General features: G+C 42.9%; 4 protein-coding genes and 1 long non-coding RNA gene across 5 annotated transcripts in view; 4 read left to right on the top strand and 1 right to left on the bottom strand.

The window, feature by feature from the left end:
- LOC135540997 (E3 ubiquitin-protein ligase RNF182) overlaps positions 1–1,474 on the bottom strand; it is a 14,142-nt gene extending 12,668 nt beyond the window's left edge. The window contains exon 1 of the mRNA XM_064967146.1: positions 1,199–1,474. The gene's annotated coding sequence lies outside the window, so the exon portion shown is untranslated. The remainder of the gene's footprint in view (positions 1–1,198) is intronic.
- An 8,722-nt stretch (positions 1,475–10,196) lies between these two features.
- Positions 10,197–13,742, top strand: snrpb (small nuclear ribonucleoprotein polypeptides B and B1). The gene is made up of 7 exons (XM_064967577.1): positions 10,197–10,334; positions 11,107–11,258; positions 11,484–11,595; positions 11,893–12,045; positions 12,641–12,770; positions 13,018–13,143; positions 13,507–13,742. The coding sequence occupies exons 1-7, from the start codon at positions 10,332–10,334 to the stop codon at positions 13,542–13,544; spliced, it is 714 nt and encodes a 237-aa protein (XP_064823649.1). The 5' UTR covers positions 10,197–10,331; the 3' UTR covers positions 13,545–13,742.
- Positions 13,743–17,427: 3,685 nt separating this feature from the next.
- On the top strand, positions 17,428–35,448 carry ddx27 (DEAD (Asp-Glu-Ala-Asp) box polypeptide 27). Its single transcript, XM_064967578.1, is given in 22 exon segments — positions 17,428–17,622; positions 17,892–18,041; positions 18,277–18,336; positions 18,482–18,556; positions 18,558–18,681; positions 18,760–18,803; positions 19,745–19,831; positions 20,078–20,183; positions 20,535–20,708; positions 21,057–21,207; positions 22,161–22,260; positions 22,533–22,674; positions 26,130–26,283; positions 26,805–26,886; positions 27,607–27,784; positions 29,777–29,883; positions 31,468–31,564; positions 31,960–32,051; positions 32,733–32,853; positions 34,438–34,534; positions 34,639–34,716; positions 35,068–35,448. Coding segments are annotated over 22 exon segments (2,322 nt in total). The 5' UTR covers positions 17,428–17,535; the 3' UTR covers positions 35,084–35,448.
- Positions 35,449–38,091: 2,643 nt separating this feature from the next.
- On the top strand, positions 38,092–39,720 carry LOC135541380 (uncharacterized). Its single transcript, XR_010455965.1, has 3 exons — positions 38,092–38,428; positions 39,407–39,491; positions 39,583–39,720. It is a non-coding gene; the product is annotated as an uncharacterized LOC135541380 (long non-coding RNA).
- A 161-nt stretch (positions 39,721–39,881) lies between these two features.
- znfx1 (zinc finger, NFX1-type containing 1) lies at positions 39,882–55,912 on the top strand. Its single transcript, XM_064967579.1, has 13 exons — positions 39,882–40,877; positions 40,983–41,269; positions 41,623–41,855; positions 45,387–45,518; positions 47,948–48,096; positions 48,297–48,440; positions 48,711–48,828; positions 49,987–50,216; positions 50,456–50,595; positions 51,172–51,472; positions 52,520–52,630; positions 52,738–52,833; positions 53,045–55,912. Exons 1-13 carry the CDS (start codon positions 39,972–39,974, stop codon positions 55,496–55,498), a joined length of 5,301 nt encoding a protein of 1,766 aa, XP_064823651.1. The 5' UTR covers positions 39,882–39,971; the 3' UTR covers positions 55,499–55,912.
- The last annotated feature ends 88,267 nt before the right edge of the window (positions 55,913–144,179 follow it).

Raw genomic sequence — 144,179 nt, forward strand, 5'->3', positions numbered from 1 at the left:
TGCAACTGGGAATAGTGGTGGTCAACCACACGTTTCCACTCGGTCTGACTGACTGAAGTCACAAATTATTTTTAAAAGCTGTACAATTAGGTTTCTTTTCTTGTCTTACAGCAAATGCATGGTTGCTGGGTTGCTTTTAAAGTATAAGACATGCAGTAAAACAACATTGTTTTAGATGAATGTTGTTGCCAGGCATTTTGTGACCTGTACTGAAGGACCTGTATTGATTTTGGAACATTAATCAAATCCCCTTTTAAAATAGTTATATATAGAGTATCTATAATAAAAAATCAATAATTCAGTGAATTCTTCTTCTCCTACTTCATTTCATTTTTTTTTTTCATTTTTGGGGTAAAAATGGCCAAGTCAAATAATGACACTTACATTATTTATTTTTTAGATTATACTAGTTCTTGGGGATTCATTTTTCAACCCTGTCTTAAGTCATTTTTTAAATTATAAATATCTGTTGACGTTTCTCAAAGTCAAGACATTGAGCTGTTTATATTTACCATGTTAACACTATTTTGGCACTAATGAAATGACTACTTTGTGAGTAAAAACACATATGTCCAATTGAAGGCTGATGACTATTTACAACAATAGCTTATTCTAATAAAGTGGGGTTCTCTCCGTCAAACACCCATTCCGTTTTGATCAGCAGCAAGCCTCTGGAACTCCTGTTGCAAATGTTTTATCACAACAGGAGATTTCAAAAACGCCTTTTAAAATGGACTCCATATTTAGTTTAGGCAATTAAACTGCACAATATCATTCTAGCCTAGAACCTATTGTGATAGGCTAGATATTTATTTCAGCAAAAACATGTTTACAGCTGTTGTTGTTTCTATTAGCCTGTTGTGCTGCATTAATGTGTGCATTATAATTCCCACCAAGAACAAATGTCAGCCCTGTTGCTTTGGAGTAGTATTTAGAACCAACTCATTAGAATTCAACATCCCGAAGATGTAATACATTATGCAACCTATTCTCCTGTATACTAGCTTATAGACTAATAATATTGTACGAATATATTTATATAATTTTATGTATTTGCCAAAACTACATAGGTGTGAGCCGTGTGACAATTGTATAATTCATAGCCTCATTGCGATTGAATATAGCCCAGTCGCAACAAGCCCAATTTAGATTCAGACTAATCCAGCAAACACATTTCGCCGCAGTTAGGTGCACTCACCCTTGATCCGCAAGTGTAGGACAACCTGGCACACCGTGTGACAATGTCTTCCCGTCAAGGTCCAAGGTACCCGAGGCTTATCGCCATCACATTTCTCCCTCCCTCGTTATCTAGTGTCGCGCGTTGTCGGTGAGTCACTGTCGATATTGAGGTCCCATCTGCCCGTGTCCGACTGCTACATCCCCCTCAATGCGGTAGCGCGAGCTCCGTAGCATCAGGACCTGCACGGATTTCTCTTCAGTGGTTGCTGTGGCAACAACACCAAGCTCATGCTGCATGCGACTGAGCTGCGCGAGCCTCGGCGGTAAAGCTTTGCTGTGGCCTGTGATGGCTGGAGACAGCAGAACCTGTGGCAAACCTGTGTGGAACCATTACATTTCAATGCCAATCACTGGAAGGTTGTATAAATGGAATTATTCATTTTCAAGAAATTCTACATAACCATTCCATGTTAAACAAATTACAAGTAAACACACAGACAAAATCAAACAAAAGCATGGGGCATGAGCTGAGAAACTGAAAGAATCTCCTACAGACAGGAGTAAAAATACAAATTGTGTCTTTGTCGCAAGCCTTTGCTGCAGCCCGAGCCGTTTCCAAGGAAACTACCACTTTATCCCTCAATGGAAAGGCGAGTCCGGAACAAAACACGCCTTTTTGGTGGCAAATTAGAATTTACACAGCAGGTTAGGAGAATAAATGTAGCATGTTAGGATAATTAGGTTAATAAGGTTAGGAAATTGGTTAGCGTTACCGAAAATCAGAGGTGGGACACGTCACTATTATTCTATTAGGTCTCAAATCACAAGTCCGAAGTCAGTCATAAGTAGAACCGGTCGTTTAGAGTAAAGTCCTGTAGACCTATGCTCTCAATTGTTGCCAAATTTGTTCATATTCTTGAGCAATACTCTCTCCCTACAATTTATTTGCCGTTGGGCTGCACCCGATCCTCTAGCTGTACAGCAAATCCCCAATCTGTTCGCTAGCTCGGTATTTTTCAAACCTTTTGACCCCCAAGCCCCAAAATGGAGTGGTTCAAAGCTTGCAACCACCGCACATGCACTCGCGCACAATGGCTGCGCAAATGTAGCCTGTAATTACAGCCATAAACGGTGATGCATTTTCAAAACGCAAGATACAGAAAAAAAGGGCGTTTTACGCCTGCACCTGTTTTACACCTTTTGAGCTGAAAGTCATTCATGATCGCAGTCAATATCGTCTCGGGATATGTCATATTCCCACTTCTCTGGAATCCAGAGCAAGAAGGATCATATGGCCTACCTGTGTGCAGCGGATGATGCAGAATCGGATGGAAAGCATCAGTGGCAATTTTAGCATGTAAATCTTGGTGGGGCAAACTCACATTATTTTAGATGCATGCTAGCAAAGCCACTACAGAACACTAAACAATACATTAATTGCACTATAACGGTGACAAACGGTGCCAACAAACTGTTAGGGCCTACAGAAAGCTGTCCTAACAGCAGAGCTTTCTTTTCAGCACCATCCTTACCACAGCTCCACCTGGCTATCAGCAGAGCCTTGTCTGGCAGCGAAACAGTTAATTCAGCCTCATTTACTGCCTTAAAAAAACAGCTGATATGGCTAACTTGCTTAAACAACTGTGGTTTCTACGGACAATTGAGCTATACAAAATATGGCATAAGGGAATGATGAGCGGATAAGAGGCAATCTGTAATTTAAATTAAGACAATGAGCGAGTTAAGACTGATGTAGTCAATATAACTATTTGTTCAGCACTTTTGAAATGTACAGCTACAGAATTCAGAACATGGGCCATTCCTACAGTATTCTCCCTGTACACCAAGTCAGAACCATAGGATAAATAAAGGAGGCATTTAATCAGACAAAGCTCTTACGACAATCGATGATGACATTTCTCTAAAACAGGCTATAGGCTACATGTGCAACACCAAGTCAGAACAGTAGGCTAAGTTCTGAGGGGTAAAGGGACCAAATGATTAGGGTGAGGCACATGGGCTACTAACAGCTTACTACACTACATACACTTAGTATTACTTTCTTAACTACAGTATACATATCTCCCTGTCATATTTCATAATTTATGCAGCAGCATACAATACATTGTAGGACTCACCTTGTTGTGCTGTGCTCACTTGAACAGGAAGGTGGCATGGCGGTCCTTGCACTTTGTCATCAAAGTGGCATTCTCTAGATTGATGGTGCTTTCAAGACAACTGGGAACTTGGAAAGAAACAAGGTTGAATCATGACGTCAGTGATCTTCAGGTCGGAGCTCTAGAAAGAGCCCGAGTTCCCGACTTGGAATTCTGAGTTGGATGACTGTTCAAAAGGTATTTTCCCAGTTGTAGCAATTGTTTTTCAGAGTTCCTAGTTGTCTTGAACTCACTGAAATTGGAGAATTCCCAGTTCTGAGTTTCCAGTTGTTTTGAACATGGCAGAAGTTATGCTGGATTGACAGCATGGCCTATGTATTCAACCTTTTCTGGCACATGGTGTTGCATGTGAATGTTTATCCATTCGAGCTTGGTAAAGAGACCCTTAACCCCAGAATTGGACCACACACCCTTGCCACTGAATAGCAGGCTAGTGATTGCTTTGCAACGCTTGCAGTTAGCCACTGATTCCTTCCAAACTACTCATTGTTGAATTTGCGATTTCCAATTTGTTGTGTAAATTTTATGTCCAATGGCCGATGAGCACTGATACGTTTTATCTATAATTTATCTTCATATGACAAGGATTTGCCAGTAGATTGTCAACGTGATTCATGATGATGACTGCTTGTCTAGCTTGCTTGCTAAGATTTTGAAAGTATGATGTTGACATGATCAGTCCAATCAAAGCTACATTAGATATAACGTGATTTGACTTAATTTATTCTTTGGCCAATGCCCTTAGCCTTCTTGGATGGGCACTTCTAATGTAAATCTATGGCAGCACCAAAGGGGCTTGAATTTTAAAGCTCTCCCGTAGATTTTGCTGTGATGTAGTGTCCACATGAGTGACAGAACTGTAAGCCAATCACAGCATAACTAGAGAAAATGACCAACCCCTACGCTCTGTATTTTCCGATGGCTGCCCCACCACAACAGAAAGCACTGAGCTCGGCTGAAACATCTGTATTTTGGAGCTGCCTTACTCAAGAAAGCAAAAAAGAGACCATGTTTGTATGCTGCTTTATTACCATATATATATATATACATTTTGACATTGTTTGCAAAGTGATATGTGACACATATTAATCCTAAAATAACATGCAAATCAGGCAACACATATTTTGTATTATTTGGCCCAACCTGAATGACAGGTCACCACTGGAAAGCATGATCTGTCTGTTACAGTCTGTAGCCTTTTTCTTCCTCAAAAATGTTGTAATTAATTCACCAGAATATGTTACATCTTCATCCCATAAGTATTGAATGTAGTGCGATGTTACAGCTATCTTTAGATATAGCTAGTACCATCATTGAGGTGTATATTTACAAACTATATATAAACGCAGCATGTGAAGTGTTGGTCCCATGTTTCATGAGCTGAAATAAAAGATACCAGAAATGTTCCATAAACACAAAAAGCTTATTTCTCTACAATTATGTCAACACATTTATTTACATGCCCGTTAGTAAACATTTCTCATTTGCCAAGATAATACATCCACCTGACAGGAGTGGCATATCAAGAAGGGAAGTGTGCTCTTCACGGATGAGTCCCGGTTTCAACTGTACCGGGCAGATGGCATATGGTGTCATGTGACATATGGTGTCGTGTGACATATGGTGTCATGTGACATATGGTGTCGTGTGACATATGGTGTCATGTGAGTGAGCGGTTTGCTGAAGTCAAAGTTATGAACAGTGCCCCATGGTGGCGGTGGGGTTATGGTATGGGCAAGCATAAGCGACGGACAGTGAACACAATTTCATTTTATCAATGGCAATTTGAATGCACAGAGATATCATGACGAGATCCTGAGGCCCATTTTCGTGTCATTTATCCACCGCCATCACCTCATGTTTCAGCATGGTAATGCAAGGCCCATGTCGCAATTATCTGTACACAATTCCTGGAAACTGAGCATTTCACAGCAGGCCCGGCAGCAGGATTAACTCAGCAAGGGGGCATTAGAAATGACTAAGGGGGCAGAACTATTTTCGCTTGCTGTTAACACAGGATGGATAATAATCGATAGTACAATTACACACAATGTATTTGCAGCCACACACGGCTGTCTTGCCACAAGAATACAGGCTACTGCACCACTTTACAAACATGGACAATTCATAACCAACTGGAGCAATTGCAAGTTATGACAACGCTACATGCATAATACTCATCAATGCAATGCAAAACAGTTGCTAATTACTGTAATAACCAATGCCAATGCCAATAACCAATGCCAATACAATGCATTCCAAATAGCGGAAAGCAAACAATAATGTACAATGCGCTACCAAGCTGTCTTCCCGCGAGAGTGCAGTACTACGCTGCATATGATATCAGAGAAATTAGTATTCCATGGCATCACTATAGCTACATCGTTACTCAACCATTGGCCAAGGTCTGCCCACCCTTATCAATGTAATGCAAAGCGCCTCTTTGACCATATAAAACAACATTAAAAAACAATCTTAGATTATAAACCAAACATTTCCAATCCAATCACAGAAATCAAGCAGAAAACTTGGCAGCAACTCCAATAAAGAAAATCACTTCTACGTCTATTTCTGACATTTGCCACCATTTCCAAAAGCTAGCAAATAACTAAATAATACAAGCCCAGCCAGGCTGCCTGTTCGTACCCAGATTCAAAAGAGTTGCAGCCGCTTTGATGCTGTGTTGAACCTCCTCAGCAGTCTCTCGTTCCCACTCCCCACGGAATATGCTTCCAAAATCCCTCTCAAATGCCAGTTGAATCAGTTGCGCTTTCCTCCCGTGCAACGTGCTTCGTCTGTGCTCACTGAATACCTTTTCCAATGTTGAAAGAGTTCTCACAAATTGCAGTGGATGCTTCAAATGTTCATCCCAGTTTCAATGCCAGTCATCACAGTAAGCATTGCTGTTAGATGCCCCGGATCTTCTCCAGATCAGGTGATTTCAGTCTGTAGAAACTGGCGTGACAGTAAACTCAGTTTCCACAAAGTCTAATGAGATTAAGTCCAGCAGTGGTTTCACCTTTTTCACATCCATAAAGGTTTCATTTTCTGGGTGCAAGGCACACAGGGCCTCGACAAGTTGACTGTTTTGTTCATTTAATGTTGCTGACTCCCAGTACAGTCATCCAGAGTGCTGAAAAACAGTCTTTTGGACTCCCTCTCATTTATTTCTTCTTGCTGGCCCATTGTTGTTTTCGACCACATATTCTTTCAGATTACTATTCACTACTCTTCGCCGTTTGCTTGGAGCGGAGGTGTCCATGTATTTCTCCCATAACTCATCAAACTCACTGTCACGTCCAGTTTTTCCACGCACTGCGGACGACTCGGATGCCAGTGTACAGATAAGTTAATCAGCCTGAAGTAGCTTGTTGGGGGGTGTCGAGCAGGCTGAGTACTTTGTGATCCATGAAGGCAATGAATCTGAAGCACGGTTTGTAAACAGCGTTCAATAGGCCCACAGCCTCAAGTCACACCTCTGTACCGTAGGTGCGGGTACTCTCGATTTCTCTGAGCAGGTGGATGATGCTGTCCAGAGATGTTATAATGACACTCACTGTGGCCAGTTTCTCTCCTGAATATTGCACAGACACAGTTGGTTTCCTGAGAAACTTGTAAAGGGAAATACACACGTTAAAAAAGTCATTTAATGCAACCTCAGAGGACATAGCGTGCGCTTTGACTACTTTAACTGTGTACCATGAATCCCCTACTTCCTTTTCCTCTGTGACGACATCACTCATGAGCCCAATTATTTTGTTCTGGATGTCATGAGATGTGTATGTGGCATTGCAGGGAATTGTGCTTAAGGCAAGTTCCTTGTCTTTCCTGAGCGTATAATCTAACATAACCAGGAATAGTCCACCACCCCCTTCCCCTCTTGCGTCCATCGCATCCAAAGTTAACCTGAGAGGAAGCTCGTTGATAGCAGGAAATTCCACAATCGATGATAAATACATACAATATCTTGCAAGCTGTGCAGAATTCACAAGTTTTGAAATCTCTGCTTCCCGTGCATTCCTTGCTTGTTTTTCTGTCCAAAGTACCATGTATTTCAAATGTTATTTGCTTGATGCGTGCCTCGATGACCTTTACCTTGGTGATTAGCATCGGCTCAGTGGCCTTGGGGTTCTCCCCCTCCCCGCCACTGTGATCCGATGCTGCAGTTGTGCCCTGGCGTGCTATCATGCTATCTGCTACCTACCTAACTGTTAAACTTAGCTAAATTACATCCAGCTGCGCTGTGAAACTTGTTTTTCTTCCCGTGCATTGAAAGTAAACCTAAATGGTCAAATTTACCCCGCCATTCTACTGTGAAGGCCAATCAAACTGGTAAAATGTGTATGACGTACGTATGATGCATGCAAGGGAGTTGAATGAATGAAGCATACACAGCAAATCAGTTGGGCATGACGGAGGGGGCAGATTGTGGTACAGAATAAGGATACAAAACTGAGGGGGCACAATATTCCAACTAAGGGGGCATTGCACCCTTTTGCCCCCTCGTGCTCACCAGACATGTCACCCATTGAGCATGTTTGGGATTTTCTGGATTGAAGTGAACGACAGCCTTTCCTTTGTGTACCAAATGATGTTGACAGGTCATTGATCAACATTCAAGACACGCAACTTGTTGCGTTTAGATGTTGCGTTTTGTTTAGATGTTTTTGAAACAATAATTTGGTGCAATGGCATAGGCCTATGTTAGTGACTAGATCGAATAAGCAATGGTATAAATATAAAATGCAAATGTTATGTAGCCAAATAAAATATGTATGAAAAAAATACTTTTCCCATTCAGTGGGAACCCACCCACCAAACCTTCTTCTTTTATAAGGTTTAACAGCGGTTGGCATCCAATTTGTTGCATTACAGCCACCTACTAGACTGGAGTACAAATCCCTTATACTTTACTTGAAACATTTAAATGTACTAAATAAATACCCTACCATCTAACACTATACTCACTTGTTTCAAAATGATATCAAATTAAATTAACACCCCCCCTACTCCACAAATTAAATGTATTTACTCCTACCTCATGCCATCATCCTGAAAGGATGGGACATCACGACTTAACACATCATGTAACTCTTCTGCTGCCAATTTGTAAGTCGCTCTGGATAAGAGCGTCTGCTAAATGACTTAAATGTAAAATGTAAATGTAAGTCTCACACACCCAAATACCTCTCTGCAGCTGCCACCACAACCTCCATTTTCTGAGACTTCCGTTCCATCCCAGCAGCATAATGTATAACCATTGCTATAAATGCTAAAAATCCAATCTTACTCGAACTTATTTAATATATTTTTTTGCCTATCCCTCTGTACTGGTATATCTCTACAAAACTCACCACTTCCCATCTTCCTCTACTTTCTTCACTGCCTCAGCATATGACAACTTCTGCTCTAACCCTGGAAACCTCAACCTGCCTCACTCACCTGGGACATTTCTAATCCCCAGCTCCATGGGCACCCCTACAATTAACATATTCCTTTGTCTCATGCCCTTCTGCATTTCTCATACCTTGTACCCTCCCCTCCTTCACACTGCTGCCACATGCCCATTAACTTGACACCTGTAATTTCTTAATGTATTTGGCACATACGCTACTACAGGATAACTTATATATCCCAACTTCACTTTGTCAGGCAAAGACTCAACTTCAAAACTCAAAAGAACAGACAGACAAAGACTCTTCTGTTTCCCCACCATGTCTGCTTGGCATCAAACGACGAGCATCACATACACTGGTCAACGTTTATATTTACTACGACCCCAGTTATCACTCCTTTCATTGGTTCCCTTTTCTTGAGAACTAAACAATTCACTTTTCTTGGCCCCATTCGTTTTACTTCGAGCGCATTCTTCCTCTGCCCAACAGAAACACAAACAATTATCACTAGACCACTTCTCGTTACCCTCACCGATTCCACATGACCCAACAAACACGCAAAACCTTTCTCACTGAGCTAGCTCACCCCGGCCTGTGGAGATTGACAGTTTTCTGGTCTAATCAGAGGGCTGATTGTGCGTCTCCCTAGCCAATCATTTTTTATTTTCCTTTTTGCAAGGATTTTACTGTCCCTGGCTGTGTGGAAAATAATCCGCTGAGACTATATGCCACAAAATGAGTGACAAAACCTGGGCAGGCAATTACAAGTAATCAGTGTCAAATCGCGCACTGAGTGTTGAGGCTCCAAGTCAAGTCAAGTTATTTGACTTTCTATCAAATGAAGTCTCAAGTCATAAAATGTGTCAAAGCCATGTGACTCGCGACTCTTGCGCAAAAAAATAATAATTGTGTTTCACTTTCTATGTTCCCGTAAGAACCCATTCAGAGCATACCTTATATTATTATCATACATGTGTACCAGTATCTGTTTTAAATGTGTATAATTGAGTTATGAAACAAAAATATAAATTAGATGTTATTTTGAATTTTGTGTTATCCGGGATCCTTGGGATGTCCCTACTCTTACCCTCGCCCCTAACCTTAACTAACAGCCTTACCTAACCTGTACACTATCCTTCACCCTTGCTTTAACCATTTTAAATCCACGATAGCAAGGTCCGTTATTTTGAGTGACTGAATGAATGACACACGGTGGTTTTAACCGGGACACATTTTTCACGTAACTTCGATAGCAACTATGAACGGAAGTGATTTTCGTAGCAGGTTAGGAGAGCATTTTTGCCAACCGTAAACCTTTTCCTGAATTTAACTTAATTATCCTAACCTGTTATGGAAATTCTCCTAACATATGCTACTAAGAAGTTACTTCCGGACATAGCTTATATCGAAGTGAAAAGCGCTTCTCGCTTTTAACGGGTTCACACGAGTGCATCGTCACTTCCTGTAACTCGCGGATAAAGACGGACCTGGCAGCACCTAGTTTGGGAGCTTCGCGGGTCAATTTTTTGAGTTTGTTTGGCGTGATCCGACTTACATCGGAGCCATCAGAACTGCAATCATGGTAAGGCTTTATTCTGGACTCAATTGAAGTATGATCTACATGTTTTATGATATATTTTAGTTTTTTTATTCGGTGGAAACTTTCTGTTCTCTGTCCCGGTGATGAACGTCAGTGCAACGTAGGCGTGTAGGCCTTTGTTTCACTCTTAGCTTATAAGACTACAATGGTTAACTAGCTACATTCGCCACTTGAAAGAAATTGCATACGGTATGTTCCTGTTATGTGTTTTTGTATACAGTACAGTTTTGACCAGCACGTCCATGCAAAACTAAACCCTGGCCGTAGTTGACCATGACCAGAACTTGTTTAGGTAACATAGCTAGCTAACGCTAGTTGGTTGGCTGCATGCTCATACCTGGCTTCATTCATGTTAGGCTCCAAGCCCGCCAATGTTATCAACGAAATTTCCACCTGACAAATTGCCTCTTATCGTGGCGAAAGTGCCGCTTGTCTGTCTGCTAGTCCCTTTTTTTGGGCTAGCTAGCGGTACTTGGCTAATATATTCAATCTAGAACCTACCTAGTTTTGTAGTTGCTACAATCAAGGCTCATTTTTTCTTCAGGTCTGAACATGATTTAAATTAAGACTGTATTAAATTCCATGACGGCAATGATTGCTAATCAGTGGTTAACTTGGATCAATTTGTTCTGTCAGTGAGGCTCATTTGAGCTGAATCTGAGGCTTTAACTAATTGAAGCAGGATTACTCTGAGGTTTGTCAATTCTTATAGTATTGCAAATTTCGCATGAATGTTTTATTCCTAATTTTACAGACGGTTGGAAAGAGTAGTAAGATGCTGCAACACATCGACTTCAGGATGCGGTGCATCCTGCAGGACGGTCGTATCTTCATCGGGACTTTCAAAGCCTTTGACAAACACATGAACCTCATCTTGTGTGACTGCGACGAGTTCAGAAAGATCAAGTAAGTAATGTTTTTTGTTAAGAACAATCAGTAATTGCTTTTGGATCTCTATCATTACATCTGCCGCTTTCAAACAGGGCAGGCTTAGAACGGCAGAAGTAACATTTGTGTGTACTATTGGATGAACAGTGACTTAAAATTAGTTTTGTTAAATCTGTATTCCTTTCCAGACTAAAAGACTAAAATATATTTTGATTTAACCCATACACTCCCCTTTCTTGACAGGCCCAAGAATTCTAAACAGCCTGAGCGTGAAGAGAAGAGGGTACTGGGCCTGGTGCTGCTCAGAGGAGAGAATCTGGTCTCCATGACAGTGGAAGGACCCCCTCCCAAAGATGTAAGCCATTCTGCACAACCTGTAGGTTTTCTGTAGTGTAAATGCTCAGTGTCTGTCATAATAAAGGCATTTTATCAGCCATTGGGGATTCCTACTCGATGGGTGGCTTACTTGGATCATTGTGAGGTTTACAAGTTACTTTGTTCTGTGGCAGTGATGATCATTTTAGCTGAATCTGATGCTGAAACCAATTGAAGCAGGATTACTCTGAGCCCAGAGCTGTTTAATCATCTGCGATTTAGCTGTACTCAACACACCTATGAATTTCTATCTGACTTAGTGTTGCCCCCCTTTCAGACTGGCATTGCCCGTGTGCCCCTGGCTGGTGTGGCAGGAGGCCCAGGAGTTGGCAGGGCAGCTGGCAGAGGCGTCCCTGCCGGAGCACCCATGCCTCAGGCACCTGCAGGCCTCGCTGGTCCGGTCAGAGGAGTAGGAGGCCCCTCGCAACAGGTAAGGCCAAGGTCTTGGGTCACAAATGTCCTCTTATCCCATCTGCATCTTGGTGAAAACTAAAGATGGATAATGGCTATATGGTGAATGATTACTGGGGATTAGCTTGCAGCTTTTCAGTTTTTGAAGTTCTAAACAGGTCAAACTTGGGTTATTTTTCAGGGGAGGCATTTCATTTGAGTTGAAGCTCATTTGACGTGGGATTTCCAAAGATTTTTCTGTAATTAAAATTCTTGGAAGCTTACTATGTTTTTGCTTTTGTTCAAACCTATAAAAATGTTGTTTTCGGGATAGAACACTGCTTGGCAAATTGAAAATTCCAAAACCAATATATTTAGCAGTATCGGTTTTGTTTGCTTAAATAAAGTCATAGTAAAGTACTATGAAATTATCAGGTGCTTTAAAACGACAATCTTCTCTCTGCTGCATCTGAGCGGAGATCATAATGTAGAGTTTTGTATAATTGCATGAGTTTGATTACACAAGTTCAGTATAAATCTTGTCTCCAGAGTTTTTGATATCGGAGTTGGGGCCTTGGAACTACGCAATTTGGTTTGTTAAATATGGTTCCTTGACCCCCCCCCCCCCCCCCAAGGTAATGACCCCACAGGGCAGGGGAACGGTCGCTGCAGCAGCAGCTGGTGCCACCCTCGCTGGTGCCCCCACACAGTACCCACCAGGCAGAGGAGGACCCCCTCCCATGGGCCGCGGTGCACCCCCTCCAGGTAAGGACTCAATCGCAACGGCTGCCTAGCTTCATTTGCAGTGGAAAGTAGACTTTTGTTCTGTTGCAGTGATGATTGATCACTAGAGCTGAACTTGATGCTGAAACATTAAATCAGCAGGATTACTCTGAGCCCAGAACATTCACTGAACTTTGCATGATCAACATTTGTATTTAGGGAGTGAGTATTTATGCTTACATTAATTTAATGACTAGGATTAACATAATGTATGCTTTGCCCACTATAGGTATGATGGGCCCTCCCCCAGGCATGAGGCCTCCCATGGGTCCTCCAATGGGAATGCTCCCTGGTCGTGGAGGTCCAATGGGCATGCCCCCTCCCGGCATGAGGCCACCACACCCAGGCATGAGAGGTGAGGGTTACTTTCTGGATTCTGAGTAAAGTTGATGTTTGTCTGCGTTTAGTCAGCTGAATTTGGTTATTTTTTTTCTTATTGGCAAAAGGTCAGTTTGGTTAAAAGACCAATTAGTGGCAAAAGATCAGAATTAAGGTGTGTAAACGCAGCCTTTGAGACATTGGTTCTGTTGCGGTGATGATTTTCATTAGAGCTGAACCTGATGCTGATGAAGCTCATTGAAGCAGGATTACTCTGAGCCCAGAACCATGAACTCAGACTGATTTTTCTCTCTTTGGAGACTTGATGTTAAAATAAATTAATCCTTCATTATTCAAGCCATGGCACTGTTTTAACTAATCCTGAATATTCTCTTTCCAGGCCCACTACCCCCAGGAATGCGTCCTTCCAGACCTTGAGTCTCCCCACTGGACTGTTGTCTTTTAAGTGTAATCCTACAAAATCCTTCTCTTTAGGCTCCTGTATAGTTTGAATTTTGTAACTTTGTTTTGATTTTTTTTAAATAAAGTGTCATGGACTATTTGTTTTAAAATGTTGGCCTCTGACTTGCTATGCAGATTAAAGTGAATATTGATGCCGTGTTTGGCTGAAGCGCATACGCGTTGCGGGTGATTTGTTGAACAGACTAGGGTCTTAATAAATTATCTGAAGAGAGCCTGTCCTCACATTTATCAATCCACCATGCTCTCAATGATTAAGATGGCCAGGTCTCTAATTTCTTTGTGTTGATGGATCAGACTCTAGGGCCAGTTTCCTGAATCTGATCCACCAAGTGGCATGATGGACTGCTGTTCACAGCTAGGGAGGGGTAAAGGCAGTATTGTCATTTTAACTGGCTATTGTCTGACAGATCTTTCACCAATTACTTGGGTGGAAAATGCCCTTGGTCTTAAAGTATGAGCATGTTTTTGAAAATGCAACCATAAACACATTCACCTGTGAACTAGTTTTTCCTGAGAAGTATTGTATTGGTTGAGCACTTTCATGATCACAGTGGTTCCCTACCACCAACTGGAAGGTTCATCTGCCCCGTGTACCCCCATGGTTGCATTTTAACATTAAGCTTATGGTCTAATGTACCCACCTGTGGATAGGCCTTGTACCCCCTGGTTGGGAGTCATTGGATACTTGGTATTACCAAACAATTATATTGGGGGCACTGAAGCCACCATGTCTCAATCTTAACACTAACCATTTAATATTTTGGAATGTAGAGAAATGTATGTCTACATTTATTTTAGATACAATGCATACTTGTTGAGCTAAGCATACAAATACTTTAAACTGCCCTTAGTGTATAGTTATCACGAGTGCTCATGTCCCCAAAAAATACTGATGCATGTAATTTTATCCATAACGGTTTAATTGAATTACTTTTGATTTCTAGAGGACTGACCCTACTGGGGTGTGCCAATATTACTGACCAGTGGCTTCAAAGCCTCAGTGACCAGTAGATGGCATTAACAATCCAAAGGTCTCAAGTATTCAGACCCCTTGACTTTCTCCATTTTATTGCTTTATAAAATGTGTCAATCTGCACACAATACCCCATTATTACAACAGGTTTAGACATTTCTGCAAACATTAAAAATAAATGGAAATATCACATTTACATACTGTATCTGTCAAGTTTGGTCAGCTACTTAAGGGTTTTCAAATAGTTACTATTTTCTGCATTATAATAGTGAAGACAAACTACGGAATAATGTAGGAACCAAAAAGTGTTAAATCGAAATATATTTTATATTGTAGATTCTTCAATGTAGACACCCTTTGCATTGATGACCGCTTCACACATTCTTGGCATTCTCTTAACCATCTTCACCTGGAATGCTTTTCCAACAGCCTTGAAGGAGTTACCCCATATGCTGAGCTCTTGTTAGCTGCTTTTCACTCTGCGGTCAAACTCATCTCAATTGGTTTGAGATCGGGGGCTTGTGGAGGCCAGATCATCTAATGCAGCACTCAATCACTCTCCTTGGTCAAATAGCCCTTACTCAGCCTGGAGGTGTGTTGGGTCATTGTCCTGTTGAAAAACATTCTAAGTCAGACACCAGTAAAGCACCATCACACCTCCCAGGCTTGTACGTGGGAACCACACATGTAGAGATAATTTGTTCAGTTACTGTGCATCTCACAAAGACACAGCAGCTGGAACCAAAAATCTCAAATTCGGACTCATCAGACCAATGGGCAGATGTCCATTGCTCATGTTTCTTTGCCCAAGCGAGTCGCATCTTCTTATTGGTGTCCTTTAGTAGTGGTTTCTTTGCAGCAATTTGACCATGAAGACCTGATTCACAGAGTCTCTGAGCAGTTGATGTTGAGATTTGTCTGTTACTTAAACTCTGAAGCATTTATTTGGGCTGAAATTTCTGAGGCTGGTAATTATAATTAATTTATCCTCTGCAGCAGAGGTAACTCTCAGATGTAACTCTTGGCCTTCCTTTCTTGTGGTGGTCCTCATGAGAGCCAGTTTCATCATTGGCGCTTGATGGTTTTTGCGACTGCACTTAAAGTTTCAAAGTTCTTGACATTTTCCAGATTGACTGACCTTTCTGGACTATCATTTCTCTTTGCTTATTTGAGCTGTTCTTGCCATAATATGGACTTGGTCTTCTGTATACCAACCCTACCTCGTCGCAACAAACGCATTAAGAAGGAAAGAAAGTGAACTTTTAACAAGGCACAACTGTTAATTGAAATGGAAAGCTGTCATCAAGGTAAAGGGTGGCTACTTTGAAAAATAGAAAATATTTTTAACAGTTTAACACTTTTTTGGTTACTACAGGATTCCATATGTGGTATTTTATGGTGTTGATGTCTTCCCTATTATTCTACAATGTAGAAAATAGCAAAAATTATGAAAAAACATTGAATGAGTAGGTATCCAAACATTTACTCAGTACTTTGTTGAAGCAACTTGTTAGCCATTACAACCTTGAGTCTTCTTGGGTATGACACTACAAGCTTGGCACACATGTCTTTGGGTAGTTTCTCCCATTCTTTTCTCCAAATCCTCTCAAGCTCCGCCAGGTTGGATGGGGAGTTTTGCTGCACAGCTATTTTCAGGTCTCTCCAGAGATATTCAATCGGGTTCAAGTCCGGGCTCTGGCTGCGCCACTCAAGGACATTGAGACTTGTCCTGAAGCCACTCGTGCGATGTCTTGACTGTGTATTTTTGGTTGTTGTCTTGTTAATAGGTACATATTTGCCCTAGTCCCAGTCCCTGCCGCTGAAAAACACCCCCACAGCATGCCACTGCCACCACTATGCTTCACCATGAGGATGGTGCCAGGTTTGCTCCAGATGTGACGATTGACTTTCAAGCCAAAGAGTTCAATCTTGGTACCATCAAACCAGAGAATCTTGTTTCTCATGGTCTGAGAGTCCTTTAAGTACCGTTTGGCAAACTCCAAGCAGGCTGTCATGTGCCTTTTACTGAGGTGTGGCTTCTGTCTGGCCACTATCATAAAGGCCTGATTGGGGGAGTGCTGCTGAAATGGTTGTCTTTCTGGAAGGTTCTCCCATCTCCACAGAGGAACTCTGAGTTCTGTCAGAGTGACCATCGGGCTCTTGGTCACCACACTAGCCAAGGCCCTTGTACCCCAATTGCTCAGTTTGGCCGGGCGGCCAGCTCTAGGAAGAGTCTTGGTGGTTACCTGTTACCCTTCCCCAGAACTGTGCCTCGACACAATCCTGTCTCTGAGCTCTACGGACAATTCCTTCGGCTTCATTGGTTGTTTATTTTGCTCTGACATTCACTGTCAACTGTGGGACCTTATAAAGTCAGGTGTGTGCCAAGTCAATTGAGTTTACTACAGATGGACTCCAATCAAGTTGTGGACACATCTCAAGGATGATCAATGGAAACACAGGATGCGCTTGAGCTCAATTTTGAGTTTCATAGCAAAGGGTCTGAATACTTACGTAAATAAGGTATTTCTGTTTTTTATGTTAACACATTTGCAAAAATGTCTAAAAAACAGTTTTCGCTTTGTCATTATGGGGTATTGTGTGTAGATTTATTAGGAAAATAATTAATTTAATCCATTTTAGAATAATGCTGTAATGTAACAACATGTGGGAAAAGTAACGGGGTCTGAATACTTTACGAATGCACGGAATATCATTGGTTTATATATATCTTTGCATAACACCCGCACCTATCATTACCGCAGATGTAGTGTTCGCCCCGATACCGTAGAGGGCGCTAAACATGTCACGCCCGATAAGGTAACCGGATGTAGATGACCGTACACTTCCTATTTTGGTACGTACACGTGTTGGAACAGGCATCGATTCAACTGGTTAACACCAGCTATCTAGCATTGGGTAGCCGAATCACTGTTTTCTTTGGAAATCAAGCTAGTTAACACGAACGGAACCATGCTATCAGATTTGGACCTGGTCGGGACAATTCAGGACCATGACGATGTGCCCGAGGAGCCTGATTCAGAGTCTGACGACGAAGATGTAAGTTTGGAAACAAGCGTGCCAGACAGTCAGTTATACTGATTAAAGTGGCTAGCTAGCTGGGTATCTCACGTTAGTAACCCGAGTGGTAGTTTTGCTATTGCATTTGGGCAATCATTCACGAGCTAGTTAATTTCTTCCAGGACAGAAGTGTCACTGCATAAGAAAAATAAATTAGACCCTGATTAACTTTCTGGTGTGTTTCTCTTGAAAGTTAGTGTGTTACAATACCAGACATTGTGTTTCATCCCTCCACTCTGTGCTAAAAGGAACAGCCAATAGTACTCAACAAGAAGAAGAAAGCGTTGAAGGGCCATGGTGCTGGGGACTTCAGCGCTGACTTTGAGTTTGGAGAGAGGGATGGACTCTACAGCGAGGACTGGGCTATGGCAGATGTGATGGCACAGCTGAAGAAGAGGGTAGGTTGCCAGTCTAAGAGTATGCAATTTGGCAAAGCCTGGTTACCAGTCTTGTGCTTCAGCCAGCTCCTTTGTTATTTTTTTGTAGCAAACAGAACTGTCAAATTAGTTGGCTTAAGCGGAGACAGGCTGACATCCAGGCGACTTGCTGATTCAACTCAAAAAGACTGAACTACTGTTACCGAGTCTGCGCCAAATCATACAACACTGAACTAAATGTGTTCTTGTGCTGCAGAAAGCCCCCACCACCTTGGATGAAAAGATTGAGAAAGTACGCAAGAAGCGCAAAACAGAGGTAAGATATCCTGTAGTTTGAAAAGGTAAATGATCATAGTTGTTGTACTATGGAACCTGCAGACAAGACACATTACATTTCCTATGATGACTGCCTCAGTGTTTGTCTATAAGGGCACGTTCCCTTTCCTTCAATGTCAATATAGGAGAAGGCAAAGACGACAGAAAAACCAGAGATTCCCTCAGAGGAATCTAATGATGATGATGAGGAGGAGGAGGAAAGAAGAAGAAGATGAGAAACCTGATATAGCCGAAGATGGGGCTGAGGTATCCAATGACGAAGACCAGAGTGGTGATGATGGGGAGGAGTTTACATCAGGGGATGAAGAGATTCTCACCAAAGCAGGTGGGTAGAGCTTGGAGCATTGTTTTACTTTCAAGTATTGACACTCAGTAACTTTTAAACTTGGTTTTACTCTCACAGATACGGTGAGGGACAAAGGCAGAAAGAAGACAAAGGCAGAAGAGGTGAGCGTTGAACAGGTGGCTTGTAAGAAATACTTTTGAGTTTCCCACATTTATACTGTAGAGGGATTAACCATGGGACTGTTTCTATTGCTAGGACCCTGATTAACCATGGGACTGTTTCTATTGCTAGGACCCTGATTAACCATGGGACTGTTTCTATTGCTAGGACCCTGATTAACCGTGGGACTGTTTCTATTGCTAGGACCCTGATTAACCGTGGGACTGTTTCTGTTGCTAGGACCCTGATTAACCGTGGGACTGTTTCTATTGCTAGGACCCTGATTAACCGTGGGACTGTTTCTATTGCTAGGACCCTGATTAACCGTGGGACTGTTTCTATTGCTAGGACCCTGATTAACCGTGGGACTGTTTCTATTGCTAGGACCCTGATTAACCGTGGGACTGTTTCTATTGCTAGGACCCTGATTAACCGTGGGACTGTTTCTATTGCTAGGACCCTGATTAACCGTGGGACTGTTTCTATTGCTAGGACCCTGATTAACCGTGGGACTGTTTCTATTGCTAGGACCCTGATTAACCGTGGGACTGTTTCTATTGCTAGGACCCTGATTAACCGTGGGACTGTTTCTATTGCTAGGACCCTGATTAACCGTGGGACTGTTTCTATTGCTAGGACCCTGATTGACCGTGGGACTGTTTCTATTGCTAGGACCCTGATTGACCGTGGGACTGTTTCTATTGCTAGGACCCTGATTAACCGTGGGACTGTTTCTATTGCTAGGACCCTGATTAACCGTGGGACTGTTTCTATTGCTAGGACCCTGATTAACCGTGGGACTGTTTCTATTGCTAGGACCCTGATTAACCGTGGGACTGTTTCTATTGCTAGGACCCTGATTAACCGTGGGACTGTTTCTATTGCTAGGACCCTGCTATTGTTGCTATAATAGCCATATGTTTTACTCATTCTCTACCTACAGCCTCAAGAGGCCTTCTTTGAAGACGCCTCAAACTATGACGACAAACTCATGTTTCCCGACATGAACCTCTCCAGGCCTATTCTTAAGGTGGGTCACGTTCACTTGGAAATCTGTTAGAAAATGAAATTATACCAAGGTTTGCTTTGGGTGTGTTCACCCAAAGCAGAGCAGTAGTCCTGCATGTGTTTGACTCAGACTATAGTTGAATCAAAAAACAAATATAGCACTCTGTAATGAAAGTTTCAGCTAAATGTCAGTTGAATGTGTAATTTATGACTGTGTTGGCCAGAAATTGAGAAGTCAGACAAGTTATTTCACAATGTGTGTCCTCAGGCTATCACTGCTATGGGCTTCAAGCAGCCCACTCCCATCCAGAAGGCCTGTGTACCTGTGGGGCTTCTGGGCAAAGACATCTGTGCCTGCGCTGCTACCGGCACTGGTAAAGGAGACATGACAGGACACACACTCACTCACACACAGATAGGCACACACGCAGTGCAAGTGCCCATAACATCATCAGATCTTTACTGCATTAACCACAGTAGTTACAACGTGTGTGTTATTTTATGTTAATAGATTGCCATGTTTTGGCACAGAGTTGCAGCACTCAAGTTTGCTCCCTGCAAGCGCTCACACACACCATATTTACAATGGTATTGTGAAAAAGTCCATCTGTTAAACCTTCCTCTCCCTCCTGCACACACGCCCTTCTTTCTCCTTCCTTTTCTCTCTCCTCTCCTTCCTCTCTTTCTTCGGCTCTCCTTCCTCCTCTTCCTCCCTCTTCTTCTAGGTAAGACGGCAGCGTTCATGCTCCCTGTGCTGGAGCGTCTCATCTACAAGCCCAAACAGACCGCAGTGACCCGTGTGCTAGTCCTGGTGCCCACGCGTGAGCTGGGCATCCAGGTGCATGCCGTGGCCCGCCAGCTGGCCCAGTTCACAAGCATCACCACCTGCCTGGCCGTGGGTGAGTGAGAGAACCGGACCACTTGATCCAAAATGGCCGAGTTTAGAGCCATATGGCCGACGTCTGTGATCTCGTCTCTGGTAGTATGAAGCTGCTTGGCAACAGTTGTGCAGCTGCCATCCTATTCTGCTCCCAGACAATAGTAGTTGGCTGTTCGGTGGTAATTCATCGTGGATTCGTTTAATATACTTTTCGGTTTACTCCATGGCGTTAATCAACTGGAGATTTTGTCATACATAAGTTGTGAATGCAAATATTTAGTTGCATGGAATATAACCAATGAATGTATTGAATTAAAGACAAAGGGTCAGGAATCATGGTGTCTTTTTCTGTGTGGATGCCTTGTAGGGGGTCTGGACCTCAAATCCCAGGAGGTGGCATTGCGGATGGGCCCTGACGTCCTGATCGCAACGCCAGGTCGACTGATTGACCACCTGCACAACACGCCCTCTTTTGAGCTCAGCCAGATTGAGATCCTCATCCTGGACGAGGCTGACCGGTAAGAAGGTTCTAGGCTGATCCATCCATAGGAATGAATGAGACGCAGTTTTCATTTGTTGGTCTAGTTAATGCATTCGGAAAGTATTCAAACCCCTTGACTTCTTCCACATTTTTTTTACATTACATCCTTATTCTAAAATGGATGAAATTGTTTTTCCCCTCGTCTATCTATACACAATACCCATAATGACAAAGCAAAAGCAGGTTTTTTGAAATAAAATTTAAAAAACTAATTATCATATTTATGTTAGTATTTTGCCTCTTTACTCAGCAACTTTGGCAACGATTACAGCCTTGAGTCTTCTTGGGTATGTCGCTAGAAGCTTCGAACACCTGTATTTGGCGAGTTTCTCCCATTCTTTTCTGCAGATCCTCTCCAGCTCTGTCAGTTTGGATGGGGAGCTCAATTTTGTGTCTCATACCAAAGGGTCTGAATATTTATGTAAATAAGATATTTTTTTTATTTAAATTTGAAAACATTTCTAAATCTGTTTTCACCTTGTCATTATGGTATTGTGTGTAGTTTTAAGCAACATAAAAAAAATCAATTTTAGAATAAGGCTGTTATGTAATAAAATGCGTAACAAGGGGTCTGAATACTTTCCGAATGTACTATGGCCAAACCCCATACGTCTGGACCATCTCACCACAGATACAGTATTGAGAAGGCCTATCATTTACAGGCTGTATACATTTTCAACATAGGATAGTTATCATTTTTTTTTTACACAACAATTCAGGGTCGTATTCATCAGTAGGCACCAAATGGACGAAAACAAACTAAAACGGGAAGTGACCTGGACTTGTCTGATAAAGTCATTTTCGTTTTTGGTTGCAAAACTTTTAAAAATGTTTTCCGTTGTGTGCCCTAATGAATACGGCCCAGATTGCACAGATTTTCCCTTGTATATTGTCATTTCAGTGCATCATAAATGTTTCCTTAAATTACAGGATGCTGGACGAGTACTTTGAGGAGCAGATGAAGGAGATCATCAGGATGTGTGCCTACCAGAGACAGACCATGCTCTTTTCTGCCACAATGAGCGAAGAGGTGAGGACACAACCTGATTCCTTTATTATCCCATTGGTCATCAAACATAGGTCTAGGATAGATGCAGGCTGTGTTCCCAGCTCCGCTCTTACCCACCCGATTCCACTTGTCATCATCTTGATGATTGGCTGATAAATTGAGTCATGTGTTAGTGTTGACACACACTGCTTATTATTCCATTCTCATCACTATGGCTTCGTTTTCCATTCCTTTTCTGTGCCGTTTATTGAAATAGTGTTCACTCACTCACACTCTCTTTTTCTCCTCTCCAGGTGAAAGACTTGGCGTCGGTCTCTCTGAAGCAGCCGGTTCGTATCTTTGTGAACAGTAACACAGACGTGGCGCCCTACCTCAGACAGGAGTTTGTCAGGATCCGACCAGCCAGGGAAGGAGACAGGGAGGCTATTGTGGCCGGTGAGTGGTCTGGACCACTATCACAGTCCATTTGTTCTGTATATTGTAAAGTATAGTACGACATGTGGCGGAACGCTCACTGGGAGGTATAGTACGACATGTAGCGGAACGCTCACTGGGAGGTACAGTACGACATGTAGCGGAACGCTCACTGGGAGGTACAGTACGACATGTAGCGGAACGCTCACTGGGAGGTATAGTACGACATGTAGCGGAACGCTCACTGGGAGGTACAGTACGACATGTAGCGGAACGCTCACTGTGAAGTATAGTACGACATGTAGCGGAACGCTCACTGGGAGGTACAGTACGACATGTAGCGGAACGCTCACTGTGAAGTATAGTACGACATGTAGCGGAACGCTCACTGGGAGGTACAGTACGACATGTAGCGGAACGCTCACTGTGAAGTATAGTACGACATGTAGCGGAACGCTCACTGGGAGGTACAGTACGACATGTAGCGGAACGCTCACTGGGAGGTACAGTACGACATGTAGCGGAACGCTCACTGGGAGGTACAGTACGACATGTAGCGGAACGCTCACTGGGAGGTACAGTACGACATGTAGCGGAACGCTCACTGGGAGGTACAGTACGACATGTAGCGGAACGCTCACTGTGAGGTACAGTACGACATGTAGCGGAACGCTCACTGTGAGGTACAGTACGACATGTAGCGGAACGCTCACTGGGAGGTAGAGTACGACATGTAGCGGAACGCTCACTGTGAAGTATAGTACGACATGTAGCGGAACGCTCACTGTGAAGTATAGTACGACATGTAGCGGAATGCTCACTGGGAGGTAGAGTACGACATGTAGCGGAACGCTCACTGTGAGGTAGAGTACGGCATGTAGCGGAACGCTCACTGTGAAGTACAGTACGACATGTAGCGGAACGCTCACTGTGAGGTACAGTACGACATGTAGCGGAACGCTCACTGTGAAGTATAGTACGACATGTAGCGGAACGCTCACTGTGAAGTATAGTACGACATGTAGCGGAACGCTCACTGTGAAGTATAGTACGACATGTAGCGGAACGCTCACTGGGAGGTAGAGTACGACATGTAGCGGAACGCTCACTGGGAGGTAGAGTACGACATGTAGCGGAACGCTCACTGTGAAGTACAGTACGACATGTAGCGGAACGTCACTGGGAGGTACAGACGACATGTAGCGGAACGCTCACTGTGAGGTACAGTACGACATGTAGCGGAACGCTCACTGTGAGGTATAGTACGACATGTAGCGGAACGCTCACTGTGAGGTATAGTACGACATGTAGCGGAACGCTCACTGTGAAGTACAGTACGACATGTAGCGGAACGCTCACTGTGAGGTATAGGCGACGTAGCGGAACGCTCACATGTAGCGGAACGCTCACTGTGAGGTACAGTACGACATGTAGCGGAACGCTCACTGGGAGGTAGAGTACGACATACGACTGTGAGGTACAGTACACATGTAGCGGAACGCTCACTGGAGGTACAGTACGACATGTAGCGGAACGCTCACTGGGAGGTACAGTACGACATGTAACGGAACGCTCACTGGGAGGTACAGTACGACATGTAGCGGAACGCTCACTGGGAGGTACAGTACGACATGTAGCGGAACGCTCACTGTGAGGTATAGTACGACATGTAGCGGAACGCTCACTGGGAGGTACAGTACGACATGTAGCGGAACGCTCACTGTGAGGTATAGTACGACATGTAGCGGAACGCTCACTGTGAGGTAGAGTACGACATGTAGCGGAACGCTCACTGTGAGGTAGAGTACGACATGTAGCGGAACGCTCACTGTGAGGTACAGTACGACATGTAGCGGAACGCTCACTGTGAGGTAGAGTACGACATGTAGCGGAACGCTCACTGTGAGGTACAGTATGACATGTAGCGGAACGCTCACTGTGAGGTACAGTATGACATGTAGCGGAACGCTCACTGGGAGGTACAGTACGACATGTAGCGGAACGCTCACTGTGAGGTATAGTACGACATGTAGCGGAACGCTCACTGGGAGGTACAGTACGACATGTAGCGGAACGCTCACTGTGAGGTATAGTACGACATGTAGCGGAACGCTCACTGTGAGGTAGAGTACGACATGTAGCGGAACGCTCACTGTGAGGTAGAGTACGACATGTACTGTGAGCGGAATGTAGCGCTCACTGTGAGGTACAGTACGACATGTAGCGGAACGCTCACTGTGAGGTAGAGTACGACATGTAGCGGAACGCTCACTGTGAGGTACAGTATGACATGTAGCGGAACGCTCACTGTGAGGTACAGTACGACATGTAGCGGAACGCTCACTGGGAGGTACAGTACGACATGTCACTGGGAGGTAGAGTACGACATGTAGCGGAACGCTCACTGTGAAGTACAGTACGACATGTAGCGGAACGCTCACTGTGAAGTATAGTACGACATGTAGCGGAACGCTCACTGGGAGGTATAGTACGACATGTAACGGAACGCTCACTGGGAGGTAGAGTACGACATGTAGCGGAACGCTCACTGGGAGGTATAGTACGACATGTAACGGAACGCTCACTGGGAGGTACAGTACGACATGTAGCGGAACGCTCACTGGGAGGTACAGTACGACATGTAGCGGAACGCTCACTGTGAGGTAGAGTACGACATGTAGCGGAACGCTCACTGTGAGGTACAGTACGACATGTAGCGGAACGCTCACTGTGAGGTACAGTACGACATGTAGCGGAACGCTCACTGTGAGGTAGAGTACGACATGTAGCGGAACGCTCACTGTGAGGTACAGTACGACATGTAGCGGAACGCTCACTGTGAGGTACAGTACGACATGTAGCGGAACGCTCACTGTGAAGTACAGTACGACATGTAGCGGAACGCTCACTGGGAGGTACAGTACGACATGTAGCGGAACGCTCACTGTGAAGTACAGTACGACATGTAGGTACAGGAATGTAGCGGAACGCTCACTGTGAGGTACAGTACGACATGTAGCGGAACGCTCACTGTGAAGTACAGTACGACATGTAGCGGAACGCTCACTGTGAGGTATAGTACGACATGTAGCGGAACGCTCACTGTGAGGTATAGTATGACATGTAGCGGAACGCTCACTGGGAGGTATAGTACGACATGTAGCGGAACGCTCACTGTGAAGTATAGTACGACATGTAGCGGAACGCTCACTGTGAAGTACAGTACGACATGTAGCGGAACGCTCACTGTGAGGTACAGTACGACATGTAGCGGAACGCTCACTGTACAAGTATCACTGTACGACATGTAGCGGAACGCTCACTGTGAAGTATAGTACGACATGTAGCGGAACGCTCACTGTGAAGTACAGTACGACATGTAGCGGAACGCTCACTGTGAAGTATAGTGCTTTTCGATTTCTCTTCCAACCTGGTGAATAACTGTGTGTGTGTTGTCTCCTGGGTCTGTGTCTCAGCTCTGCTGACACGGACCTTCCAGGACCACGTGATGCTGTTCACCCAGACCAAGAAGCAAGCCCACCGGATGCACATCCTCCTGGGCCTGATGGGGCTGAAGGTGGGAGAGCTGCATGGGAACCTGTCCCAGACCCAGAGACTGGAGAGCCTCAGGTACCTAGACTCTTAAAAAAAGAAAAGGTTGTCTAACAGAGCCCAGCTGTACGGTGCCGACCCGGTTACACTTCCACACCATAGTTGCTGGAACGGTGCTAAACAGGACAATGTGAAAGGGAACTATCTGAGCCAGCACAGTAGGATTTGGGTCGGCCCTACAGTGTGAATCAGACTTATTTAAAGTAGTAACAGGTATAGTGTATACCCAGCCATCACCATGCCCTGACACATCTTCAGACAAAGTTGAGTATGCAAGTACCCTGTGACCCACAATACAGTAGCTGGATTGATCTGTTCATAAGACCAGAGATGAGCAGTATGAAGATGACAGTATTGAATTGAGATGCATTAAATTTCCAAACCAGGTTTATGTAACATGGATTAAATATTGTATTGTGTTTCCATCATAGTAAATTGTTTCTTGTGTATCCATCATAGTAAATAGTTTCTTGCGTATCCATCATAGTAAATTGTTTCTTGCGTATCCATCATAGTAAATAGTTTGTATCTCATAATAGGCGGTTCAAAGATGAACAGATTGACATCCTTGTGGCCACAGATGTTGCGGCTAGAGGTCTGGATATCGATGGAGTCAAGACGGTAAGGGCTCTCTGTAAAGTGTTTATGTGCTAGGAAATTATGTTTCTAAGAAAAATGCCTTACAAGAACACTTGACATTATTGCTTTCATCACTCATTAGTTTGTTTTTGTCACAGATTAGTTGGAAATATCACGATTTCACAAGTGTGCACTTCTTACGAAGTTCAGAAGAGGAGGGGACATTTAGCCCAAAGACTTGCAGAAACTTTCAGAAAGGAGGGTGGAGCTACCGCCCTGCAGAGAGGGGAGGTGGGGGGTGGAGCTACCGCCCTGCAGAGAGGGGAGGTGGGGGGTGGAGCTGCCCTGCAGAGAGGGGAGGTGGGGGTGGAGCTACCGCCCTGCAGAGAGGGGAGGTGGGGGGTGGAGCTACCGCCCTGCAGAGAGGGGAGGTGGGGGGTGGAGCTACCGCCCTGCAGAGAGGGGAGGTGGGGGGTGGAGCTACCGCCCTGCAGAGAAGGGGGGTGGGGGGTGGGGGTGGAGCTACCGCCCTGCAGAGAGGGGGGGGGTGGAGCTACCACCGTGCTTCCGCCATTTTTTTCTAGAGTCTTTTCTCCTCCCTGAACTCAATCGATTAGCCGGCAAAAGACTAGTAGTTAGTTTATATCAAAACTGGCCTTCACTGTAGAAATGAACCCATTCTCCTCAGCTGGTCACCATGTCGAAGAAGCCATTTTCTTATTATTGAGATGCACCCGCTAACGTCTTCGTTCTCCTCCCCAGGTGATTAACTTCACCATGCCCAACACAGTGAAGCACTACGTTCACAGGGTGGGTCGCACGGCCCGTGCCGGCAAGGTCGGTCGCTCTGTGTCCCTGGTGGGCGAGACTGAGAGGAAGATGCTAAAGGACATCGTCAGGAAGGCCAAGACCCCCGTGAAGGCCCGCGTCCTGCCACAAGGTAAGAGCTCAATACCACGACCCTGTTGAAATACTGCAGAAATACATCCTTTCTTCCTCCTGTTTGGCTCGGTGTTAGCCAGGATATCACCCCCTTACTTTTACCAATCCAACCAATTCATATCACCAATTACTTCAAGGAAGGATTCATTTCTAAAATATTCAAAAGTCGATTTCTATCTCAATTGGTATCATCTGGGTAAATGAAGAAATAAAATGTCATATCTTTGGTGTGCTTACCACTCATTGGACATACTGTGTGTTGTTCATTTCAAGGAAGAGTCTAGTCCACCAAAATTATACATTTGAATGTTAAATTATTTTATTAAATTTCAAGGCCACTAGGTAAATGGTGTTAGGTTCTGAACAAACTGAGTAAAAACTAAAACGGACAACTAGAAATAAGCTCAAACCAAGTTTATTCACCCACTGGGTCGAACAGCTGCAAAGTCAAGGCATGATTACACAAGCACATATATTTATAACCTTCTGATAGGTGTGGTCAACTCCTTACACATCTAGACAACCAATACATCTGTTTCTAGGCATGAATTGAATTGGTTTCTCTCACTGGTGTACTCATAGCCCTGCCTGTTACATTCCACGCCCATGAAGGTTTTAGTATGTGTGAGAGAGTACTGCAGCAGGAGAGGCATTGTGGTGGGCCTCTCAGGCCCCTCTCTGAAAAGGTTTCTTCTCACTTCATCTATTGATTTGACTTCGAGACGCATTCGTCACTCCTCCTTCAGAGGTGATGTTATTTGTCACATGCGCCGAATACAAGAGGTGTAGACCTGACTGTAAAATGCTTACTTAAAAGCTCTTAACCAACAATGCAGCAAGTAAGCAAGTAGCAGCAGTGCAATGGGGGGGGGGGGGGGTCAATGTAAATATTCCGGGTGGCCATTTGATGAATTGTAAGCCTGGGGGTAGATGCTGTTGAGAAGCCTTTTAGACCTAGACTTGGCGCTCCGGTACCGCTTGCCTTGCGGTAGCAGAGCGAACAGTCTATGACTTGGATGACTGGAGTCATTGACAATTTTTTGGGGCCTTCCTCTGACACCGCCTAGTATATAGGTCCTGGATGGCAGGAAGCTTGGTCCCAGTGATGTACTGGGCTGTTCGCACTTCCCTCTGTAGCGCCTTGTGGTCAGATGCTGAGCAGTTGCCTACCCAGGTGGGGATGCAACCAGTCAGGATGCTTCTTGATGGTGCAGCTGTAGAACCTTTTGGGGATCTGAGGACCCATGCCAAATCTTTTCCGCCTCCTGAGGGGGAAAGGTGTTGTTGTTCACGACTGTCTTGGTGTGTTTGGACCATAATAGTTTGTTGTTGATGTGGACACCAATGAACATGAAACTCTCCCGCTCCTCCTGTCGATGAGAATGGGGGCGTGTTTGGCCCACCTTTTCCTGTAGTCCACAATCCTCTATTTTGTCTTGCGCACATTGAGGGAGAGGTTGTTGTCCTGACACCACACTGCCAGTTCTCTGATCTCCTGCCTATAGGCTGTCTCATTGTCGTCGGTGATCAGGCCTACAACTTTCCTCTCCTCCAGAGGTGATTCTGATGTTTCCTCTCCTCCAGAGGTGATTCTGATGTTTCCTCTCCTCCAGAGGTGATTCTGATGTTTTCTCTCCTCCAGAGGTGATTCTGATGTTTTCTCTCCTCCAGAGGTGATTCTGATGTTTTCTCACCTCCAGAGGTGATTCTGATGTTTTCTCTCCTCCAGAGGTGATTCTGATGTTTTCTCTCCTCCAGAGGTGATTCTGATGTTTTCTCACCTCCAGAGGTGATTCTGATGTTTTCTCTCCTCCAGAGGTGATTCTGATGTTTTCTCACCTCCAGAGGTGATTCTGATGTTTTCTCTCCTCCAGAGGTGATTCTGATGTTTCCTCACCTCCAGAGGTGATTCTGATGTTTTCTCTCCTCCAGAGGTGATTCTGATGTTTTCTCTCCTCCAGAGGTGATTCTGATGTTTTCTCTCCTCCAGAGGTGATTCTGAAGTTCAGAGACCTGATTGAGAAGCTGGAGAAGGACGTGTACGCCGTGATGCGTCTGGAGAGAGAGGAGAGGGCCATGTCTCACTCGGAGGCTCAGGTAAAAAGCTGCATATTGTGTGTGTACTAGTGTATTCCTATGCACGTGTGTGTGTGTGCTCGTGTATTCCTATGCTCATGTGTGTGTGTGTGTGTGTGTGCTCGTGTATTCCTATGCTCATGTGTGTATGTGTGGGTGCTAGTGTATTCCTATGCTCATGTGTGTATGTGTGGGTGCTAGTGTATTCCTATGCTCATGTGTGTATGTGTGGGTGCTAGTGTATTCCTATGCTTATGTGTGGGTGCTAGTGTATTCCTATGCTTATGTGTGGGTGCTAGTGTATTCCTATGCTCATGTGTGGGTGCTAGTGTATTCCTATGCTCATGTGTGGGTGCTAGTGTATTCCTATGCTCATGTGTGTATGTTTGGGTGCTAGTGTATTCCTATGCTCATGTGTGTATGTTTGGGTGCTAGTGTATTCCTATGCTCATGTGTGTATGTGTGGGTGCTAGTGTATTCCTATGCTCATGTGTGTATGTGTGGGTGCTAGTGTATTCCTATGCTCATGTGTGTATGTGTGGGTGCTAGTGTATTCCTATGCTCATGTGTGGGTGCTAGTGTATTCCTATGCTCATGTGTGTATGTGTGGGTGCTAGTGTATTCCTATGCTCATGTGTGTATGTGTGGGTGCTAGTGTATTCCTATGCTTATGTGTGGGTGCTAGTGTATTCCTATGCTCATGTGTGTATGTGTGGGTGCTAGTGTATTCCTATGCTCATGTGTGTATGTGTGGGTGCTAGTGTATTCCTATGCTCATGTGTGGGTGCTAGTGTATTCCTATGCTCATGTGTGTATGTGTGGGTGCTAGTGTATTCCTATGCTTATGTGTGGGTGCTAGTGTATTCCTATGCTCATGTGTGGGTGCTAGTGTATTCCTATGCTCATGTGTGTATGTTTGGGTGCTAGTGTATTCCTATGCTCATGTGTGTATGTGTGGGTGCTAGTGTATTCCTATGCTCATGTGTGTATGTGTGGGTGCTAGTGTATTCCTATGCTCATGTGTGGGTGCTAGTGTATTCCTATGCTCATGTGTGGGTGCTAGTGTATTCCTATGCTCATGTGTGTATGTGTGGGTGCTAGTGTATTCCTATGCTCATGTGTGTATGTGTGGGTGCTAGTGTATTCCTATGCTTATGTGTGGGTGCTAGTGTATTCCTATGCTCATGTGTGGGTGCTAGTGTATTCCTATGCTCATGTGTGTATGTTTGGGTGCTAGTGTATTCCTATGCTCATGTGTGTATGTTTGGGTGCTAGTGTATTCCTATGCTCATGTGTGTATGTGTGGGTGCTAGTGTATTCCTATGCTCATGTGTGTATGTGTGGGTGCTAGTGTATTCCTATGCTCATGTGTGTATGTGTGGGTGCTAGTGTATTCCTATGCTCATGTGTGTATGTGTGGGTGCTAGTGTATTCCTATGCTCATGTGTGGGTGCTAGTGTATTCCTATGCTCATGTGTGTATGTGTGGGTGCTAGTGTATTCCTATGCTCATGTGTGTATGTGTGGGTGCTAGTGTATTCCTATGCTCATGTGCGTATGTGTGGGTGCTAGTGTATTCCTATGCTCATGTGCGCGTGTCATTCAGATCAGTGTGGCACAGAAGCGGCTGACACAGAACGCAGACGAGACGGATCCCCAGAGGATGTGGTTCCAAACGCACGACGAGCGCAAAAAAGACCGCAGTGAGTACCACAGACCAACACACATTACAGGCCTGCCAACCTCCGTACTACGTTCCTCACTACTGGCATCTTCCTATCCCAGCATGCCCTTAGATGTGAAACTACATAAAGTGCATTACCATGGACATATCTTCTCACTGCAACCAATGCACATGAACTCAACTACAGCTCAACTAAAACAGGCCCTTGCCTAAGACCCAGCTAGGGTCAGAACTTTGTATGTAAATTAAAATGAGCCTTTTGGGGCCAACTGTCTGTTAGCTGATGTAATTGTTTTCATTGATCTGCTTGTGAGCACATTGTAAAGGTGGGCATATGACCCCTAAAAGCACAGGGACAATTCAGCCCCATCTGCATCATTCATGATTTAACCCTTTCACCCTTGTCTCTGCCAGTGACCAAAGCGCTGGCTGACTTTGACTTGGCCCTGAGAGGAAAAAAGAAGAGAGAGAAGTTCATCAAGGAGGGGAAAAAGAAAGAGTTATCAGTATGTGTGCTCCTTTTCTGGTAGACTACGACTGATTTTGTTTTCCTTGAGCTTCTGTCTTTTCTCTGTGCACTGAAAAACAACGTTAACAGAATTCACCATGTAGGGTGTTTCCACTCAGGAATCTGGATGTGGTCATTTTCATATTTTATAGCATCAAAACCATTACATTTGACAAATCTGCTATGTATGACCTCTTTTCACTAAATATTATATTGAACTAGTTATAAACCCATGAGGCATGCTGTAAGTCCGACTCAGGCTAGCTTCTTCTTCTGCAATCATTCTTTGTAGTTCTCCGGGTCTACATCTGTCCATTATAATCTGAGCTTTATAACTTTGACCATACATTTAAAACTAGTGAGATCTTTTCTTCCCTAGTTTTCACTACTGAAATTAAATGAACTATGGTGACATTTGTGTTGTGAATGACCACATATCCCTATCATGTCTATGTAACTTGAAATACATGGTCATATACATGTTAAATATACAGGATATCTTGTATCAGGATTGAGGTACATTTTGTGGAATAGGAAATTCAGTTAACTTCCTGAATTTCTATGATTTGACCCCAACCCTGTTGCGTACACACATTATTCATCATATTTTGTTGTCAAGTGCTATTCTGGTTAGCTATGTATCTTTCCAGTCACTGTTTTCTCTCTGTGTTCTTCACAGTCTGAGGATAGAGCAGAGTTTGAGGTCCTCAAGTCCCAGATGTACGCTGAGCGAGCAGCCAAGAGGGACCGGAAACCCAAACGAGCCAGAGCCATGCCAGAGGACGAGCCTGTCCAGAAAGGTGGGACTCATATTCTATAAAGAACTGGGCACATATTCACAAAAAGTGCTGATCAGATTAGATCAGAATGAATTGGATCATAATGAATAATGTTACATGAACAGGGGGTGGGGGGCCTGATCCTAGATCAGCACTCCGACTCTGAGACACTTTATGAATGCAGGCCCTGGTCTTTCATTTTCTATGCTCCCAAGTGGCTGGTAAGACTTCCACGGCCACCACTATCATCCTGATGTGGACATGAACCAGAAGAAGCACTTTAGTGTTTCATATCTGATTGCAGTGTGCAGGCTCACCTCTTCCTGTTTTATCCAGCAGTGAACAAAATGCAATTGTTCATATTTTTTGTGTGTGAAGCAGTTTATTTTTTTTTTTTTGCTGCATGCGTTGGAACCCTTGTTTCAGGTTCTGTGTGCTTTCTTAAGATGTATAAAACAGTTTACAAGGTGCCCCTCCTTACAACTGTTAGGTCAATTCACCTCTGTTCTCCAGCCCCATACTACCCTGCTGGCTGCATAAATGCTGGGTCCTACAACATAACGAAATACTGGGTCCTACAACATAACTAAATGCAGGGTCCTACAGCATAACTAAATGCAGGGTCCTACAACATAACTAAATACTGGGTCCTACAACATAACTAAATACTGGGTCCTACAACATAACTAAATACTGGGTCCTACAACATAACTAAATACTGGGTCCTACAACATAACTAAATACTGGGTCCTGCAACATAACTAAATACTGGGTCCTACAACATAACGAAATACTGGGTCCTACAACATAACGAAATACTGGGTCCTACAACATAACAAAATACTGGGTCCTACAACATAACTAAATACTGGGTCCTGCAACATAACGAAATACTGGGTCCTGCAACATAACGAAATACTGGGTCCTGCAAATGCATCCTACAACATAACTAAATACTGGGTCCTGCAACATAACGAAATACTGGGTCCTGCAACATAACTAAATACTGGGTCCTGCAACATAACTAAATACTGGGTCCTGCAACATAACTAAATACTGGGTCCTGCAACATAACTAAATACTGGGTCCTGCAACATAACTAAATACTGGGTCCTGCAACATAAAAATACTGGGTCCTGCAACATAACGAAATACTGGGTCCTGCAACATAACGAAATACTGGGTCCTGCAACATAACGAAATACTGGGTCCTGCAACATAACGAAATACTGGGTCCTGCAACATAACGAAATACTGGGTCCTGCAACATAACGAAATACTGGGTCCTGCAACATAACGAAATACTGGGTCCTGCAACATAACGAAATACTGGGTCCTGCAACATAACTGAAATACTGGGTCCTGCAACATAACGAAATACTGGGTCCTACCACATAACTAAATACTGGGTCCTGCAACATAACGAAATACTGGGTCCTGCAACATAACGAAATACTGGGTCCTGCAACATAACGAAATGCAGGGTCCTACCACATAACTAAATGCAGGGTCCTACCACATAACGAAATACTGGGTCCTACAACATAACGAAATGAAGGGTCCTACCACATAACTCATGGATTGTCTGTATGTCTTTGCGTTTAGGTGCGAAACAGAAAGCTGGTAAACCAGCCAAGAAGTCTGTATTTGACAAAGAACTTACAAACACCAGTAAGAAAGCACTCAAGCAGTACAGAGCTGGGTAAGTGTCTTTCCTAAATGTAGTTAATACCTGTAACTGCATTGAAACGTTGACAACCACACAGGAAATCTGTCTGTATGTAATGTCTTTTATTTCACCCTCAGACCCTCCTTTGAGGATAAGAAGAGGCTTGGAATTCCAACGAACAAGAAAGGAGGCGGTGGCTTCAAGTCCAAGGCCAAGTAAGTGATGTCATATTTAGTGGATTCCTCTTCAAAGTAGTCTGGTGGATATTGCACTAACCATACAATGGCTCATGTTTATCCATGCTTTTCTGTCGTTTTTTTGCAGTGACACTTAATTTTGAAATATTACCAGTGGTATGATAAGTACAACCGTGACCCGTCATTATGACCAATGAATGTTCCCAGCTTTTGGGTTTCCGGGGAGGGGCAGGTGTTTGAGCCACTGTTCAAATGACCATAACAGCTGCTCCAATGCCATCTCCATGTGTACTGTGCCATAGAAATGTAATTCATTAATTATTTTTCTATGCACTTTAATAATGTTTTGATACGCTGGTTCTGTTTCAGGTTTAGGAGAAAGTAAGAGCTGCCTTGATGGGAAAATGACAAGATATTCAATTTGGATGGATGGATTCACCTCCAGTGTGTCTTTTGTTTTAAGTGTCTGTCTTCCTAAATCAGTGCTTTCCCACTTTTCAGTGGGGACATAATGGAAATAGACTGGAAAGGTTTTGGCTGAAATCATTTCATTAGCCTCAGATTGCACTCTGCGTCCTCTCTTAGTTTTTATATGTCAGACCAACACACACGCAAACAAACATACAGGTTGCAGTGTGTAACCATACCGTGGTTTTATGTAACCTGTTGTGGCTTCACTTAAAAATATGTAATGCTGAGAAACACCATATTCTTCTAAAGATAATAAAAGTTGAATATGTATTATTCTGAGCGATGGGTTTTTCATGAGTCTCGAATGGCCATCATCGTCCTTGCAGTAGGGAAATCCATGTAGGGATTATGTTTGTTTTTGTTGAAATAGTGTGTCAATAAAGATACAAAATGGTGATGCATGGCCTGTTTTCACAAGACCACGAGTTAGCCCACTATAAATCCTCATCCCCAGGCTCAATTGCTACAACAGAGAAGTCTGAAGTTTACATACACCTTAGCCAAAAACAATTAAACTCAGTTTTTCACAATTACTGACATTTAATTACAGTAAAAATTCCCTGTCTTAGGTCAGTTGGATCACCACTTTATTTTAAGAATGTGTAATGTCAGAATAATAGAGAAAATGATTTCAGCTTTTATTTCTTTTATCACATTCCCAGTGGGTCAGAAGTTGACATACACTCAATTAGTATTTGGCAGCATTGTCTTTAAATTGTTTAACGTGGGTTAAACGTTTTGGGTAGCCTACCACAAGCTTCCCACAATAAGTTGGGTGAATTTTGGCCCATTCCTCCTGACAGCTGGTGTAACTGAGTCAGGCTTGTAGGCCTCCTTGCTCGCACACGCTTTTTCAGGTCTGCCCACAAATTTTAAATAGAATTGAGGTCAGGGCTTTGTGATGGCCACTCAATACCTTGACTTTGTTGTCCTTAAGCCATTTTGCCACAACTTTGGGTCATTGTCCATTTGGAAGACCCATTTGGGACAAAGCTTTAATGTCTTGAGATGTTGCTTCAATATATCCACACAATTTTCCCTCTCATAATGCCATCTATTTTGTGAAGTGCACCAGTTCCTCCTGCAGCAAAGCACCCCCACAACATGATGCTGCCACCCCCGTGCTTCACGGTTGGGATGGTGACCTTTGGTTTGAAAGCCTCCCCCTTTTTCCTCCAAACATAACAATGGTCATTATGGCCAAACAGTTCTATTTTTGTTTCCTCAGACCAGAGGACATTTCTCCAAAAAGTACGATCTTTGTCCCCATGTGCAGTTGCAAACCATAGTCTGTCTTTTTTACGGAGGTTTTGGAGCAGTGGCTTCTTCCTTGCTGAGCGGCCTTTCAGGTTATGTCGATATAGGACTCGTTTTACTATGGATAAAGATATTTTTGTACCTGTTTCCTCCAGCATCTTCAAGGTCCTTTGCTGTTCTGGGATTTATTTGCACTTTTTGCACCAAAGTACGTTCATCTCTAGGAGACGGAACGCGTTTCCTTCCAGAGCGGTATGACGGCTGCGTGGTCCCATGGTGTTTATACTTGCGTACTATTGTTTGTACAGATGAACGTGGTACCTTCAGGCGTTTGGAAATTGCTCCCAAGGATGAACCAGACGTGTGTAGGTCTACATTTTTTTATCTGATGTCTTGGCTGATTTCTTTTGATTTGCCCATGATGTCAAGCAAAGAGGCACTGAGTTTGAAGGTAGACCTTGAAATACATCCACAGGTACACCTCCAATTCACTCAAATGATGTCAGTTAGCCTATCAGAATCTTCTAAAGCCATGACATTGTCTGGAATTTTCCAAGCTGTTTAAAGGCACAGTCAACTTAGTGTATGTAAACTTCTGACCCACTGGAATTGCGATACACTGAATTAAATGTGAAATAATCTGTAAACAATTTTTAGATGATAAATGACTTGTGTCATGCACAAAGTAGATGTCCTAACTGAATTGCCAAAACTAGTTTGTTAACAAGATACTTGTGGGGTGGTTGAAAAATGAGTTTTAATGACTGCAACCTAAGTGTATGTAAACTTCCGACTGCAACTGTACATAGGCAGTGCAGCGGTATCTTAAGTTCCAAAGTGTTTATGATTAGCCATACTGACAAAAAAGTGCACCTTTGTGTTGCTCAATATACACTACCTGTCAAAAGTTTTAGAACACCTACTCATTCAGTCGCTAGCTACTCCATTGCAGTGGTGGAAAAAGTACCCAATTGTTGTACATGGGAGTAAAGGTATCTTAATAGAAAATGACTCTAGTAAAAGTGAGTCACCCAGTAAAATTCTACTTGAGTATAAGTATTTGGTTTTAAATATACTTAAGTATCAAAAGTAAATGTAATTTGCTAAAATATACTTAAGTAATTTCAATCCTTTTATATAATGCAAACCAGATATTTTTCATGTTTTTTGTGTGTGTCAAAAGCCAGGGGCACACTCCAACACTTAGACATAATTAACAAACAAATTATGTGTTTAGTTTGATCTTGCAGACTGAGGCAGCAGGGAGGTTCTCTTGATAAGTGTGTGAATTTAGCAGGACAGGAAAATTGCCAAGTAAGCACTTCATACTTTTGGGTGTCAGGTAAAAAGTACATTATTTTCTTTAGGAATGGAGTGAAGTAAAAGTTGGCAATAATATAAATTGTACAGATACACAAACTACTTAAGTCAAAATACTTGAAAGTGCTTCTTAAACTTTGCACAACTGCTCAATTGCTACAACAGAGAGAGCGAGCCAGTGCAGCGTTATGTATATATTTTAACTTCCGAAGTGTTTATGATTAGCCATACTGACAAAAAAGAGCACCATATTATTGCTCAATATGTATTTTCGTAAACATTAAAATTATCTCTCTGAAATATTGTACCAACAAGTAGGGCGTGTAGTTTCATTTCTGACTCACTTGCACTTCGTATCACTTTGGAAAGCGTAACGGGCAGCAGATCACTCAAGTATCGTCAACATTTTTACAAACAACAGGGCGTGTAGTTTCATTTCTGACTCACTTGCACTATGTAACATCTTGGAAAGCGAAACTGACAGCGAACAGGCCTGGGCCCAGTTTAAAGAGCACCTCGCGGAATTCCCCAACGCTGATCCGCAGAGACGAGGACAGTAACAGAGCGAATCATTACTGTCAACCAGACAACAAGGACTACAGAAATACGCGTATTTAAAAGTTTTATGTAATCTGCAATTGGACACTAAATCCTATCAAAAATATTCACACGTTCAGCAAAGGTAAGCAATTCTATTTTACTATGTAAAATAAAAATGTATCACATATGAACACCCTATTTCGACAAGTAAATACAATTCTGGATAAGATGTCACGTCAGTCACACTGCTTGGTTTATACACTTGTGGAACAGTTCAAATCGTTTTCCTAGTTTCAAAATGTGTCTTTGTGAGAGGTACTGACATGTTTAAATCATTGACCTATTTAAGCGACTAGCGCTTAGCTCAGACGTCCATATATACCCACACCAATACATGCCACCAGATGTCTCTTCACAGTCCCCAAATCCGGAACAGACAACGGGAAACGCACAGTACTACATAGCGCCATGGCTATTTGGAACTGTCAAGCAGTAGAATCAGATTTTTAAAACGGATAAAACTACACGTTATGGATCAGCGCGGATTGTGAAGAGACAAACACAGGCACACAGGGCATTCGCTAACACACGCACTCTACACACATTTGAATATAGTTATTTTTCTGTGTTGAGTTTGTATTGTAGATATGTTATAGTTTTATTGTATGTAATTGTGATTGGACCCTTAGGAAGAGTAGCTGCAGATCCGGAATAAAATACAAATGATTCATTTACATAATTCCATGACTGTCCTAAAACACTGACATTTTGTTGTGAAATATTCATCCTTGGTTTCGAAGGATCCAAATTGATTTCGATACATTGATTGAATCAGCCATATATATATATATATATATATATATATATATATATATTATTCACTGTATCCAAGTGACATCATTTCAGTAGAAATGAAACCAACACTATTTCCGCATAATAAAACATTTATAAAAAATGTCCACGTAATAATTGTCTGTGTCCAATAGATGTCGCACGGCATCCACCACAATGTACAATAGTCATGCTTGCCTCTGTTTTGGAATAACTTTAAACAAATTGATTAATGCCATTGATATAAACATTCAATATGTGTTTTGCTGGGTTTCATTTCTTGTTCTAGTGGACCAATAGTAATTCAGCCTGAATGGAAAACCCAAACAGGGGCAGGAGAGGTAGAGGAGCCAACCATGTCGATCACAGAATAGGTAAGGAGATTCATTTTGAGTTTTGTATAAGTAAGACATGATTGGCATTTCCTTCATTAAATTGATATAGATTTCCCTGTTTGTCTCTCAGGTGCTGAGGCTGGTCAGAGAGAAGAGGAAGGGATAGCCAACCCAGGGGGAAGGGGAAGGGGGGCCAGGGGAGGGAGGAGAGGTGTTAATGGGGGGAACCCAAGGGAGGATAGGAGAGCGCCAGACGCCAGGGGAGTAAGAGGAAGGGAGGGTGCGAGGGGTTGGGGAGGAAGAGGAGGAGGAGAAAGAGTGGACGGCAGAGGAGGAGGGGAGGGTGCGAGGGGTTGGGGAGGAAGAGGAAGAGGAGGGGAGGGTGTGAGGGGTTGGGGAGGAGGAGGAGAAAGAGGAGGAGGGAGAGGAGGAGGGAGAGGAAGAGGGAGAGGAAGAGATGGAGAGAGAGGAGGAGGGAGAGGAAGAGCTGCAGATGGTGGCGCTCCTCATGTTCGTCCAATGGGGTACAAAACGTTGGAGGAGCTCTCAGGGAAAGAACCTTCAGAAATAGCCATTACTCTTGCCTCCAGTTATGGACTGCAAGCTCTACTGGACGAACGAGAGATGCGAAAGGACCTCGTTCAGCTCCTCTGCCAAGTCCTCTGCAAGGCCTTCTTGTCCAAAACTGACCGTCAAACTATACAGCACTTGGCTGGCTTAATCAAGCATTCTGGATTCCTCCGAACCATCCTGCCCCATTATGTGATGGGAATGGGGTCAGAGTTCGACCTCACTCGCCGGGAACAGTACCCCCAGCACTTGGACAACATCATGACCCTTCTCGCTGAGGTGCTCAGGATATTCCCGGCTAGCTCGACCCAGGCCGTGTCCATGATAGTGGCCCTCTTCAGACCAGTCATCAACAGCCTGCGAGCTGTGGGGGTGGATGTCCTGGGGCAGACGGAGGAGAACCTGGAGAGGATCCAGGTCCTGGTGGAGCACCTCCAGGAGAGAGCCAGGGAGGGCACCCTAAAGTCAGACAACTACTCCTTCATCACCCCCCAGGAGGACGCCCCACCTGGGGAGGCCGACTTCAGGACCCTGTCCATCTACCCCACCCCCGAGGAGTTCCACCAGGAACAGAGGCCCTTCCTCAGGCCCAACCTCATCTTGAAACGCTACGCCAGCGGACTGCTGTACCTGGACACGCACTTCCGGCTCATGCGAGAGGACTTTGTGAGGCCTCTTCGAGAGGGCATCCAGAAGCTGCTTCAGAACCAGCAGGACCTGGGCAATAAAGACGTCCCTTTGAGGAAGAGGCGCTTCGATGACATCACAGTGTACTTTGACACGCGACTGGTGGTTCCAATGTGCACCCGGTCTGGTTTGGCCTATAAGGTCCAGTTTGACTCCAAACCTCTTAAGGTCAGTCAGTTCTATTGAGTATTTGAACAGAAGAAATATAACTTACCAACATTGTGTAGTAGAGTGCATTCAATATATGTTCATGTTATTCTCTGTCCCACACAGTTTGTCCGCTGGCAGAACTCCAAGCGGCTGATATATGGGTCCCTGGTCTGCATGTCCTGTGACAACTTTGAGACTTTCCTGTTTGCCACTGTGTCCGACCGGGACCCCAGGGAGCTAGAGAAGGGCTTTGTCCAGATCATTTTCTCAACGGAGAGCAGGCGAGCCCTAGCCGGAGTGGAGGCCCACCAATCCTTCCTCATGGTGGAGACAACCGCCTACTTTGAGGCCTACCGCTATGTCCTCGAGGGGCTGCAGGAGCTGGAAGTAGAGGATCTGCCCTTCCAGAGGTCGGTGTACTGTCTGTCGTTGTTGAATTCAATCATTAGTCAGCCCTATGTATGTACTGGCTGTCACACCGGTGGTGTTGATGCTATGAGAGAGAGTCGGCTAAATATTTCTTTCCACCATGTTTTTCTGATATTGAGAATCGCAGATTGCGTTCATACAGTTCCATACTTCTGATCTTAAAGTGCTTAACATGGTTTGTGGGTGACTTACCTCTTCCACCAGCTGCTAGATGATATTTAGCAGATATTTTGTGACAGAACATTTACTGCATATCAATTATTGTAATGAAGATTGAGAACTTTCTGACTAACAAAAATTGTATTTTTGATTTATGACAACTTGTAAATTGCAGGTATATAGTGGAATGTAGCTCAGAGGTCCACCCTCCTGCCTACCTGCCAATGGGGGATACATATGACCTGTCTGCTATTGCGGTGCCTGAGTTTAAGAGCAGCCGCTTCCACACCCTGGATCCTGAAGCCTGGCCCCCCATGGAGCAGCTGGGATTGGACGAGTCCCAGATGAGAGCACTTCAGCTCGCCCTCACCAAGGAGCTGGCAATCATCCAGGGACCCCCAGGCACAGGTGGAATACATATAGAACAAATGATACATATTGAATTAGATCATGTTTATGTACACTACCGTTCAAAAGTTTGGGGTCACTTAGAAACGTCCTTGTTTTTGAAAGAAAAGCACAGTTTTTTGTCCATTAAAATAACATCAAATTGATCAGAAATAGAGTGTAGACATTGTTAATGTTGTAAATGACTATTGTAGCTGGAAATTGCAGATTTTTTATGGAATACAGTTGAAGTGAGAAGTTTACATACACTTTGGTTGGAGATTAAAACTTGTTTTTCAACCACTCCACAAATTTCTTGTTAACAAACTATAGTTTTGGCAAGTCGGTTAGGACAACTACTTTGTGCACGACACAAGTCATTTTTGTTTACAGACAGATTATGTCACTGTATCACAATTCAAGTGGGCCAGAAGTTTACATACACTAAGTTGACTGTGCATTCAAACAGCTTGGAAAATTCCAGAAAATTATGTAATGGCTTTTGGAGATTCTGATAGACTAATTGACATCATTTGAGTCAATTGGAGGTGTACCTGTGGATGTATTTCAAGTCCTACCTTCAAAGTCAGTGCCTTTTTGCTTGACATCATGGGAAAATCAAAAGAAATCAGCCAATACCTCAGAAAAACAATTGTAGACCTCCACAAGTCTGGTTCGTCCTTGGGAGCAATTTCCAAACGCCTGAAGGTACCACGTTCATCTGTACAAACAATAGTACGTACGTTTAAACCCCATGGCACCACGCAGCCGTCATACCGCTCAGGAAGGAGACGTGTTCTGTCTCCTAGAGATTAACGTACTTTGGTGCGAAAAGTGCAAATCACTTGGAGGAAAAAGGAGGAGGCTTGCAAGCCGAAGATCACCATCCCAAACCTGAAGCACGGGGGTAGCATCATCATGTTATGAGGATGCTTTGCTGCAGCGGGGACTGGTGCACTTCACAAAATAGATGGCATCATGAGGCAGGACAATTATGTGGATATATTGAAGCAAAATCTCAAGACATCAGTCAGGAAGTTAAAGCTTGGTCGCAAATGGGTCTTCCAAATGGACAATGACCCCAAGCATACTTCCAAAGTTGTGTCAAAATGGCTTTAAGCACAACAAAGTAAAGGTATTGGAATGGCCATCACAAAGCCCTGACCTCAATCCTATTGAAAATTTGTGGGCAGAACTGAAAAATTGTGTGCGAGCAAGGAGGCCTACAAACCTGACCCCACGTTACACCAGCTCTGTCAGGAGGAATGGGCCAAAATTCACCCATCTTATTGTGGGAAGCTTGTGGATTACAAGCTTCCCACAATAATTATCCATATAATTGTCCTTCCTTATGACGCCATCTATTTTGTGAAGTGCACCAGTCCCTCCTGCAGCAAAGCACCCCCACAACATGATGCTGCCATCTTTGTGCTTCATGGTTGGGATGGTGTTTTTCAGCTTGCAAGCCTCCCCCTTTTTCCTCCAAACATAACGATGGTCATTATGGCCAAACAGTTCTATTGTTGTTTCATCAAACCAGAGGACATTTCTCAAACCGCAAACCGTAGTCTGGCTTTTTTTATGGCGGTTTTGGAGCAGTAGCTTCTTCCTTGCTGAGCGGCCTTTCAGGTTATGTCGATATAGGACTTGTTTTATTGTGGATATAGATACTTTTGTTCTGCTTTCTCCAGCATCTTCACTTGGCCCTTTGCTGATGTTCTGGGAGTGATTTGCACTTTTCTCACCAAAGTACGTTCATCTCTTGGAGACAGAACGCGTTTCCTTCCGGAGCGGTATGACGGCTGCGTGGTCCCATGGTGTTTATACTTTCGTACTATTGTTTGTACAGATGAACGTGATACCTTCAGGTGTTTGGAACTTGCTCCCAAGGATGAACCAGACTTGTGGAGGTCTTTTCTGAGGTCTTGGCTGATTTCTTTTGATTTTCCCATGACGTCAAGCAAAGAGGCACTGAGTTTGAAGGTAGGACTTGAAATACATCCACAGGTACACCTCCAATTGACTGAAATTATGTCAATTAGCCTATCAGAATTGTCTAAATCCATGACATCATTTTCTGGAATTTTCCAAGCTGTTTAAAGGCACAGTCAACTTAGTGTATGTAAACTTCTGACCCACTGGAGTTGTGATACAGTGAGTTGTAAGTGAAATAATCTGTCTGTAAACAATTGTTGGAAAAATGACTTGTGTCATGCACAAGGTAGATGTCCTAACCGACTTGCCAAAACTATAGTTTGTTAACGAGAAATTTGTGGAGTGGTTGAAAAACGAGTTTTAATGACTCCATCCTAAGTGTATGTAAACTTCCGACTTCAACTGTACATCGTTGTACAGAGTTCCATTATCAGCATCCACTCCTGTGTTCCAATGGCACGTTGTGTTAGTTAATCCAAGTTTATAATTTTAAGTCTAATTGATCATTAGAAAACCCTTTTGCAATTATGTTAGCACAGCTGAAAACTGTTGTACTGATTAAAGAAGCAATAGAAGTGGCCTTCTTTAGACTAGTTGAGTATCTGGAGCATCAGCATTTGTGAGATCGATTACAGGCTCAAAAGGGCCAGAAACAGCCCTTTCTCCTGAAACTCGTCAGTATATTCTTGTTCTGAGAATTGAAGACTATTCCATGCGAGAAATTTCCAAGAAACTGAAGATCTCGTACAATGCTGTGTACTCCTCCCTTCACTGTGTACGCCTCCCTTCACAGAACAGGGAAAACTGGCTCTAACCAGAATAGAAAGAGGAGTGGGAGGCCCCAGTGCACAGCTGAGCAAGAGGACAAGTACATTAGAGTGTCGAGTTTGAGAAACAGACGCCTCACAAGTCCTTAACTGGCCAGCATCCCGGAGTCGCCTCTTCATTGTTGTCATTGAGACTGGTGTTTTGCGGGTACTATTTAATGAAGCTGCCAGTTAAGGACTTGTTTCTCAAACTAGACACTCTAATGTACTAATCCTCTTGCTCAGTTGTGCACAGGGTCTCCCACTACTCTTTCTATTCTGGTTAGAGCCAGTTTGTGGTGTTCTGTGAAGGGAGTAGTACACAACTTTGTACGAGATCATCCGTTTTATTGCTTCTTTAATCTGAACAACAGTTTTCAGCTGTGCTAACATAATTGCAACAGGGATTTCTAATGATCAATTAGCCTTTTAAAATGATGAACTTGGATTAGCTAACACAATGTGCCATTGGAACACAGGAGTGATGGTTGCTGATAATGAGCCTCTGCACTCCTATGTAGATATTCCATAAAATATCTGCCGTTTCCAGCTGCAATAGTCATTTACAACATTAACAATGTCTACATTGTATTTCTGATCAATTTGATGTTCTTTTAATGGACAAAATGTGCTTTTCTTTCAAAAACAAGGACTTTTCTAAGTCACCGCAAACATTTGAATGGTAGTGTACATGTACAATTTCTAGGCTGAAAGTTTGACATTGATATGCCATGCTGCTTGATGTATTGGTGGACTTGCAGGAGTATAATACTTTTGGACATTCGTTTTCTCTCCTTACTCATAATCTCAGGGAAGACCTACACAGGACTAAAGATCGCCCAAGCTCTTTTGACCAATCAGGAGGTGTGGAAAGGTGTCTTTGGCTCCTCCCCAATGCTGGTGGTTTGTTATACCAACCACGCTCTAGACCAGTTCCTGGAAGGTAGGGCTCCTACTCCCAGACATACTGAACTATGGATGTATGGTATATGAATGCATGATTGTCCCACACTACTTTTGCTTCTTGAATTCAGTTATTTTCAACCTCAAGCCATTCTTGAAAAATGTCATAATTTGTGTTTTACCAGATATAATTCTGAAGGGCACTTTAGTCATCATATGTATCAGCAGCTTTTTCATTTGTTTAACATTATGCACCATAGGCATCCCCATATATTCCCATTTAACAGACGCTTTTGTCCAAAGCGACTTCCAAGTTCATTTAACATTATGGTCCCATAGGCATCCCCACAACGCTTCGTTTAACAAGCGCCATGCTCTACCGACTGAGCCACACAGGACATTATGCACCATAGGCATCCCCAAGTTCATTTAACATTATGCACCATAGGCATCCCCAAGTTCATTTAACATTATGCACCATAGGCATCCCCAAGTTCATTTAACATTATGCACCATAGGCATCCCCAAGTTCATTTAACATTATGCACCATATGCATCCCCAAGTTCATTTAACATTATGCACCATAGGCATCCCCAAGTTCATTTAACATTATGCACCATAGGCATCCCCAAGTTCATTTAACATTATGCACCATAGGCATCCCCATGTTCATTTAACATTATGCACCATAGGCATCCCCAAGTTAATTTGTTTAACATTATGCACCATAGGCATCCCCAAGTTAATTTGTTTAACATTATGCACCATAGGCATCCCCAAGTTCATTTAACATTATGCACCATAGGCATCCCCAAGTTAATTTGTTTAACATTATGCACCATAGGCATCCCCAAGTTAATTTGTTTAACATTATGCACCATAGGCATCCCCAAGTTCATTTAACATTATGCACCATAGGCATCCCCAAGTTCATTTAACATTATGCACCATAGGCATCCCCAAGTTCATTTAACATTATGCACCATAGGCATCCCCAAGTTCATTTGTTTAACATTATGCACCATAGGCATCCCCAAGTTAATTTGTTTAACATTATGCACCATAGGCATCCCCAAGTTAATTTGTTTAACATTATGCACCATAGGCATCCCCAAGTTCATTTAACATTATGCACCATAGGCATCCCCAAGTTCATTTAACATTATGCACCATAGGCATCCCCAAGTTCATTTAACATTATGCACCATAGGCATCCCCAAGTTCATTTAACATTATGCACCATAGGCATCCCCAAGTTCATTTAACATTATGCACCATAGGCATCCCCAAGTTCATTTAACATTATGCACCATAGGCATCCCCAAGTTCATTTAACATTATGCACCATAGGCATCCCCATGTTCATTTAACATTATGCACCATAGGCATCCCCAAGTTAATTTGTTTAACATTGTGCACCATAGGCATCCCCAAGTTAATTTGTTTAACATTATGCACCATAGGCATCCCCAAGTTAATTTGTTTAACATTATGCACCATAGGCATCCCCAAGTTCATTTGTTTAACATTATGCACCATAGGCATCCCCAAGTTAATTTGTTTAACATTGTGCTCCATAGGCATCCCCAAGTTCATTTAACATTATGCACCATAGGCATCCCCATGTTCATTTAACATTATGCACCATAGGCATCCCCAAGTTAATTTGTTTAACATTATGCACCATAGGCATCCCCAAGTTCATTTGTTTAACATTATGCACCATAGGCATCCCCAAGTTCATTTGTTTAACATTATGCACCATAGGCATCCCCAAGTTCATTTGTTTAACATTATGCACCATAGGCATCCCCAAGTTAATTTGTTTAATATTATGCACCATAGGCATCCCCAAGTTAATTTGTTTAACATTATGCACCATAGGCATCCCCAAGTTCATTTAACATTATGCACCATAGGCATCCCCAAGTTCATTTAACATTATGCACCATAGGCATCCCCAAGTTCATTTAACATTATGCACCATAGGCATCCCCAAGTTCATTTAACATTATGCACCATAGGCATCCCCAAGTTCATTTAACATTATGCACCATAGGCATCCCCATGTTCATTTAACATTATGCACCATAGGCATCCCCAAGTTAATTTAACATTATGCACCATAGGCATCCCCAAGTTAATTTGTTTAACATTATGCACCATAGGCATCCCCATGTTCATTTAACATTATACACCATAGGCATCCCCAAGTTCATTTAACATTATGCACCATAGGCATCCCCAAGTTAATTTGTTTAACATTATGCACCATAGGCATCCCCAAGTTAATTTGTTTAACATTATGCACCATAGGCATCCCCATGTTCATTTAACATTATGCACCATAGGCATCCCCAAGTTCATTTGTTTAACATTATGCACCATAGGCATCCCCAAGTTAATTTGTTTAACATTATGCACCATAGGCATCCCCAAGTTAATTTGTTTAACATTATGCACCATAGGCATCCACAAGTTTTTACCAGACGGTATTGTAAGAGTGGGTGGGCGAAGCAACAGTGAGGCCCTGAAGCGCTTCACTCTGGGGGAGCTGAAAAGGTCCCATGACTTCCGCCGCAAACTACCGCAACATCTTCGCCGTGCCAACAGTGAGGTGAGAGTTAGTGTGGGAGACCTGAAAGTTACGCTCAAATTTGAGAAATAGTCTTAAAATGTAAATGAGCACTCCAATTGAAGTCAATGTAGCTCAGTATGTGTCAGGAATGTAACAACCAGGTTGGATATCTTTTGGGCAAATAGTCCTTTAGGGAAACGATACCACATACTGATGCTCAGAATATTGTTTCCTCTCAGATCTATGATGCATTGCGGACCGAAGAGACGAAGATCCAGACTCAGTCTGTGCAGCTGGAGTGTAGTCTGCGAGGCGTTCTAAGGGAACAGTTCCTTCAAAGGTTCATCTCAGAGGAGCACTGGGATAGCCTGTCCCTGCAGCCTGTGAGTCGTTGATACCACTGTCAAATATAAAGTGGTGACTACTGCTATGACTATAACTCATAGTTCCACCACCTCTGCTACTTCTAAAACTATGATGATGTCATATAGGATAACTACAATGAGGACGATAACCCCTACTGCTTATTCAAGGCTTAAGATTCATGTAAACAAAATAGACATTCCCAGAAAAGCTTTATGATCCGATCTGTGTTAATCTGCTATTGGCCAGAGTGGAGACAATACTTACTCTTGATATGTACTTTTCCTCAGGCACTGGATGGTTTTGAGAGCTATGGTGGGAAGAAGCCGTCTATGATAATGGAGTGGCTGGGGTTAGGTTCCACTGCCTTCCAGCAGAGGACACCACATCCTCAAAATGACAATGCAGGTGAGAAGCCACTGCAGTACCACTGAACAAAGTCATAGGGCTGGAACAGTTATTGTATAATCTCGTAACTGACAATTATGGACAATAACCCTGAACTTTAAAACAATTATTGTCATAATCTTTTTACTACATTATTTTCAGTAGAAGGGGGATTCACCTTTATATTTAAGTAGATATGGTTTACCCAATAGCAGTTTTTTATTTTTTTATTTTTTTTACATGAAGTGAAAAAGTTGGTAATCATTATATGAACAGAATGGCACGGTCGGGAGGAGAAGCTTAATTTCCAAAAGTTCCAAGCGACAGGGGTGTCCCCAAAGCTGTGTTGTATTCATTAGGTACAGTATATTGTAACTTGTTTTCAAAGATAGGTTATAATGCATTACAAGCAGTTTGTTTAAAAAAAATGTAATAATAACCGTGCTTGACAATTCATTGTTACCCAAAATTGCATAATCGTCACAGTAGACGAGACACAACATGATCAGACAGACATAACAACTGGAACAGGTGCAAAGCAAATCAAAATCAAATTGTATTTGTCACATGCTCTGAATACAACAGGTCTAGACTTTACCGTGAAATGTTTACTTTATGAGCCCTTACCCAACAATGCAGAGTTTAAAAAGTGCTTCTCCTTGTGGCCTTGTATTTGTCAACATTGCTTGTGAATATATTATGGCTGTAGTTCACATAGCTAGCTAGTAGTCTGCTGTATCTATTGAACTCTTTTATGTTTTCTTTAAAATTCCCTTTGATCCTGAAACTATATTGGGTGAAGCAGAGTTCAGAGTTCATCGAATCAAATGTTATTTGTCACATACACGTGTTCAGCAGATGTTATTGTGGGTTTAGCGAAATGCTTCTAGCTCCGACAGTGCAGTAATATCTAACAAGTCATATCTAACAATTTCACAACAATTCACACAATACACACAAATATAAAGTAAAGGAATAGAATTAAGAATCTATAAATATTTGGGTTAGAAATGTCAGAGCGGCATGGCATTGACTAAGAAACAGTAGAATAGGATAGAATACAGTATATACATATGAGATGAGTAATGCAAAATATGTCAACATTATTAAAGTGACTGTTGAGAGAACTACTAGGAATAGAAACTCCTCACACATTTTACCCTCTCTGTTTTGTGATAGATGGGGAAATGGACGAAGATGATGAGGAGGAGGAGGACCTGATCGAGATAGCGGAGGAGGCAGACCTGATCCAGATGGAACGCTTTGTAGAAGTCTCAGACATGCATCATAGTCACGATGATGATCGAAGAAAGATGGAGGAGACAGTCAGGGATATGGCGGAAATGATGCTGGCCATGAACCTGGAGAACACTCTGATACATGCAGAGCAGAGTGAAGAAGGCTGGGAGGTGAGAACCTACAACGTGCCTTGATCCAAACTTATTGTATAACAATATAGCCAAAATACATTGCATCATACAATATGTGAATCACAAACCAATTTAGCTGCTTATTGATTTAAAATGACAATCTCCTGCTTCATTTTCACTGTATTTAGCTCAGGAGTTTGGTAGAAAGGCAGGTGCTGGGTTAAAGGTAGAGTTAATGTTATTTGAAAAGTCTGAAGTGTCTCTCTCTGTGTGCGCAGATACAGCGGGTGCAGAAGAGGAAAATGAAACATCGTATTAGGAGAGAGCTGGGCAGCAGCTCAGCCATGAGTGAAGATGAGGAAGACACCATTCTGGATGTGTGGACTCTTAGTCTGCCAGACAGATGGAGACTGTACCGGTAATAGTCTCTCTCATCCCCTAGGCAACGCCAGACTGCGAGAGCGTATATTCCCATTGTGCATAATTATGTCAACTAATTACTGAGAAAATGTATCTCAGTAGATGCATGCACTGAACCCCTCACCTCTACAAGTTTCTGTCACCCTGGCAATGTAACTGTGCTTAGTTTGTGCAAAGTGCACAGTCGTCATGACCACACAAACCACACAGTTGTGCGATTGACTGTGCCACCTTAAGTGACGCATGTTTTGATCTGACTGGGGAAAAGACCAGTGCAATGCTCAGTTGTGTGCCAAGCCAAAAAGCCATTTTGGATGATGCAATAAAGAAATTGTCACAGCTCCAGCGTGTTGGATTGACTCAGTAAATCATACAAGGAATAAAGGATTCTGCTCTATACATTATCTACGAATCTCAGGTATTCAGAATTTGATTGTGACAGTGTTATGTCAGGTAAACACAACTTTTCTATAGGAACTTTGTTAGTTTTATGACCTGCGTATGTAGACTCCATTAGTGGCCTTACCGTCAAATGCTACCAATGACCTCATCTGACGCTGCTCTGTGTTCGCAGGTTATGGGTGGGGCGTTATCGGACGGAGCTGCGTATGCGAGCCCAGCAGGCAGAGCAGGACTATCAGGATGCTGCCGAGCGTCTGGCTGAGATTCGTCTCCGTGAGGACTTATGTGTCCTGAAGGAAGCCAAGGTCATCGGCATGACGACCACGGGGGCTGCTAGATGGCGCAAAGCTTTGCAGGAAGTGCGCCCCTGTCTAGTGATCGTGGAAGAGGCAGCAGAGGTACTGGAGGCCCACACCATCACCACTCTGAGCCAGGCCTGCCAGCACCTCATTCTCATTGGAGACCACCAACAGGTACTGGACACTCATTGGCCAGGCATGGTCAACTTCCCTACTGTTATGCCTCTAAATCCAGTGATTGAATTGGACATGAAAATTGCTCCTAATGTTCAATTGACTTGAACATTGCTCCTAATGTTAAATTGACTTGAACATTGCTCCTAATGTAAAATTGACTTGAACATTGCTCCTAATGTAAAATTGACTTGAACATTGCTCCTAATGTAAAATTGACTTGAACATTGCTCCTAATGTAAAATTGACTTGAACATTGCTCCTAATGTAAAATTGCTCCTAATGTAAACGATTGAAAGTCCATGGTCATTTTAATTTCTTATTGAATTGCAATCAACTTCCAACTCTGCTTGGGGCTAAACGGAGTGTTCACCCAGCTATAATGTCTTACGTAACTTGACTTGTTCCTTTTAGCTCTGAGTGAAAAAGCTAAAGCACTCTGGGAATATCACATATTTTACTCAGTTCAATATAATCCACTTTTATTCAAAGCTGGTATTCTTGAGATGTGCACTTTACTTTCGTGTAGGTGGATCACACTTTTGATGAGAAAAAAAGCTTTGGCTTTGAAGTGCTATTAATCAAAAGTTAGTGGTTGAAATCTAACACAGTCAGGCAGAAACAAACTGAGTACCATAACTCATATTATTTGAGAATGTTTTGTATCTTTCCCACACCCCCTCCCACATACATTCTTACCTTGTCCCCTAAATAAAGCAGACACACATTAACAACTGAAAAGAAGCAGGAAAACAAGATAGGATAGCAAAACTGTGAGTTTTTATTTTCAAATACTGTATACTTTTCGTACTCTTTTTATTTTACTTTATTACATTGATTTGTGAGGGCCAATGCACATTTATCAAGATTTCTGTAAATGTGATTTAGTCGAACGGCAAATGTTTATCTTTGGGCAGGTTCTGTAAAAACAGTGTTCAACAACAAGTAATAGAGTTGAGGAGATGTTGTCTAAGTGTTGAAATGAGGTGGTCCATTCCATCCTCTCTTGGGCTTCAGCGGTACTTATGGTGCTCATTGTGTCCCTAGCTCCGGCCCAGTGCAACAGTGTTCGAACTGGCCAAGAACTTCAATCTTGAAGTGTCCATGTTTGAGAGGCTGATCAGGATGGGCTTTCCATACGTCAGACTTAACTACCAGGTACGTGTGGGGAATCTAAAGGGAAAGTGTATATGGATAAACCAATTACCTCTTGTTCTTCATTGTCCATTGACCAATCCTCTAACTCTGGGTCTATCCCCGCACAGCATCGCATGAGGCCAGACATTGCCCGTCTCCTGGTCCCGCACATCTACTCTGAGCTAGAGAACCACCCCTCAGTGATGGACTATGACAACATTAAGGTTTGTCAATGCTTTCAGAGACTTTTTACATGGTAGTTACCCTCCTAGCAGGAGTGCATTTAAAGTGTACTGTATACTGAATATCAATCCATTTCAGCATGTCATAAATTCAATGAACCATTAATGAAGTACAATACACAGTCCATGTGTAGGCCTTAGAAGTTAGTTGCGGTCCAATAACCATTGTATTCACCTCCCTGTTGTCTTGTAGGGTCTTCTCTCCAACATGTTCTTTGTGGAGCATAACTACCCGGAGGAGGAGATCAGGGATGGAAAGAGTCGCCAGAACCTCCACGAGGCCTTATTCGTGGTAGCGTTGTGTCGCTACCTCCTGTTACAGGAATACCAGCCGTCCCAGATCACCATCCTCACCACTTACACTGGCCAACTCCACTGTCTGCGCAAACTCATGCCAGCCAAAGAGTTCAATGGGGTAAAGGTTCATGTTGTTGACAAATACCAAGGAGAGGAGAATGATATTGTCCTGCTGTCGCTGGTTCGAAGTAACAAAGAGGGGAAGGTGGGCTTCTTGAACATCCCCAACCGTGTCTGTGTGGCCCTGTCACGGGCTAAGAAGGGTCTCTACTGCGTTGGAAACATGGCCATGTTGGGAAAGGTCAAGCTTTGGAGCAACATCCTGCACACACTGCGAGAGAAAGACCAAGTGGGCCCTGCCCTGACCCTGTGCTGCCAGAACCACCCTGAGCGACACATTAAAGCATTCTGCGGAGACGACTTCAAACATGCTCCTGAGGGAGGCTGCAACCTGCCCTGCGAGTTCCGCTTGAACTGTGGTCACGTGTGCTCCAGTGCTTGCCACCCGTACGACCAAGAGCACAAGAAGTACACATGTAACAAGAAGTGCCAGAAGGTCCTCTGTGAGCTGGGGCATCGATGCAAACTTCTGTGCTACAAGAAGTGCCCAACAGACTGCCTTACGCGGGTAGAGAAAATCATACCGCGATGCCAGCACAAGCAGATGGTGCCCTGTCACCAGGCTCCAGAGCGGTTTGTGTGCCAGGAGCCCTGTCAGAAGATGCTGGTGTGTGGCCATCTATGTGCCACTGTGTGTGGGGAGTCCTGCACCACCACCTGCATGGCAACAGTCACCTTGGAGCTCAAGTGTGGACACAAGCAAGAAGGTCCCTGTCATTATAGGAGATCTACAGTACAGCCGGACTGCAGGGCACCTTGCAAACAGATTCTGAAGTGTGGCCACCCCTGTCCTGGTTCCTGCCAGAGATGCCACCAGGGCCGCTTCCACTTGGGCTGTTTCCACCGATGTGATAAGCTCCTAGTCTGCTCCCACAAGTGTCGGGAGCCCTGTACACGTGACTGCCCTTCCTGTCCAATTCTCTGTGAGAATCGCTGCATCCACAGTGCCTGTAAGAAGCCCTGCGGCCAGCCCTGTGCCCCCTGCATAGAGCCCTGTGCCTGGCAGTGTCCTCACCAGGGCTGCAGCAAGCTCTGCCATGAGCCTTGTGACCGTCCACCCTGCACCCAGCCCTGCACCAAAACCTTGCAGTGTGGGCACCCCTGCATCGGCCTGTGTGGAGACCCCTGCCCCAACAAGTGCCGTGTTTGCCACCGCGAGGATGTTATGGAGATCTTCTTTGGTACGGAGGACGATGCTGAGGCCTGCTTTATTCAGCTGGACGACTGCGGACACATCTTTGAGTCCACGTCCATGGATATATACATGGGGATGGATGACAACCAGCAGGCTACCGAGGAGCAGCTCGCAGTAAAGTTGAAGGAGTGCCCCAGGTGTCGCACTCCCATCCGCAGGAATCTCCGGTACGGGGCTTACGTCAACCGGAGTCTGGCGGTAATTGAGAAAGTTAAGGAGAAGATTAATGGAGCACAGTCAGATATTGCGGCACAAAAGGCGGTCCTTAAGCAGCAATGGATTGACAAGGAGGACTTGCAAAGATATCTACCAATGGAGTACATACAGATCGAGAAAAAACTAAGGGCCTCCCACCTCACAGCTAAGGAACTGTGGATCACAGAAAACAAGATGTCCTTCCTTGAGAGAGTTGGCAAGTTGCTGAAGATTAGTAGGCAGCACATGTCAAGTCCGGAAGTTTTCCACTTTGATAAGAAAGTCGAAGAGTTCCTGAGGTGGCTGATGGATTGTTACCAGAAGTTCTCGGAGCAGCAGGCTTCTGATCTGCAGAGCGAGCTACAGAGGCTGTCCTTTTTGGCCGAGCTCAACGCCCGCTGCAAGATGGCTAAGGACACAAGTCGTGGGGTCAAGGTTCAGGCTGAGGTCACAGCCATAAGGGAGGTTCTGGAGAGAATGCAGCCATTCACTCTGCAAGACGAGGACTCGGTAAAGCAGGCACTGAAAGACTTGGCTGAAAAGCTACCAAGCTCTGGCCTGGGGATCAGTGATGATGAACGAAAGATGATACTCTCAGCCATGAGTTTGGCTAAAGGCCACTGGTACTCCTGCCCCAACGGTCACGTCTATGCCATCGGAGATTGTGGAGGCGCCATGATGAGCCGTAAATGCCCAGAGTGCAATGCTACGATCGGTGGAGCAAACCATGCTCTGGCAAGTGGCAACAGAGTGGCTTCAGAGATGGATGGGGCACAACACGCTGCGTGGTCTGAGGGTAACAATATACTGAACTTTGGTCTGTTGGACCTTGCTGATTAAAAACTGATTATTTTCTCAGTTTAATTGTGACTTCATGACCGATGTGACAATTATCATAATTTGCACATTTCAGAAAGCGTTGCTATATCAATTGATATATTTAAATGCTGAAATCACTGTAAATGATTCATTGAATGTGATGAAATCAATCTGCTTTGTCAATATAATATTTATTGTTATTATACTTTTTAAAGTGATATCACTCCAGAGTACAATACTGTATTTTCAACCCAATGTACAATTATGAATTACGCAAATGTTAAGGCAGGGTTTTTGGGCCTCAACATTGAGACACCTGTGTGTATTTTTCCAGTCACACCAATAGATGGCAGCAGTGTATTGTTCATTGAACAAAGAGTTGGCTTGATATGTGCAATATGTTTTTTCTAATAAAACATATCTGAGATGATCCCATATATTTGCAAATGGATTTTCTAACACACACACATACACAATTGTGATTCAGCTAACCGAGAAACTCAAAATAAATTAATATGATAAAGGGGCTGAAAAACAACACAAACTCTGGTATGATAAGAAAACACTGTAAATGTAACTAATATACACAAATATATTGTGGGGGGGTAAACTGAAACTCCACCTTGTGTCTTTGACATTGCCCATTTATTTAAATTAGTATAGGCCTACTTTATGTATCGGTTAAATACATTTTCTGAGCATTTTGTGAACTATAGTGTAGTTGTCCCTAAGCTGTAAGTGATTGTCAGGTGGCAGGGCGGAGGTGTTTGACTTGGTGTGGTTAGTCCTATGGCCCTGTCCAGAGACAACCCTTAGTTCCTTCTCCCGAAATCAATAATAAGTCTAGGCGTAAGCAGTATGGCAGTAGCTTTACCCTCGGATAGGTTGGGAGGATTTTGTCCCACATTTCTTATACTTATCTAATCCTCTCAGATCTACACAGGTGCTTGGTTTAGGTACTAAGGGTTGTTTCTGGACAGGGTTCTGTCATCTTATCACAAGCTGCAGGTGTAGGGAACATCAGGACCGTGAGTCGGATAGATGTGAGAGACACACACACACACCGTACACCTAAACATCTGACGTTATAAAGATGACAAACACCCTTTATGCATCATCTAGATAGGTGCCCAAGGCTGCATGGATTTGCAGTATTATAAGCTGCATGGATTTGCAGTATTATAAACTGCATGGCAGGATCAGCAAGTTTCTTGCACTTAGTCAAAACATGACACACGGCTAGCTGGCCAATAATAAAACATCACTGGAATTTCAAACATAACATTCTTGGCCGTGAAGCAGCAAGACCCTAAACAACTTCAAATTCGTGGAAATCGGGGCTGACAACCATTTAGGGCGTTTTGCAGCAGTTTGCATCACTTTATTACATGATGAATGTAGCCTTGTCACAAACCCAGCTCTAATGCAAACCGTGCTCTCTGCAGTAAGAAAAGAAAACTGTAGTGTCAGGATAGACAAAAAAGAGCAAATTTGAAACCATGAATGTCATGCTGTCAGTATTTATGGTGTTTCGGTTTCAGAGACGGACTTGGACTGAAGGAGGCACTGCAGAAAAATGGTAACATCCTAAGGGGCCCGCAGGCTCATCTGTCACGTCAAATTCCCTTAAAAAAATCTGCCTGACTTCCTTAGCTGATTGGACTGTCTTTCAAGGACGATCGAGATTAGAGGAGGATTCAATTGAAGCACATGAGTTAGAGAGGCCAAAATCTGTATTTTTCATGACAATGAATCACTGTCATTGTGCTTAATGGGGAGAAGAGAGCCACTTAAGTGGCACAGATGTAACCGTTACTTCAGTGAGAGGCGGATTCTAGTGCGCGTCTTTGAGCGTTAACTAAATTAAGGCATGGTTACGGTTGGATTGAGGAGACACTGATCATGCAGCGACAGCGGGAGAGGTGGATTAATTCAGTCTTATAGATGTGTGGTTAGGCTACCCATTATATGAAAGTGATTTTGTATAGATTTTTCCATAGACCTAATCTGTTGTCTTTGAATGTCGTGTTCAACACCTTACTATCCTGTATAATATTGTGTAGTGAAGACAGAGTTTGAGGCAGTGCTTGACTTGGACAGGAGCTCACCTGAGCTGAGTACCGGCACCTTAAATGTTCTACTGCTTGAGTTCCTTTCATAGAATATTAGCTCAAAAGTATTGTGGAGCTCCTGCACCTAAATATAAACAGTACCAGCACCCAAAATGAGTACAGAGCCTATTTCAGTCCAAGTCAAGTACTGGTTTGATGCATCAAACCAGTACTGAGAATGAGAATCCACCGCAGGCTAGGAACAGACAGTAGCTAGCTATGTTGCATCCTCATCTCATGTTCTTGGCAGGTGTGATTAACGAAGAAGTTTAAAACCTGTTAAGGCTCGGGACAATACTGCCCCCTTTGGATGAATCGCGTGCCCATAGTAAACTGAAAAAAAATCTGTCCAAAATTGCTAATATATGCATATAATAATTATTATTCAATAGAAAACAGTCTAAAGCTTCTAAAACCGTTTGAATTATGTCTGTAAGTATAAAGTGCCTTGCGAAAGTATTCGGCCCCCTTGAAATTTGCGAACTTTTGCCACATTTCAGGCTTCAAACATAAAGATATAAAACTGTATTTTTTTGTGAAGAATCAACAACAAGTGGGACACAATCATGAAGTGGAACGACATTTATTGGATATTTCAAACTTTTTTAACAAATCAAAAACTGAAAAATTGGGCGTGCAAAATTATTCAGCCCCCTTAAGTTAATACTTTGTAGCGCCACCTTTTTCTGTGATTACAGCTGTAAGTCGCTTGGGGTATGTCTCTATCAGTTTTGCACATCGAGAGACTGAAATGTTTTCCCATTCCTCCTTGCAAAACAGCTCGAGCTCAGTGAGGTTGGATGGAGAGCATTTGTGAACAGCAGTTTTCAGTTCTTTCCACAGATTCTTGATTGGATTCAGGTCTGGACTTTGACTTGGCCATTCTAACACCTGGATATGTATATTTTTGAACCATTCCATTGTAGATTTTGCTTTATGTTTTGGATCATTGTCTTGTTGGAAGACAAATCTCCGTCCCAGTCTCAGGTCTTTTGCAGACTCCATCAGGTTTTCTTCCAGAATGGTCCTGTATTTGGCTCCATCCATCTCCCCATCAATTTTAACCATCTTCCCTGTCCCTGCTGAAGAAAAGCAGACCCAAACCATGATGCTGCCACCACCATGTTTGACAGTGGTAATGGTGTGTTCAGGGTGATGAGCTGTGTTGCTTTTACGCCAAACATAACGTTTTGCATTGTTGCCAAAAAGTTCAATTTTGGTTTCATCTGACCAGAGCACCTTCTTCCACATGTTTGGTGTGTCTCCCAGGTGGCTTGTGGCAAACTTTAAACGACACTTTTTATGGATATCTTTAAGAAATGGCTTTCTTCTTGCCACTCTTCCATAAAGGCCAGATTTGTGCAATATACGACTGATTGTTGTCCTATGGACAGAGTCTCCCACCTCAGCTGTAGATCTCTGCAGTTCATCCAGAGTGATCATGGGCCTCTTGGCTGCATCTCTGATCAGTCTTCTCCTTGTATGAGCTGAAAGTTTAGCGGGACGGCCAGGTCTTGGTAGATTTGCAGTGGCCTGATATTCCTTCCATTTCAATATTATCGCATGCACAGTGCTCCTTGGGATGTTTAAAGCTTGGGAAATCTTTTTATATCCAAATCCGGCTTTAAATTTCTTTACAACAGTATCTCGGACCTGCCTGGTGTGTTCCTTGTTCTTCATGATGCTCTCTGCGCTTTTAACGGACCTCTGAGACTATCACAGTGCAGGTGCATTTATACGGAGACTTGATTACAGACAGGTGGATTGTATTTATCATCATTAGTCATTTAGGCCAACATTGGATCATTCAGAGATCCTCACTGAACTTCTGGAGAGAGTTTGCTGCACTGAAAGTAAAGGGGCTGAATAATTTTGCACGCCCAATTTTTCAGTTTTTGATTTGTTAAAAAAGTTTGAAATATCCAATAAATGTCGTTCCACTTCATGATTGTGTCCCACTTGTTGTTGATTCTTCACAAAAAAATACAGTTTTATATCTTTATGTTTGAAGCCTGAAATGTGGCAAAAGTTCGCAAAGTTCAAGGGAGCCGAATACTTTCGCAAGGCACTGTAGCAGAACTCACAGGGCAGCCAATCTCCCAAACTAGTTTTGGCATCCAGAAAGTTGGGGCAACTTTGACGTCATCGCCCCCACCCTTCCCAACCAGCTATGGATCTGCCAACAGTTTCTATGTCTTCCGCGAGATGTCCTCTATCAGTAGAGCTTTTAATTGTGCAAATCCCGCGAGCTTTGACCCTTTGGCAGCAAAATAGTGAGTGTTGCGAGAAAATACATACGCGTTCGGGCGCGCGTTGGGCACAGAGCTTCCTTTGTTCCAGCTTGCATGAGAAGAAGTCAGATTGTCTGGTTGAATTGAAAATTGTTTTGTACGTTAATAACATCCTAAAGCTTGATTCTGCCCTTAGTTTGACCAGTTTATTCGACATATAATATGTAATTTTGAAGTTTTGATGCGCAACTGTTCGGGACCAGAAGTCATTTTGGATGCATTTCAGCTGAAAGTGGTAGCATATGCTAATACAAAGACACACGACTTGAAACAAAACGATGTATTGGGTAAGTATGACTCCTTCCACTACATTCTGATCGAAGACCATCAAAGGTAAGGGAATATTTATGTTGTAATTTTGTGTTTCTGTTGACTCCAATATAGCGGAGAAATATTGCTTATGTCTGAGCGCCGTCTCAGATTATTGAATAGTGAACGAATTCTGTAACGTTAAAAATAAATGTGACAAAGCGATTGCATTAAGAAGCAGTGTATCTTTCTAACTATATGTAGAACATGTATATTTAGTCAAAGTTTATGATGTGTATTGCTGTTATCTGGTGTTATCTGGCAGAGCTATCTATAATTTCTCCGGACATTTTTTAGCATTTTCTGAACATGGCGTCAATGTAAACGGAGATTTATGGATATAAATAGCATATTATTGGAAAAAACATAAATGTACTGTGTAACATGTAACATTACTGTCATCTGATGAAGATTTTCAAAAGGTTAGTGAATTATTTTTCTTTTAATCCTGCGTTTGTGATTGCATCTTTTGTTCGACAAAATGGCTACATATCGTCTGTGTCTTTGTGGTGGTTTGACATACATATGTGCTATGTTTTCGCCGTAAAACATTTTAGATATCTGACTCGCTGGGTAGATGAACAAGGTGTTTATCTTTCATTTGAGCTATTGGACTTTTTAATGTGCGGAGGTTAAATATTTCTAAGAATATTTTTGCATTCTGTGCGCCACTTTTTGAGTTGAGCGGGGGGGGTGCCCTTGGGGAACGTGTAGCGTGAACACGTTAACAAGATCCGATCTAAATCACTGAATCTGTGCAAACATGTGACATGCATGCAGACTGAGGAGGAGACATGTATGATAGCCTGTAATTCATTTTCAGCAGGCATACGGTCATCCAAATGACTCCCTTATCTATTGTACTTGTGCAGCACGGTTCCCATTTGATGATAGACAGTTTGCTTAAAGTATCATCTAAAATCATCATAAAGTGATGCAAGGTGCTGCAAAGCACCCTAAATAGATGTTTTGAAAGAAAAGCGAGAAAAGCGCCATATAAAATCCATGTATTACAGTGGGCCCTCAGAATAAAGGTTGTTGGAGGTCGTTCGAAACACTGAAAGGTCCGTAACTTTGAAATTCACTTAAAACAGCATCAAACCTTTATAGGAAATGTTAATTGCATATTTACAATGCGTTTTCTAATCCTTTTAACCAGATACTGTAAATATCTGATGTATTTTTAGCACATGGCTTAGTTTTTGCATTGAGTACATGGTTTGATATTGCCTGTTTGTTATTATAACGTTATTCTAATAATAATCATCCCTTAACTGGGCCGTATCAAACATCACACAGGAGTACTGATACGTTCAGGTTTCTCCTGTCCATTCGTTACTTTACAAATCACAAAACTGATCCTAGATCAGCACTCTTACTTTGAGACTTCCATCAAGGTCTTACCTGTGGATCATAACACACTGAAATATTTTCACACACAAGCACTGTTCAGATTGGCTGTGAACTGAAAGGTTGACATTTATAATCAACTAAAGTGATATAAATAGTCTGACAAACCCCATTTGCTGAAATATAAGAATGGGTCGACCATACAGGAGGGCAATTGTAGGTGCATGGACGATTGGTACTGTGTATGCTGTAATCTTTATGAGCCCACATTATGAGTAAATCGTTCATTAAGGCTCCCATGGCTTAATGAACTCCCATTTATCAGCACTACTTCACTTTAAGTGAAAGAGCTTTTGATATTGTAATAAAACCTGGTATAGCTAGCTACTACTGTGTACTGTCCCGATGTATATACTGTAGCTAGCTACTACTGTGTACTGTCCCGATGTATATACTGTAGCTAGCTACTACTGTGTACTGTCCCGATGTATATACTGTAGCTAGCTACTACTGTGTACTGTCCCGATGTATATACTGTAGCTAGCTACTACTGTGTACTGTCCCGATGTATATACTGTAGCTAGCTACTACTGTGTACTGTCCCGATGTATATACTGTAGCTAGCTACTACTGTGTACTGTCCTGGAGATAGGTGCATAGGGATGTTAACATGTGCACTTACGAGATTACATACGTTTGGGAGGGAAGGTGTTTAAATGTATGCGTAATAACTTAAGATACTGAATATATCAATAGTTTTCACCCCAGCATTACGTAAGGTGAAAAGCTGTTTTTGCTGAAAGTAACGTTACGCAGGGCCTCTTGGGTCTTATTCTCCCCTGACAAAGTGGTTAGTGATCAGAGGCCCCAATTCTCCCCATCACTCTGGGTCCATGTTCACCATGCAGCTCATCTCCCAGTGGAGTAAAGAGCTCGAGGTTAGGACTGGGGAAGGAGTGAGCCCACTGACTTAATCAACTATCATTCTCCCCTCTCCATTGGATAACTGCTGAAATAGGCATCACCGCCCTCCTCTTCAATTTCTCTGATATGATTTTACCCTTTCATTTTACTGTCTGTACGGTCCTCTTTGTAATTGACCATTCTCTTCCACTCCAGACTCCAATATCTAATCTTCTTCTCTTGCTTTAGCCCTTACTGATTCAGCTCAGTATCATTTGTTAATAAGCCACATTAGAATTCAATAGACATGTGGCAACATGTTTTTTTGCTGTTCTCTGGGGGAGAAGAGATGTTAGTAAATTACATGACAGCAGCAATTAAAACTTATGACGCTACAAAGTGCAATAACTATGTCTGTCCAGATGTAGGGTGTTATGTCCGTCTAATTGTAACACCCCTTGGTACAGCTCCAAGGGAAAGAATTGGGGGAAAATTCCCATAATTTGTCCTTTCCAACAAAGGGAATATTAGAAAACACAGCCCAAACTGAAATTTCAACGCCAATCTTGGTAGTCGCTCTTCTCAGAATGAAATTATACTTTCTTCTCTGTTGAAAGTTACGTTATTGATTTTTAATTTTTTTATCACCATAGTTAGACCATTCTTAGATCATTCTTAGATCATTCTTAGTGTCACACCCTGACCTTAGATTTCTTTGTTTTCCTTGTTATTTTGGTTAGGTCAGGGTGTGACATGGGTGATGTATGTGTTTATGTCTTGTCTAGGGTTTTTTGTATGTTTATGGGGCTGTTTCTCTCCTAGGTATATTGTATGTCTATGGTTGCCTAGATTGGTTCTCAATCAGAGGCAGCTGTCTATCGTTGTCTCTGATTGGGAACCATATCTAGGCAGTCATATTCTGTGGGTACTTTGTGGGTGATTGTTTCCTGTATCTGTGTTCTCTGCACCAGATAGGACTGTTTCGGTTTTGCCACGTTTGTTATTTTGTATTTTGTGTAGTGTTAACGTTTTTGTCTTTCATTAAAATATGTTGAACACGAACTATGCTGCATTTTGGTTCGATCCCTGCTACACCTCTTCAGACGAAGAGGAGGAAATAAACCGTGACACTTAGATCATTCTCAGATCATTCTTAGACCATTCTTAGATCATTCTTAGACCATTCTTAGACCATTCTTAGACCATTCTTAGACCATTCTTAGATCATTCTTAGATCATTCTTAGACCATTCTTAGATCATTCTTAGATCATTCTTACAATTGACTCTGGTGGCTTAATTTCTCTTACCAAAATAGTGTAGTAGCCTCAGGGTAACAAAGAATATTCCTCGATAATTTATAATCTCAGAGTTTATAAATTATGATAAAAATCATGTTTATCTCAAATCTGCTTGCTGGTTTTGAATTAACAAATGTCATAATGTCGTTTCTACATGCTGTGGGTCTTAACCTGTTAAGATATAGCGTAGTTATCCTACATCTTCTCTGTGGTTCAGTAACTAGGAAACGGCACATAAAGGTTCGGAGACTGGAAGGGGCACAGATATGATCGGTTAAGTGGGCTGGAGCATTGCATGAACATGAAGTCAATGTTTTTTTGCAACCTAATTAAAAGGGTGGTAGTATATTAACAACTGATTACCTTCCCTGTCTCTTGAGATCCATTTCAACACCCCGTGGAACATATGTCACTGCATATCAAAACTTTGATTAAGGCTGAGAGAAACACCGACTCAAACCAAGTTTAGCCCTTGATTCAGTTTCCAGGCTATTTTAAATGTAAATTTATTTTTATTTCAACAAGCCCTCTACGGGATGCGTTCTGCCCAGGTAAGCATGTTTACTTTGGTGTGATTCTAAACTAATTTGAATAAATCTGTGAAACCCAATTTACCGTAATTGAGCCTTAATTTCGGAACACCTGCAACTGGATTAGTGACTGACATTAAGTTGTTTTGCTGCACTGGGCCTCCAAGTGCTCCATAACTTTGGATTATTATTTTTTGAATTACACAACACCATATGTGCTTGACAGAATATGCAATGAGCTTGGCTGATGCTTAAATTGACTGAACTATGGCCAAGAAACAGGAATATAATACGCATCTAATCCATTTTACTCTCCTTCTCCTGGATACCGTGACAAAGGTTGTTTATTACCATTACCATCGCTGTATGATTATCAATACATATTAGAGTCCACCTCATAGACTAGCAGGTCCATCAGGCTGTGACAGCTATGTAAACAAACTACGTCCCCAGCTTTAACCAGAGAAAACATTCGGGAAGAATGAGCCACCTTCGCCCCAGCTGAAATCTGCCAGATAAGTTGAATGGCGGATTGTGTTAGTGGGAAGCCCAGCCCCTTGGCCATCAGCTTTTTGTGTGCCTATGTGGCAGCGTGATTTGTGCAATGCCAAACCCATTGATCCACTCCAAATTTGAACAATTACTGCGGCCTGGCATCCTCTTACACTGCCTTTCATTGAGAATGGCTCTGTCAATAGTGCTGTTTATGACAAGATTAATGTGATCTGCCACTGACAGGATGTCATTAGGTGATTATTTCATTCAGAGATGGATACCAAAAGGAGGAGAGGAGGGTGGTGGGTAAAGGTAGAGAGGGAAAGAGGGAAGAGAGGAAAAGGAGGAGAGGAGGGTGGTGGGTAAAGGTAGAGAGGGGAAGAGGGGAAAAGGAGGAGAGGAGGGTGGTGGGTAAAGGTAGAGAGGGGAAGAGGGGAAAAGGAGGAGAGGAGGGTGGTGGGTAAAGGTAGAGAGGGGAAGAGGGAAGAGGGGAAAAGGAGGAGAGGAGGGTGGTGGGTAAAGGTAGAGAGGGAAAGAGGGAAGAGAGGAAAAGGAGGAGAGGAGGGTGGTGGGTAAAGGTAGAGAGGGGAAGAGGGAAGAGAGGAAAAGGAGGAGAGGAGGGTGGTGGGTAAAGGTAGAGAGGGAAAGAGGGAAGAGAGGAAAAGGAGGAGAGGAGGGTGGTGGGTAAAGGTAGAGAGGGGAAGGAGGAGAGGAGGGTGGTGGGTAAAGGTAGAGAGGGAAAGAGGGAAGAGGGGAAAAGGAGGAGAGGAGGGTGGTGGGTAAAGGTAGAGAGGGGAAGAGGGAAGAGAGGAAAAGGAGGAGAGGAGGGTGGTGGGTAAAGGTAGAGAGGGGAAGAGGGAAGAGAGGAAAAGGAGGAGAGGAGGGTGGTGGGTAAAGGTAGAGAGGGAAAGAGGGAAGAGAGGAAAAGGAGGAGAAGAGGGTGGTGGGTAAAGGTAGAGAGGGAAAGAGGGAAGAGAGGAAAAGGAGGAGAGGAGGGTGGTGGGTAAAGGTAGAGAGGGAAGAGGGAAGAGAGGAAAAGGAGGAGAGGAGGGTGGTGGGTAAAGGTAGAGAGGGGAAGAGGGAAGAGAGGAAAAGGAGGAGAGGAGGGTGGTGGGTAAAGGTAGAGAGGGAAAGAGGGAAGAGAGGAAAAGGAGGAGAGGAGGGTGGTGGGTAAAGGTAGAGAGGGAAAGAGGGAAGAGAGGAAAAGGAGGAGAAGAGGGTGGTGGGTAAAGGTAGAGAGGGGAAGAGGGAAGAGAGGAAAAGGAGGAGAGGAGGGTGGTGGGTAAAGGTAGAGAGGGGAAGAGGGGAAAAGGAGGAGAGGAGGGTGGTGGGTAAAGGTAGAGAGGGAAAGAGGGAAGAGAGGAAAAGGAGGAGAGGAGGGTGGTGGGTAAAGGTAGAGAGGGGAAGAGGGAAGAGAGGAAAAGGAGGAGAGGAGGGTGGTGGGTAAAGGTAGAGAGGGAAAGAGGGAAGAGAGGAAAAGGAGGAGAGGTGGGTGGTGGGTAAAGGTAAAGAGGGAAGAGAGGAAAAGGAGGATAGGAGGGTGGTGGGTAAAGGTAGAGAGGGAAAGAGGGAGGGAGGGAGGTAAAGTAAACCCAATGTTTGCAACCTGATTCAAAGATGCGCTGGTTACTCTTACACCTGTATAGTAACAATGTAACCACTCAAGTAGTAACACAATTGTATTACCATGTTGTTACATTACCACTCTAGTAATTGCATAGTAACGGAGTGTGTTTATTTATTTACTACTGCCTGCTCCAGTTCATTTAGAGGAGATTACCACTGCCTGCTCCAGCTCGTGTAGAGGAGATTACTACTGCCTGCTCCAGCTCGTGTAGAGGAGATTACTACTGCCTGCTCCAGTTCGTGTAGAGGAGATTACCACTGCCTGCTCCAGTTCGTTTAGAGGAGATTACTACTGCCTGCTCCAGCTCATGTAGAGGAGATTACTACTGCCTGCTCCAGCTCGTGTAGAGGAGATTACCACTGCCTGCTCCAGCTCGTGTAGAGGAGATTACTACTGCCTGCTCCAGATCGTATAGAGGAGATTACTACTGCCTGCTCCAGTTCGTGTAGAGGAGATTACTACTGCCTGCTCCAGCTCGTGTAGAAAAGATTACTACTGCCTGCTCCAGCTCGTGTAGAGGAGATTACCACTGCCTGCTCCAGCTCGTGGAGAGGAGATTACTACTGCCTGCTCCAGATCGTGTAGAGGAGATTACCACTGCCTGCTCCAGCTCGTATAGAGGAGATTACTACTGCCTGCTCCAGCTCGTGTAGAGAAGATTACTACTGCCTGCTCCAGCTCATGTAGAGGAGATTACCACTGCCTGCTCCAGCTCGTATAGAGGAGATTACTACTGCCTGCTCCAGCTCGTGTAGAGAAGATTACTACTGCCTGCTCCAGCTCATGTAGAGGAGATTACTACTGCCTGCTCCAGATCGTGTAGAGAAGATTACTACTGCCTGCTCCAGCTCATCTAGAGGAGATTACTACTGCCTGCTCCAGATCGTATAGAGGAGATTACCACTGCCTGCTCCAGCTCGTGTAGAGAAGATTACTACTGCCTGCTCCAGTTCGTGTAGAGGAGATTACCACTGCCTGCTCCAGCTCGTATAGAGGAGATTACCACTGCCTGCTCCAGCTCGTGTAGAGAAGATTACTACTGCCTGCTCCAGCTCATGTAGAGGAGATTACTACTGCCTGCTCCAGATCGTATAGAGGAGATTACCACTGCCTGCTCCAACTCGTGTAGAGGAGATTACTACTGCCTGCTCCAGATCGTGTAGAGGAGATTACTACTGCCTGCTCCAGATCGTATAGAGGAGATTACCACTGCCTGCTCCAGATCGTGTAGAGGAGATTACCACTGCCTGCTCCAGATCGTGTAGAGGAGATTACTACTGCCTGCTCCAGCTCATGTAGAGGAGATTACCACTGCCTGCTCCAGCTCGTGTAGAGAAGATTACCACTGCCTGCTCCAGCTCGTGAGTTTCGTGTCAGTTCCCTCCGGTGTTGGGAAATGGCGAGAGTGGTGTAGTCATTGGATACTGACTGTCAGAGACTATTAGAAGTGATCTTGGACCATGTGGGGAACAAACCTAAACTGGAAGCAAAGTATGTTATAATGATAAAAGGTGTCATGGACTCCATGCTACCCCTATTATTCAGTTTGTTGTTAGAAGTAGGCTACAGTGGCGAAGAATGCAAGACAGGCACTGACTGGGCAAGATGTGATATTAGCATTGTAGTTAGAGTACAAGTCAAATGTTTGGACACACTTACTCATTCAAGGGTTTTTCTTTATTTTTACTATTTTCTAAACTATATTTTCTGCAAACAATGAAATAACACATATATAATCATGTAGTAACCAAAAAAGTGTTAAACAAATCTAAATACATTTATATTTTGCCTTGATGACAGCTTTGCACACTCTTGGCATTCTCTCAACCAGATCATGAGGTAGTCACCTGGAATGCATTTCAATTAACAGGTGTGCCTTGTTAAAAGTTAACTTGTGGCCTCCCGAGTGGCGCAGTGGTGTAAGGCACTGCATCACAGTGCTAGCTGTACCACTAGAGATCCTGGTTCGAGTTCAGTCTCTGTCGCAGCCTCGTCCCATCACGCTCTAGCGATTCCTGTGGCAAGCCAGGCGCGTGCATGCTGACACGGTCGGCAGGTTAATGGTATTTCCTCCGACACATTGGTGCGCCTGGCTACTGGGGTAAGCGGGCATTGTGTCAAGAAGCAGTGCGGCTTGGCTGGATCGTGTTTCGGGGGATGCACAGTTGCAGCGATGGGACAAGGCTCTAACTACCAATTAGATACCACGAAATTGGGGAGAAAAAATTATTTCATAAAATAACAAAAAGTATGTAAAATTAAATGAAAAATTAGGAGACACATTTTTTAAGAAAGGTAATTTGTGGAATTTGTTTCAGTTCTGTTGTGACAAGGTAGTGATGGTATACAGAAGATAACCCTATTCCCTAAAATACCAAGTCCATATTATGGCAAGACAGCTCAAATAAGCAAAGAGAAATGAAAGTCCCTCATTACTGTAAGACATGAAGATCAGTCAATCTGGAACATTTGAAAAATGTTCAAAGTTTCTTCAAGTGCAGTTGCAAAAAACATAAAGTGCTATGATGAAACTGGCTTTCATGAGGACCGCCACATCCTCTGCTGCAGAGGATAAGTTCATCAGAGTTAACTGCAACTCAGATTGCGGCCCAAATAAATGCTTCACAGAGTTCAAGTAACAGACACATCTCAACATCAACTGTTCAGAGGAGAATGTGTGAATCAGTTCTTCGTGGTCGAATTGCTGCAATGAAACCACTACTTAAGGACACCAATAATAAGAAGAGACTTGCTTGGGCCAAGAAACACGAGCAATGAACATTAGACCGGTGGAAATCTGTCCTCTGGTCTGATGAGTCCAAATTTGAGATTTTTGTTTCAACCGCCATGTCTTTGTGAGACGCAGAATAGGTGGACGGATGATCTCCACGTGTGGTTCCCACCATGAAGCAGAGGAGGAGGTGTGATGGTGTGGGGGTGCTTTGCTGGTGACACTGTCAGTGATTTATTTAGAATTCAAAGCACACTTAATCAGCTTGGCAACCACAGCATTCTGCAGCAATACACCATCCCATCTGGTTTGCGCTTTGTGGGACTATCATTTGTTTTTCAATAGGACAATGACCCAACAAACCTCCAGGCTGAGTAAGGACTATTTAACCAAGAAGGAGAGTGATTGAGTGCTGCATCAGATGATATGGCCTCCACAATCACCCGACCTCAACCCAATTGAGATGGTTTGGATGAGTTGGACCACAGAGTGAAGGAAAAGCAGCCAAAAAGTGCTCAGCATATATGGAAACTCCTTCAAGACCGTTGGAAAAGCATTCCAGGTGAAGCTGGTTGAGAGAATGCCAAGAGTGAGCAAAGCTGTCATCAAGGCAAAGGGTTGCTACTTTGAAGAATCTCAAATATATTTGGATTTGTTTACCACTTTTTTTGGTTACTACTTGATTCCATATGTGTTATTTCATAGCTTTGATGTCTTCACTATTATTCTACAATGTAGAAAATAGTAAAATAAAGAAAAACCTTTGAATGAGTAGGTGTGTCCAAACTTTGACTGGTACTGTATGTCGAAGTACATTGAAATACAATGACAAGGCAATATGCAGTGAGACTTCAAAGAGGCTAGAGGGCTGGGAGAAACATATAACTCCATGATTGTGTGATGGCATTTCGCTCAGGGACCTCTACAGGAGACTATATTTTCCCACTGAATTAAACGGAGCAAGAAAAACATTTCTGGACTCTAGTCACTCGGCAACCGTAGAGAATGAATTGCGACAGCTGTACAGTCACAGATAGTGGCATTGTGCCACGACAGCAAAAGAGCCCCTGGGAGTGCAGGATCTGAGGATCCAGGAAGAGGGCACAGCAAGCCCTGTGTCAGACCTTTTACTGCGACAACAATGTCCCTGCACTTTCGTGGGCAGACAAGGGGCCTGTCACAGCCTTGTCAGGTTGATCGCCACGACAACGACGTGCTGCTAGCAACACCGTCTGCTTCCACCCAGGTGACAATTAGCAGCTGCAGACAGGCTGGTCAAACAGCTCTCACCTGCTTACAGGGTAATGAGAGAGAGAGACAGGAAGAGAGAGGGAACATAGCAAACGAGCAAAGACAGAGGTTTGAGTGTGTTGGCAGTGAAGTTTCAGATAGATGCAATAGCAGCTTAGTAGCATTGGATTATGAGTATCAATGGATATACAGGTGTACGGCATTGTGCTGGTCAGGAGTTGTGATTCTGACTCTTGGCATTTGACCTTAGACCCTGCCCATGGCTGTTCTTTAGGCTTGGTCTGAGACTGAGTAATATTCAATTTAATAGAGTATGCATATAATATATAATGCTGTCTTTTAATGTAGGATTATAAGGAGAGACTTTTGGAGGACACAGCATTGAAATGGATTATTAAAACCATTTTGAGAATGAGTAGGATATAAATAAATCAAAAATGACGAAAAAGAGCCAAACCCCGTGGAAAGCATCCAAGTGTCAGTGTGCCGTGAACAGCTTCAAGTTTACAGCTTCAATAAACAACTGAATTCTCCAGTCATTTGCATCATCGCCCTCTCCTTGATAAAGCTTACTTGGAAAAAACACAAGACTCTAGTAATTCATTTTGTCCTTTATTTTGCTTTTGAACTCCTGTTCCTTGCCTTAGGTTATGTATGCATAAATCCACCACTCGTTCAGTGTTCAGTATGATTGAGCCAAAACAAGGGGCAATAGCATTTCAGCATTATGAGTTCAGCGTTGTCATCATTCCGGAGTTACGAAAATTACTTTTTGACTGTCGCATGTTTTCGGCTTCTGCCTGACCCGTGGCTGCTCGAGGTTAATTGCAATGTGCTTAGACAAAGGGACAGGTTTGTGCTGTGTCAGGGATGGAAATGAAAGTGAAGTGCTTTGTGTACCGCATAACCCACTGCAATTCTCTTTTCAACTAATCTCCCACTCAAAGAGACAGGCCTCTTGTAATATGTGCTTGAGCAAAGGACTGCAATTAATTGCCCCCAATTTCTTTGTTTTTTTTATCTATATCTGTAGTTATTTATTTATTCTTTTTTTTATGCGTAGACATGTTGATGCATCTGTACATTATTTAACTCAAAGCAAACTTGTTTGATATGGAGCAGTATTAGTAGATAGATAACAGCTACGTTTCAGCACCAGTGCTACTGCCAAAAGGACATACCAACAGAAATGTAATCGACTGCTCTTATAAGAATTAGACTTTGACCCCAGACGTGTTATAACATACGTGACATGCACAGGAGGTTGCTGGAACCTTAATTGGGTTCAAACGGGCTTGTGGTAATGGCTGGAGCGGAATCTGTGGAATGGTATCAAATACATTCCACGTGTTTGATGCCATTCCACTTGCTCCGTTCCAGACATTATTATGAGCCATCCTGCCCTCATCCTCCACTGGTGACATGCTATGGCAACTTGATTCTTCAACCGACATCAACAATGTCCATTTTGTGACACTGTCACAAGGGTGATGTGATAGACACATGCACACGTTTATACGACTGTTTTCAAGTTATAAAACATTGCGAGGTTAAACCATTCTGTGTTTTTTTACTTTTCATTTTCATGCTGTTTGTGTAATGGTTCTGCCAGTTTCGACTGCATTTTTTTCATTGGCAATCAAAGAAGGCCGACATTGCTGTTCCTGTGGCTCATCCCTTTAAGACAGCATGTCCCTTTAAGAGAGCATGTCCCTTAAGTTTTTGCTTGACTTATTGCACATTTTGCTATTGAAATTGACTTCTTACTCTTCAGCTGAACTTGGAAGGGGCAATAGCGTTTCTGCATTAAGAGTTCAGCGTTGTCATCATCCCGGAGTTGCGGAAATGACTTTTTGACTGTCGCATGTTTTCGGCTTCTGCCTGACCCGTGGCTGCTCGAGGTTAATTGCAATGTGCTTAGGAAAAGGGACAGGTTTGTGCTGTGTCAGTTAGCAGATTTTGGTTAGAACTGTGGTTAAAGAAAGGGATTGATTTATTTATTTGAAACTGAAACTGATTCGTGACAATTTCCTGATTTTGCTCACTTCCCATTCATTTGTCCATTGTGCTTCTGGTGCTCTCATATTGACACAGTATTTCTCTGAACATTAAATGTGTGACTTAGATTGAAATCCAAGCTAATTGTTGCAAAGCGACATTAACAATGACATAATGAAACCGTCTCTTGACAGCTAGAATAAACACAAATAATACTCATGTTTATGTCAGGTGTCATGTAACCATTATATCAGGTGTCATGTAACCATTATGTCAGGTGTCATGTAACCATTATGTCAGGTGTCATGTAACCATTATGTCAGGTGTCATGTAACCATTATGTCAGGTGTCATGTAACCATTATGTCAGGTGTCATGTAACCATTATGTCAGGTGTCATGTAACCATTATGTCAGGTGTCATGTAACCATTATGTCAGGTGTCATGTAACCATTATGTCAGGTGTCATGTAACCATTATGTCAGGTGTCATGTAACCATTATGTCAGGTGTCATGTAACCATTATGTCAGGTGTCATGTAACCATTATGTCAGGTGTCATGTAACCATTATGTCAGGTGTCATGTAACCATTATATCAGGTGTCATGTAACCATTATGTCAGGTGTCATGTAACCATTATGTCAGGTGTCATGTAACCATTATGTCAGGTGTCATGTAACCATTATGTCAGGTGTCATGTAACCATTATGTCAGGTGTCATGTAACCATTATGTCAGGTGTCATGTAACCATTATGTCAGGTGTCATGTAACCATTATGTCAGCCTTATGTACAGTATAAGCTTTCAAATAAATGACCCACTTTTCTTTTGTGAGAAAGATAATGTTCATTTAATAACAGGGCCCATTATTGGCACTTTTCTGAATTACACACACACCCATGATGTGACCGTTTTCTAATTGGCTTGCACCCGTCAGTTCGTTTTTCCTTCACAAACATGTAAGCTCCTTCCGCACTAGCATATTATTTCTGATTGGACATGCCTGCTGTAGTTCAGCCATGTGTGAGGAGAGAAGGAGACAAGACAGGGCTTACAGACTTATTAGTGCTTTGACCAAGAAGTACATTTTTCCATTTTAGCAGACGCTCTTATCCAGAGCGACTTACAGAAACAATTAGGGTTAAGTGCCTTGCTCAAGAGCACAATGACAGATTTTCACCCTAGCTGGCTCGAGGATTCAAACCAGCGACCTTTTGGTTACTAGCCCAATGCTCTTAACCACTAGCCTACCTGTCACCCTATTACTAAGGTCTGGCAGGTGTTGTTCGGTAATTCTTTGATGCCCATGGTGTGCTGGTGTGAAAGTGTACAAAACTGGATTCTAGCGTCAACCTGCCAGATCTTCATAAGATTCCTTGTTGGGTAACCAATGAGCCTTGTTTTTTTCCGGATGCACTAGTCAAAATTATGAAGTTATCTGCCGGAAGCAATAAGGGTAGGTCTTTGTAACAATGTAGTAACTAACTGGCTAACTGTGTAGAGGAATATGGAAACAGTTATTGGAAAACATAGCATTTCATGTTTCAAATAGCTATTTGAATCATTGTACGTGCAAAGGATACTAAAGTACTACGTTATTCACACTCCATTCCACTCCCACTGTATCCCATCTAGTTTCCTGAAAAAAAACCTAAAGACATCTCAACTGACTCAGCAGTAAACTGCCAAACGTGTAAAAAAAAACTGAAATAAAAAGTTAAAGCATGCAACAGATTAAAACCTGCAGCCGGGGAAGTTTTCCATTTCATTTTTCATTTTCATTATCTACCAGCCGGTGAAAGTAAAAATGCCAGAAGGATTAGAGAAATGACATGGGCTCTCACCTTGCCTGCCCCACTGCTCATCCACCTTGCGTAGGCTACCGCTCTCCTCTCCTGTTGGGGCTTGGCTCTGGCCGCTAGCGGCACTCCCCATTCGGCTCACGGTGGCGGTGGGCCTGCACCGGCACCCTCGGCACACTCAGCTGGCTCTCGAGTGGCAGCACAGTGTCTTAAGAATTCATCCTAATCCCTGAGATCTATTACAGATAGCAGGCCTGACACAGGCAACAGAGATTAGAAGGGGCAGATACTGACTGTATTGATTGTCCCTCTCATCCCAGGTCCAAACTGCTTGGCCCTGTAATGGAACGCAGTAATGAATTTCAGCAGCCAGTCAGAGCGAGGAAGAACTGAACTGATCTATACTACAGAGTAGGAGGAGGGCTGCTTGGATGGGATAGCGGGGTCGTACCACTTTAAATGGGTTGAGCCCCCTCTTAAATGTGTATTGGTCAGGCCCCATTTCGTAAAGTAGAGGAGGACCTCTCTAAAATGTTTCAATGTACTGTGGTGAACTTGTATTTTATTTAAAAAGAAATTGACAGTGTTTGGTGCCAAAATGTAGAACCAGGCATTTATTTGACACTCAATTCTGCACTGAATTCTCAGAGGTGGCAAGGTCAAGTGATTTTGTCTCTCACACACACCAGCTTTTCTAAGTGAAGGGACTTTTCAAGTGGCTGAAGTTGATCTGAAATTGTAGTTTGAATTGGAATCAACTCACAATAATAATAATAATAATAATAATTTTATGGTGGAGGACCATTTTAGGTCCCACTTTAAATAATGTGTGGCTTATAAAGGCTTCATTAAGCTTTCATAAACATTACATAAATGTGTTACAAATCATTTATAACCATATGTCATGCTTTATAAAGGGTTCATAAATGTGGCATAACTGTGTGACAAAACCACCAATGTCAAATGTGACATAACCCATTATGCCAAATAAGACATCAAAACTATGAAATGACACATATGGAATCACGTAGTGACCAAAAAAGTGTTAAACAAATCAAAATATACTTGAGATTTGAGATTCATCAAAGTAGCCACCGTTTGCCTTGATGACAGCTTTGCTCACTCTTGGCATTCTCTCAACCAGCTTCACCTGAAATGCTTTTCCAACAGTCTTGAAGGAGTTCCCACATATTCTGAGCACTTGTTGGCTGCTCTTCCTTCACTCTGCGGTCCAACTCATCACAAACCATCTCAATTGGGTTGAGGTCGGGTGATTGTGGAGGCCAGGTCATCTGATGCAGCGCTCAATCACTCTCCTTCTTGGTCAAATAGCCCTTACTCAGCCTGGAGGTGTGTTGGGTCATTGTCCTGTTGAAAAAGAAAATGATAGACCCACAAAGCCCAAACCAGTTGGGATGGTGTATCACTGCAGAGTGCTGTGGTAGCCATGCTGTGTGCCTTGAATGGTAAATAAATCACTGACAGTGTAACCAGCAAAGCACCCCCACACCATCACACCTCCTCCGTGCTCCATGGTGGGAACACATGCAGAGATCATCCGTTCACCTACTTTACGTCTCACAAAGACATGGCGGTTGGAACCAAAAATCTCAAATTTGGACTCATCAGACCAAAGGACAGATTTCCACCGGTCTAATGTCCATTGCTCATGTTTCTTGGCCCAAGCAAGTCTCTTCTTATTGGTGTCCTTTAGAAGTGGTGTCTTTGCCGCAATTTGACAATGAAGGCCTGATTCACACAGTCGCCTCTGAACAGTTGATGTTGAGATGTGTCTGTTTCTTGAACTCTGTGAGGTGCAATGTGAGGTGCAGATAATTGACGATTTCTGAGGCTGGTAACTCTAATGAACGTATTCCCTTCAGCAGGGGTAACTCTGGGTCTTCCTTTCCTGTGGAGGTCTTCATGAGAGACAGTTTCATCATAGTGCTTGATGGTTTTGGTGACTGCGCTTGAAGAAACATTCAAAGTTACTGAAATTCTCCGGATTGACTGACCTTCATGTCTTAAAGTCGTTTCTCTTTGCTTATTTGAGCAGTTCTTGCCATAATATGGACTTGGTCTTTTACCAAATAGGGCTATCTTCTGTATACCACCCCACGATCTTGTCACAACACAACTGATTGGCTCAAAGAAGGAGGAAAAGAAGGAAAGAAATTCCACAAATTAACTTTTAACACCTGTTAATTGAAATGCATTCCAGGTGACTACCTCATGAAGTTGATTGAAAGAATGCCAAGAGTGTGCAAAGCTGTCATCAAGGAAAAGGGTGGCGGGTACTATGACATCGGGTACTATGACATCACTACTATGATCTCAAATATAAAATGTTTTTGATTTGTTTAACACTTTTTTAATTACTACATGATTCCATGTGTTATTTCGTAGTTTTGATGTCTTCACTATTATTCTACAATGTAGAAAATAGTACAAATAAAGAAAAACCCTTGAATGAGTAGATGTGTCCAAATTTTTGACTGGTACTGTACATTCTACAGACCCTACTGAGTATTCCCTACAATATTGCGGCACCCAGAATAGTTCTTGCTCTAAGCCCATATGTATTCCATATGCAGTGATTTGCATTGGGGGCATTCGTTTGACCATGGAACATGTTTTAAAACCAAAATTATACATTATTTTTCATATATCAGGAATGGTTATTGACACTTTCCTACTATTACATGGGGGACTTTTATTTTGAAATTTTTGAAAAATTCCGTGACCTGGAAGTTCTCAGTAGCCCAACAGGAAGTGAGGAAGAAGAGGAAGCCAAAGAGGAGGAGGAGAAATTAGAACAGTGTTTTTTGACGAGAAGCGGATCATGTGATGAGTTCACAAATAAAATGCCCCACTTGTGCTGCCACTAGACAGCAAAAAACAATTAAGTTAACCTTTATTTATTGTAATTTAAATTAGTTTGTCGTAAAGTGTTGAGCTAAATTACATGCTGTAGTAACCTTAATCGTTATTTCAAGTAATTTTGGTGACTTCACAGCAATTGCTAGCTAGACGAAATTTTGCTAGCTAACAGGCTCAGCTAAATGCAAATCCTTCTAGATACAGCCATGTCTCATAGTCACATCATGAAATTTATAAATGCAAGAGGGATGTAATAATACGAATTGCATGGAGTTTCCCATCTTCCCATTTAGAGTTTCTAGCGCAGCACAGAAATACCATTATCCAGATGGTGGGACAAAGACATTTCCCAACAGACCTGCTAACTTTCTTTGTTGTTACCTTTAAGGTTGGAACCAACATGCAGTACCTCCAGCAGGAAGAGAGGCAAGAAGCATTTGTCCACCAACTCAGGGACAAGCTATATTGTTCACAGCCCTGTATAATGTACAATGTAATTGCATTGCTGGACTTAATGTATATGTATTGTTTTAAAAATGTACAAATAAATGGAAATGTATGGTTTAAGTTTGTTTTAGCTGTTAGTGATAATTCCCTAAGTATTAATACAATGGTATTAAGCCTTTATGTGTTACGAATGACCAAAGTTGTCTGACTTTATAGTAAGTATAGCGCCATATGATACAAGGCATTTATTATGTTTGTTTTTGTATTTGTCCTGTGTGGCTCAGTTGGTAGAGGATGTGTTACGGTTTTCTTCTGTCGAAAGAGAGGAGGACCAAAATGCAGCGTGGTTATTTCGATACATCTTTAATAAAAGATAAACACGAACAATATAAAACACTAAACGTAACGTGAAAAAACAAAACAGCCTTATCTGGTGCAAATAAACACAGAGACAGGAACAATCACCCACAAAACACTCAAAGAATATGGCTGCCTAAATATGGTTCCCAATCAGAGACAACGATAAACACCTGCCTCTGATTGAGAACCACTCCAGGCAGCCATAGACTTTTCTAGACTACTATACTAAACAACAATCCCATAACCTACAAAAAAACCCAAGACAAAACACACCACATAAATAACCCATGTCACACCCTGGCCTGACCAAAATAATAAAGAAACTACAAAATACTAAGACCAGGGCGTGACAGGATGGTGCTTACAATGCCAGGGTTGTGGGTTTGATTCCCACGGGGGACAAACACGTGAAAATGTATGAACTCATTACTGTAAGTTATTCCGGATAAGAGCGTTTGCTAAATTACTCAAATGTATTTGTATTTATTATGCCAAGGCAGCAGCTACTCTTCCTGGGATCCAGTAGCATTAAGGCAATTGTATACAATTTAAAATATTACTTGACATTACCTTTCATAAAACTTTTCACAACACATTAAGTGTGTGCCCTCAGGCCACTACTCTACTACCACATATCTACAATACAAAATCCATGTGTGTGTAGAGTGCGTGTCTAATCATGTGTGTCTATGCCTGTTTGTGTGTCTCTTCACAGTCCGCTCTGTTCCATATGGTGTATTTATCTGTTTTTTTGCTTGTATCAGTTGCCTGATGTGGAATAGAGTTCCATGTAGCCATGGCTCTATGTAGTACTGTGCACCTTCCATAGTCTGATTTTAACTTTTGGATTGTGAAGAGACCTTTGGTAGCATGTCTTGTAGGGTATGCATAGGTATCCAAGCTGTGTGCTAGTGGTTTAAACAGACACCTCTGTGAATTCAGCATGTCAACACTTCTTACAAAAACAAATACTTTGGGCCATGAGAGACTGACATGCATATCATTAATGTTAGCTCTCTGTGTACATTTAAGTGCCAGCAGTGCTGCCCTGTACTGAGCCAAATGTAATTTTCCTTAGTCCCTCTTTGTGGCACCTGACCACACGACGGAACAGTAGTCCAGGTGTGAAAAAACTAGGGCCTGTAGGACCTGCCTTGTTGATAGTGTCGTTAAGAAGGCAGAACTGTGCTTTATTGTGGACAGACTTCTCCCCATCTTAGCTACTGTTGTATCAACATGTTTTGATCATGACAGTTCTGAACCCAGGGTTATTCCCAGCAGTTTAGTCACCTCATCTTGCTCAATTTCCATGTTATTTATTACAAATTTAATTGAGGTTTAGGGTTTAGTTTATTGCTTACCACCCATTCTGAAACTAACTGCAACTCTTTGTTAAGTGTTGCAGTGAATTCACTCGCTGTAGTAGCTGACGTGTATAGTGTTGAGCCATCTGTATAAATGGACACACTGGACTTACTCAAAGCCAGTGCCATGTCATTAATAAAGATTGAGAAAAATAAGGGGCCTCGACAGCTGCCCTGGGGAATTCCTGATTCTACTTGTATTATGTTGGAGAGGCTTCCATTAAAGAACACGCTCTGTGTTCTGTTAGACAGGTAACTCTTCTCCACAATATAGCAGGTGGTGTTAACGCCATATCACATAAATTCTTTGGTCAGCAGACTATGATAAATAATGTCAAAAGCCACACTAAAGTCTAACATAATAGCTTCCGCAATTGTTTTATCATACATTTCTCTCAGTCTATCATCAGCCATTTGTGTAAGTGTCGTGCTTGTTGAATGTCCATCCCCAATAAGCATGCTGAAAGTCTGTTGTCAATTTTTTGTACAGTAACATAGCATTGTATCTGATCAAACACCATTTTTTCCAAAAGTTTACTAAGGGTTGGTAACAGGCTGATTGGCCGGCTATTTGAGCCATTAAAGGGAGCTTTACTATTCTTGGGTAGCGGAATTACTTTTGCTTCTCTCCAGGCTTGAGGGCACACACTTTCTAGTGGGCTTAGATTGAAGATATGGCAAATAGGAGTGTCAATATCGCCCGCTATTATCCTCAGTAATGTTCCATCCAAGTTGTCAGACCCCGGTGGCTTGTCATTGTTGATAGACAACAACAAAAAATGTTCACCTCTTCCACACTCCCTTTATGATATTCAAAATTACAATACTTGTCTTTCATAATTTGATTTGTTATACTTGGATGTGCAGTGTCAGCATTTGTTGCTGGCATGTCATGCCCAAATTTCCTAATCTTGCCACTGAAAAAATAATTAAATTAATTGTCAATATTATAGTGGGTTTTGTGATGAATGAGCCATCTGATTCAATGAATGATAGAGCTGAATTGGACTTTTTGCCCAAAATGTCATTTAATGTGCTCCAAAGCTTTTTACTATCATTCTTTATATCATTTATCTTTGTTTCATAGTATAGTTTCTTCTTCTTTTATTTCAGTCCAGTCAAATTATTTCTCAATTTGCAGTATGTTTACCAAATTGGTTGTGGAGCCAGACTTATTTGCCATTACTTTTGCCTCATCCCTCTCAACCATACAATTTTTAATTCCTCATCAATCCACAGGGATTTAACCGTTTTGACAGTCATTTTCTTAATGGGTGCATGCGTATTATAACTGGAATAAGATATTTCATAAATGTATCAAGTGCCGCGTCTAGTTACTCCTTGACTGATAACCTGAACCAGGATGGAGGCACTGGTTACAGTTTGAAGCTTTTTCTTGAGTGGGCAGCTTGATGAAAGCAAGTCAATATTCAAATCACCCACAAAATATATCTCTCTGTTGATATCACATACATTATCAGGCATTTCACACATGTTATCCAGATACTGACTGTTAGCACTTGCTGGTCTATTGGAGCTACTCCTCCCTAAGCTTTACAGGAATGTGATTCTGAAAATAAACAGCGATGCTTCCACCATTGGAGTTTCTGTATTTTCCGTAGATATCATAGCCATGTTTTGCTACCACTGTATCATCAAAGGTATTATCTATGTGAGTTTCAGAGAATGTTAAAATATGAATGACATATGTTACTAGCAAATTATTGATTTCATTAACCTTGTTTCTTAAGCTACTGTATGTTAACGTTGGATATTTTTGCCACTTTTCTGGGATGCTTTATTGTTTTCATTGCTTTTACTGAGAAGTTTATCAGAAGTAGACATGCTCATGTTATTTATGTTAGAGCAGAGTGAGCTGCACACAGTGGACTTCCTACTAGGGCAAAGGGGTCTGACTTAAATTACCAAAGGGCTCTGACTATGAATTAAGTACAGCGTCATGTGATATAGAGTCTTTATGGATGTGTTATATATCGGACGGACAGAGTTTGCCAGGTGATGCGTTGTGCAGACCACACCACCCTCTGGAGAGCCTTGCGGTTGAGGGCGGTGCATTGCCGTAACAGGCTGTGATACATCTCGATTGTGCATCTGTAAAAGTTTGTCAGGGTTTTGGGTGACAGGCCAAATTTCTTCCGCCTCCTAAGGTTGAAGAGGCGCTGTTGCGACTTCTTCACTACGCTGTCTGTGTGGGTGGACCATTTCAGCTTGTCTGTGATGTGTACGCCCAGGATCTTAAAACTTTCCACCTTCTCCACTGCTGTCCCTTTGATGTGGAAATGGTGGTGCTCCCTCTGCTGTTTCCTGAAGTCCACAATCATCTCCTTTGTTTTGTTGATGTTGAGTGAGAGGTTGTTTTCCTGACACCACAATCCGAGTACCCTCACTTGCTCCCTGTAGGCTGTCTTGTCGTTGTTGGTAATCAACCACTGTAGTGTCGTCTGCAAACTTGATGATTGAGTTGGAGGCGTGCATGGCCACGCAGTCGTGGGTGAACAGGGAGTACAGGAGAGGGCTGAGCACACACCCTTGTGGGGCCCCAGTGTTGAGGGTCAGTGAAGTGGAGATGTTGTTTCCTACCTTCACCACCTGGGGGCATCCTGTCAGAAAGCCAGGACCCAGTTGCACAGGGAGGGGTTGAGACCCAGGGCCTCCAGCTTGATGATGAGCTTGGAGGTAACTATTGTGTTGAATGCTGAACTGTAGTCAATGAAGAGCATTCTTACATAGGTATTATTTTTCTCCAGATGTAGTGCTTATGAAGGCATTATGAAGGCTTTATGAAGCCTTTATTAGCTGAACATCATTTAAAGCGGGACCCAATTTTACTTAGCGACATTTGTGCCAAAGGAATTCTTGCATTTGTCTATGCCAGTCTCTAATGATCCTATTCTTAGCAGCATGTGAAGGTACAAAGTGCCATAACTGCAGGCAGATGAGCCATGGCTGAACATAGGAGATTGTGAACTGAAATTACCCACAATGCACAAATTGCCCATAATGACAGCAGTGACATCTCTTAGCAAAGGCCATTTTGACAGAAGCTTGCAGAAATAGGCCACACATAATGACATCAATTATGATAAAGAAAACATCACAAAAATGAGATGCAAGTGATTTAAAATGCTGATCCGTTTGGCACCCAATATACAAATGTCTCAATTTCAGCCGTAATCAGGGAATTAACTTGTAAATCTGTCCTTAACTCTGTGAGACCTACGGTTGCAAAAATGCAACACGTCCTAAATTGCATCATGTACAGGTCCCAAACAAACACTACATAGTGAATCTCCAGATATATCTGTTAGGAGTTTATGTTATGTTTTGGTATGTTTATTGTATGGCATCAGTAGTCTCTGAAACCTGTCTGTTCATCTGAGACCTCACTGGTCCCCTACACAAGCATATGTGGTAAGCCACATATACAAGTACATGACTTTAAGTATTTTTTCCGGCCTTCTCTTAGATGTAGTTATTATATAGAAAATCAAGAAACAAACATTCGGAGCCAGAGCTAGACATAGTTTTGTAAGTGTTGCATGAATGCATCACACTTAAGTTAGAGAGATGTGCCTTGTTAAAAGTTAATTTGTGGAATTTCTTTCCTTCTTAATGCGTTTGAGCCAATCAGTTGTGTTGTGACAAGGTCGTGGGGTGGTATACAGAAGATAACCCTATCTGATAAAAGGCCAAGTCGGTATTATGTAAAGAACAGCTCAAATAAGCAAAGAGAAACGAAAGTCCATCATTACTTTAAGTTCTTTGGCGTTAACGGCCTCAGAAAATTAGGTCAGAACACTGCCATTAACGAGGCCTCATTTTATGGTGACAAAGTACGATAGGATGTTCTCTCTCCAAGTTAAACTCAAAAGGACAACCAAATATTACTAAAAGGGGGTTAGATCTTCTCCGTACATAGAAAACCCACAAAAGATTTTATCCTTTCAAAAGCAAAATTTTAAGCAGAATTATAGCATTTTGTTTGGTCACAGTATTTTCTATCACATGTCAATTCTTTTGATCAATCAATCAGTCAATCAAATGTATTTATAAAGCCCTTTTTACATCAGCAGATGTCACAAAGTGCCTATAACCTCAAACAGCAAGCAATGCAGATGTTGAAGCACGGTGGCTAGGAAAATCTCCCTAGAAAGGCAGGAACCTAGGAAGAAACCGAGAGATTAACCAGGCTCTGAGGGGTGGCTAGACCTCTTCTGGCTGTGCCGGTTGGATATATTGTCCAATTTTATGTGATTTTATTAGAATATCAATATTTTCTTCTAATAAATCTTTCATACCATTTAAGCCCAATGTTGCATTGTTACAAAGTCTCCAGATAATTGCTATACAAACTTTAAATAAAACAAATTATTTTCATAATATTACAAATATTTCCGAAGGGTAATACATTTTTTTCCTAATTTGGGTCTATGCTTGGGTCTTAGCTGTGCAATAAAACTATCATAAGCTATGTCAACAGATTAATTGATTCCTTGCGGAAAAATGCCATCTTTGTCCCTTCCTATGACCAATACCAATACACCAATATTTCATATACCAATGGCATCTCTTAAGGCTTTACTAATGATCATTCATCAGGTTTTCTAAGATAAGATCAAATGAGACGTAAGGGTGTTGCTACTGTAAGTTTGTCAAGATCCTCAAAATACTGTAAATCAGCATTGAGTATAACACTGCCTTGGAAGTAGCATAGTCAAGGTCAAATTCAATCCCAAGCTCATGTATAGTATTTCATCCTATGCTGTATTGCAGAAAACCTTTCAAGGCTTACACAGTGTGTCACTGCCACACACACACTGTGATCCTCAAAAAGTTATACATCTTCACCATCGAGAGCATCTTGACTGGCTGAATCACCTCTTGGTACGGCAACTGCAAGGTGCCCGATCACAAGGCGCTACAGAGGGTGGTGAGTACTGCCCAGTACATCACTGGGGCTGAGCTCCCTGCCATCCAGGACCTCTATACCAGGCTGTGTCTGAGGAAGGCCACAACAATTGTCAAAGACTCCAGCCAACCAAGCCATAGACTGTTCTCTCTGCTACCGCACCGCAAGCGGTACCGATGCACTAAGTCTGGAACCAACAGGACCATACACAGCTTCTACCGCCAAGTCTTAAGACTTCTTAACAAGACTGCTAAATGGCTATCCACTGCTGCTACTGTTTATTATCTATCCTGTTGCCTAGTCACTTTAGCCCTTCCAACATGTACGTATATAGCTACCTTCATTACCTCATACTCCTGCACATCGACTCAGTACTCCCTGTATATATCCTTATACAGTTATTTTTTACTTGTCATTGTATTTATTCCTTGTGTCACTATTTGTATATGATTATTACATTTTTGATGTTATCTTTTACTCTGCATTGTTGAAAAAGGACCGGTCAGTAAGCATTTCACTGTTAGTCTACACCTGTTGCTTACGAAGCATGTGACAAATACAGTTTGATTTGATTTATATAGTATCTAATGGTGCTACGTGCAAAGCTCCCCTGAGTCCCTTGTCTCCTTAGCCCAACACGTGCACCGTCCCCTGGGCTTGGCATTGATGCGATGAATTGCCAACAACACACAATAGCTACAAGGCTTTTGCTAATCAGAGTATTGATCCTGTAATTCTACCCATTTGAAACCCTTTAGCTCAGTGGGCGGCATCAATGAATAAAGTGCAGCCCCATGTCTCAGGGGACGTGATTGAGACCGGCTGTATGTTGTCTCTGATCAGAGACGTGATTGAGACTGGCGGCATGCTGCCTCTGATGAGAGAAATGCCTTCTCAGTATTCAGGGCCTGGACTTCACAGGAGTCCCCCACAACAATGAACAAACAGTGAATTGTTGTGGAGTAACAACAATACTAACTACTGAGCCATTCTCTGTTTTGTCCTGTCACAGCCAATAAACTCTGTAACTGTTTTAATACTTAATAATGTAACTTTAATAATAGCTTCAGAAAGCTCAAAGGGATATTACATGTTAGCTTTTTTTTTTATACATCTACTAATAGGTGCCCTTCTTTGCAAGGCATTGGAAAACCTCCCTGATCTTTGTGGTTGAATTTGTGTTTGAAATAAAGCTAGCTACTTCCTTCATAACGTTAACAGAAGTCCAAAATCTCTCGGTAGCCACCCAATGCTAACTCACTAACCCAGTGGGTTTTTGTGGGTGAGGTATTTATAGAGTATAGAGCACAATTATTATTGTAAACTCAGCAACAACAAAAAAGGCCTCTCACTGTCAACTGTGTTTATTTTCAGCAAACTTAACATGTGTAAATATTTGTATGTACACAACAAGATTCAACAACTGAGAAATAAACTGAACAAGTTCCACAGACGTATGACTAACAGAAATGGAATAATGTGTCCCTGAACAAGGGGGGGGTCAAAATCAAAAGTAACAGTATCTGGTGTGGCCACCAACTGCATTCATTAAGTACTGCAGTGCATTTCCTCCTCATGGACTGCAACAGATTTGCCAATTCTTGCTGTGAGGTGTCACCCCACTCTTCCACCATGGCACCTGCAGGGTCCTGGACATTTCTGGGGGGAATGACCCTAGCCCTCACCCTCCGAGCCAACAGGTCCCAGACATGCTCAATGGAATTGAGATCCGGGCTTTTCGCTGGCCATGGCAGATCACTGAAATTCCTATCTTGAAGGAAATCATGCACAGAATTAGCAGTAATGCTGGTGGCATTGTCATGCTGGAGGGCCATGTCAGGATGAGCCTGCAGGAAATTGTACCTCATGAGGGAGGAGGATGTCTTCCCTGTAACGCACAGCTTTGAGATCGCCTGCAATGAGAACAAGCTCAGTCCGAAGAGGCTCTGAAACACTGCCCCAGACCATGACGGACCCTCCACCACCAATCAATCCCTCTCCAGTGTACAGGCCTCGGTGTAATCCTCATTCCTTCAACGATAAACGTGAGTCCGAACATCACCCCTGGTGAGACAAAACTGTGACTCGTCAGTGAAGAGCACTTTTTGCCAGTCCTGTCTGGTCCAGCGATGGTGGGTTTGTGCCCATAGGCGACGTTGTTGCCGGTGATGTCTGGTGAGGACCTGCCTTACAACAGGCCTACAAGCCCTCAGTCCAGCCACTCTCAGTTTATTGCGGACAGTCTGAGCACTGATGAACAGATTGTACGTTCCTGGTGTAACTCGGGCAGTTGTTGTTACCATCCTGTACCTGTCCCACAGGTGTGATGTTCAGATGTACTGATCCTGTGCAGGTGTTGTTACATGTGGTCTGCCACTGCGAGGAGGATCAGCTGTCCGTCCTGTCTCCCTGTAGTGCTGTCTTAGGTGTCTCACAGTACGAACATAGCAATTTATTGCCCTGGTCACGTCTGCAGTCCTCATGTCTCCTTGCAGCATGCCTAAGGCACGTTCACGCAGATGAACAGGGACCCTGGGCATCTTTCTTTTGGTGATTTTTCAGAGTCAGTAGAAAGGCCTTTTTAGTGTCCCAGGTTTTCATAACTGTGACCTGAATTTCTTACCGTCTGTAAGCTGTTAGTGTCTTAACGACCATTCCACAGGTGCATGTTCATTAATTGTTTATGGTTCATTGAACAAGCATGGGAAACTGTGTTTAAACCCTTTACAATGAAGATCTGTGAAGTTATTTGGGTTTTTACGAATTATATTTGAAAGACAGGGTCCTGAAAAAGGGACGTTTCTTTTTTTGCTGAGTTTATGTATTTGTTTACAATATGTTACAACAAATAAATCAATTTGTTGAATAAATCAGACATTATTCTGGGACTGGCTTTAAAGAATGTAAAAAGTGTTTAAAAAATGGCTTGCTGAAATAGCTCTAGTATTACCTTGCTACTCAGATTCTAGAAGGCTCTCCTAACTTCAGTTTATGTGACAAAACAAGTAATGTATAGTATAGAGAGTGTTGCACTGTCTAGACCACTGTGAAGTATATTTTCTACAACCCAAAACATTTTTATTTCAGCTGTTTGAAGCTGGTGTTCAAAACAGATAGTAAAATCACTCAAAATGCACGGGGGCCATTGTTAGCAAGGTTCTGTCGGCCCCATAGTGACAAATTGTGTTGTTTAAATTGCTACCTTGCGCAACATGGCTACATTAGTGTCAACTATGGGTAGCAACCGCGAGAGTTTGGACTGCTGTTACAAATTCTCTGCTGGTGACTGTTATCAGCACCTCACAACTTTGAGCTGCACACTCCACTCCCCACCCGCCACAACTGGCGCCTGACATTCTAGGGTACCATAAACCTGCCTCTCAAACTCTCTCTGACTTGAGTCCTGATAGGTTGCTAGGGAGGTTACAAGGGGGCTGGACATCTGCCCATCCTCTTGACTCTGCAGGTCACACAATACTTGCAGTCTCCCTCAAGCAGTGGCGGAGAGCAACATCTCTGTCTCTGCCCATCAACAACTGGGTGTCACACCCTGATCTGTTTATCTGTCCTCGTTATTGTCTCCACGCCCTCCAGGTGCCGTTTGTTTTCTCCAGTGTATTTATCCCGGTATTTCCTGTCTCTCTGTGCGGATGTTGAGCAGAACACACTTGCACAACATCTCTCTCATCACACTCTCTTCCAACTTTGCCATTGCCTCCCTGACAGTCTCTGGCTCTTCCCTCTGCTCAGCCGCCAGCTCCATGTGCCCTCCCCCAAAAAACTTGGGGTTGTCCTTGGGCTTTCTGTAGCCGCGAACCGTGTCGTCTTCGCTGTCCGCCATAATCTCCTTCCGTCTGTCGCCAAGGAAGGGTTTCACATCTCCCCATCACTTCTTCCCATGTCCAGAAATCCTTCCCTCTTTGGGCACGCTGCTTGGTCCTGGTTTGATGGGATATTCTGTCACGTTTGCTGGAATAATTATCGGACCAAGCTGCTGCGTGATATGGTTTCCACATATTATTTAATTGAAACACACAAAAGAACAAAGAATGAATGAAACAAACAACGAACGTGACTGTAGAGATGCAACATGCACTAACTCAAAACAATATCCCATAAAACACAGGTGGAAAAAATGCTACTTAAATATGATCCCCAATTAGAGACAACGATAGCCAGCTGCCTCCAATTGGGAATCATACCAAACATCAACATAGAAAAACTAAACTAGAACCCCATATAGAAAATAATAACTAGAAAACCCCTCAGTCACGCCCTGACCTACTCTACTATAGAAAATAAGGGCTCTCTATGGTCAAGACGTGACATACACTCAATTAGTATTTGGTAGCATTGTGATGGCCACTCCAATACCTTGACTTTGCTGTCCTTAAGCCATTTTGCCACAATATTGGAAGTATGCTTGGGGTCATTATCCATTTGGAAGACCCATTTGCGACCAAGCTTTAACTTCCTGACTGAAGTCTTGAGATGTTGCTTCAATATATCCACATCATTTTTCCTGTCACGATGCCATCTATTTTGTGAAGTGCACCAGTCCCTCCTGTAGCAAAGCTCCCCACAACATGATGCTGCCACCTCCGTGCTTCACAGTTGGGATGGTGTTCTTCGGCTCACAAGCCTCCCCCTTTTTCCTCCAAACATAATGAATGTAATTATGGCCAAACAGTTCTATTTTTGTTTCATCAGACCAGAGGACATTTCTCCAAAAAGTATGATCTTTGTCCCCATGTGCAGTTGCAAACCATAGTCTGGCTTTTTTATGACGGTTTTGGGGCGGTGGCTTCTTCCTTGCTGAGCGGCCTTTCAGGTTACGTCGATTATAGGACTCGTTTTACTGTGGATATAGATACTTTTGTACCTGTTTCCTCCAGCATCTTCACAAGGTCCTTTGCTGTTGTTCTGTGATTGATTTGCACTTTTCGCACCAAAGTACGTTCATCTCTAGGACACAGAACGCGTTCATCTCTAGGAAACAGAACGGCTGTGTGGTCCCATGGTGTGGTCCCATGGTGTTTATACTTGCATACTATTGTTTGTACAGATGAACGTGGTACCTTCAGGCATTTTGAAATTTCTCAATTTCTACCAAAATGTTTTCTGAGGTCTTGGCTGATTTCTTTTGATTTTCCTATGATGTCAGGCAAAGAGGCACTGTATTTGAAGGTAGGCCTTGAAATACTTCCACAGGTACACCTCCAATTGACTCAAATTACGTCAATAAGGCTATCAGAAGCTTCTAAAGCCATGACAACATTTTCTGGAATTTTCCAAGCTGTTTCCAGGCAACTTAATGTATGTCAACTTCTGACCCTCTGGAATTGTGATATAGTGAATTATAAGGGAAATAATCTGTCTGTAAACAATTGTTGGAAAATTACTTGTGTCATGCACCAAGTAGATGTCCTAACTGACTTGCTAAAACTATAGTTTGTTAACATGAAATTTGTGGAGGCGTCGAAAAACGAGTTTAATGACTCCAACGTAAGTGTATGTAAACTTCCGACTTCAACTGTATGTAAATGAGATTTCTGTATTTCATTTTCAGTAAATGTGTAAAATTTTCAAAAAACATTATGGGGTATTGTGTGTAAAGGCCTTCATGGAATCCATTATTCCATGAAGACATTGCACCTCCGGGGCGATGGCAAAGGACACTGCGAAGGACACTGTGTACCTTTACATTTACATTTACATTTCATTTAGATGTCCTAGCTAGCTAGCTACTTCCCTCATAATGTTAACAGAAGTCCAAAATCTCTCGTTAGCTACCCATAGTTGATGCTAACGGAGCCACGTAGAGCAACGTTTGGCCGGCAGGGATGTACTTGTCCCATCGCTCACTAGCGACTCCTGTGGTGGGCCGGGCTCAGTACACGCTAACACGGTTGCCAGGTGCACAGTGTTTCCACATTGGTTCGGCTGGCTTCCGTGTTAAGTGGGCAATGTGTCAAGAAGCAGTGCGGCTCGTTTGGGTTGTGTTTCGGATGAAGCACGGCTCTCGACCTTCGACTCTCCAGAGTCCGTACGGGAGTTGCAGCAATAAGATGTGACTGTAACTAATAATTGGGTACCATGAAATTGGGGAGAAAAAGGGGTAAAATGTAAAAATTAAATAAAAATTAAAAGGTAAAAAAGGTAAAAAAATAACAATGGACTCCTTGCATGTTGAGTAGACTGTGCTCATTGGGTAGCCACACAAGAATCAAACTTAAGGATGGGAAGCATAGAAATAGCCCCCATTGAATGGATCTACAATTTATCAGACTTGCTTTCAATGAGAATGACAGATGTAGAACTAACATTTCTCTGTGAATTTGGTTGGATCTTGCACAAAGCTACAGTACGTATTTGCCTTTAAGGGTATTTATCAACAAGGCTGCCAGCCATTTGCTGCTTCTGTATGTTGTCCAGTCACCTTCCTGGTGCCCTCCCTTTGGGCGTTTCCAAAATAGAGAGAGAAAATGGTAGACGGGAGTAGAAATGGCCTCGTCAAGTTGAGTCATATGTGCGTCCATTCAACTGTGAGTATTGTTTGCTACAATGGTAACTTATTTAAGATAGTGTTTGCTGGGAATTTCATGCATGTCTAATAGGTTTATAACACAATTGTGCTATTTTAAATACCTGAATGGGCTACTTTTATGGCGGTGGGGTCCACAAAAAATCTGAACTCATCATGAGGGACTGCAGTGGTTGGCAGGTCTGCCTTAATGATGGACGTGTTGACTCATAACCCGCAGTCCTCGCCATTATATGCGCGAGCGGGTTTAGGGTAATGAATTATTGTGTGAATGAAGGGCGAGTGGGTAGCGGACAGGTTGAATAAAGAGAAAACAATACCTTAAACAATCCATAAATGTGTAATTCTTGTGTAATTTCTAGGCTAAATCAGGGTTTTCTTTCATTTTTTAGGCTATATGGCTATATGGCCTTAACTGTATTCTCGCCAAATAGCCTACACGCCAATCATTAAATGCCTTTGGGAACCGATAGAAAAAGTGAATGTCGATCCACGGAGGCAAAAAGGACAATGTGAGAGTTTAATTCAATAACAGAAAAGCTGCAAATTGGAGAGTTAAAAATATAATGAAGGGAGGGCCATAAAATAAATGTTTGGGAAGGATTTGGTGAAGTCGTAAAAGAGGATGATAGCAGTGCCGGCTAAGCTATGTTGTGTGATGATTGCGTGGTGCTAGTCAAATTCAACAGTCACACGACAGGGACTTCAAATAGGCCTACGACATGTCAAGGGAACTGTATCCTACTATTCAGATGGGTTAAATGGAAACTGAAATCTGGACACTGACTGTAGGTCTATAACCTCTCACATAGCCTTAATATTAACTTCTACAGAATTAAGTATTTCTTGCAGTAAAATGATACACCAAATGTAGGCATAATTTTGAGTGGAGAAATATGATTTCTTTCTTTCAGCATCTTGAGAGAATGTGAATGAGCAGTTAGAGACTGTCTGTAGAGGTGATTTTATCAGCATCATAAAAACTGATAGTATTTCAACCACATAAAATATGCACCCAAGCCCAACTGATAGTATTTCAACCACATAAAATATGCACCCAAGCCCAACTGATAGTATTTCAACCACATAAAATATGCACCCAAGCCCAACTGATAGTATTTCAACCACATAAAATGTGCACCCAAGCCCAACTGATAGTATTTCAACCACATAAAATATGCACCCAAGCCCAACTGAAAGCTTAGAAACACTTTGGGTCATTTTCACAGCTTTCTATTTCCTTACAACCGGTCAAACTGATGTGATTTGGACATTTCACAAAAAATAAATTTTTTGTTATTGCATTTTCTCCCCGGTCCCTACAGAGATGACAGAGAAAATGTCGCCCTAGAACAGGCTTTCCCAAAGTCGGTCCTGGGGCCCCCGATGGGTGCACGTTTTGTTTTTTGCCATAGCACTACACAGCTGATTCAAATAACCAACTCATCATCATGCTTTGATTATTTGAATCAGCTGTGTGTTAAAAAAAATTGAACCTTTATTTAACTAGGCAAGAACAAGTTCTTATTTACAATGACGGACTACCCGGACAACGCTGGGCCAATTGTGCGCTGCCCTATGGGACTCGGCCAGTTGTGATACAGCCTGGAACCAAACCAGGGTGTCTGTAGTGACGCCTGAAGCACTGAGATGAAGTGCCTTAGACTGCTGCACCACTCGAGAGCCCAGAGTGTAGTGGTAGGGCAAAAGCCAAAACGTGCACCTAGCAGGGGCCCCAGGACCGACTTTGGTCCTGGGATTGTAATTATAGACAAGTTGACTAACAAATAGCTTATCAAAATTATATCTAAATCAGGCTAAATAAGTCCTGACCCCGTCAACAAATCATTCCGCTGTCTCTGACTGTAGCCTTCAGCTTATTTGCTATGCTAGTGGGTTAGGGTCGGGTGCGGACCTCAGATTGTCCCTTTATCACATATAATTGGGGGTTGCTGATGGGTTATTAGCAAATGCTGGCGGCTGGGGGTGAACAAACAGCTGACCCGAGCACCACTAGTCTACACGGCCACATCCAGAGCCGGCCCTAGCCTTTGCGAGCAAAAATGTGCCGCTAGCGTTAGTCGGCTGTATCTGTTGGCTGTATTTGAATTGATTTTGGAAATTGATCCACGGGCCTACAAAAGGGGGGCCATTACCCATCCCTGACAAACTTTCTCATTCGACAGTACCAAACCATCCCTCGGAAGTTGGTCTGACTGCCAGTCAAACTCCCCAGAAAGGCAGGAACCTAGGAAGAAACCTAGAGAGGAACCAGGCTCTGAGGGGTGGCCAGTCCTCTTCTGGCTGTGCCGGATTGAGATTATAACAGTACATGGCCAAGATGTTCAAATGTTCATAGATGACATGCAGGGTCAAATAATAATAACAATAATCACAGTGGTTTTAGAGGGTGCAACAGGTCAGCACCTCAGGAGTAAATGTCAGATGGCTTTTCATAGCCGAGCATTCAGAGTTAGAGACAGCAGGTGCTGTAGAGAGAGTTGAAAACAGCAGGTCCGGGACAAGGTAGCACGTCTGGTGAACAGGTCAGGGTTCCATAGCCGCAGGCAGAAGAGTTGAAACTGGAGCAGCAGCACGACACAGGACACTGGATGAGACAGGAGAAATACTCCAAACATAACAAACTGACCCTAGCCCCCCGGCACAAACTATTGCAACATAAATAATGGAGGTTGAGACAGGAGGGGTCGGGAGACACTGAGGCAGGATATAACCCCACCCACTTTGCCAAAGCACAGCCCCCACACCATTAGAGGGATATCTTCAAACCACAACTTACTACCCTGAGACAATGCTGAGTATAGCCCAAGAAGATCTCCCCCACAGCACGAACCTGACGGGGGCTCCAAACCAGGACAGGAAGATCACATTAGTGACTCAACCCACTCAGGTGACGCACCCCTCCTAGGGAAGGGATGGAAGAGCACCAGTGACTCAGCCCTCGTAATATGTTTAGAGGCAGAGAATTCCGGTGGAGAGAGGGGAACCGGCCAGGCAGAGACAGCAAGGGCGGTTCATTGCTCCAGTGACTTTCCGTTCACCTTCACACTCCTGGGCCAGAGTACACTCAATCATAGGACCTGCTGAAGAGATGAGTCTCAATAAAGACTTAAAGGTCGAGACCGAGTCTGTGTCTCTCACATGGATAGGCAGACCATTCCATAAAAATTGAGCTCTATAGGAGAAAGCCCTGCTTCCCGCTGTTTGCTTAGAAATTCCAAGAGGCCTGCATCTTGTGACTGTAGCGTACGTGTAGGTATGCACGGCAGGACCAAATCGGAGAGATAGGTAGCAACAAGCCCATGTAATGCTTTGTAGGTGAACAGTAAAACTTTGAAATCAGCCCCAGCCTTAACAGGAATCCAGTGTAGAGGCTTGCACTGGAGTAATATGATAATTATTTGGGGCTCTAGTCAAGATTCTAGCAGCCGTGTTTAGCACTAACTGAAGTTTCTCATTTTATTTCAATGCTACGAAGATGGAAAAAAGCTGTCCTTGAAATATTTTTGATATGTTTGTCAAAAGAGAGATCAGGGTCCAGAGTAACGCAGAGGTCCTTCACGAAATTGATGGCATTAAAGCATGTGCGGAGACTGCAATAAGGCAGATGGTGCCAGACTGCTAACTGTGGATTTGATTCTGCTCAGTGCTGTGTATCTTGTAATTTACCCTTTTAGATATTTAGAGGGAACACTGAGGCACCACATGCACACCACCTTAATGGCATGTGTTTGTCTACCTTTTAATTACAAAGCTACATTAGTAGAGGTGGAGCAACTACATGTGGGCTGGGTAGTCACTTACTGTAACTGGAGGTAGAGCCACTTCCACATTAAGAATTACAGTGAAGTGGTTGTTTCTGAAAGCTTTTGGTAAATTAAGGTCATGTTGAATGTGTAAGCTTAGAAAATATGTATTGCAATGTAGAGCAAGGGATAAATGAATTATCTGTGGGGAGTTTTGAAGAGTAGAACGAGCTGAAGTGTTTATGAAGTGGTGATGAAGTGGTGATTGTGGGATGATACATTTGTTCAGCAGAGATTGTAATATAGGAGCAGTTCCCGCTGAACTGCTATAGGGCTCTGGCCAAAAACAGTGCACTATGTAGGGAATAGGGTGCCATTTGAGATGCAATTATGATGTGCAGTCAGCATGCTAATAACAAAATCTTTAGCAGACATCAACAGACAGCAGACACATTTTTTTCCCGAAGTAATGGCTGTTGAGCTGTTTTGCAAACCATGGCATTTGCTTGCTTTTCCACTCACAGGAACGCAATGAACTGAGAAGGAATGCTTTTGTTTAGCTTCTAATACTCTTGTTCGTGCACATTTTCACACTCATCACCTCTCAAACAGATAGTACCGCTCAACGCCCCTGCAGTCCGTCCATTCATTTCCTCTCGTCATTAACAACTGAAACGATAGTGATGCATGCCTTTTCATTACAGCTCGCTGTAATATGAAAAGTCCACTCCATGGTTGGCCATGGTCCCAAAGCAATAAGTCTCTGTCTGGGCGGGCAAACAGTTGATGCTTGATAAGGGTAATCCTATCCCCATGCTGGGCCATTCGGTTAGCTGTGTGGGACATTTGGTTGGCTGTGTGGGCTTGGTCCATTCAGAAAGCTGTGTGCTGTCTGCTTTTGTCTCTGGATTTATGGGTCCGGTTAGAACCGCAAATCAGCTCTGAAGGCCAACAGTCTGTGGGCTGAAGTTAACTGATAGCAACTTTCTCTGCAAACTGAGCAGGGTTCATCATCGGAATGAAAGTCTGCATCGCCATGTTGGCAGCCAAACAGAAACCAACGAGACATTTTAGAGGTCTATGGTTTAGCTGGACTATGATTTAAGGTATTAGATACCAATTGCTGAAGGGTTTGGTTAAAAAAAAATTGGTTTGGATAATGTACTCCCTGTTCAGTGACTCCTCATAAAAATAATTTAAGGAAAGTATTTCAGTTTGCAGGTGCTATCCCTAACAAAATAATCTTCAAGATAGTGTTTGAGAAAGGAAACAATAGAGATAGCAAAAAGTGATCGACCATGAAAAAAAGTGAGTGCACAATCTTCACAATTATAACCCATTAAATAATGCCCGGCGTGGTCTATCTTTCACATTAAACCGCCTCTCCTTCCTCAGCAGGTACGAAGGCATGCACATTTCTGCACAAAATCTCTGTGCCCCCTTCGCACCTCTCTGTTTTAGGATCTTCTTCAAAGCAACCTAACACCTCTCTGGAGCCGGGTTTGAAGTGCAAAAGATAAGCCACTCTCTGACTGCACAAGCCTTAACCTGCAGTGGTCACACACACACTCCCCTTCAGCGCTATCCACAATCCCATTAATCGCATTAGCAAGGCATCTCAAAGGGCCACGGCCGAGTCAGATTAATTGGCCTTCACTATGCAAAGCAGGCACATTCTAACAGGAATTCAATACCAAGAAGTGTAATGAGTGATTACTGAAACATTTCACTGCCGCTCAAAGGTTAGTGAGACATTTTATTCCCTGGCTTCTTTAGTTTGTGTAAGGGAGTGAACGTTATTTATAATAAGGGTTACATGGATAAAATCGGACCTCTCTGAAATGAAAATGGATGGCACTCCCTTTAGCAAAATGTATTTTACCTAAACCCTCCCTGACTGCTTGACAAAAATAAGTGACCATCCCCTATACCCAAAATAATAATTTAAACATGCAGTGGATAGCAGAGAACATTCCTACTGTTTACCCTCACTTCTTGGACAGACCTTAGATACACCGTTTAAGAAACAGTCCTTTGTCCTGTCAACATTACATGGCAACACAGGAATGTTGCTAAAGCAGAGGACTGCGGGCTGGAAGGTTGTGTGTTCACAGACTGCTGTGGACAAGAGTAGGGGTGGAAATATAGCCTTCATAGAAAAAGTATTGCATGATTCTGTTATCTTATTAATAAAAAAGAGCCTTTTATAAACATTTCATGCAATTGTACCTCATTTTACATATTAGCAGAATCTTTTTTAATATCACACAAATGAACAACATTACTGGCAAAGAATGGACAGAGAGAGAGGCCTATGTGTTCATCTTATCATCTTTCTCGAATGCCAAATCAGTGTGTGTTGTTTGGAATGAAACTACCTGTTTACAAATGATTTAATCTGAGACCTCATTAGGAATCTGAGCGTGGTATTTTAGCAGGGCTCCCAATTGATGCAGTGGTCTAAGGCACTGTATTTCACCACAAGCTCCATCCCTGGTTCAAATCCAGGCTGTCTCACATCTGGCTATGATTGGGTGTCCCATAGGGCAGTACCCAGTGTTGATGGGCTGTCATTGTAAATAAGAATTTGTTCTGCACTGACTTGCCTAGTTAAATCAAAAGGAATTTCTTTCTGCCCCTTACCGACGCTTTAACTTCTGCCTGCTCTTCTTCTGTGGCTCAACCCAACGTGAGATGGTCACAAGTGTTTCCCTAAAAGATGTCTGGGTTTAAACATCTTCTATTGTACAGAAAGTGAGTAGCTTAATGTGGTTCCTCCTTTAAAAATTGTGTTATACTGCAGCACACCTTGTGGCACGTTATCTAATTGTCAGCCATTTTTTCTGTTAATGCGAGTTAGTGCTAGATTGACAACCAGAGGGCATCTTTTGAGAAGCATTTGATAGTCTTCCATATTGGCATTACCAGATCATTTTAAACATTTTTTGTAATAACATAGTATATGGGATTGATTATTAGAAATTTAGCTTAATAGATTAATATTATGGTGTTTTCATTCAGAGAAAAACAAAACCCTCAGTGTTTCCGTTAAAATGGAATGGAAAGTATGGAACTGTACAACATGACGGTCTACAGCATAAGAGGATTGCAGGATTCTAAATTGTTTGCCTTCATTAGACAACTTTGTTCCAATATTTCTGTAAATCAGTGATATTTACTACCATAGTAATTCGTTAAATCAACATCTGCATTTTTGAATGAGTATTTTTATCATTATTTTATTAATAAAAGCATAAAGATGCTGATGAAGAAATACAGTACTGTACAGTATATACTTTACAGTTGGATAATAAAGAATTTAAAGCATTTTGAAGATATAAGCCACCTGCATTTGTTTATTAGGCTACTGTGCAGTCTGGCAAGAAAACATAGCCTACAATACATACTGTAGTAAACATGGAAAAGTGCCTAACTCCTTACATAATTGAGAGCAGGCCATGTCTGTACTACAGAATGTGGGCACGCTGGAGACCGGGGTTCCATTCCCTGACGGGGAGGAAGGAGTAAGCTTTCTTTGTAAATATGAATTTGTTCTTAATTCCATGTGTTATTTGATAGTGGTGATGTCTTCACTATTATTCTACAATGTAAAGATTAAGAAAAATCCTGGAATGAGTTGTTGTGTCCAAGCTTTTGACTGGTACTTGCTTAATTCATTTGATTAATATTATGGTGTTTCCATTCCAAGAAAAATTAAAAACCCTCTTGGTTTCCGTTAGGATGGAACAGAAAAAATGGCACTGTACAACGTGATTGTCGGCAGTACAGTACTGGGCTATTTAGCTAAAGAATCCCTGTATTGTGCAGACAGGGCATGCGGGAGACTGGGGTTCTATTCTCCGGGGAGGAATGAGTTAGCTGTCCTTGTAATTAAGAATTTCTTCTCAACTGACTTGCCTATTTAAATAAACACTGTACCTCTAAGTCCCGCGATGTAGGCTCACAACTTTTAAAGGAGGAACCACTGTCTAACCCCATATTCAAGAATCACCTTTTTCTCACTCACTAGGATAAATGAAAACGAAGGGAGGCACAGCTCCAAAATATCGTTACTTTTTTAACAAAGCGATAATTATTATTATTTATTCATTCATTTAGAATTATATTAAAGCCCCTTAGGATCTGTGAGAATATCTGAGAATACCTAACGGAAAATTCCCCTTCGATATTAATTTAGAATCCTCCAATCCTCTAAATGTAATTATTGTCATTGAAGAAAATATTTTTAGATATACTGTATATAAAACGATATATTGCCTAAAAAGCAACTAATTCTAAAACACTGAAATATTGTATTTTAATCAATTACAAATTACATGACCCTCCCCTGCACTAGATTTAAAGATACTAAACCCTACCCTTGAATATAATTGAAAAAGCGTGACCCTCCCCCATTTTCCTCCGGGTACCCATTCTGTCAATTTCAATCAATCCCTAAGAACAGGATGCCTGTCCATGTCCAATATCTATCTCTCTTGTGCCAGGCTATTGTGTGTCCACTTGGGGGAGGATAGGAGGAATGAAGGGGGTCTGACAATGGCTGACTGGGTTTTTTTGTTGTCAAAGTTGTCAAAGGACGTGACACTTTGAGACAGTTTTTCATTAATTCTTGTTGGAGTTTCCCAAAGCATATAAACTGAACCATCTACCGGTATTCCCCCTCTAGGGCACCATATATCAGCTCTCCTTTCGCCCAACTGGAGAGGTCGAGAGGGGAGGGTAATTTATTATTGAAATGTCCAAAGGGGGTCATTTTTATGAGCCATATTTTGTCCGTATGCAGTGAATCTGAGCCAAGACATCGAAGTTAATATCCCTGTCAAGTACACACGAGACAAGAGACTGATATCCAAAGAGTGTGGATGGGGGCTCGGTCCTCCGTTTCCAGTTGTCCCCGAACAGTTCCATTGTCTTTCTGACATTAAGGGAGAGGTTGTTGTCCTGGCACCACACTGGCAGGTCTCTGACCTCCTCCCTATAGGATGTTCATCGTCGTCAGTGACCGGACCAACCACCTTGTCACCAGCAAACTTACTGACGGTGTTGGGGGTTGTGCGTGGCCACACAGCTGTGGGTGAACAGGGAGTACTGGAGGAGACTAAACACGCACACCTGAGGGGTCCAGCGTGCTAGATGTGTTGTTGCCTACTCTCACCACCTGGGGGCGGTCCCTCAGGAAGACCAGGTAGGATTACTTCCTGCTAATTGTCTTGTCACGTTGTCATAGCGCAGATCAACTAGATTCAGCCGTGGCCCATTTTGTTCTTGCGGATTTGTCAGGGGGCCAGAACATAATTACAAATAATTTGTAGACTGCCAATTGAAGGCAAGATGTCACGCCCTGGCTATAGAGAGGCTTTTATTTTCTATTTTGGTTAGGCCAGGGTGTGACTAGGGTGGGCATTCTAGTTTCTTTATTTCTATGTTTTCTATTTCTTTGTTTTTGCCCGAGTGTGGTTCTCAATCTATCGTCGTCTCTGATTGGGAATCATACTTAGGTAGCCTTTTTCCCAACTGTGTTTTGTGGGTAGTTGTTTTCTGTATAGTTTATTTGCCTTACAGAACTGTTCATTTTTTCACTTTGTTATTTTGTTCGAGTGTTTTGATAAATTAAAATCATGAACACTTACCAAGCTGCGCATTGGTCCGATCCTCATTCTGACGAGAGACGTTACACAAGAAGCCCAAACAGAATATTTGATAATATTTGACTAAAACATAATTTCAAACCTTGCTTACACAACCACATCAATGTACAGTATATCTCTCTATTAGGTGTGGGAATACTTTGGAATAGATTTCCAAAATTAAAAGCACTTGGAGCTGATTTGCTGTTTTTTCGTCAAACAATTAAATGTATTTTTATCACCTGCAGGCCCTGCTTTAGGTCCTCGTCTCTATGACTTTATTGGAGTGTACAAGGCCAATTTGCAGCAGAATCTTCTAGCATCTTATTTTCCTAGGTGTTTTGAATGACACACTCCTCCTTAACTCCTTAATTAAACTCGGCAGACAGTAGCCATGCAGAGTCAATCTGAAAATTGCCTAAATGCAGCAGACTTTGGAAGGTGTGCACGCACTCCCTCCCATTTTTTCCCCCTGCACAACCTCTTCTACTTTTTCATTGGGGGAGGCTTGAAAAATAAAGAATAATAGAGAATAATAAAATAAGAGAGAATAATAAAAAAACATATCTGTGCTGGCACCATTTTGAACGTCACACCACTGAACAAGTGGAGGTTATTTGTGTGTATGAAATGTGAGTTTCTTTCCAAATGGCACTCTATTCCCTTCATAGTGCACTCATTTTGACCAGGGCTCATAGGGATCTAGTCCAACAGAGTGCACCAGATGCACTTATTGTGGCTAGATGATGATATCATCTGGGTACCGTCGCTGGCGGCAGGTAGCCTAGTGGTTAGAGTGTTCTAGCCCTGAGCAAGTCTGTTAACCCACTGTTCCCTGGGCTCCGAAGCCCCCCACACCTCTCTGATTCAGAGGTTGGGTTGGGTTAAATGCGGAAGACACATTTAACTGACACATTTCAGTTGAATGCAATCAAAACTCTGATAGCGCATTATATTGTAACTGAATTGCTCATTCATGTTTATAATTGTGATAAACAGACAAACCACCACCCAGCTTCAATGACCACATGGTTTTTTCATATTTCATGATGATCTGTTCTGACAGTTAGTGACTCTCCTTACTTAAATGTATTGATGCTATACACATGTTACAGGTCATGTCTTTGTGTCCTAACCAATTTGACTCTTATGCCCGGCATCACATTCAATTAAATCTTTGCTACCGCAGGCCTTCAACTGCTTGTTTGTGTTATAAGAGCTCATGAATGATTTGATGTGAACTTAAGTCAGTTTTATATCAGAATGGATAATTAATGCATTATAAAGATGAAGCGTTTCATGCTGGATGGGTTTTAATACTTATTTTGCTGGCATTCATCTGATATAAACCAAGCTGTTGAATAGAATTGTATGATTTTTTGGCAAAATATCACACCTTGATCTCTGACACACATTCCTTAAGACACAGATAAATGTGTATAAAACGAGAAGAATTTCTCCACAACTCTGCTTGCTATTTATTTTTAAACTATTGTACAGTTATAAAGTTTAGTTTAGGGGTCGCCAGTAACTTTTGAGTTTGAGATAGAGAGAGCTCACTGCTATAGCTGGCCCTCAGAGCTCTGTGATTTTGGCAAACTCTACTTCTTATTCTCAGAGGGTTCACCAAGGAATAACTGTAACATTTTACATTCTGATACGAAGCGAGAGGTTGTGGACCGAAGGGCAAAATCAACTTTTAGCGTTTGATCTCCCCACCAGCTGATTTACATTTGCAGAGCGTAGCACTAATCCGCCCATTTACCCGAACAAATGAAGGAGGAGGGAGGGAAAGAAAGAGGGAGTAGGAAGAAAGGGTGGGAATGAAGGAAGGGGAGAGAGAGAGAGAGAGAGAGAGAGAGAGGGGAGGGAGGGAATGAAGGAACGGCAGAGAGAGAGAGAGAGAGAGAGAGAGAGGGAGGGAGGGAATGAAGGAAGGGGAGAGAGAGAGAGAGGGGAGGGAGGGAATGAAGGAAGGGCAGAGAGGCAGAGAGAGAGAGAGAGAGAGAGGGGAGGGAGGGAATGAAGGAAGGGGAGAGAGAGAGAGAGAGAGGGGGGAGGGAATGAAGGAAGGGCAGAGAGAGAGAGAGAGAGAGAGGGGGAGGGAGGGAATGAAGGAAGGGCAGAGAGAGAGAGAGAGAGAGAGAGAGGGGAGGGAGGGAATGAAGGAAGGGCAGAGAGAGAGAGAGGGGAGGGAGGGAATGAAGGAAGGGGAGAGAGAGAGAGAGAGGGGAGGGGAGGGAGGGAAAGAAGGAACGGCAGAGAGAGAGAGAGAGAGAGAGAGAGGGGAGGGAGGGAATGAAGGAACGGCAGAGAGAGAGAGAGAGAGAGAGAGAGAGGGGAGGGAGGGAATGAAGGAAGGGGAGAGAGAGAGAGAGAGGGGAGGGAGGGAATGAAGGAAGGGCAGAGAGAGAGAGAGAGAGAGAGGGGGAGGGAGGGAATGAAGGAAGGGCAGAGAGAGAGAGAGAGAGGAGGGGAGGGAGGGAATGAAGGAAGGGCAGAGAGAGAGAGAGAGAGAGAGAGGGGAGGGAGGGAATGAAGGAAGGGCAGAGAGAGAGAGAGGGGAGGGAGGGAATGAAGGAAGGGGAGAGAGAGAGAGGGGGGGAGGGGAGGGAGGGAATGAAGGAAGGGCAGAGAGAGAGAGAGAGAGAGAGGGGGAGGGAGGGAATGAAGGAAGGGCAGAGAGAGAGAGAGAGAGAGAGAGGAGGGAGGGAATGAAGGAAGGGCAGAGAGAGAGAGAGAAAAATGGGAGGGAGGGAATGAAGGAAGGGGAGAGAGAGAGAGAGAGAGAGAGAGAGAGAGGGGGAGGGAGGGAATGAAGGAAGGGGAGAGAGAGAGAGAGGAGGGAGGGAGGGAATGAAGGAAGGGGAGAGAGAGAGAGAGAGAGAGAGAGAGAGAGAGAGAGAGAGAGGGGGGAGGGAGGGAATGAAGGAAGGGGAGAGAGAGAGAGAGGGGAGGGAGGGAATGAAGGAAGGGGAGAGAGAGAGAGAGAGAGAGAGAGAGAGAGAGAGGGGAGGGTGGGAATGAAGGAAGGGCAGAGAGAGAGAGAGGGGAGGGGAGGGAGGGAATGAAGGAAGGGCAGAGAGAGAGAGAGAGAGAGAGGGGAGGGAGGGAATGAAGGAAGGGCAGAGAGAGAGAGAGAGAGAGAGGGGGGGGAGGGAATGAAGGAAGGGCAGAGAGAGAGAGAGAGAAATGGGAGGGAGGGAATGAAGGAAGGGGAGAGAGAGAGAGAGAGAGAGAGAGAGGGAGGGAGGGGGAATGAAGGAAGGGGAGAGAGAGAGAGAGAGAGGGAGGGAGGGAATGAAGGAAGGGGAGAGAGAGAGAGAGAGAGAGAGAGAGAGAGAGAGGGAGGGAGGGAATGAAGGAAGGGGAGAGAGAGAGAGAGAGAGGGGGAGGGAGGGAATGAAGGAAGGGGAGAGAGAGAGAGAGAGAGAGAGAGAGAGAGAGAGAGAGAGAGGGGAGGGAGGGAATGAAGGAAGGGGAGAGAGAGAGAGAGAGAGAGAGAGAGAGAGGAGGGAGGGAATGAAGGAAGGGGGAGAGAGAGAGAGAGAGAGAGAGAGAGAGAGAGGGAGGGAGGGAATGAAGGAAGGGCAGAGAGAGAGAGAGAGAGAGAGAGAGAGGGGGGGGGGAAATGAAGGAAGGGCAGAGAGAGAGAGAGAGAGAGAGAGAGAGAGAGAGGGGAGGGAGGGAATGAAGGAAGGGGAGAGAGAGAGAGAGAGAGAGAGAGAGAGAGGGGAGGGAGGGAATGAAGGAAGGGCAGAGAGAGAGAGAGAGAGAGAGAGAGAGAGAGGAGGGAGGGAGGGAATGAAGGAAGGGGGAGAGAGAGAGAGAGAGAGAGAGAGAGAGGGGGGAGGGAATGAAGGAAGGGCAGAGAGAGAGAGAGAGAGAGAGAGAGAGAGAGGGAGGGAGAGGAGATGAAGGAAGGGGAGAGAGAGAGAGAGAGAGAGAGAGAGGGAGGGAGGGAATGAAGGAAGGGGAGAGAGAGAGAGAGAGGGGAGGGAGGGAATGAAGGAAGGGGAGAGAGAGAGAGGGGAGGGAGGGAATGAAGGAAGGGGAGAGAGAGAGAGAGGGAGGGAGGGAATGAAGGAAGGAAGGGGAGCGAGAGAGAGAGAGGGGAGGGAGGGAATGAAGGAAGGGGAGAGAGAGAGAGAGAGAGAGAGAGAGGGGAGGGAGGCAATGAAGGAAGGGGAGCGAGAGAGAGAGAGTTGAGGGAGGGAATGAAGGAAGGGGAGAGAGAGAGAGAGAGGGGAGGGAGGGAATGAAGGGGAGAGAGAGAGAGAGAGAATGAAGGAAGGAAGGGGAGTGAGAGAGAGAGAGAGAGAGAGAGAATGAAGGAAGGGGAGTGAGAGAGAGGGGAGGGAGGGAGGGAATGAAGGGGAGAGAGAGAGAGAGAGAGAGAGGGGGAGGGAGGGAATGAAGGGGAGAGAGAGAGAGAGAGAGAGAGGGGAGGGAGGGAATGAAGGGGAGAGAGAGAGCGAGAGAGAGAGAGGGAGGGAGGGAATGAAGGGGAGAGAGAGAGAGAGAGAGAGAGAGAGAGAGAGAGAGAGAGAGAGAGAGAGAGAGAGAGGGGGAGGGAGGGAGGGAATGAAGGGGGAGAGAGAGAGAGAGAGAGAGAGAGAGAGAGAGAGGAGAGGGGGGAGGGAGGGAATGAAGGGGAGAGAGAGAGAGAGAGAGAGAGAGAGGGGAGGGAGGGAATGAAGGGGAGAGAGAGGGAGAGAGAGAGAGGGAATGAAGGGGAGAGAGAGAGAGAGAGAGAGAGAGAGGGGGGAGGGAATGAAGGGGAGAGAGAGAGAGAGAGGGGAGGGAGGGAATTAAGGGGAGAGAGAGAGAGAGAGGGGAGGGAGGGAATGAAGGGGAGAGAGAGAGAGAGGGGAGGGAGGAAATGAAGGGGGGAGAGAGAGAGAGAGGGAGGGAATGAAGGAAGGGGAGCGAAAATGAGAGAAAAATAATGTATTCCCATATTAGAGCCACATATTTCCCACAGACCCACAAATAATTCGAAAAACAAATAAAATTTTGATTAACTCACATATCTATTGGGTGAAATACCACAGTGTGCAATCCCAGCAGCAAGATTTGTGACCTGTTGGCACAAGAAAAGGGCAACCAGTGAAGAACAAACACCATTGTAAATACAACCTATATATATGTTTATTTATTTTCCCTTTTGTACTTTAACTATCATTAAAACAATGTATATAGACATATTATCATAAATCAAGGTAAGACCCAGATGCAGACACGTCAAATTGACAATGGTTTAATATTCCAACAGTGGCAGGCAATAGACAGGTCAAGGCAGGCAGGGGTCAGTAAACCAGAGGTGGGGCAACGGTATCGGACTGCAGGCAAGCTCTGGATCAGGGTAGGCAGAGGTCAATAATCCAGAGGGGGAGGAAAGGTACAGGTCGGCAGGCAGGCTCAGAGTCAGGGGCAGGCAGAGTGGTCAGACAGGTGGGCTCAGAGTCTGGACAGACAAGGTTCAAAACCAGGAGGGCGAGAAAAAGAGAGACTGGAAAAGCAGGAGCTGAGAAAAAAAATGCTGGTTGACCTGACAAACAAGACAAAACAGGAGACAAAGGGCTGTGAGACATTGGTTTGACTCTGGACACATGAAAGGTGGGATGTATACGAAGGGTACGGGGCAACAATAGACAAACAGCAGAGGGGCTATTAATCTCGGAGTTGGGAAATGGGCCGATAAACTGAAGGTAGAGTTTGTGGGATTGAAACCGGAGGAGCAGATCCCGGGTGGATAGCCATACCTTCTGCCCGAGATGATACCAGGGAGCCGGGGTCCAATGGTGTTCCGCTTGTCGTTGATACCTGGAGGTGGTCTTGAAGAGGGCCGACTGGGCTCTCCTCCAGGTATGACGACAGTGACGGACAAATATCTGGGCAGAAGATACGCCGACCTCTTCCTCCTGCTCGGGGAAGAGTGGGTCTGATACCCCAGGGAACACTCAAACGGAGATAGGCCTGTGGCAGAGCAGGGAAGGGTGTTGCAGGCGTACTTGACCCACACCAGCTGCTGGCTCCAGAAGGTGGGGTTGGCGGAGACCAGGCAGCGCAGTGTAGTCTCAAGATTCTGGTTGGCTCGCTCCGACTGGCCATTGGACTGGAGGTGGAACCCAGAGGCCAGGATGGCCAAAGACACAAGGAGGGCGTAGAACGCCTTCCAGAACTGGGACAAGAACTGAGGCCCCCAGTCGGAGAATGGGTCCACGGGCAGTCTATGGATCTGGAAGACGTGCTGCACCATGAGCTATGCCGTCTCCTCGGTCGAGGGTAGTTTGGGGAGAGGAATGAAGTGAGCGGCCTTGGAAAACCGTTCGACCACAGTCAGGATGGCAGTGTTGCCCTCAGATGGATGGAGACCCGTGACGAAATCCATGGATATGTGGGACCAGGGACGGTGAGGGAAGGAAAAACGAGGAGACATACGAGGAGACATACGTAACCATCGTGGGCCACCAAAAGGCCAGGGTCCGACTTGAGCCCGGGTGGCAGGCAAGCCTGGAGGAATGGGACCGCAGAGTGGACAGCGTCAGGCACCGCCATCCAATTATCAGCTGTGCCTCCCTGAACAGTTTCCCTGTACCCCAGTTGAGTGTCGTCTCTAGGCACAAGGTGGGAAGGATGGTCTCGGGCTCCGGGGTGGTACCCGTGGGGCTATAGCGGCGGGACAGTGCACCCGGCTTGACATTCTTGGACTTTGGCCGGTACAGGAGGGAGAAGTTGAACCGTGTGAACAGCAGGCCCCATCTGACTTGCATGGAGTTGATGCGCTTGGCGGTGTGGAGATACTCCAGGTTCTTGTGGTCGGTCCACACGATGAAAGGGTGTTCCGCCCCCTCCAGCCAGTGCCTCCATTCCTCCAACACTATCTTCGCAGCAAGAAGCTCACAATTCCCCACGTCGTAGTTCCTTTCCGTGGCATTGAGGTGGTGGGAGAAGAAGGCACAGGGATGTAGCTTGAGGTCCAGGGCAGAACGCTGGGACAGGACCTCCCCCACTCTGACATCAGAAGCATCGGCCTCCATCACAAACTGGAGGGAAGAAACGGATGAACCAAAATGGGAGCTGTGGTGAAGCAATGTTTGAGGTCCCAGAACGCCCATACAGCAGCTGGAGACCACATGAATTGAAACTTGAGTGACCTGAGTGTGGACGGGGGAAGCTAGAGTGCTGCAACCCTGGATAAAGCGGCGATAGAAGTTGGCGAACCCCAGGAAGCGTTGCAGGTGCACCGTAGAAGTAGGCTGGGGCCAATCTACCACCGCTCTCACCTTTCCGGGAACCATTTGCACACTCCCTGCGATGATGAGGAAACCCAGAAAAGGGATGGTGGATCAATGGAACACGCACTTCTCTGCTTTTACAAACAGCTGGTTCTCCAGGAGGCATTGGAGAACCTGTTGGACGTGGAGCACATGTTCTTGGGTGGAACGGGAGAAGATGAGGATGTCATCTTGGTAGACAAGATGAACTGGTTCAACATGTCGTGGAGAACATCATTGACCAGAGCCTGGAACACAGCAGGGGTGATGGTAAGGCCAAATGGCATGACCAGATACTCATAGTGAAGGCGGTCTTCCACTCATCCCCTTCCCGTAACCGCACCAGGTGGTAGGCTTGGAAAACATGGTGGCCCCCTGGAGCGGCTTGAGGGCCGAGGAGATGAGTGGTAACAGGTAGCGGTTCTTCACAGTAATGTTGTTGAGACCCGGTAGTCAATGCACGATCTTGTCCTTCTTCTCCACAAAGAAGAACCCTGCGCCGGCAGGGAAAGAAGAAGGACGGATGAATCCTGTAGCAATGTAGGTCGCTTGGTCTCTGGTCCTGAACTCCTCCCGGAGGTCCTGGTACTCCTCAGGAATGGTGGAGAAGTCCGGGGCACCTTCGAGCCCCCAGGAAGACGTCCCAGGGAAGGTTTTGCTGACTTCAAGCAATGGGTGTGGCAGAACGGGCTCCAGCCCATAATGGCACCAGTAGACCAGTTAATGAGGGGATTGTGTTGCTGGAGCCAGGAGAATCCCAATACCACGGGAATCAGAGGGTACTTGATGAGCAGGAACTGGATAACCTTGCTGTGGTTCCCTGACACACGTAGGTTGATGGGAGCGGTGTTGTGGGTGACTCGGCCTATAGCGTGCCCGTCCAGCGTTCTACCGTCCATGGGAATGGAGAGGGGCTGAGTGGGGATGTTCAGCTCTGACACCGGGGTGACTTCCAAAAAGCTCTCGTCGGCCCGGAAGTCAATGTGAACCTGAAGAGATTTGGACTGGTCTACCCACAGCAAAATGGCATGAAAAGGGGTGTGAGCAAGGGAAGCAGGAATGAGTACTCGCTCCTACCGAAAAGAGTCCCGCAACAACTCCAGACAACTCTTCATGTTGATCCTGTATTCAAATCAAATCAAAGTTTATTTGTCACGTGCGCTAAATACAACAGGTAGACCTTATAGTGAACCAGTCAGGATGCTCTTGATGTTGCAGCTGTAGAACCTTTTGAGGATCTCAGGACCCATGCCAAATCTTTTTAGTATCCTGAGGGGAAATAGGCTTTGTCGTGCCCTCTTCACGACTGTCTTGGTGTGTTTGGACCATTCTAGTTTGTTGTTGATGTGGACACCAAGGAACTTGAAGTTCTCAACCTGTTCCACTACAGCCCCGTCGATGAGAATGGGGGCGTGCTCAGTCCTCCTTTTCCTGTAGTCCACAATCATCTCCTTAGTACTGGTTACGTTGAGCGATAGGTTGTTATTCTGGCACCACCCGGCCAGGTCTCTCACTTCCTCCCTATAGGCTGTCTCGTTGTTGTCGGTGATCAGGCCTACCACTGTTGTGTCATCTGCAAACTTAATTATGGTGTTGGAGTCATGCCTGGCCATGCAGGAGGGGACTGAGCATGCACCCCTGGGGAGCTCCCGTGTTGAGGATCAGCGTGGCAGATGTGTTGCTACCTACCCTCACCACCTGGGGGCGGCCCGTCAGGAAGTCCAGGATCCACTTGCAGAGGGAGGTGTTTAGCTCCAGGATCCTTAGTTTAGTGATGAGCTTTGAGGGTACTATGGTGTTGAACGCTGAGCTGTAGTCAATGAATAGCATTCTCACACAGGTATTAATTTTGTCCAGGTGGGAAAGGGCAGTGTGGAGTGCAATAGAGATTGCATTGTCTTTGGATCTGTTTGGGCGGTATGCAAATTGGAGTGGGTCTAGGGTTTCTGGGATAATGGTGTTAATGTGAGCCATTACCAACCTTTGAAAGCACTTCATGGCTACGGACATGAGTGCTATGGGTCTGTAGTCATTTAGGCAGGTTTCCTTTGTGTTCTTGGGCACAGGGACTATGTTGGTCTGTTTGAAACATGTTGGTATTACAGACTCAATCAGGGACATGTTGAAAATGTCAGTGAAGACACCTGCCAGTTGGTCAGCACATGCCCGGAGCACACGTCCTGGTAATCCATCTGGCCCCGCAGCCTTGTGTATGTTGACCTGTTTAAAGGTCTTACTCACTATGGAGAGCGTGATCACATAGTCGTCCAGATCAGCTGATGCTCTCATGCATGCCTCAGTGTTGCTTGCCTTGAAGGGAGCATAGAAGCGATTTAGCTTGTCTGGTAGACTTGTGTCACTGGGCAGCTCATGGCTGTGCTTCCCTTTGTAGTCTGTAATAGTTTGCAAGCTCTGCCCAATAAGACGCGCGTCAGAGCCGGTGTAGTATGATTCAATATTAGCCCCGTATTGACGCTTTGACTGTTTGATGGATAGTCGCAGGGCATAGGAGGATTTCTTGTAAGCTTCCGGGTTAGAGTCCCGCACCTTGAAAGCGGCAGCTGTACCTTTTAGCTCAGTATGAATGTTGCCTGTGATCCATGGCTTCTGTTTGAGGTATGTACGTACAGTCACTGTGGGGACGACATCCTCGATGCACTTATTGATAAAGCCAGTGACTGATCTGGTTTACTCCTCAACAGCCCAGCTCTGCCTAGTGTTATAGGCTCAGGAAGCGGTGTCTTCGGCAGCCCTCGGGGCAGGTTGGGAAGCCTCGGGTTTTCTCAGCAGCGAGACCATCGGGAGCTTCCGGGATGATTCGGAGGCAAGGTGGGAACCCTGGGCGTCCGAGCGAAATCCAATTTCCTCTCCCTCAGTCATGCAAGCTGCAAGCTTGTCCTTGACCTCCTCAGAGACGGCGTGCAGGAACATATCGAACAGTGCCTCTTGATTCCAAGCACTCTCCGCTGCCAACATGCGGATATCCACTGCATAATCAGCTACACTTCGGGAGTCCTGCCGAAGCTGGATTAGCTTCCGGGCAGCCTCTCGCTCAGAGAACGGGGCATAAAACACCTTCCTCACTTCTCCCACAAACTCCTCCAGACTAACGCATATGGCCGGCTGTTGTTTCCACACGGCAGTAGCCCAGGTGAGAGCCCTCCCGGACATCAGCGTGATGAGGTAGGCTATCTTGGAGTGATCTGAGGGGAAGGAGGAGGGATGTAGCTCGAAGACAAGGGCACACTGAGCTAGGAACGCCCGACAGATGCTCTGAGACACGCTGCTTGCAGCTGAGTCACTGAGGTACTGTGGGGTTACCACCATGGCAGGCAGCCTCCCAGACAACCAGTGGAATTGCTCCAGCAAACTGTCCAATGCCCGGTCATGGTGTTCAGCCAACGTTTGGACCCCCTCCACAAGGCCACAAAGCAATTCCTCGTGCCTGCCGATGTTGGCTCCCTGGGTGGCGATGGTGTTGTGCAGCTGGCCCGGGTTGAACTGGCAACGGACAAACAGAGAACACAGGTATAAATACACAGGGGAAGATGGGCAACACCTGGAGGGGGGTGGAGACAATCACAAGGACAGGTGAAACAGATCAGGGTGTGACACATTATTCTTTTGGAACTTTTGTGAGTGTAATGTTTACTGTTCATTTTTATTGTTTATTTCACTTTTTATTTTATTTTTATGTATTTCACTTGCTTTGGCAATGTTTCCCATGCCAATAAAGCCCCTTAAATTGAAAATGAAATCGAAACTTAGAGAGAGAGAGAGCTTGACTAAACGTTTGGCTTTCAATGGATTTTCAGAAGAGGAGAAAGAGTAGGAATTAGACTGAACTGCCTTTGTTCATCTGCATGTGACGACTCCATGGATTGTTCCATTTCCAGACCCCCTAAAGGACACTGTGTGTCTTCCTCATGAAATGCCGTTAAACCTTTCGCACGTAACTGTATTTGCTTCCTTACTTGTGGCTGCTTATTTGTAAGGATAGTTACTCATAAATTGAAACATTTACTGTCTATCAAAACTGATTATCTGCCAATGTTGTCAATGTCATATTGTTTTTCCTTGCTTTCTTTCTATACCAATTCGATTCAATTCAAGGGGCTTTATTGGCATGGGAAACATGTTAACATTGCAAAAGCAAGTGAAGTAGATAATATACAAACGTGAATTAAACAATAAAAATGAACAGTAAACTCAAAGAAATTACACTCAAACAAGTTCCAAAAGAATAAAGACATTACAAATGTCATATTATGTCTATATACATACTGTATATCTCTCTCAAACACATATGACACCGCTCTCTGCCTAATTTCTTCAAATATGTGGAGGTTACAGGTATTCACGTCACAGCTAACATTGTTCTGGTTTGCAACACTGCTCTGCATCTATTTATCTTGGAGAAAGAGCCACCCGCCGCTTGGCATTTAGCATCTGTTGGCTGCTGTCCTCTCTGTATGCTTCCTGCTGCTTTGGAACACCCCCGCAACACTGGCACGGGTGGTCTGGTCCCCAGAGTGACAGACAGCCCTTCCACTTTCCCATGAGCCTCTCTGGACAACACGAGACAGGTAGCAAAAGCTCTCAACCCAAGCTGTTCGCTGGAGCGCCACTACCATCTGGTCGGCCATATTGGGTGGCGTTCTGATGATACCTACAGATGTCATGTCTGTTAAATTACATGTGGCGTCCTTATATGGTATGCATGTATGCGCATATCTCCTCGCATATTTTTCTTTTTCTGGGCAGGTAGAGGCCGAAGAGCTGCCATATTGTGTGATTTATTAGTGAGTGAATGTGTTGTGCTGAATCTGCACATTTCAGCACAGGGCTGATCTCCATATCATGTTGTCATTTGTTAGAGAGCGGGGGGAGCGAGAGGAAGAGGTAGGGAGTTGGGTTGGGTATAGCATAAGTGAAAAATTGCTTGGCTACTGAGGGACTAAAGGGTGTTCAATCCAGAATAGTAGATTCTATGCTATATTGTGGTTTTGGTTGTCTGAATATGTTTCTCCCCAAATGGTACTTGAGGTGCTCTTTAGATAGCTTTCATGTAAAAGACACTCGCTACACTCGCATTAACATCTGCTAACCATGTGTATGTAACAAATAACATTTGATTTGATTTGATAAAAGGGAAGGGTCTCCATTCATACAGTTTAGATATGATGGTACTACTAAAGGTCTCCATAGAATATTATTAGGTTCTATTCACATTCATATTTTCAAACACAAAAAATATGGTCAAAATCAACATACAATAAAATGTTATTTGTCACATACACATATTTGTCAGATGTTATAGCGGGTGTAGCGGAATGCTTGTGTTCCTAGCTCCAACAGTGCAGTGGTAGTACACACATCTAAAAGTTAAATAATGGGATTATGAAATATATACATATTAGTACGAGCAATGCCTGAGTGGCTTTGATTAAAATACAGAAGAATACAGTATATACATATGAGATGAGTAAATCAGTATGTAAACATGATTAAAGTGACTAGTGTTCCATTTAAAGTGACCAGTGATTCCATGTCTATGTATATAGAGCAACAGCCTCTAAGGTGCAGGGTTGAGTAATCCGGTGGTAGCCGGCTAGTGATGGCTATTTAACAGTCTGATGGCCTTGAGATAGAAGCTGTTGTTCAATCTCTCGACCCCAGCTTTGATGCACCTGTCCCCTGACCTCAAGCCCAGCTCATGGAAGTCTTCATTCTCCTTTTCCCTCTCCCTTAATGCTTTTGCCTCCACAATGGTTCCCCAGAAAATCTCTCTTCCCTTGAATTTCTTTCCTCAGTGTGCTTGTGACAGTGTATGGAGATATGGGCAGCCGCTAGGTGGGCTTTAGGAATCTCCACTGTCGCCTGGGCTTGATGTGGCCAGCCATTAATACACTCGTGTCCCTTACTGAACGCTTCATATTTAAAACATGCATCTTCAGGCTGCAAAGACTTCAGTTTCCTTCTGAAGTTTAATGGCAAAAAGGCGGGGGAAAATACGGGGGAAATATGCATCATTTCCTTATGAAACACAAGTTTCCCACCATGCTAGAGTGGCTATATGCTAATTCTGGTTGTTGCTTGTCGAGCCTTACAATCCAATTATAAGCCAAAAGTAGTGTGAAATGCACTCATAACCAACATGGAGGCGTTCTTATTTTTTTTCTGGTGTTCTATGCGAACTCCCGCGTGCTCTACCACCAACTTGCGCACATCGCCCTCATGCGGAAATGTTTGTAAACGCAGAAAGGGGTCTATACAGTACGCTAGCTAACTATACTACCCCCTACATAGTGCCCATGCTCCAGTTGTGTTGAGGCTAGCACCATGAGACATAATGACAGATGATGCTTGGTATGGAAGTGAATAGATTCAGTAAAGTAGTGGTCAATGGAATGCAGACTGTTCCATTGACCAGATTGGCGCACGTTCAACAAATCTGATCTAACAAAGTGAATATTCCTCCAATCCGTCATGAGTTATGTATTGTAACAGGCCCACAATGTGGTTACTTACTGTATGTCCGATTTGGATATATTTGTCTGTTTTCGTTGCATGACATTATTTATCTGATTCACCTAATTTACCTGATTTACCTGTTTTACTTTGTACAATGGGTGGTTTGGAATTCCCATTGTTAGAGCCTCTCCTGCCCATGATATATTAGACAACATACACATGGCCACGTTCATATAAAGTGTCATTGTTTATATCGTTACTTAGCAACTCACTACCACTACTACTTTTACAACTACTAGTCTAAGCACCTGTAACTTGTTATGAATGATTTGAAAGTTACTTTTGATTTGTTTTTATCCACTAATGTTTAATGAATGGTGCCAACAAGAAAAGGATATGAAAGAAATGAAACAATGAGAAGAGCAAGAAGACCAGCAACAATAGCCTAGCATTAACTTTACACATGGAGAAATCAATAACATTAGCACTGCTGTAGACAACATAGAAAAGGATAGAAATTTAGGAAGCTAGCTACATCAAGACAAACCAACTGGGCAGTAAAGTGCTTTCTGGAATGGTTGTCAGAAAAGGGGATAAACATCGATTTGGCAACTGTTTCAAAACAGGAGATATTCTACTGAGTTTCTATGCTACCTTCTGCACAAGGTGTGGTTTGATTTGCAGTTGCACTTTGGCCGAAGAGGTAATGAAGGAAATGGCAAACTGAAGCCAGACTCATTCGTGATGAAAGAAGACAAAAATGAACAAACCAAGAACCACAAAAATCCAATGGAAAGAGACAGAGAGAATCGTTATGGGTGCATGTATGAAAACCTAGGGAGCTCTGCTCCGTGGAAATGTCCAATTCAGTATCATAAATAAATAGCTGTCGATGCTGTGACCATCCGAAAAACAATGTCTTTGTTACAATGTTTCTGTCTTTGTTACAATGTTTTCAGATGTGTGCTGTTTGCAGAACCATGGACAGCATCCCTTGAAACAAAGGTTCTGGATCTATCAACCAGCACTTGAGTAGTTTTGCTTTACATGGCAATCAATACGAAAATAACTAATGACCAGAGAACGCCTAAATGTCACTTGACAAACAGTGTTAGTGAATGTAACATCACATTTTGTTTAAAATTTGATGGTTTGGGAAATAATCTAGATTTTTAATGTTGGCAACCCGTTGTATAAAAACAATAATACACTCAGCTTCGCCCGTGGCTATGAGCACATCACAGCCATGATAAAAATGTCATAACAAATGGCCTCTCATGTATGATTGCTTAAGTATTTCATGATTGCACAATTAGCGGTGAACTCATCATCTGTGGTTGTGTCTGAAATGGCACCCTATTCCCTACACAGTGTACTACATTTGACCATGAGTCCTGTTTAAAAGTAGTGCACTACATAGGGACGTTGTCTACTGCACAGTACCAGAGGGTGAAGTGACTATGCCTGAAACCAGCAGATACCGGCCTCTGTTCTGCCTCCGTCTTTTGAGTCTCCAGCAACGTCGGCAGAATCTGTCTACTTACTTACTCAACAGGCCCCCGTGGATTTGTTATGATCCTTGGGCTTTGTTGAGAGGAGGCTGCTGGCGAACAACATCTTTTTTGGGAGGTGTGTTTGATCTAAGAGAAGGCAGCTCCCATTAAATGGTGACATTGTGTATTGCACAGTGGTCCCCTGTGTGAGAGCCTCTACAATAGAGCTGGCCAGCTTGTAGTCCTAAAACCCGGAAAGGAGTTACCTCTGGTTCGGTTATCCATCCCTATGGAAAAAATACATGGGGAAAGATAGAGTTTTGGAAAATAAGTTCTGAGGTTAACACAGGCTTAGGAAATCTTGTATGTTTTGTTTTATGAGATAATATCAGTCAGTTTACATGACCTATATGAATTATGAAGCCATTGTGAATTGTGTGTGTTGTTAGCTGATGAATATTATCTCATAGAACAAAACTGATAAGATCTTCTAAGCCTGTGTTAACCTCAGAACTTATTTTCGGTATTTATCAAAAACGCAATTCATTTTCCTCAAAGGTTTTGTCCAATGAACCATGGTGGAGTTAATGCCTGTGGACAGACTATTTCTGTCTATAGGACCATTGATAACAACTAAGCACAAGTCATTCCCTGCCTGTAGGGCCACTGATAACTACTAAGCACAAGTCGTTCCCTGTCTGTAGGGCCACTGATAACAACTAAACACAAGTCGTTCCCTGTCTGTAGGGCCACTGATAACAACTAAACACAAGTCGTTCCCTGTCTGTAGGGCCACTGATAACAACTAAACACAAGTCGTTCCCTGTCTGTAGGGCCACTGATAACAACTAAACACAAGTCGTTCCCTGTCTGTAGGGCCACTGATAACTACTAAGCACAAGTCAATCCTCGTCAAACTTTTATACACTTCTAGTCAGACTGCGGCACACAGAAGTCTTCATAGTTTTTAGAAGTAATGTTTAAATCACAGGGCTGTAGCCTTTTGGCCAACGTTTGCAGATGTATTGTTTTCTTCATTTCCTCAAATCCTAAGGATGAAAGCATGTCAGTCCGCATCAGACCTTTTCTTTTTTAAATGAGTTAAAAATACACAGTGTGGGAGCATGTTGGTCTGTTGTTCTGGGTATATCCTGGGAGTATGTTGGTCTGTTGTTCTGGGTATATCCTGGGAGTATGTTGGTCTGTTGTTCTGGGTATATCCTGGGAGTTGTTCTGGGTATATCCTGGTCTGTTGTTCTGGGTATATCCTGGGAGTATGTTGGTCTGTTGTTCTGGGTATATCCTGGGAGTATGTTGGTCTGTTGTTCTGGGTATATCCTGGGAGTATGTTGGTCTGTTGTTCTGGGTATATCCTGGGAGTATGTTGGTCTGTTGTTCTGGGTATATCCTGGGGAGTATGTTGGTCTGTTGTTCTGGGTATATCCTGGGAGTATGTTGGTCTGTTGTTCTGGGTATATCCTGGGAGTATGTTGGTCTGTTGTTCTGGGTATATCCTGTTTGGTCTGTTGTTCTGGGTATATCCTGGGAGTATGTTGGTCTGTTGTTCTGGGTATATCCTGGGAGTATGTTGGTCTATCCTGGGAGTATGTTGGTCTGTTGTTCTGGGTATATCCTGGGAGAATGTTGGTCTGTTGTTCTGGGTATATCCTGGGAGTATGTTGGTCTGTTGTTCTGGGTATATCCTGGGAGTATGTTGGTCTGTTGTTCTGGGTATATCCTGGGAGTATGTTGGTCTGTTGTTCTGGGTATATCCTGGGAGTATGTTGGTCTGTTGTTCTGGGTATATCCTGGGAGTATGTTGGTCTGTTGTTCTGGGTATATCCTGGGTATATCCTGGGAGTATGTTGGTCTGTTGTTCTGGGTATATCCTGGGAGTATGTTGGTCTGTTGTTCTGGGTATATCCTGGGAGTATGTTGGTCTGTTGTTCTGGGTATATCCTGGGAGTATGTTGGTCTGTTGTTCTGGGTATATCCTGGGAGTATGTTGGTCTGTTGTTCTGGGTATATTCTGGGACTTTGTTGGTCTGTTGTTCTGGGTATATCCTGGGAGTATGTTGGTCTGTTGTTCTGGGTATATTCTGGGACTTTGTTGGTCTGTTGTTCTGGGTATATCCTAGGATTATGTTGGTCTGTTGTTCTGGGTATATCCTGGGAGTCTTAAAAACCTCTTTCCACACATTTTAGGCATCAGAGACATGGATCCCTCTCCTGTTCTTGTTCAGCAAGAGGCCAATGTCTCTTTATTGGCACCGATGGGATGACAGTTACAGCAGCAAGGTGCTGTGTCGAGGAGCTTCTGCCCTACAATGATTTGAGTTGTAAATCTGAAAGGGCCCGCAGGATGGCTAAGCTGCAGGAGAATTCTGCACTTGCTGTGCCACTCCACATTCCTGTGGCTTGTCAAACCGATCGAAGTTGGCAGACCAGCAGCTGCTTGATGTGTACAGTGTGCTACTTAGCCAAAGTGTGGTATCACGCCAGAGTACCAGAAGGAATTGGTTCGGTGCCGTCAAAGAACCAAGAGTCGTTTTTCTTCTCATCTTATTGAACAGTTTGCAGGGATAGGTGCAGCACCACCAATAGCTCGAGTATCTTCCCTTTACCCACATATCTGCTGGCATAAAGGCACTGGAATGTCTGTCTATATCACACAGAGATTTCAGACAGAATGTCCATTCCATACACTGTCCTATGTGTAAAATGTGACTGTGGAACAGATCTATGTTTTGCTATGGGAACTCCTGTCTCTATGACAATAAAACTATTTCTGAGAACAGCAAAATAATTGCAAAATGATTGAATTCAATAGTTTCACCACTGAAAAATAAATCACAGATATTGCTTTTTGCAAGTGGAAAAAGATTCTTCACCACCATCTTGTAGTGACCTTACATTTATAAAAACCCGGCTGCCGGACCTGTTAAGGTGGTGCGTTTTCCCGCGAGAAAGAAGAGGAAGAAGCTGGTATTTGACGTGTTTTGTATAACAGAGAAGACAAATTGATTGGGACTGAGTTTTAATCTTCCCTCTTGCTGGAGGATTTTTCTAAGCCGTTTCCCTGTCTCGATCCCAGCAGGACGTGGAGGAAAGCAGAGATAAGCCCAGAAATCTGGCCTTTCTCACTGTGTCGGCCCCTCTCTCTACCCATAATTCCCCTCTTGAGAGTTATTCAAAGCAACAGGACCAAATGCTCCGAGTGGCAATGCTGCGGGATGGATGGCTCAGAAATGGTCTTGGAGATGAATTGCTTAATCAGAGGTAAATTGCTCGGAGGATAAGGGGGCCTATAACTGGATTGGCTTGTTGCGAGTCGCCACAATCCACCTCTTCCTCCTGGATTACTCTGGCTCTGAGTTATGACCTTGAGGCAGGCCTGTGTTAGGTAACAGTGTAGAGAGTGGATGTTAACTGTGTTGACATTTTATGTCACAGAGATGACAAATACTGCATGGATCACAAGAGAATCTCCTAGTAATAAAGGTTGGGCTCTTTTAAGGAGAAGGTGGGACGGATATATATTGTTGCTCTGATTGACATCACACAATCTCCCGGAGGACGGACCAAGTCATTGTTTTACTAGTCACAAGTAAGTCTCAAGTCTTAGCACTCAAGTCCCAAGTCAAGACCGACAAGTCTCAAGTCACGTGTCATGTCCTAAACTTTGAGTTTCGAGTCCTTAACAAGTCATAATGTGCTCTTCACAAAATATAATACCATTTCATATTTTTATCAAGAGTAATAGTTAGTATATTACATTTACTCAAATCATGAATGCTTTAAAAAATATATATATTTATTACTTTCCAAATGAACTTTATTTAACTTTATTTCCATGGAAATACATGGGTAGCCATGAGATAGAGACCCCCCATAGCAATCCTTAGTCCATAGTCAATCGCCATTGGGGGCACAATCGGGCGCTGTAGGCTTGTACACAATCGCCCAACCTTAACACACACACACACACACACACACACACACACACACACACACACACACACACACACACACACACACACACACACACACACACACACACACACACACACACTGTGTGTGGTTATAATAGACTAACATATTCAATGGTTTAAGGAAAAGTAGTAACATCAGGCAGGATTTAGGCTACCAACTTCCTAGCCAGTTGTAGCTCAATCTTGGGTGCAATGATCATATTCCCGCACTGACTGACTGTGTGGAGGCTCATTGATTTAACGTTACGTTAGCCTACATGATACACTAGTAAAGTAATAAAATAAATAGCTGTTGGCTATATTAGCCACGACTTACCGTTCTTTGTGCAGCTTCAAATGTCGAACAAAGTTGGAAGTTGTTGCGCCTCGGTCTGTAATTTTCTTCCCGCATGTTTTGCAAGTTGCAATCCGTTTTTTGTTGTTGATACAACATAGACTTTATATCCGAAAATAATAATTTTAGGTGTCATCTTTCCAAGGCCTCCGTCTGAATTCACCCGTTGACGTTCCTTTGCACTGCAACGTGCAACTTTTTCTCAGCTGGCACAATTTGATTGGCTGATGTCCGATTCAAACTGTAATCTGTTAAATGAAGAGTTGTTGCGCTGCATACTTTTTTAATAACATAATTTGGAACATTTGGGCTTGGGGAAGGTATCAAGTCAGGTCGAGTCAAAAGGCTCAAGTCCCAGTTAAGTCACAAGTCATTGGTGTTAAAGTCAAAGTCGAGTCTGACTCGAGTCCAAGTCATGTAACTCGAGTCCACACCTCTGCAATCTCCTACCCGGCACAGTCGTTTATCTCTGTAATACATGTGGACCATTCAGAGGTGTCCTGCCATGGGGGCTTTTCACTACTTTGCCATTTGATAAAACAAGTGAGACTCTGAGTCTGAGGACAAGGAGGGGTTGGGGAAGCATTTTATCTACGCTAAATTAATTCACAGAAACTCTTTAAAAATGCAGCTATTTATTGAAATGAAATGAAATGAAATAGTCTTATATCGGCAGTATTATTACATGCTGGGGTGAGGCCTGCGAGCAGACCTTGTAGACAATATCCCTGAGTCTCTCTGGGATGCCGGGTGATATAGTCCAGGGATCATACTCATAAAGCGTTTCAGAGTATGAGGTGCTGGTAGAGGATCAGCCACTCTGTTTGTTATCGTATTCATTATGATCTGAAAGTAAAAACTGATCCTAGATCAGCACTCCTACTCCGAGACGCTTAATACATCCTTAGGTCTTGATACAGTCCCAGGTTTACTGAATGGTAGAACAGTGGAGCTTTCCTTTCAGCACCACACTGTTTGGCGTAGCAGACCATGGACCGTGTGCTGGCAATGATATACAACGCATTTGGAAAGTATTTTCAGACCCCATGACTTTTTCCAAATTTTGTTACGTTACAGCCTTGTTCTAAAATTGATTACATTGTTTTGACAAAGCAAAAACCTGTTTTTATAATTTTTAGCAAATGTATAAAAAATAAATAAAATGAAATATGACATGTACATAAGTGTTCAGACCCTTTACTCAGTACATTGTTGAAGCACCTTCGGCAGCGTTTACAGCCTTGAGTCTTCTTGGGTATGATGCTAGAAGCTTGGCACACCTGCATTTGGGGAGATTCTCCCATTCTTCTCTGCAGATCCTCTCAAGCTCTGTCAGGTTGGATGGGGAGCGTCGCTGCACATCTGTTTTCATGTCTCTCCAAAGATGTTCAACCGGGTTCAAGTCTGAGCTCTGGCTGGGCCACTCAAGGACATTCCGAGACTTATCCCAAAGCCACTCCTGCGTTGTCTTGGCTGTGTACTCATGGTCGTTGTCCAGTTGGAAGGTGAACCTTCTCTCTGTGCTTTGGTCTGTTCGTCTTTCCCTAGAACCTGACTAGTTTCCCAGTCCCTGCCGCTGAAAAGCATCCCCACAGCATGATGCTGCCACCACCATGCTTCACTGTAGGGATGGTGCCAGGTTTATTCCAGACGTGAAGCTTGGCATTCAGGCCAAATAGTTCAATCTTGGTACCATCAGACCAGAGAATCTTGTTTCTAATGGTCAGAGTCCTTTAGGTGCATCTTGGCAAACTCCAAGTGGGCTGTTGTACCTTTTACTGAGGAGTGCCTTCCGTCTGGCCACTCTACCATAAAGGCCTGATTGGTGGAGTGCTGCAGAGATGGTTGTCCTTCTGGAAGGTTCTCCCATCTCCACAGAGGAACTCTGGAGCTCTGTCAGAGTGACCATCAGGTTCTTGTCCACTTCCCTGACTTAGCCCTTTCTCCCCCGATTGCTCAGTTTGGCCGGGCGGCCAGCTCTAGGTAAAGTATTGGTGGCTCCAAACTTCTTACATTTATGAATGATGGAGGCTACTGTGTTCTTGGGGACCTTCCAAGGTACCCTTCCCCAGACCTGTGCTTCGACACAATCCTGTCTATGAGCTCTACCGACAATTCCTTCGACCTCATGGCTTGGTTTTTGCTCTGACATGCACTGTCAACTCTGGGATCATATATAGACAGGTTTGTGCCTTTCCAAATCATGTCCAATCAATTGAACTTACCACAAATGGACTTCTATCAAGTTGTAGAAACATCTCAAGGATGGTAAATGGAAACTGGATGCACCTGAGCAAAATATTTAGTCTCATAGCAAAGAGTCTGAATACTTATGCAAATAAGGTATTTCTGTTTTTTATTTTTTATTAATTTACAAACATAAAAAACAATGCTAATTGCTTTGTTATTATGGGGTATTGTGTGTTGGTTGATGAGGGAAAAAATATTTCATCAATTTAAGCATGTAACGTAACAAAATGTGGGAAAAGTCAAGTGGGCTGAATACTTTCCGAAGGCACAGTAAACATCAGTGGGGGCTGCTGAGGGGAGGATGACTCATAATAATGGCTGGAATGGAGTATAATGGCTGGAATATAGTTCATGGAATGGTATCAAACACATGAAAACCACATGTCTGACACCATTCCATTCACTCCATTCCGGCCATTATTATGAGCCGTCCTCCCCTCAGCAGCCTCCAACGATAAACACGAATAGCTGAGAATGATAATATGTGAGTTGTTTGGGAAGGCTCATTGAAAAGCATAATACTTGTAATTTTGCCTATGATAATCATTGGCCCTAGTTGGTTCTTTAACTTAAATTCTTCAATTAGCATATCGTCATTGTTTGATGAAAACAGTGTAACAAAATTTTTGCCAATTACATTTTCTTATTTTTACATTTATAGATAGCAGTAACTCCCCTCACTGAACATTTCATGATTCTTGGACCAAGAAAATGTATTAAAAATAGCTTTTGAAGTTTCATAATTGTGTGTTCGTCAATGGGGGAAATAAATAATTTTTTCCTTTTCCTGGTAAGTTTTGGTTTTGGAGGTTTACATCAGACAGCGACAATATGCACAATCATGTTAACCCCAACTTCCTCTCATCCTCTATTGAAGCACAATAAATACAGAAAAATGAACTGTTCCCATAGAGATAATATTATTGTCCCCGTATCCTTTCATAAAAGGTTGTTTATTCCATTAATTAATGTCTCTTTTATTCAGCGCATCATTGCTTAGGGGGCCTATCTGGCACGTTCACCCGACCAAGGCCTGTAAAACCCTTTCGGGAAGATTAATACAAATACAAGCCTGGGGACTTCCTCCTGGGTTGCCTCTTAATGTGCTTGTGTCTGTGAGGGACTGTTAAAATGGAAATGATGGAGTATTTTACACTCTGGTAAGACGGCTCTGGGGACAATGAAAGGAGAAACTGTAGGAATCCTTATTCGGTGCTAAGACACTTATAATCATTGAATAGAATAGTATACTAGGGAGCAGTCTGCATTAGCATGTCTCTTACTGATCTGTCATGAATCAGACAATAGTGATGTCATTGTATAAATATGGTAATGTCACAGTATAAAGATGGTGATGTCATAGTATATAGATGGTGATGTCATAGTACAAAGATGGTATAAAGATGGTGATGTCATAGTAAAAAGATGTCATAGTATAAAGATGGTGATGTCATAGTATAAAGATGATATACATATGGTAATGTCATAGTATAACAATGGTGATGTCAAAGTATAATGATGGTGATGTCATAGTATAAAGATGGTGATGTCATAGCATAAAGATGATGATGCCATAGTATAAATATGGTGATGTCATAGTATAAAGATGGGGCGGAGAACAGCTCTTTTACCAGTGATACATAGGACTCCTAGGAAAAATGGTTCTATGTTGAGTCCCCCAGTTTTAGATTAGATAAATTATAGATTTCTTTATTGTAGGTTTCTCACAGATTCAGGTATTTGCTTTACATACAAGAAAATGCACTGCGATAGGAAAAGATTCACAAAAAAGGAGAGACATGGCATAGGCTAGATATAACATACAAATGCATAAAAAATACAAATAAAATGTCAGCCTAAAAAGATAGTTCACTCAAGGTCACTTATTGATGATTTGATCATGATGTGCGGAAAAATATATTACACTATATTACAATATATTACAATATATTACATATATTACAATATTACACATCCCCTTGATGTCCAAGGTCCCTGAGCATTGCTCATAATGTTTTTTCAGAGAGTGCAGGGCATTCACAGTAATGCCCCCCAGGATATTCCTTCAAATCAAGTGCAAAAATCTCATTACGCTCAATGTCTGTCATTGAGGAGAATTAGGAGTGTTCAAAGTCCTTCCCAGAATGGTAACTTTCTAATGTTTTCATGCTAGGAAATGAAAATGAAGCCTCCTGAGAGCTGGCAGTCAACAACACATCATCCAGGTGATGTCTCCTAAAATTTGACGTGAGAAAGAAACAGCAACACTGAACATGTCCTGTCAGTTTGTGAGACAGACATGTTCTAGTCTTGGTGAATTTGTGTATAAGAAGCAAGACATCGTTCGTAATGAACACTATTTCACAAGTTTCAAACAGATTCCTGTGATTAATTATTGGAAGCCAACTGCCTAAGTTCGGGGATCAAAACAGTGGTTTTATGCAGTGGGGAAAATGAGGGCTTTTAGCACAGTGTGGATGTCCTTATCTGTATTGTTAAGTGGATATTAGTGCCATTGAAAATATCCCTGAAAATGAGCTGAGTGTTATCATTTTGAAATGGTTGTTAATAATGATTTATTTTAAATCTCAGACAGTGTAACCTAAGCAGTGTCTGTCATTGAGCACTAAAAGCACTAAAGTAAAAATACTTTAAAGTACTACTTAAGTTGTTTTTGTATCTGTACTTTGCTTTACTATGAATATTTTTGACTACTTTTACTTCACTACATTCCTAAAGAAAATTATGTACTTTTTACTCCATACATTTTCCCTGACATCCAAAAGTACTTATTACACTTTGAATGCTTAGCAGGACAGGAAAATGGTCTAATTTCCACACTTATCAAGAGAACATCCCTGGTCATTGCTACTGCCACTGATCTGGAGGACTCACTAAACACATGCTTCATTTGTAAATGATGTCTGAGAGTTGGAGCGTGCCCCTGGCTATCTGTAAATAAATAAAAACTAGAAAATGTGGCCATCTGCTTTGCTTAATATAAGGAATTTGAAATGATTTATACTTGTACTTTTACTTTTGATACTTAAGTACATTTGAGAAATTACATTTACTTTTGATACTTAAGTATATTTAAAACCAAATACTTTTAGACTTTTACTCAAGTCGGTTTTTACTGGGTAACTTTCAGTTTTACTTGAGTCATTTTCTATTTAGGTATCTTTACTTTTACTCAAGTATGCCAATTGTGTACCTTTTCCACCACTGAACCTAAGTTTGTTTGGAGCAGCCCAAGCAGTCTGATAGAACTTTCCTGTGTCTGTCTTTCTGAGATGGATTTCAATGACATTGATTGTCAGTTCAGGGCCTTGAATTGGAGTCTCACAATAGCATCGTTGTGAAAGAGAACTGCGCTGCAGAAGTTATTGTAGGCTCCATGTGCATTTTGCTTTCCATAATACATCTCTGGTGAAAAGGCCTTGCAATGACATAAAGTTTTAATAACATGTAACTTAACAGAGCTGTCCAATGTTGTGTTTAATCAAGCACTTATCATTATTATTACCAACACAAATGCTGAGTGTATTTCAACAATTAGGTTTGTTATTCAATGCTATATCAAAAGCAGTGATTGGAGTCAGGTTTTGTTCATCATATACAATCAATCAACGTTTAACTAATATAATTGACACCGGCAACATTTTCCTACACCACAATAACATGCACAGTATCAAATGTCGTTACGAAACCAAAGTACAGACATTAAGTTCATTTTCCCAACTCTCCTTTTCAAGTTATTAGACAAAGACAAGGTATAGGATACTATCTCTGAGTACAATACTACTCTCCAATCAGATTTTTATTCATGGTTTCTAAGAACGGCGCAATATCGACAATGTGTCAGAATGTGAGATATGTTTTTGGATTAATCTTTAATTGAACATCATATCCTTGAGTGAAGCACAAAAGCACCTTCATTAGCCACACATAGCTAGACGTAACAAGGAGGGGAAGATTGTAGAGGCTGTAGATTAAAACACAGACAGTCGAAGGGAAGACAAACCTCAAGGAGATGAAGGGACCTTTGATGTCACACTCTGGTCTTCTTTGAAGCCGCACGCTTGTCCAGAAGGAAATAGATCCATGTGTTGTAGATTTAACCATGCATCACCTATTGAAGAAGTTCAGTAGAGCAGGCCTCTTCTTTGTGCTGACATTTTTTAATGGATATATATATATATATATATATATATATAGTTGAAGCCGGAAGTTTACATACACCTGAGCCAAATACATTTAAACTCAGTTTTTCACAATTCCTGACATTTAATCATAGTAAAATTCCCTGTTTTGGGTCAGTTAGGATCACCACTTTATTTTAAGAATGTGAAATGTCAGAATAATAGTAGAGAGAACAAGTTATTTCAGCTTTTATTTCATTCATCATATTCCCAGTGGGTCAGAAGTTTACATACACTCAATTAGTATTTGGTAGCATTGCCTTTAAATTGTTTAACTTGAGTAAAACATTTTGCGTAGCCTTCTACAAGCTTCCCACAATACGTTGGGTGAATTTTGGCCCATTCCTCTTGACAGAGCTGGTGCAACTGAGTCAGGTGTGTAGGCCTCCTTGCTCGCACACACTTTTCCAGTTCTGCCCACAAATTGTCTGTAGGATTGAGGTCAGGACTTTGAGGTCAGGCCACTCCAATACCTTGACTTTGTTGTCCTTAAGCAATTTTGCCACAACTTTGGAAGTATGCTTGGGGTCATTGTCCATTTGGAGGACTCATTTGCGATCAAGCTTTAACTTCCTGACTGATGTCTTGAGATGTTGCTTCAATATATCCACATAATTTTCCTCCCTCATGACGCCATCTATTTTGTGAAGTGCACCAGTCCCTCCTGCAACAAAGCACCCCACAACATGATGCTGCCACCACAGTGCATCACGGTTGGGATGGTGTTTTTCAGCTTCCAAGCCTCCCCTTTTTCCTCCAAACATAATGATGGCCAAACAGTTCTATTTTTGTTTCATCAGACCAGAGGACATTTCTCCAGAAAGTATGATCTTTGTCCCCATTTGCAGTTGCAAACCGTAGTCTCTTTTCTATGTCGGTTTTGGAGCAGTGGCTTCTTCCTTGCTAAGCGGCCTTTCAGGTTATGTCGATATAGGACTCGTTTTATTATGGATATTTTGAGAGAACAAGTATTTGCCTATTTTGCAGGTTTTCGTACTTACAAAGCATGTAGAGGTCTGTAATCGTTTTTTATCATAGGTACACACAAAAATCCAGAAAATCACATTGTATGATTTTTAAGTAATTAATTTGCATTTTATTGCATGACATAAGTATTTGATACATCAGAAAAGCAGAACTTAATATTTGTTACAGAAATCTTTGTTTGCAATTACAGAGATCATACGTTTCCTGTAGTTCTTGACCAGGTTTGCACACACTGCAGCAGGGATTTTGGCCAACTCCTCCACACAGACCTTCTCCAGATCCTTCAGGTTTTGGGGCTGTCACTGGTCAATACAGACTTTCAGCTCCCTCCAAAGATTTTCATGAGATCTCCGAAAAACAATTGTAGACCTCCACAAGTCTGGTTCATCCTTGGGAGCAATTTCCAAATGGCTGAAGGTACCATGTTCATCTGAAAACAATAGTATACAAGTATAAACACCATGGGACCACGCATCCATCATACTCAGGAAGGAGACGCATTCTGTCTCCTAGAGATAAACATACTTTGGTGCGAAAAGTGCAAATCAATCCCAGAACAACAGCAAAGGACCTTGTGAAGATGCTGGAGGAAACAGGTACAAAAGTATCTACAGTGGAGAGAACAAGTATTTGATACACTGCCGATCTGTAAATCTGTCTGTAAACAATTGTTAGAAAAATGACTTGTGTCATGCACAAAGTAGATGTCCTAACCGACTTGCCAAAACTATAATTTGTTAACGAGAAATTTGTGGAGTGGTTGAAAAACGAGTTTAATGACTCCAACCTAAGTGTATGTAAACTTCCGACTTCAACTATATACTGTATATGTATATTCTTCAAAGTAGCAATTACGGAGATCATATGTTTCCTGTAGTTCTGACTCAGCACTTGATTTTGTGATTTTGTGAACTTTGTGTTGCTTTGTCGAGGCACATGCACTTCTCATTTAAAGTTTTTAAAACTTAAATTTAAAAAAATAAATAAAATAAAAACGACGATATCATCAAGATACACATCTATATACACGTAAAGGGATAGCCTACGATCCACAAGCAGGAAAGCACACCTCGATGATTTCCATTGCCTTGATGACAGTTTTGCACACTCTTAGCATTCTCTCAACCAGCTTCATGAAGTAATCACCTGGAATGCATTTCAGTTAACAGGTGTGCCTTGTTAAAAGTCAATTTATGGAATTTATTTCCTTCTTAATGAATTTGAGCTAATCAATTGTGTTGTGACAAGGTAGGGGTGGTATACAGAAGATAGGACACTCTGTTAACAAACCTCCAAACAAGCTTCAATGTCATACAACTCTCCCTCCGTGGCCTCCAACTGCTCTTAAATGCTAGTAAAACTAAATGCATGCTCTTCAACCGATTGCCGCCCGCACCTGCCCGCCCACCCGCCTAGCATCACTACTCTGGACGGTTCTGACTTAGAATATGTGGACAACTACAAATACCTAGGATTCTGGTTAGACTGTAAACCCTCCTTCTAGACTCACATTAAGCATCTCAAATCCAAAATTTTATCTAGAATTGGCTTCCTATTTCGCAACAAAGCCTTCTTCACTAATGCTGCCAAACATACCCTCCTAAAACTGACTATCCTACCAATCCTCGACTTCGGCGATGTCATTAACAAAATAGCCTCCAACACTCTACTCAGCAAATTGGATGTAGTCTATTACAGTGTCATCCGTTTGGTCACCAAAGCCCCATATACTACCCATCACTGCTCTCGTTGGCTGGCCCTCACTACATATTCGTCGCCAAACCCACTGGCTCCAGATCATCTATAAGCCTGTGCTAGGGAAAGCCCCGCCTTATCTAAGCTTACTGGTCTCCATAGCAACACCCACCCGTAGCACTTGCTCCAGCAGGTATATTTCACTGATCAGCCCCAAAGCCAACAACTCCTTTCGCCGCCTTTCCTTCCAGTTCTTTGCTGCCAATGACTGCTAGGAATTGCAAAAATCACTGAAGCTGGAGACTTAAATCTCCCTCACTAACGTTAAGCATCAGCTGTCAGAGCAGCTTACCAATCACTGTACCTATACACAGCCCATCTGTAAATGGCACACCCAACTACCTCATCCCCATATTGTTATTCATTTTAATGCTCTTTTGCACACCGGTATCTCTACATGCACATCATCATCTGCACATTCATCACTCCAGTGTCAATTCTAAATTGTAATTATTTCGCCACTATTGCCTATTTATTGCCTTACCTCCCTAACCTTACTACATTTGCACACACTGTACATAGATTTTTCTATTGTGTTTTTGACTGTACATTTGTTTAACCCACGTGTAACTCTGTGTTGTTGTTTTTGCCCACTGATTTGCTTTATCCTGGCCAGGTTGCAGTTGTAAATGAGAACTTGTTCTCAACTGGCTTACATGGTTAAGTAAAGGTGAAAAAAATATGTATATGTATAAATATAAAAGCCCTATTTGGTAAAATACCAAGTCCTTATTATGGCAAGAACAGCTCAAATAAGCAAAGAGAAACGACAGTCCATCATTACTTTAAGGCATGAAGGTCAGTCAATGTGGAACATTTAAGGAAATTTGAACATTTCTTCAAGTGCAGTCACAAAAACCATCAAGTGCTATGATGAAACTGGCTCTCATGAGGACAGCCACAGGAAAGGAAGACCCAGAGTTACCACTGCTGCTGAGGATAAGTTCATTAGAGTTACCAGCCTCAGAAATTGCAGCCCAAATAAATGTAACAGACACATCTTAACATCAACTGTTCAGTCGAATTGTTGCAATGAACCACTACTAAAGGACACAAATAAGAAGACGAGACTTGCTTGGGTCAAGAAACACAAGCGACGGACATTAGACCGGTGGAAATCTGTTCTTTGGTCTGATGAGACCAAATTTGAGATTTTTGGTTCCAACCGCCGTGTCTTCGTGAGACACAGAGAAGGTGAACAGATGATCTCTGAATGTGTGGTTCACACCATGAAGCATGGAGGAGGAGGTGTGATTATGTGGGAGTGCTTTGCTGGTGACACTGTCAGTGATGTACTTTGAATTCAAGGCACACATAACCAGCATGGCTACCACAACATTCTGCAGCGATACACCATCCAATCTGGTTTGCGTTTAGTGGGACTATCATATGTTTTCCAACAGGACAAAGACACAACACACCTACAGGCTGTGTGAGGGCTATTTGACCAAGAAGGAGAGTGATGGAGTGCTGCATCAGATGACCTGGCATCCACAATCACCTGACCTCAACCCAATTGATATGGTTTGGGATAAGTTGGTCCGCAGAAAAGCATCCAACAACTGCTCAGCATATGTTGGAACTCCTTCAAGACTGTTGGAAAGCATTCCTCATAAAGCTGGTTGAGAGAATGCCAAGAGTGTGCAAAGCTGTCATCAAGGTAAAAGTGACTACTTTTATGAATCTCAAATGTAAAATATATTTTTATTTGTTTAACACTTTTTTGGTTACTACATGATTCCATATGTGTTTTTTTATAGTTTTAATGTCTTCACTATTATTCTAGTGTAGAAAATAGGAAAAATAAAGAAAAACCCTTGAATGAGTAGGTGTGTCCAAACTTTTGACTGGTACTGTATATTTGCCCATCTGTGTTGATGTCTACATGCAATTGGGCTGGAGAGATACTGTAGATTATCGATTCCTGAAAACCCGTCCCTCAATGATCCAGGAAAAAGGCGTGTTTGTGTTAAATCTGAATCACGAATTGTTTTTTTTCTTAGGGTCAATATATGATCTAAATGTGACTATATAATTTGACTCCCAGAGAACATTAAACAAAAGAGATATTGCAACGAAAAAATAAATAATAATAATTCAAGGCAGGCACTCCCTTGGAATACTAATATTTGTGGTCCTTTGGAGAGTAAATAATGGGTGCAGATACTGATAGTGCTCCCCTGCCAGCAAAACTAGATCTAATTAAGAGGTGAAAAATGTGGAACCTAATGAAAATGCCACAAATCTTGCTCTGCATTGCCGCATGAGTAATGCAGTCTTAAATAGATAAATCGCCCAATGTCAAGAGGGAATACCCTCAAGATTCTAGTTCAGCTTGCCCCCCTGTAAAAGATGACTTGATGGACGACTTTGACAGTGGATAGCAAATACCCTCCAAACTCCTCTCTCTCTCTCTGAGCCAGTTGGCAGGCTTTTAGTTTCAGGATACATGGTATTGTTGTGTTGTTTTGTGTCCGGGCTTTCACAAAGGCCAGTCAGAGAGTGTACAGCTGATTATGGGTGAAATGGGACAGAGTTTGGCTAAGGGGATGCAGAGCTGGAACGATTACGATCTGGGAATTGAGTTAGGATCTGCTTTGTGTGCTCAGTGGATATGAGTAACAACCATACTATATTTATGGACTCACTTCCAGACTGGGAGAGACAGAGGCAGGCAGAGAATGGAAACAGCCAGAGAATGATAGACTATATAGAGGAACTGTGGCAACCTCTTTTAGCTGTGTGTGTGTGTGTGTGTGTGTGTGTGTGTGTGTGTGTGTGTGTGTGTGTGTGTGTGTGTGTGTGTGTGTGTGTGTGTGTGTGTGTGTATAAATGTGTTAAAAACCCCAAGGACCATGGCTAATCCAACATTAGCTTATTATCCTATCTGCAAATAATAATAGGAACACCACCATTTAGACAATGATATAGTAGCCTATATCCATTCTCCTCTGCTCTCACTGTCCTCCACTGTTGTTTCTGGCAATGGCAAATATATATTGATTTTCCATGTGGGCTTCTCAAGCAAATGCTAATATCAATTGGTAATCATAAATCTTATAGTTCATGCATTAATAAATGCAGTGCAAAGATCAAATACAGTGTGGGTGAGTGTCAGTGTGGGTGTGTGTGTGTGTGTGTGTGTGTGTGTGTGTGTGTGTGTGTGTGTGTGTGTGTGTGTCTGTGTGTGTCCCTGTATCGGTTTGGGGGTGTGTGGGTTGGTCGGTTTGTGTGTGTGTGTGTGTGTGTGTGTGTGTGTGTATTTGTATACTCTGAGATGGGTATGATGGGATTGCTGGTTTCAGGGCCTGCTTTCCCTCTCTGAGGGAAGACAAATGGGAAAGAGTATGGGAAATTGATTCTAATTTTTATTCCTGTTTTTTCTTATTTTTTGGGGGACAGAGTATCTACTTAATCTTCCTGAAATACAGAACAAGAGAGAGTTGCTGAGAGACAAAAGATGCTGCTAGATATACCCACAATCACGGTAAACTAAAACATTTGTCTCCGTTCTGTTTTCCTGTGTCTGAGTCATTCTCCTTGTGCTTCTGTTCTGGCTGATGCAATCTTAGGTGACACAATCTCGTCCAGGACAAGATGAAGGCTTTTTAAAAGCGGACTGAAAAATGGCTCGGTGTAGATTTGTTTGTGGTTTGCTTTCCGTTCCCATTACTCAGTGGAAGACACATCACTCCCACCAGTCACTGTAACATATTGTGGTTGCTGCCCAGAGACATGAGGTGAAAAGAGAATCTGGGCAAACTGTAGAGTGTACACATAATGTTTCATGAAGGGAAAGTACAATGTGTGTGTGTGTGTGCATCTGACTGAAATCTATATATTCTGTCGCTGTTTTGATGCATTTATATGTATTCAATATCTTTTTACATTGAATACCGCTGATTGCCGTTGTATTGCTTAGCACAAGGTTGCGACAGTTTTCATGGATTTACAGTATATGAATTCATGGCTTTTATACATTGAGTACAAGTGACTGCAGTTTTTGCTTAACACAAGGTGGAGGCAGTCAATAGTAAGGAAACAAAATAAGTTATTGGAAAGCATTGAAAAATGTTTGAATGGACTGAATGGCAAAAATCCTCTGTTAAGTCAAAGTAGTCATGAAGTCACAGCAATTTAAAGCAGGGACTTTTAGCCTAAAGCTTTTCAAATCTATATCAATGACAATTGAAGGGAGACCTTGAAGTAAAGACTATAAAGTGCTTTTGATGTCAGGTCAGTGAAAGGTCAAGATACATTTTAATCTGTAAATCAGTTGCAGGCACGTCAACCACCATTCTCTTCTCAGTCTTCATCGCTGTCAAAGTGCGAAACTAGACTCGTTCAGGCCATTCTTTTATAATTTGCCGTAATTGAAATTGAACAACCAATATGGAAAGTTGGCCAGCACAAAAGGGTCACAAATAAATCATCCCTGTTTCCAGTTGAAATCATTGGCTGGGTCTGTAATACAGGCCGACCGATTAATCGGAATGATTTTGTCGTTTAAAACAAATATATATATATATATATTTTTACACCTTTATTTACCTAGGCAAGTCAGTTAAGAACACATTCTTATGTTCAATGACAGCCTAGGAACGGTGGGTTAACTGCCTTGTTCAGGGGCAGAACGACAGATTTTTACCTTGTCAGCCCTGGGATTCAATCTTGCAACCTTACGGTTAACTAGTCTAACGCTCTAACCACCTGCCTCTCATTGCACTCCACGAGGAGCCTGCCTGTTACGCGAATGCAGTAGAAGCCAAGGTAAGTTGCTAGCTAGCAATAAACTTATCTTCTAAAAAACAATCAATCAATCATAATAACTAGTTAACTACACATGGTTGATATTTCTAGTTTATCTAGCGTGTCCTGTGTTGCATATAATCGATGCAACGCTGGGGGATGATATAACAAAAGCACATTTGCGAAAAAAGCACAATCGTTGCACGACTGTACCTAATCATAAACACCAATGTCTTTCTTAAAATCAATACACAGAAGTATATATTTTTAAACCTGCATATTTAGCTAAAATAAATCCAGGTTAGCAGGCAATATTAACCAGGTGAAATTGTGTCACTTCTCTTGCGTTCATTGCACGCAGAGTCAGGGTATATGCAACAGTTTGGGCAGCCTGGCTCATTGCGAACTAATTTGCCAGAATTTTACGTAATTATGACATAACATTGAAGGTTGTACAATGTAACAAGAATATTTAGACTTATGGATGCCACCCGTTAGATAAAATACCGAACGGTTCCGTATTTCACTGAAAGAATAAATGTTTTGTTTTCGAAATGATAGTTTCCGGATTCAACCATATTAATGACCAAAGGCTCGTATTTCTGTGTGTTATTATGTTATAATTAAGTCTATGATTTGATATTTGATAGAGCAGTCTGACTGAGCAATGGTAGGCAGCAGCAGGCTTGTAAGCATTCATTCAAACAGCACTTTCGTGCGTTTTGCCATCAGCTCATCACAAGCACAGCGCTGTTTATGACTTCAAGCCTATCACCCTAATGGCTGGTGTAACCGATGTGAAATGGCTAGCTAGTTAGCGGGGTGCGCGCTAATAGCGTTTCAAACGTCACTCGTTCTGAGACTTGGAGTAGTTATTCCCCTTGCTCTGCATGGGTAACGCTGCTTCGAGGGTGGCTGTTGTCGATGTGTTCCTGGTTCGAGCCCAGGTAGGGGCGAGGAGAGGGACAGAAGCTATACTGTTACACTGGCAATACTAAAGTGCCTATAACATCCAATAGTCAAAGGTATATGAAATACAAATAGTATAGAGAGAAATAGTCCTATAAATACTATATTAACTACAACCTAAAACCTCTTACCTTGGAATATTGAAGTCTCATGTTAAAAGGAAACACCAACTTCCATATGTTCTCATGTTCTGAGCAAGGAACTCAAACGTTAGCTTTTTTACATGGCACGTATTGCACTTTTACTTCTCCAACACTTTATTTTTGCATTATTTAAACCAAATTGAACATGTTTCATTATTTATTTGAGGCTGAATGGATTTTTATTGATGTATTATATTAAGTTAAAATAAGTGTTCATTCAGTATTGTTGTAATTGTCATTATTACAAATTAAAAATAAAACATTTGTCCAATTAATCGGTATAGGCTTATTTTGGTCCTCCATTAATCGGTATCACTATCAGCAGTGAAAAATCATAATCGGTCGACCTCTAGTCTGGAGTGATGTCTGTGAGGGTGAAGGGCGGCGAAGTGCCATGTTTTTATAAGAGTCCTCAACTGCCAGCTTCATTAAATAGTACCCGCAAAACACCAGTCTCAAAGTCAACAGTGAAGAGGCGACTCCTGGATGCTGGGCTTCTAGGCCTAGTTGTAAAGAAAAAGCCATAATCTCAGATTGGTCAATAACAAATAAAAGATTAAAATGGGCTAAAGATCACAGACACTGGACACAGGAACTCTGCCTAGAAGGCCAGCATCCTGGAGTCACCTCTTCACTGTTGCCGTTGAGACTGGTGTTTTGCTGGTACTATTTAATGAAGCTGACAGTTGAGGACTTGTGAGGCATCTGTTTCTCAAACTAGACATTCTGGGGCGGCAGGGTAGCAGGCAGGGTAGCCTAGTGGTTAGAGTGTTGGACTAGTAACAGGAAGGTTGTGAGTTCAAACCCCCAAGCTGACAAGGTACAAATCTGTCAGTCTGCCCCTGAACAGGCAGTTAACTCACTGTTTCCAGGCCGTCATTGAAAATAAGAATTTGTTCTTAACTGACTTGCCTGGTTAAATAAAGGTAAAATAAAAATAAATAAAAATCTACTTGTTCTCTTGCTCAGTTGTGCACCGGGGCCTCCCACTTCTCTTTCTATTCTGGTTAGAGCCAGACACTTACAGTGGAACACAGACACTTACGGCGACACTTACAGTAACACAGACACAGTGGACACAGTCACTTACAGTGGAACAGAGACACTTACAGGAACACAGACATTTACGGTTTACCGTAACACAATATCAATACTTGTCCTCTTGCTCAGTTGTGCACCAGGGCCTCCCACTCCTCTTTCTATTCTGGTTATAGCCAGTTTGGGCTGTTCTGTGAAGGGAGTAGTACACAGCGTTGTACGAGATCTTCAGATTATTGGCAATTTCTAGCAAGGAATGGCCTTAATTTCTCAGAACAAGAAAAGACTGATGAGTTTCAAAAGAAAGGTCTGCTTCTGCCCATTTCGAGCCAATAATCGAACCACAAATGCTGATGCTCTAGATACTCAACTAGTCTAAGAAGGCCAGTTCTATTATTTCTTTAATCAGAACAACAGTTTTCAGCTGTGCTAACATAATTGCAAAAGGGTTTTTTAATGATCAATTAGCCATTTCAGATGATAAACTTGGATTAACTAACATTGGAACACAGGAGTGATGGTTGCTGATAATGGGCCTCTGTAAGCCTACGTAGATATTCCATAAAAAATTTAATGGACAAAAAAGGTGCTTTTCTTTTAAAAACAAGAACATTTCTAAGTGACCCCAAACACATATGTACACTACCATTCAAAAGTTTGGGGTCACTTAGAAATGTTCTTGTTTTTGAAAGAAAAGCACTTCTTTGTTCATTAAAATAATATTTTATTGATCAGAAATGCAGTGTAGACATTGTTAATGTTGTAAATGACTATTGTAGCTGGAAACGTCAGATTTTTTATGGAATATATAAATAAATTGTATACATACATATACTTATATAATGTATTCTGTAAGTATAGACAATAATTAAGAGGGATATTCTCTATAAGAAAATTTCTCCACATATTTCTTTATTAAATAAATATCCTAATATCATACCGCTTTGTAAAGCTGTAAATCTTGAAAGTATGTAGACTTAGAGTATTCATGTACCTTATTTATGTGTTTGTTTATATGTTTATATTTCTATGTTTGTAGTGGCCCAGTACGGAAGCTCGAGGTTCCATTCAGCATGCAACACAGCGACTGCGAATACCTTCTAAAACGTAATCATGTTTCAGTGGTGCCAGAAATGGATGATGTCATTAGGAGAGGGAACCTCGCAGACACTGGAAAGAGGAAGATTGGAAAATAGTGTTATGGACAGGCGAATCTAAGTTTGAGGTGTTCAGAACACAAAGAAGAACATTTGTGAGACGCAAAAAAAAAATGAAAAGATGCTGGAGGAGTTTTTGTCACCATCTGTGAAGCATGGTGGATGCAATGTGATGGTCTGGGGGTGCTTTGGTGGTGGTAAAGTGGGAGATTTGTACAGGGTTAAAGGGATCTTGAAGAAGGAAGGCTATCACTCAATTTTGCAACGCTGTGCCATACCCTATGGACGACGCTTAATTGGAGCCATTTTCCTCCTACAAAAAGGACAATGACCCAAAGCACAACTCCAAACAATGCAATAACCTTTTTTATGGAAGAAGCAGTTAGCTGGTATTCTGTCTATAATGGAGTGTCCAGCACAGTCACCAGATCTCAACCCTATTGAGCTGTTGTGGGAGCAGCTTGACCGTGTGGTACGTAAGAAGTGCCCATCGAGCCAATCCAACATGTGGGAGGTGCTTCAGGAAGCATGGGGGGAAATCTCTTCAGATTATCTCAACAAATTGACAACTAGAATGACAAAGGTCTGCAAGGTTGTAATTACTGCAAATGGAGGATTCTTTGATGAAAGCAAAGTTTGAAGGACACAATTATTATTTAAATTAAAAATCATTATTTATGTTGAATTTTGACTCCCGAGTGGTGCAGTGGTCTAAGACACTGCATCTCAGTGCAATGACAATAACAGAAAAATTACCTTGTTAAAGTCTTGACTGTACTTCCTATTCATTTTGCAACTCATTTCATGTATGTTTTCATAGAAAACAAGAACTTTTCTAAGTGACCCAAAACTTTTCAACGGTAGTGTACATGCGTCCTTCCTAATTCAGTTGCCAGAGTAAAAGGAAACCGCTCAGGGATTTCACCATTAGGTCAATGGTGACTTTAAAACAGTTACAGTTTAATGGCTGCTAGAGGATAAAACTGAGGATGGATCAACAACATTGTAGTTACTCCCCAATGCTAACCTAAATGACAGAGTGAAAAGAAGGAAGCCTGTACAGAATAAAAATATTCCATAACATGCATCCTGTTTGCAACAAGGCACTAAAGTAATACTGCAAAAATGTGGCAAAACAATTAACTTTTTGTCATGAATACAAAGTGTTATGTTTTGGGCAAATCCAATACAACACATTACTAAGTACTACTAGATATGTCCAAGCATAGTGGTGGCTGCGTCATGTTATGGTATGCTTGTAATTGTGAAGGACTGGGGCATTTTTAAAGTTAAATCTATGGCAAGACCTGAAAATGGTTGTCTCGCAATAATCAACAATTTGACAGAGCTTGAAGAGTTTTGAAAAGAATAATGGTCAAATGTTGCACAATCCAGGTGTAGAAATCTCTTCAAGACTATTGATTCAGGGGTGGGAATACTTATGTAAATTAGAAATGTCTGTATTTATTTTCAATACATTTTCAAAAAGTTTCTAAAAATATGTTTTCACTTTGTCATTATGAGGTATTGTGTGTGGATAACTGTGTGGATTACATTTTGAATTCAGGTGGTAACACAACAAAATATGGAATAGGTCAAGGGATGTGAATACTTTCGGAAGGCATTGGACCTCTGAGTATGTAACAACTGTCCAGCGAAGACAAGAAGACTGGTCTCGGCACCAGTGTAACAGATATGATGGTACATCGTAACTCTCTTGCGTTGTGTATTTAAAGACAGCACTGTCCAGCCAGCAAGCCCAGTTGATTGTTTTTTTATTCTGACGATAGACACAAGGAAGCACATTAGATGTGCAGGACAACAGTATTTTGATGGCTGTAGATTTGTGATTTGTCTGTTAACATAACTGTGAATTAGCAGGGAGCTAACATGACCATTACAATTAGAGCATGCTAGCTAACTCACTTTTACAGCAATAACATACAAAAGCATGTCCCTAGATGCCCCTAATATCTATCAGGTACCGTGTACATACAGGAGAATGTTCTGCATGCAAGAGTGGGCCAACATTCCTCCACAGGGATGTGGGAGGCTGATCAACAACTGCAGGAAGTCTTTGATTGTAGTCATTGCAGTTAAAGGTAGCAATTACTTTTCACACAGGGGAATTGGGTGTTGCATAACTTTGTTAATTAAATAAATCAAATAAGTATCCATGTTTTGTTATTTGTAAACTCAGGTCCCCTTTTATCTATTATTAGGTTGTGGTTGAAGATCTGATAACATTCAGTATTATAAATATGCAAGAATAGAGATAATCAGAAAGGGGGAAAATAAGTTTTCACGGCACTGTGTGTTTACACACCAGGACATGCACATAGTGAACTCTTACACAATATAAATATGACAGTAGAATACAGTATTTCAGAACGTGACCTACTGCTTGCATGTCAATATCAGACTGGGAAGAATTTACATTTGCGATCTCCCCATATCTGCAAGCAGGACCAATGGCATAACACCTTATTGATATGTATATTCAACCAACCAATAGGAATACACAAACATCAAATACATATTTCTGCAGTGCCAAGTGGAAACAGTAACAACCCTGTTACACATGCAGCTAGCTACCTCTGAGTAACAAAACAGCTAGCTACCTCTGAGTAAGCATACAGCAAGCTACCTCTGAGTAACCATAGATCTAGCTACCTCTGAGTAACCATACAGCTAGCTACCTCTGAGTAACAAAACAGCTAGCTACCTCTGAGTAACAAAACAGCTAGCTACCTCTGAGTAACCATACAGCTAGCTACCTCTGAGTAACCATACATCTAGCTACCTCTGGGTAACCATACAGCTAGCTACCTCTGAGTAACCATACATCTAGCTACCTCTGAGTAACCATACATCTAGCTACCTCTGAGTAACAAAACATCTAGCTACCTCTGAGTAACCATACATCTAGCTACCTCTGAGTAACCATACAGCTAGCTACCTCTGAGTAACCATACATCTAGCTACCTCTGAGTAACCATACAACTAGCTACCTCTGAGTAACTAGCTACCCTCTGAGTAACCATACAGCTAGCTACCTCTGAGTAACAATACATCTAGCTACCTCTGAGTAACCATACAGCTAGCTACCTCTGAGTAACCATACATCTAGCTACCTCTGAGTAACCATACATCTAGCTACCTCTGAGTAGCCATACAGCTAGCTACCTCTGAGTAACCATACAGCTAGCTACCTTTGAGTAACCATACATCTAGCTACCTCTGAGTAACCATACAGCTAGCTACCTCTGAGTAACCATATAGCTAGCTACCTCTGAGTAACCATACATCTAGCTACCTCTGAGTAACCATACAGCTTGGTACCTCTGTGCACTCAATATCTGCTCTCTGCAAGGCCAGCTAATGCACCCTCGTCTTTGAAAAGGTGACCAAAACAAAACTCCAGCCTACTATGCCTGCAGTCCAGAAAACATCTAGACACAGGCATTGATTATTTAAAAGCGACATTTTCACAGAGCCCTGCCCATAATAATTTTTCACTCTTGAACCATTCTGTGGTTCCTTGCAGTCAGTATTTGCTGTAGTGTAACCGGTGTATGTGAGACTTGTACAGCCTCTGCCCAGAGGCAGGTGCTTTTATAGCACAGTCACATGCTCACCTCTGGACTACAGGAGCCATGGTTCCAGTCCCTGTTGTAGCGCTTTACTCTCTCCGTTCGTTGCAGCCAGAAAGGAATTAAAGCTCGAGAAACCTGAGATCCAAGATGCTACGGAACCTTTATACACACTGCAAACTGCCGTTGACTTATAATGCCTCCACTGATCTGCAAGACATACCAAACTCACTGGGATGGTTTGGCCTTAGCATGTTTCACACTTGAACTACTCTGCAATCTTCCGGGCTCCTGGTGTCACACTGGGTATGCTTTGGTGATCATCAGCCTGAATCACAAAGATATCAGGCAGTACACAGGACTCCCCAATCCTCCCAGGAATGCCCTTTGAAGGCCTGGTGTGTAACTGCTGGCATCACAACACACACCGGGCATGAGGAGTTTATGCAGCACACATTTTATGGTGTAAAATCATTTTGTAGTTGTGTGGCATGTGGCATCCCCCGTTGAGTTGCATGCCTGGTTGTGGGGCTCATGAGGGCCCTTGGGTAAAAACAGGAAAGGTTAAACTCTGGCCAGATGTTGGAGCACACTGCTTCAGTAGAGACACCTCGTGTGAAAGAGGCTGTATTGCGATGGGTTTTCAAATTGGGTGTTTTTCTGTATGGTACCATTGCTCTGGAACTGTATGTGTACAAATGACAGGAATGAGGTTAACACTGTGGCAGAGTCCAACCTACTTTCATTATATCCTCAGCCCACACTGTGATGTTTACAGCCATTCTGAATCCGAAGAATATAACTTCTTCTGAGCTTTATTCAGCTGTCTAACCCAATTATTAAAAACGCTATTAACCCACCTAGCTTCTCTGAGGAGGGCTGGTCTGTCATTACTCATTAATTGCAATACCCTAAAGTCTGTGAAAATATATATTTATTAAAAAATTGATTATTTGATAAATGTTTTATTTAAATATTTTAATGAATATTGCTAGCAACAACAGAATAAACTAATTGTGAATTACATACCTATACCAACAGTAGAAGAGAGGAGAATATTGTCTTTCTAATGATGTCAACTTTATTTCTCAACTCTTAAAATTCAGCAAATTACACTCATTGGAATATCTGACATAGGCTTTAAAAAGCACCCGCTAATAGGTTATCAATCAGTAGGTTACCAGTCAATAGTCTACCAGTCAATAGTCTACCAGGCAATAGTCTACCAGTCAATAGTCTACCAGTCAATAGTCTACCAGTCAATCATCTACCAGTCAATAGTCTACCAGTCAATAGTCGACCAGTCAATAGTCTACCAGTCAGTAGTCTACCAGTCAATAGTCTACCAGTCAGTAGTCTACCAGGCAATAGTCTACCAGTCAGTAGTCTACCAGGCAATAGTCTATCAGTCATTAGTCTACCAGGCAATAGTCTACCAGTCAATAATCTACCAGTCAATAGTCTACCAGGCAATCATCTACCAGTCAAAAGTCTACCAGTCAATAGTCTACCAGTCAGTAGTCTACCAGGCAATAGTCTACCAGTCAGTAGTCTACCAGTCAATAGTCTACCAGTCAGTAGTCTACCAGTCAATAGTCTACCAGTCAATAGTCTACCAGTCAATAGTCTACCAGTCAATAGTCTACCAGTCAATAGTCTACCAGGCAATAGTTTACCAGTCAATAGTCTACCAGCCAATAGTCTACCAGTCAATAGTCTACCAGGCAATAGTCTACCAGTCAATAGTCTACCAGCCAATAGTCTACCAGTCAATAGGGCTTGGACATACATGTTTGCCAACACATGGCTAACATTTGTTTAACCAGCTAAACAGCAGCTCTTAGTGAAAATGTGTTTTGAGTTACCGTTCTAGCTAATAGGATATATTAGAGTTTACACTTCCTCTTCCAATTATAATGTGGGGTCAAAATAAAGAAAAACTGTCTACCAAATCTATTCATTTTATAATGTTGACTACTTCTCCTTGCCATTTTCATTTACCTGCTGATAGACAAGACATGTGCAATTTCGTTTGCTTACATATGACGGGCATTGCCGGTTTGCCTGGGAGGGGGTCCCTGGGCAAGAAAAAAGTAAAATACCCTTGACCTAAAATCATCTCTGTGGAAATGTCCGCACAGTGCTATTCCCTCTAGCAGCCACTCTGCCACTGTCATTTATTTGTCCATTGATTGTCAATAACAAATTTGAACTGCTTATCAAAGTTAATATTTGATGGGGGAAATAACACATTTTTCCAGCTTTTTTTTGTGGTGACGTGCTGCTGTTTCCCATCTCTAATTTAAAAACCTTTTCATTTGCAATATGTTTCATCAAATCCATTGGCACCAATAGCTTGTTTTGATCCTACACCTTTAAATGAGAGGCAGCCTGTTTTTGAAAGGAATGAGAAATTGAACTGTTTGACGTCTCCCGATGTACTCACTGGGGATTGACAGCAGATGCCATGTGTCTTTGCATACTTTATAATGGAGGCTGTTCCTCCTGCTTCCCAGTCAGCTTTCTGTGCTGTGTGCAAAGTGTTCTGTGGAACACAAAGGTAAACGTTTAGAAATGGAGAGACTACAGATACAAAAAAAATCTCCTCTCTAGCAACTCACTGTAAACAACAAAAAGCTACTGACATTTATGTTATAAGGCATTGCAGCAAAGGGGTTGCCTCAGCGAGACTTGAACCCACAAACTTTTGTCTGTCAACACCTAAGCCCTTATGTTACTACGTCCAAACCACAGACACTTCTTGCAGCTGGGCATGCTTTGGATGACCTCACGTTAGCCACATCCCACTTTCTGATACCAGTGTTTTGCCATACAAACTGTAATGTAAATGTTATGTTGGGTCGAAGCCTCATCTGCTCCATGTAACATCCAATAGCTTTTAAGAGTCAGACTACAGAAGCTAATAAAATAGGTTTGGAGCTCATCAGGATACACATAAAAATATACTATAATTTACTATAGTATAAATACTGTAGTATTACTATAGTTAAAAACGGTAGTGTTTTAGTGGACTGTAGTGTTTTTGCAGATATTACTGCAGTATGCTATTGTCACGTCCTGACCTTAGTTCCTTTTTTATGTCTTTATTTTAGTTTGGTCAGGGCGTGAGTTGGGGTGGGCATTCTATGTTTTGTGTTCTATGATTTCTATTTCTATGTGTTTGGCCTGGTATGGTTCCCAATCAGAGGCAGCTGGCAATCGTTGTCTCTGATTGAGAACCAAACTTAGGCAGCCTGTTTTCCCACTATGGGTTGTGGGGAGTTGTTTTCTGTCTCTGTGTCTGCACCAGACAGAACTGTTTAGTTTTTGTTCGTTCTCTTGTTATTTTGTTTTGTGTTCAGTTTAAATAAATCTTAACATGGACACGTACCACGCTGCATATTGGTCCGATCCTTCCTACTCCTCAGAAGAGGAGGAAAACCGTTACAGCTATAGTGTTTACAGTTTACTATAGTAATTACTGTAGTGTTTTTGTGAACTGTAGTATACTGTAGTATTTACTATAGTGTGTTTATTTTATTATCTTTGACTTAGAAGAGGGGCTTTCTCCTTGAGGAACCTGTTGGACAAATACTAAAATATTAAATTGTTTGTAACCTGTCGGTAGGTAGAACTGGGGTCTGAATGG

This window comes from Oncorhynchus masou, chromosome 6, assembly GCF_036934945.1.
Source record: "Oncorhynchus masou masou isolate Uvic2021 chromosome 6, UVic_Omas_1.1, whole genome shotgun sequence".
Taxonomy (NCBI): Eukaryota; Metazoa; Chordata; class Actinopteri; order Salmoniformes; family Salmonidae; genus Oncorhynchus; species Oncorhynchus masou.

Coding starts and splice junctions, on each gene's coding strand:
- snrpb (XM_064967577.1), top strand. Junction 12,046..12,640: donor TAGGAGGCCCCTCGCAACAG/GTAAGGCCAAGG, acceptor CCCCCCCCCAAG/GTAATGACCCCACAGGGCAG. Junction 12,771..13,017: donor CCGCGGTGCACCCCCTCCAG/GTAAGGACTCAA, acceptor TGCCCACTATAG/GTATGATGGGCCCTCCCCCA.
- znfx1 (XM_064967579.1), top strand. CDS start 39,972: ATGGGGTACAAAACGTTGGAGGAGCTCTCAGGGAAAGAACCTTCAGAA. Junction 45,519..47,947: donor TCTAGACCAGTTCCTGGAAG/GTAGGGCTCCTA, acceptor TATGCACCATAG/GCATCCACAAGTTTTTACCA. Junction 48,829..49,986: donor TCCTCAAAATGACAATGCAG/GTGAGAAGCCAC, acceptor GTTTTGTGATAG/ATGGGGAAATGGACGAAGAT.